Genomic DNA, 144,179 nt, shown 5'->3' with positions numbered 1-144,179 from the left:
CTGATAATAATAATAGTAATAATAATATTTATTTTAACCAGGTAGAATAGTTACTAAATAATTATTAACTATTTAATAACTACCTAGCTAAAATAGATACAAATCTATCCCTCTTGGACCAAAGGAAGAATGGAACAAATGGTTTCCAATTTGAAGCACAGTACTCTGAGAAATTTGTTGAGACACTTTAGGTCTAAAATGGGTCGAAAAGTTCCCCTTTTATTTTGGAACCACAAACAGATTTTAATAAAATCCTTAACCCTGTTCTGTTACTGAAACAGGAACAATCAATCCCAAGAAGGAAAGGTCCTGAACACACCTTAAGAATGCCTCTCTTTTTACCTGATCCGCAGGTAACCTTGAGAGGAAAAATCTGCCCTTGGGATGACAAGATTTTAATTCTATTTTGTACCCCTGGGATACTATGTCCACAGTCTAAGGATCTGGGACATCCTGTGTCCAGGCTAGATGAAACAAGGAAAGTCTGCCCCCCATTTGATCCGATCTCGGACCGGGGGCAGACCCTTCATGCTGATTTAGTCTCAGCAGAGAACTTCTTTGAAAGAGCCCCTTCTAACTTAGGAACTGTGTGCCATGAGTCTCAAATGGAGTCAGGAACAGGAAACATCTTCTTAAAAACGTGAGACGGTGAGAAAGGAATCCCAGGTTTATACCATTCCTGTGCAATAATCTCAGACACACGGTGTGGAACAGGAAACACTTCCACCGCAGAAGGAACATCATACTATTTGTTAAGTTTACTAGATTTCTTAGGGTTGACAGCGACAGAAGCGTCAGAGTCGTCCAAAGTAGCCAAAACCTCCTTTAACAGTACTCAGAGGTGTTCAAGCTTAAATCTGAAGTTGACCTCTTCAGAATCAGAAAAAGGAATTATACTGTCAGAATCTGAGATTACACCCTTAAGAGGAGGGTCAACCTTCACTGCAGAAGGGACAGACACCTTACCATCTGACAAATGTTTAGATTTCCTTTTGCGTTTTCCCAACATAGGAAAAGCAGATAATGCTGCAGATATCGCAGAGGATATCTGTACAGCAAAATATAATGGCAAATAAACTCCTACAGGACGCTGAGAGGAACTGCAGAGCACTGTATGTAACGCCATTGAGGCTTGAGACGTTTGAGGAGAAAGCTGTGGCATAGCCTGAACATTATCATCCTGCGAGACATTGGGCTCAGAGGGCAACAACTTTCCTTACATTCAAGAGTTCTAGCTAAGCATGCAGCACAAAATTGCGCAAAACAATTTGTGCCTCTAGGCATAACAAGCATTCCTTAAAAGACACAGATTATTGATCCATATCCATAACAGCAAATAAAAAAAATAAAAAAAAATCCCCAAAAATAAGTGAGAAAAAAAAGAAACTATTTTTAAACCAAAAAGTACTGTTACTTTAAGAAAATACTTGCTACCTCCAAGCGTTTAACACTAAAAAAACATAAATTATGCTTTCTGTATAAGGAGAGTCCATGGTATCATTCCTTACTGTTGGGAAATACTGAACCCGGCCACCAGGAGGAGGCAAAGACACCCCAGCCAAAGCCTTAAATACTTCTTCCACTTCCCCCAGTCATTCTGCAGAGGGAACAAGGAACAGTAGGAGAAATATCAGGGAATAAATGGTGCCAGAAGAGAAATATAATTTAGAGGGCCACCTATCCAAGAACACGGGCAGGGGGCGTGGACTCTCCTTATACAGAAGGAAATTAAATTATCTGGTAAGCATAATTTATGTTTTCCCTATTAATATAAGGAGTCCACAGCATCATTCCTTACTGTTGGGAAACTTATACCCAAACTCTAGAGGACAATGAATGATAACGGGTGGGACAAAAAGAGAGGCGGACCCTAATCTGAGGGCACCACAGCCTGCAAAACCTTTCTCCCAAAGACTACTTCAGCCGAAGCAAAAACATCAAACTTGTAAAATTTTGAAAAAGTATGTAAGGAGGACCAGGTAGCCGTGTTACAAATCTGCTCTATAGAGACCTCGTTCTTAACCCTTTGAGTGCTAAGCTGAATTTAATATTTTTCTGGTTTTTACTATTTTCATAAAACATTTTTTTTTACTTTTTAATTTTTTCCCCCAGATCCCCAAGACTTATACCATTGGAAAGGTTAGGCGAATACCTTTGCAATGGTAGGTCTTGGGGGTCTGTAGCTGCTTAGATCCCTGAGATACAGGTTTCTAAGCAACATGCCCCCTTTCCCTATACTTTGTATTAACAATTTTAAATAAAGTTGCGCTGTGACGTCATCACGTCATTGCGCGTGACGTCACCACATGTAATGGGAAGCCCCGGCGATGCCTGTCACTATGCAGGATCGATCACCAGGGTAGGAGCTGTTGGGGGCCCGCATAAAAGGTAGTTGAGTGCTAATGACTGTTGGGTATGCACCTCATGGGACAGCTCAGTGGTACTAAAGGGGTTAACCTTCTTAGACCTAATAACATTGTCAAGGCACGTGGAACATAGTTGAGATGGCGGGCGTACCAGGGCCTCCTCACAATATAAACAGGTATTACTATTTGGAATTGAGGTAGTACCCTCCAGTATTTCAGAATCCTCCATAGCTTAAGCTAAAGACAGTAGGACACAGAAAATAAAACAATTGTTTATTTCTCAACAAAAAACCTTTATACTCCCTTTTAAATCATTTCTGTTCACTTGTGCATATTCGGCTTCCTTTAAAATTTGCCTGGAGAAGTGTACTTTAAAGCTTGTAAATGCTCTTGAGAAAGACGGCTGGGTCCATTGAAATGCGATGGGCAAAATAAAATAGTTTTTTAAAAGAAAACCTGTGAAGTGCACTTATTAGGAGCCGGTCATTGGAAATATATGCTGTGAATATATACACGCCATGATAAGGTGTTTTGACACGATAGCTCAGCACAACCCTTTGATTTCAACTAGGAGTACACTTCTCCAGATGAATTTTAAAGGAAGTCGAATATGCACAAGTGGACAGGAGTGGATCAAAAATTAACCTGCCCCTCCTTTTCTACACAATTCATCTATCTATACAGGCTTTGGTAGAAATTAAAGGGAAGTATCAATCCATATTGTATAAATTTGTTCTTACCTTTTTACTCCCAATGACTGGGGCACTCACCATCTTCTAGACCCAGACAATACAGAGAAACAGCATCTTCTCCGACAACCAGCTCAGTTAGGAAATAGGAAATGAAAGCGAGATCACTCTCGGTCACATGGTGTGCAAGGCAGAATCGCGCCTGCTATGAGAAAAAGCGTGCCAAGCTACAAGCAGCACTCAAAGTGAAAGTAAAAACCTGTGTTTTCCCGCCACATGATAAACAGCCTATGAGTCCAATAAAATCTCTTATATAAAGCAGCATAAAATCAAAACATCACATTTGATTAATCCCCACTGTTCAATAATTCCCCTCAGGAGATATTAACCCTCGATTCTATAAGATAAAAGGAGCCACACTGTGACCCTGTCTTCTAGCATTTTTAACATATGTAAAAATTTAAACAATCTTACCAGAATCCATGCTGTGGAACAGAAACACAACCTCTCAAGTGTGACAGTCTTGTAGCATCGCTCCTGACATGGACTTGAGTGAGAAAAACTTCTCAACACTGATTGCTTAGGAGCTGTTAGCAGGCAGTCTGGATGGGTTCGCAGAAAGACTCTCCTGCATCTCCAGACCCTAACTTTCATCAATGCTCTCACTGAGAGGCTGACAAGACTAATTAAAACTCCAGTCCCATACCGAAGGGCAGATACGCTTCCTAAGGAACTACTCCGAAATCTTCTGACACTTCTCTGTCATCCTCCTGTGATGAAAGGCAAGGAATGACTGGGGGATGGGGGAAGTGGGAGAGGTATTTAAGCCTTTGGCTGGGGTGTCTTTGCCTCCTCCTGGTGGCCGGGTTCAGTATTTCCCAACAAGTAAGGATTAATGCCGTGGACTCTTCTTATATTAAGAAGGAAAGATAGCTTAACAAAACCAAATCAGACTCTCTACACCTCAGACAGACTGAGGTGTCTTACCTGACCACCGTTAAGTTAATATAACTGATAATGGGAAAATCAGAGGACTCTCCTGCCGACCGAGTGAACACAGGAGATGTAGGAACAGTGAAGACGCTGCTCCACTTAGAAAAGTCACATAACTTTCCGACAAGAAACTGCGCAGCTAAAATAAAAGAGCGCATTTCTGAAAATTGACAGTTATCTGCAAGACCCTTAAACAGTCCTAACACTTTAGCCCAATATCCTCAATATTCAATAACCCATATATGAATAAATAGTACATGAACCACAATTAAGAACAGCAATAAGGGATATGCTTTATACCCAACTTAAAAGCATTAAGCCCTTAGTCTCCTTAGTCCCATATAAAGTGCCTGCACCCTGCCTATAAGTATCCTATATAGAGGATATAACATGTCCCAAATTAAAGTTGCAGCATCTTCAAGTGCAAGTCTTCAATACCTAGAAGACAAAAATCACTTACCTGCAATCTAGCTGTCAGGCAGGACGAAAGCTTACAAGGTGTCAAAAGAACACATACGCCTCACAGAGACCTGTAGAAAAAGAAAGATTAGAGTAACCAACTCTGGCTTTCTATAACTAGGGCAGCAAAATGTTAGGAAACCAAGCAAGGACCATCTCACCACTTCCTAACTGCTTAAAAGCCACCTCTACTCTTACTCAAGAGATTGACATGGACATTTTCAATATGATTTATTATGGCCTTGTACTGTATATGGCTTGCTTGAAAAATACAGAATTGTTGGCAATATATATTATCTTACAGGGTTTAATCACCTGTATAATACTTATAGTCTCTATTTTTTGTTATTTATTTCTTTATAATTTTCTAGTGGCAAACACAAAAAAAAAATAGTTTTGGCTAATAAGGTGATTGAGTTTGCAGGTTGTTATATTCTGTTATCTAGTTTATACAATCGTTAAGGATATGCAGGTAAGGTCGCATTTGTGCATTATGTATATAGTATTATTATGTTCAGTCTCTTTTTACCCATATCAATATTATTCAGCTTATATTATACGAAACCATTCATTATGTTTGTCTAAGGTGCTACTACAATTCAGATCGATTCTGTAGTGCAAGTAAAATACTTTATCTTTTGTGTTGCTGATGTGCTGTGATGATAAGTCACGCTATTGTAACTTAGTTGCACTTACTTAATCTAATGCTTTGCTTCATAATGTTAGAAACATTGTAGTTATTAGCCTGATTGCTTGTATTCAGAGCAAGTTAACATTCATGTGTTATCGCAACAAAAGTAGCGCTATAGGCAGCTAGCTAATTCATTTGTTAGAAAATTAAATACATTGCTACAGCTGTAGCTTCAACCCCCTCTGAGGAAGCGTATGTGAAACGCCGCGTCAGGGGTTTCCTGTTTTTTAACAAGCTCTCCTTTATGTTGATTGATAATATTTAACTTAAAAGACTATTTGATGGGGGTTTAAAAAAACATTATAGCATACTTATCTAGTGGCATATTTACTAGAACTTTGTCTAAACAGCTGACATACCTGTAAAATAAACAGCCTAATTACAGTGGTACAGCCGTTGTTTTACAGCTATTCAGTTTTACTTTAATGTGGTAACATGAACTAATCCTGTAATTGTTCACGACCTCCAGGAACCATGTTTTCCATAGCAGCTAAAGTAATATAAATCACAAAGGATTCAATACCTTTAAACTTTCGTTCTAACATAACGGTGCTACAGTTATAGCAATTTATTTAATTTTCTAACAAATGCAACAGCTAGCTAAAGCAATATAAATTACAAAGGATTCAAATACCTTTAAACTTTTGTCCTAATATAACGGAGCTACAGCTATAGCAATGTATTTAATTTTCTAACAAATGAATTAGCTAGCTGCCTATAGCGCTACTTTTGTTGCGATAAAACATGAATGTTAACTTGCTCTGAATACAAGCAATCAGGCTAATAACTACAATGTTTCTAACAATATGAAGCAAAGCATTAGATTAAGTAAGTGCAACTAAGTTACAATAGCGTGACTTATCATCACAGCACATCAGCAACACAAAACATAAAGTGCTTTACTTGCACTACAGAATCGATCTGAATTGTATTAGCACCTTAGACAAACATAATGAATGGTTTCCTATAATATAAGCTGAATAATATTGATATGGGTATACAGAGACTGTTTGAACATAATAATAATATATACATAGTACACAAATGCGACCTTACCTGCATATCCTTAACGATTGTATAAACTAGATAACAGAATATAACAACCTGCAAACTCAATCACCTTATTAGCCAAAACCATTTTTTTTTGTGTTTGCCACTAGAACATTATAAAGAAATAAATAACAAAAAATAGAGACATAGGCCTCTATTTATCAAGGTCTGTCGGACCTGATCCAAAAGTGCGGATCAAGTCCGACAGACTTCGCTGAATACGGCGAGCAATATGCTCGCCGTATTCAGCATTGCACCAGCAGCTCACAAGAGCTGCTGGTGCAACGCCGCCCCCTGCAGACTTGCGACCAATAGGGGGGGTGTCAATCAACCCGATCGTACTCGATCGGGTTGATTTCCAGCGATGTCTGTCCGCCTGCTCAGAGCAGGCGGACAGGTTATGGAGCAGTGGTCTTTGTGACCGCTGCTTCATAACTGCTGTTTCTGGTAAGCCTGCAGGCTCGCCAGAAACACGGGGCATCAAGCTCCATTCGCAGCTTGATAAATATGTCCCTATAAGTAATATACAGGTGATTAAACCCTGTAAGATAATATATATTGCCAATAATTCTGTATTTTTCAAGAACACCATATACAAGTCGATAATAAATAACATTGAAAATACAATATTAACACAAAAGGTAATACAAACAAATCTTATAGATCCTATTTTTGAAACCAACCAAATGTACAGTCAATAATGTACATCAATCTGAATGAGAAGTGTTTTTTAAATTTTCGTGAGGGCAGCAGATCACTATAACTAATAAGCTGTCTTTTTAATCAATATCAATAAAAGTTACATTTTATAATTCTTTTTGTTAATAACGATATTGAAACTTATACACACATTCAGTGCAGAGAAGCATACTTTTTCGATGTAACTCACATACCTGTGATTTATGCTTTTTCAGTAGCAATTATTTTCATGCTTAAGTACTGCTCCTTAAGGTGACCTATAAATTAATATATATTCCTGACAAGGTACATAAGGAGAAAATAAGTTCTAACAATAAATAAAATTATATCTTCTGTTTTTTGTTCCAAATCCCCAGATAACCCCAAATCCTTGCTTGCAGGGAAAAGAACCCAGAAAGAAAATAAATCTTCAGATACTGAAATTCACCTCCTCCATTGACAGAGGCAAAGAGAATAACTGGGGGTTATGGGTAAGGGAAGTGACACTTACTTACTTTGCTGTGGTGCTCTTTGCCTTCTCCTGCTGGCCAGGAGTGAATATCCCACTAGTAATTGGAATGACATTGTGGACTCTCCATGTTTTAGGAAAGAAACATCTATTTCTCCCATTACAAGAGACAATGCAAGATGTAAGCACATTTGTATAGGCTGCCGGCAGTAAGCATGACTGATATTTACATATGTATTTAATGCAGATATACATGATTTAACACTTCACAGGATGAATTTGAACTGCAAGAGTTTCATTTTATATATGCAAATGATGTTTACCATAGACATTGTACAAAGGGATTTGGCTCCTGGAATATTTTTCCACTATTTTGGCTACTGTTTGTGGCTTAGAGTCTAGTAGTGAGAAATGTAAATTTTGGTCAAAGTTTGGAAGGTGCAAAATGATACTTTCTATAGTGGTAATACAATGCTAATTCTCATTTTCTGAATTATTTCAATTTGAGATGCAAATGGTAAACCACAGGCGATATGAAGCAATCGAAAAGCAAGAAAACTGTATTAATGTAAATTGCTGAGGTATATTAAGCTTTAAACAGTGAGTGATAATTCATTGTGAGCAACAATTTAAACTTGGCCTATGTTTTTATAATTCCTGCACAAGGGTGAAACACATACTTAAATAAGCTCTAGAGAAGCAATACACTACTGGGATCTAGCTGAACACATCTTGTGAAATAAGGACAAGAGAATTTTTTTTAAAGCTACTATTCACTAGATAGCTCTCAGTACTGCATTGCTGCTCATTAACTTGACTGGGTATGTTCTTTAACAAAACATACTAATAGAATAAAAGTACTTTGATTATAAAAGTAAAGTAAAAAGTATCTAAAAATTGTATGTTTTTTCTAACTATCAGCTAGATTACAAGTCTGTGCGTTCATCTTTTAATGCTGAAAATATGGTATTTTCAGTGTTAAAACAGCAACGGAGCCATTACGAGTTTTGTTGGTATTGTTGTACAGCAGGCCTTTTAGCCTGTAACGCAAAGTCAGTACCGCACTCTTAAAGATGACATTTTTTAATGGGATTTCCATAGCGCTGGTATTACGAGATTTGCGTTCTGGTTTAAAAAACGGCGTTACAGCCTAAAATGACAAGATCTGTACCGCCATATAAAAGCAGTAGTTATGAGTTTTACGCTACAAATCTATAGCATAAAACTCATAACTAAACTGCTACAAAGTACATTAAGCACCCATAAACTACCTATTAACCCCTAAACCAAGGCCCTCTCACATCGCAAACACTATATGAAATTTATTAACCCTTAATTTGCTGCCCCCAACATTGCTGCCACTAAAAATAATTATTAACCCCTATTCCACCGCTCCCTGACATCGTCACCACTATCATAAAGATATTAACCCCTAAACCGCCACCCCCTGCATTGCTGACACTATTTAAATATTATTAACCCCTAATCTGCCATCCGCCCCGACTATACTTAAATTATTAAGGCCTACAACGCTGCCACTATAATAAACCTATTAACCCCTAAAACGCAAGCCCCCACAACAAAATATATTAAAATAAATTATTAACCCCTAAACAAAAAAAAACCCACATCACAATAAAATAAATTAAACTAGTAACCCCTAAACCTAACGCCCCCCTAATTATAGATTAAAACTACAATTTCCCTATCTTAAATTAAATTAAAACTTACCTGTCAAATTAAAAAAACTAAGTTTAAACTAACAATTAAACTAATATAATTATTAAACTTAAATTAAACTAACTACCAATAAAATTAAACTAAACTACACAAATACTACTAAAAATTACAAAGTATCTAATTACAAAAAATAAAAAAAGACTAAATTACAAAAAAAACCACTAAATTATGAAAAATAACAAACAAAATTATCCAAAAAAAAGAATTACACCTAATCTAATAGCCCTGTCAAAATAAAAAAGCCCACCCAAAATAAAAAAAACCCTAGCCTACAATAAACTACCAATAGCCCTTAAAAGGACCTTTTGCATGGCATTGCCCTAAGTTAAACAGCTCTTTTACCTGTAAAAAACAATGCAAAGACCCCCCCAACAGTAAAACCCACCACCCAACCACCCCCCCAAAATAAAAAACCTAACTCTAAAAAAAACCTTAGCTACCAATTGCCCTGAAAAGGGCATTTGGATGGGCATTGCCCTTAAAAGAGCATTTAGCTCTTTTACATGCCCAGACTCTAATCTAAAATAAAAACCCACACAAAAAAACCTTAAAAAAGCCTAACACTAACCCCAATGATCCACTTACAATATTTGAAGTCCCGCTTGAACGATCTTCATCCAGGCAGCGAGAAGTCTTCATCCATACGGCCTCTTCAATCTTCATCCAGGCGGCATCTTCTATCTTGATCCCGGCGGCGCAAAGCTGGTCCATCCTGAAGACATCCGGCGCAGAGCATCCTCTTTATATGGTTGCCGCCGTACACTGAATTTTCAATGCAAGGTACACAATTCAAGATGGCGTTCCTTGCATTCCTATAGGAATTAGAGCTGCTAAAATCCTATTGGCTGTTCAAATCAGACAATAGGTTTTAAGCAGATTTCATTTGGCGACCGCATGAAGAGGATGCTCCGTGCCAGATGTCTTCAGGATGGACCCTCTCCGCGACCCCGGGATCAAGAGAGAAGATGCCGGCTGGATGAAGATTGAAGAGGCCGTCTGGATAAAGACTTCTCACCACTTGGATGAGGACTTCGCCGCCGGGATAAAGATTGAAGAGACTGATAAAGATTGAAGAGACTGCTTGGATGAAGACTTCTCGCCGCCTGGATGAAGATCGTTCAAGCGGGACTTCAAAAACTGTAAGTGAATCATCGGGGGTTAGTGTTAGGCTTTTTTTTAAGGGTTTTTTGGGTGGGTTTTTATTTTAGATTAGGGTTTGGGCATGTAAAAGAGCTAAATGCCCTTTAAAGGGCAATGCCCATCCAAATGCTTTTTTTCAGGGCAATGGGTAGCTTAGATTTTTTAGATAGTTTTTATTATTTTGTGGGTTTGGGGGGCTGGGGGTTTGTAATGTTAGTGGGTCTTTGTATTTTTTTTTTTTTCAGAAAAATAGAAGATTTTTTAGGGCAATGCCCTACAAAAGGCCCTTTTGAAGTTATTAAAAACAGGGGCACTTTAATTCATCAAAATTTACATTTCACTGTGAAAAAATACTTAACTTTTAAACTTGACAGCCGCTCCAGCTTCCCCTGGTCATCACAAGCCATTTCTGACGTCAGAAATGATGGGTCGGTCATCTTCCAATCACGGCTTCCCCCCGGGGGAATCAGTGTCTGATTCAACGCCGTGATTGGAGGAAGCTGGATTCCTCATTTTATACTCAGGAAGAGGCTTTGCGATGGGCGGAGGAAGCTGGAGCGGCTGTCAAGATTAAAAGGTAAGTATTTTTTCACAACACAAATGTAAATTTTGATCAATTAAAGTGCCCTGTTTTTAATCAAACTGGGCACTTAAGCAAAAAAATTTACATTCAATTTAAGGGCCAGTTAGTTAGTTTATTCTAGTTTATTCTAGATTTGGTTTTTTATTGTGGGGTGTTTTTTTTTTTTAAAAAAATGGGTATTAGAATAGGAATAATGTTTATTAGTTTTGCTAATTTGTTTGTTATTTTGTGTTTTTTTTTTCATTTTGAGGTGGGTTTTTATTTTTTGATTAGGGCTTGGGCAGCAAAAGAGGTAAATGCCCTTTTAATGGCAATGCCCATACAAATGCCCTTTTCAGGGCAATAGGTAGATTAGGTTTTACTTTCTTTTTATTTTGTTGGTTTTGGTTTTTTTGTAGCAAAAGAGCTGTTAACTTTAGGGCAATGCACTACAAAAGGCCCTAGATTAGACTTTTTTTTATTTTGGTGGTTTTTTTTTTTTTTTTTTTTTTTTTAAAAAGGGTATTAGAATAGCAATCATTTTTATTTTTTGGATAATATTTTTTTTTTGTAATGGTAGGTTTTTTTATTTTTTGTGATTTTAGTGTTTTATTATTTTTTGTAATTTTAGGTTTAAGTGTAAGGTAGCTTAGGATTTATTTCACAGGTAAGTTGGTATTTATTTTAACTAGGTAGTTAGTAAATAAAAAAAAAAATAACTATTTACTAGCTAGTCTACCTAGTTAAAATAAATACAAACTTACCTGTGAAATAAAAATAAAACCTAAGCTAGCTACAATATAACTATTAGTTATACTAGCTTAGGATTTATTTCACAGGTAAGTATTTAGTTTACCCTAGGTATTATTTAGTTAATAATTGTAACTTTAGTTTAGCTCTATTGTAATTATGTTAAAGTTAGGGGGGGTTAGGGTTAGGTTTAGGGGTAGGTTTAGGGTAAGGTTTGGGGTTAGGGATAGGTGTAGGGGTTAATATTTTAATTTAGATTTTTGGGGGTTAATAGATTTATTTAGTGGTAGTGATGTGGAAGGCTAGAGGTTTAGGGGTTAACAGCGTTATTTAGTTGCGGCGATGTCGGGGAGCAGTGGAATAGGGGTTAAATATATTTATTATAGTGTGGGCGATTTTGCGGTGCAGGGGAATAGGGGTTAATAACTTTAGTATAATGGCGGCGATATCAGGAGCGGCAGATTAGGGGTTAATAGTTTTATTTAAATTGCGGCGATATCGGGGCGGCAGATTAGGGGTTAATAACATTATGTAGGTGCCGGTGATGTCAGTGGGGGGCAGATTAGGGGTGTTTAGACTCGGGTTTATGTTAGGGTGTTAGGTTTGAACATTAGTTTTTTTTCCCCATAGACATCAATGGTTCTGTGTTATGGAGCTTTTCTTTCCATGATCGCAGGTGTTAGACTTTTTCCTGACCCGCTCTTCCCATTGATGTGTATGGGGAAGCGTGCATGAGCACGTCAAAACAGCGCTTGTTTTTGGTGTGGTATGGAGCATAAAAGCACCATATTGCACGCATAAGCCGGGTTTTGAAAAACTTGTAATGGCTGCGCTATATGGGGTTAAATAATGCAACTTTTCTTGTGTTCGTTAATTTCCCTATAGCGCGCATAACTTGTAATCTACCCGTATGAAAGTTTCATTTTGACCTCATGTCCCTTTAAGCGAAATATATACAAGCCTAAATGAACAACTGTTCTTTTACAAGCCTAATTCAGCAACATAGGATAAAACAACAATTTTATTTTTCTATTTTTATCATGGAAGCTAAATATCCTTATTGCATTGTATAAATCAATGACAGTGCGTTCAGGCAAACAAATGACTGCATCAAATGAAAATGTTTTGCTGGTTGTTTAAAATATTCAGCAAAATACTGTAGATAGAATGTACTAAACTAATGCATTTTCATTAGAATGCAAGTAGTTAAATTATATATATATATATATATATATATATATATATATATATATATATATATATATATATATATATATTGTTTATTATGCCTAGTGATATTACTTATTTTTATGTTGTTAATGCAGTTTTGATATGTATGTGAACAAATACGATTTTAAGTATTTAGGTATGCTGCTTATTTCTGAATTCTTTAATGACAAACAAGTCAACAATACCCTTTCCTAATCCTCCCTATTGGCAGTGAATAAGGCTCTTAAAAAATGTTAAATAATGCATTATAGCAATTAATCCAGTGCTTTAAGAGATTTAAGTTTGGAGAGTAAAATAGCCCTCAGTACCAAGTTTATGGTAACGTGTTGGAACTTGTTTTTTTTTTTCATTTCTAAAATCAAGATTTTACAATAAATTCCAGTGTAAGGGGCATTTTAATAAGTCCATACTAATTGACACTTCAGGATTACTTTAATGTGGGAAAGAGCGACGAAGAAGAAAGCTGAGAGAGAGTAATTGAGAGCGAGAAAAAGATTCCAAATCATTTTTATTTTTTTAATTATTTACCCATTTCTTTTTACTATAACATTTACTTTGTTCTCGTGGTATACTTTGCCAAGCAGGTAGGTAGGCTCAGGTGCACGCATATGTTTATAGTACAACATGACAGAAGTTTTGAGAGAACACTTTTAACTTTATATATGAGCTAGTTCTCAAAAGCGTATAACATTGTTAAAAGCCATAAAGCGCTTCAAACATGCACATACTACCTACCAATGTATGCTTTTTAGCAAAGAATACCATAAGAATGAAATAAATTTGCTAATTGAGGTAAATTGGGAAATTTTCAAAAATTGTAGGATGTATCTGAATCATGAAAGGAAAATGTAGGATTTCATGTTCCTTTAACCCCTTTGCTATCACATAGCACATCATTTAAAAAAAAAAAGTAATTTTTTTACATACCCCTTTGCAATTATGATACAAATTATTGTAAAAGTTTCTCTGGGTTCCCCTTCGTTCAGAAATAGCAGACATGCATGGCTTTGACATTGATTTTTGGTAATTTGAATGCTGTTTATTCATCAGGTAGCTTGTAAAGTTAATTTTAGCTGTAGTGTAGAGATTATCCTCTCAACTGGCACCTCCCACCTCCTGATCCCTCCCAAACAGCTCTCCCACCCTCCACAATCATTTCTACCTTCTAAGGTACTGGCAGACAGTTTGCCACTCTGCATTTTAGGTTGTTTTTATTATTATTATTATTATTATTATTATTTATAATTTATTTATTTTTCTTCAGTGTAGTGATCCTCCTCAACCCTCCCACCTCCCTGATCACCCCTATCACTTGTGATGTATATATACGTTATGCGATATGGGCTTCGTACCACATGACACCCAGTACCACATGACACACAGCAAATGAGTAAAAGGGAAAGCTGATAATTACAACCTCAACACTTTGAAAATGCACATATAAAACAATTATGTAAATATTCATAATTGTAAAATATTTACATGGCTGTTTTATTAGGGTAAAGTATTCTAATTGTCTTGATGGATAGACCAAGTTAAGAATCGTGTGATGTATCAAGGTTGTCTCACTGGTATTTTTCTTCTGTTTCTCTTGAATTTTTTTCAAAGTTTTCTTTTGTGCATATTTTAGATTGGGCTGTTTTATAGAGAGCTTTTTTTTTTGTTTTGTTTTCTGTCTGCAACAAGCTCACTTTTATCCACAACCTCTTTATCACCCTATTCCCTTAACCTTCTGGCTCTCTCAGAAACCTGAGTCTCCCCTTTAGACACAGCCTCCACTGCTGCATTGCCACATAGGGGTTTCCACTTCAGCCACACTCCTAGGTCTGAAAACAGACAAGGAGATGATGTAGGTATTTTACTCCTCCTTCTGTCATCCCCTTGCACCCCCTTAGCATGCAAGCCTACAAGCCCAGCTGATGAGAGCTGATTTATAACAGTGCAACTCTTGGCAGGACCCTCTACCTATTTGTTCCCTATAAATCCTATGTTGCATATTGTATCTATGGGTTTAACACTGCAGAATCTGTTGGCGCTCTAAAAATAACCGACAATAAAAAAATAATAAACATAATATAATCAGCTTATTGACAATAAAATGCACATTAGAATTGTACTAAAAAAAATCTTCACCTCACTTATACATATATGTATTTACATTCCAGTCTTGTACTTTTGAAACATGATGCACCAGTTTTATAAAAATAAAACGACAAACTATTCTACACACCAGTGGTCAAAAACTTGACTCATATTTCTGTTAAATATAATAGAGCAATAGAAAAATACTATAATGATTTAAGGTGTTTTAATATTGCAATACAGTTCATCCCTATGGCCTAGTAGGCGTTCCTGACGTTAATACCATACCAGTTAAGGTAATAGACGATAGTGATAATCTATTCAGTTGGGCAGAACTAAGCTCACCTTAAAAAACTTATCCCAACGGTTTTGAGTGTAATTAAATCCAAAATAGGTGGCGCAAGTTAATGCAGTTCTGACTTTAGTGGTGTGATTGTAAATTTAATCAACTATGTGGGTTCAATAGTGTTCTCACTACACTTAAGTTAGTTAAAGTGGAAAATGGGGGTTAAGTTCCTCTGGGACAATACAAATAATATTCTCTAGACTAGAGTACCACAATGCAAACAAGTATTTTTTTAAAAATTAAAATATATGATTCAATGTAGCGTATCTATTCACATATAGAGGTCTATTCACAAATTAAGATACTGTTTACTATACAATTGTAAAACACCGGTGTTTCTTCCTAAACAAAGGCTGTAAAAAACTAAAATTAAGTAGTACAAATAAGCGGATATAAATACAAGATAAAAAAGTTTTAAAAAGGACTAGCAGTTAAAAGACATAAGTAATTACATAAATGAATACAAGCACCATGTATCTAGTGTCCGTTAAAACAGCATGCATACTGTACAAGTAATGGAGGGTTAAGCAAATATTTAGCAGTTCCTTATAGGCTCATATTATGACAAACAGGGGTTGTTATTCTTCCGTCACTTAGTATTGTATGTTGAAACAAATATGACAGATGTAGCCTATTGCGGTTTCTCAGATGTACGGCTAGTAGTAGGTTGCTGTAATCTTAGTTTTTAAGTTTTTAAGTTTTAGCGTCTCTGTTATTAAACCAGAGGTAAATTACATATGGTTTCTCGCTGGGTGTAGGGAATCCTTCCTTCGAACAGTGCACTGTCGACGTCTTCCTTCTGCTAAACAGAAAAAGCTGGTGGAGTGCTATATCCCTTAGCCTCCGTTTACCAGCGGTGTTGGTAATTGTCTCCTCGGATTGCCGCTTCCCCAGTAGCGGGCCTTGGTGGTGATTTCGTGAGCTCCGATCACAGCTTGCTTCTGTCTTTGTGAGTATTTACCCAGACTCGGTCTTTGCTTTCACCGGTCTCCTCACTGTTATCACAGCCGACAAAGTCCTCCTCTGGAGCTAAGTTGTTTGGCTCACTTCTCACTTCAAGTGATCAGGTTTCTACGTGTTTCGGCGTTGCTCCTTTCTCAAGATACCTGATTGAACCACCTGTTGCCTTTTTATCAGAGTCTCCCATGTTTCATTGTTTCAGCTTAACCCTTTATGTTCCTGTTTTTAATCAATTTGTTTATAGTTTTTCATAATCTTAGTTCTTATGCAGTCCTTTGTGAAACATTTTATTCAAATTATTTAGTTCATTATTAAAAACATTTTGGCCTTATGGTTTATTTCGCCATATAAGACATCACAGAAAAATATTCATTCATATATTTAGTGCTCATATTCACAACTTTGTCTTCGTTCTTTTTTATCCTTTGCTTAACTGAATACAGGGAAACTTGCTATAGAGAAATATTTATTAAAATCTTGAGATTTTCCTAGGAAATCAGTCTTTACAGTTCATGTAAATTAGAAGAATGCATATGTATGTTTAATTTGTACTGTCCAAGCTTGTATATTTAGTATATATTAAATGTGTAGCATCCTATATGTGCATAGCATTTGCCTATACGATTGTGTATTTTTGTTGTACATGTACAATAAGGTTATCTCCATCTAATACGTACGGATATTCGGTATCTAGGGGTTCTAATAAAATTAAAAATTAGAGGCTATGAGTAAGGCTCATGCCGAAACGCGTTAGCCGCTTTTTTGTTACTTGCTCCACTATTTTTCACCCCCTCTGTATTGTGTGTTTAATTTTTACTAGGGACATGATCCCTGTGTATACTCTGTATACCGCACTTTGTGTAGTTATACCCTGTTCATTAAAATAACTCTAATATCAACAGCCAGTATCAGGTGCTTCTGTTCTCTTGTTCGTTATTTGCATTTTTGGGCCTTAGTGAGCACTTATTTTGAGGCTGTGAGCTGTGGATCGGGCGGACTTCAAGAAACAGCCTACAGGACCAGGGATCGATGACAGCCTTCCCTCCGCAATTTGGCATACATCGTTGCAGTCCGGTGTGACAACAGGAAAGCCGCTGGAGCAACAACATATGAGGTATTTGCCTACTACTTGCTTAAGGGGAGTTCATGTTACTTTGCCAAGATGAATCATTAATTGCTGTCCTACTTGTTGGATGTTTTTGGCCTGTAACTGTAAGATCCGTATTCCTGCGTTCTTCACTGGTCTCCAGGGAGAGAGGAACCCTGGGTGACTATTGTGAATTGTGACTGTTTGACAACGGAGGATTTTTACTAAGTTGGTTGGTGGAAGTCATGTACAGTACCTACCTGGGTTGGTAGGCTATGCTTTCATTTACAACTGTGGATACTTGCACATAATTGTTCGTCTGTTGACTGTATAAACACCCATTTTTTGCTTCTTTCCTCTGTACTTGTGGAACGCTCATCTATGAAGCGTTTACAGAGCACGAGATTCGCACCCCAAGGAGTAGAATTTAGAAAATATTCTTCAAATTTTCCCACGAATAAATTTGCGTAGCTGGGTACGAATCTCGTGCCCATTGCAGTTCCTCTCTGTTGGAGGTAATACTTTCCGTCAAATTTAAAATAATTATTCTGTAAAATAAAAGCCATACAATCTAGAATAATTTTCTGTTGAGTGGGGTTCATATCTTTATCTTGTTTTAGATACATTTTAGTAGCTTCTATCCCATGTGTGTGCTCAACACAGGTGTAGAGGGAGCTTACATCGCACGTAGCCAGTAAGTAATTATCATTCCATTTAATGTCTTTGATGATATTAAGAAAGTGTTTGGTATCTTTTAAATGTGAGGAAATATTCTTTACATGTTTTTGAAGAAAAAAATCAACGTACTGTGAAAGGTTGGAAGTTAACGAGTCAATACCCGATATTATGGAGCGTCCAGGTGGATTTGACATGTCTTTGTGTATTTTTGGCAAAAAGTAGAACACAGTTGTTCTAGGGTATTCTGTATTGAGGAATTTAAATTCTTGGGTATTGATTACTCCTTTAGTTTTTGCCTCGGTCAGCATGTTATCAAGGAGATGATGTAGGTATTTTACTCCTCCTTCTGTCATCCCCTTGCACCCCCTTAGCATGCAAGCCTACAAGCCCAGCTGTTTTGTGGATCACCTTGATGAGAGCTGATTTATAACAGTGCAACTCTTGGCAGGACCCTCTACCTATTTGTTCCCTATAAATCCTATGTTGCATATTGTATCTATGGGTTTAACACTGCAGAATATGTTGGCGCTCTAAAAATAACTGACAATAAAAAAATAATAAACATAATATAATCAGCTTATTGACAATAAAATGCACATTAGAATTGTACTAAAAAAAAATCTTCACCTCACTTATACATATATATATTTACATTCCAGTCTCATACTTTTGAAACATGATGCACCAGTTTTATAAAAATAAAACGACAAACTATTCTACACACCAGTGGTCAAAAACTTGACTCATATTTCTGTTAAATATAATAGAGCAATAGAAAAATACTATGATGATTTAAGGTGTTTTAATATTGCAATACAGTTCATCCCTATGGCCTAGTAGGCGTTCCTGACGTTAATACCATACCAATAGTTACAACCAGAAACAAGCTTACAAAACATTTGTTTTGTTATGGTAACATAGTCTTGCTGGATATAACAAAAGGGTCTCCAGGATATTGCTATGGGTGTTCTGGGACATTCTGGAGGCAAGAGTGGAATTTTTTACCTCTGCCCAGCATGTGGAACTCATAAGGAATCTATGGTGCCAGTGAAGTTTTATTTCACAGTAATATCTCTCTATGCAAAAGCTGATGATGTCTTGTTTTTAGGTTTCTTTTATTTCTCTTTAAGTTTTTGTTCGTTAAAACAAATATAAATGATCCTTTGCTGCAGGTGAAAAATTTCACTTGTAGTTTTGTACTTACCTATATCAAGCCTGTGCTGAATCACCTTCTCCTTTGGTGCAGACTCTGGGATCCACCGTGCTATATCTAAGTATTTTCCCTTTTAAAGCTAATTTAAAGGAAACAAATCTATATTAATGTATTTCATTAATTTATATTAGTTTTCGTTAATTAATGTGTGCATTCATTTGTGTATTCGTTTTGTGGAAACAAATATCCGGCATTTTTGTTACAAATATGCATAACATTGAAGAACTTCACTATTTTTCCTTTGGCTTAGTGCACCTACAGGTTATTGCTTGGACAATAGCCAGGACCTGAGTATTTAGAAGTCTTTTCTGTGAGGGATTTACTGTGCCCTAGGCTTTCTATACTATATATATAATTATTACCATCAAATTGTATGCTGTCTTTTTAAATAGTACAGACTTCACACTTGCAGGGAATAATTAACGCCTAGATTTAGAGTTCTGCATTAGCCGTCAAAACCAGCGTTAAGGGGTCCTAACGCTGGTTTTGGCCGCCCGCTGGTATTTAGAGTCAGTCAGGAAAGGGTCTAACGCTCACTTTCCAGCCACTACTTTCCATACCGCAGATCCCCTTATGCCAATTGCGTATCCTATATTTTCAATGGGATCTTTCTAACGCCAGTATTTAGAGTCTTGGCTGAAGTGAGCGTTAGAACTCTAATGACAAAACTCCAGCCGCAGAAAAAAGTCAGGAGTTAAGAGCTTTATGGGCTAACACCGGTTCATAAAGCTCTTAACTACTGTGCTCTAAAGTACACTAACACCCATAAACTACCTATGTACCCCTACCTACCTATGTACCTACATTATCCCTATGTACTCCTATTCTGCTGCCCCTAATATCGCCGACACCTACATAATATTTATTAACCCCTAATCTGCCCCTCCCAACGTTGCTGCTACCTACCTACACTTATTAACCCCTAATCTGCTGACCGGACCTCGCCGCTACTCTAATAAATGTATTAACCCCTAAAGCTAAGTCTAACCCTAACACTAACAACCCCCTAAGCTAAATATAATTTTTATCTAACAAAATAAATTAACTCTTATTAAATAAATTATTCCTATTTAAAGCTAAATATTTACCTGTAAAATAAACCCTTATATAGCTACAATATAACAAATAATTATATTGTAGCTATTTTATGATTTATATTTATTTTACAGGCAACTTTGTATTTATTTTAACTAGGTACAATAGCTATTAAATAGTTATTAACTATTTAATAGCTACCTAGTTACAATAATTACAAAATTACCTGTAAAATGAATCCTAACCTAAGTTACAATTAAACCTAACACTACACTATCAATAAATTAATGAACTAAACTACCTACAATTACCTACAATTAAATCAACTAAACTAAATTACAAAAACAAACACTAAATTACAAAAAATAAAAAAAGAATACAAGAATTTTAAACTAATTACACCTACTCTAAGCCCCCTAAAAAATAACAAAGCCCCCCAAAATAAAAAAATGCCCTACCCTATTCTAAAATAAAAAGCTAACAGCTCTATTACCTTACCAGCCCTTAAAAGGTCCTTTTGCGGGTCATGCCCCAAAGAAAACAGCTCTTTTGCCTGTAAAAAAAACATACAATACCCCCCCAACATTACAACCCACCACCCACATACCCCTAATCTAACCCACCCAAACCCCCCTTAAAAAAACCTAGCATTAAGCCCCTGAAGATCTTCCTACCTTATCTTCACCCAGCCGGGTATCACCGATCCGTCCAGAAGAGGGTCTGAAGTCTTCATCCTATCCGGGCAGAAGAGCTCCTCCAGAGGGTCCGAAGTCTTCATCCTATCCGGGCAGAAGAGGACATCCGGACCAGCAGACATCTTCATCCAGGTGGCATCTTCTATCTTCTTCCATCCGGCGCGGAGCGGGACCATCTTGAAGCAGCCGACGCGGAGCCATCCTTCTTCACCGACGGACTAACGACGAATGAAGGTTCCTTTAAATGACGTCATCCAAGATGGCGTCCCTCGAATTCCGATTGGCTGATAGGATTCTATCAGCAAATCGGAATTAAGGTAGGAAAAATATGATTGGCTGATTGAATCAGCCAATCAGATTCAAGTTCAATCCGATTGGCTGATCCAATCAGCCAATCAGATTAAGCTTGCATTCTATTGGCTGTTCCGGTCATGTGAGTGGTGGGTTGTAATGTTGGGGGGTGGGTATTGTATGTTTTTTTTACAGGCAAAAGAGCTGTTTTCTTTGGGGCATGCCCCGCAAAAGGCCCTTTTAAGGGCTGGTAAGGTAATAGAGCTGTTAACTTTTTATTTTAGAATAGGGTAGGGAATTTTTTTATTTTGGGGGGCTTTGTTATTTTTTTAGGGGGCTTAGAGTAGGTGTAATTAGTTTAAAATTCTTGTATTCTTTTTTTATTTTTTGTAATTTAGTGTTTGTTTTTGTAATTTAGTTTAGTTGATTTAATTGTAGGTAATTGTAGGTAGTTTAGATAATTTATTTATTGATAGTGTAGTGTTAGGTTTAATTGTAACTTAGGTTAGGATTTATTTTACAGGTAATTTTGTAATTATTTTAACTAGGTAGCTATTAAATAGTTAATAACTATTTAATAGCAATTGTACCTAGTTAAAATAAATACAAAGTTGCCTGTAAAATAAATATAAATCCTAAAATAGCTTCAATATAATTATTCGTTATATTGTAGCTATATTAGGGTTTATTTTACAGGTAAGTATTTAGCTTTAAATAGGAATAATTTATTTACTAAGAGTTAATTTATTTCATTAGATAAAAATTATATTTAACTTAGGGGGGTGTTAGTGTTAGGGTTAGACTTAGCTTTAGGGGTTAATACATTTATTAGAGTAGCGGCGAGGTCCGGTCAGCAGATTAGGGGTTAATAAGTGTAGGTAGGTAGCAGCAACGTTGGGAGGGGCAGATTAGGGGTTAATAAATATTATGTAGGTGTCGGCGATATTAGGGGCAGCAGAATAGGAGTACATAGGGATAATGTAGGTACATAGGTAGGTAGGGGTACATAGGTAGTTTATGGGTGTTAGTGTACTTTAGAGCACAGTAGCTTAGGGGGGTGTTAGTGTTAGGGTTAGACTTAGCTTTAGGGGTTAATACATTTATTAGAGTAGCGGCGAGGTCCGGTCGGCAAATTAGGGGTTAATAATTGTAGGTAAGGTAGGTGGCGACGTTGGGGGCAGATTAGGGGTTCATAAATATAATATAGGTGTCGGCGATGTTAGGGACAGCAGATTAGGGGTACATAGGTATAATGTAGGTTGCGGCGGTGTACGGAGCGGCAGATTAGGGGTTAATAATTAAATGCAGGTGTCAGCAATAGCGGGGGCAGCAGTTTAGGGGTTAACAAGCGTAAGGTTAGGGGTGTTTAGACTCGGGGTTCATATTAGGGTTTTAGGTACAGACTTACAGAGTGTTTCCCCATAGGTAACAATGGGGCTGCGTTAGGAGCTGAACGCTGCTTTTTTGCAGGTATTAGGTTTTTTTTCATTTCAAACTGCCCCATTGTTTCCTATGGGGATATTGTGCACGAGTTCAAGTGGCGGTAAATTATGCTCTACGCTCCCTTTTTGGAGCCTAACGCAGCCCTTCAGAGAACTCTAAATACCAGCGTTATTTAAAAGGTGCGGGGGGAAAAAACACGCACCCCTTTGGCCGCAAAACTCTAAATCTAGCCATAATTTAGTTAATAAAAGCAGGCAATAAAAGCTGTGATTTGTTGCATTATAAAAGTTCAATATGCTTAAATACTTAATTAAAAATGTTATGGAAACATTAATGCAATTAATCGCCTTGAAACATATTTTTGGCATTAAAACTTGCACTATTCCGAAATGGTCATTTTAATTGCTATCCTTATGCATTATTTTAAACAATATTGTACAATACTTACCTTTTCATTTCAATAACGTAGAGTTTCACTGAACAGAATTTTATTTTTTGCCTGAAACAGAAATTATTATTTTATATTAATTATTTGGTTGTTTTTCTTATAAAAATACATGCACCCTTACATTGATTCCAATATTTGACCCTTTCCAGCCCAGGACCATAGCTTCCCTGCAGTCCATGATTTCTAGTCCTGTATGAAGCCCTCTCCAAAAACGTTTCACTCCTAATTGCACTGTGCAGAGCTGAGCGGGACCAAGAGACTTGGTCAGGTTTCCAGGAGACAAGCAAAACATTCCAAGGGCCCCTGGGTGAGTGTGAAATTAAATTTGAGACTAGAAACGTTTTAAATCTCCCAATTTGCTGACTTGTAAGAATGTCTTATAGTGACCATTTTAAAATGTTACACAGATGGATTTACATCATCAAAGTTGAGTAGTCCAAACAAAATCTACTTTCTATGGGAGTTAGATCATAATAACAACAGTATTCTGGTACTATCTTCATTATGTGCAGCAGCTTGAAATGCTTTCAGACTCACTGCTTTATATACCACTTTAGATGAGTAAACGTTATTATGCCCCACATTAAGTTAATCCTCCCAAAATACAGTTTAATCCTAACCACAATTTCTGCCCCCCACCCATCAATGTTGACCCTTACTACCCTGTACCTATTCCTCCCCATTGCAATCATATGACAAGTTAAAAGTAAACGTGACCGCAAGAGCGCAAACTAAATTTAGTTAGCAACACTGAAATACTTGCGTAAAGGGTTAGGGCTAAATTAAATGTTGCACCAAATACAACATAAATACATTAAAATAAATAAAGTGTAATACTCACATATACACTATCTGATAATAATTATAAAAATAACTATAAGGAATATGACAGTGTATTTGAAAGGAAAGGGCTATATACATATATATATATATATTTTATATATATATATATGTATATATATATATATATATATACAGTATATGTTGCGGGTAAAGTCAAATATTGGGTAATCCTAGCATTACCCAGGTAAACCTCATTCCCCAAAGTTCACTTGGGGTGGATGCCAGCGGATCGGTGGGGCAAAAAAAAAAAGGAAAAAAATTAGTGTGGATGGGGGAATTACAGTACATCAGGCTACCCTTAGCCGCTTGGGTAATCCTAGCATTACCAGGGTAATCCTAGGATTACCCGGATTTCTTACTTTACGCGTAACATATACACACACACACCTGTCCAAATATGTATATATATATATATATATATATATATATTTATATATATATATATATATATATATATATATATATATGTAACACCCTTTCCTGACCTTCCCTGAGGTGAGTGATAGTGTAATGCTGTCTACCTGTTTCGTGTATGAGAACTAAGCCTCCGCAGAGTGGGAGTAGGAGGGGGGTTGAAATCAGGTATATAAGGGATGCCTGTATGACGCAGTGCCTCCACCTATAGGGGACACCCTAAAATAATAGGGTGTGGGGTCCTATAAGATTTTAGTACAAAAAGAAAAACAAGTAATAACCACACAAGAAATCTTCAAATAAAATGTTGCTTTGATTATTATAAAGTGTTTAACCAATAACATACAGTGCAACAAATACAAATAATAATATTAATCACAATATCTTCTTATGACATCAGTATACCTTTTTTTAACTCAGAAGTCCTTCATGAGCTCATGAAATAATAACATAACTCTTGTAAAATACTTTGAGGTGGTGCTGTACAATGCAATTTCATATACTAAATAGAATTTAGTTGAGGTAATTATCCCTTGCTGCTTGTGAACGAAGCTAGAGAGCGCTGCTTGTGATCGATGCAGTGCTCAAGAAAACTTCTCCTCAGAAATACTGAATAACATAAGTCTCTACCTTATTACTGAGTTTCAGCAATCCACTTGCCTTATACTGCAAAGTCAGTCACTCTTTTACTACAAACAGCTGCAGAAATCTCACAGTTATGCCCTTATGTAATGTAGCTTTATAAATCCAGTCAGTGTATTTGTGCAAACTGTTCACGCAGAATAACTTATAGGATATTCTCTGGATTATCTCTTTAATATACATCACACTCAGTTACTTCCTTATGTAATGCAGCTGGGCAATCCATTTAGTGTATTTATGCAAACTGTTTAGGCAGAATAACTTCTAGACAATTCTCTGGGTTATCTCTTTAATACACATCACACTCAGTTACTTCCTTATGTAATGCAGCTGTGCAATCCATTTAGTGTATTTATGCAACTGTTTAGGCAGAATAACTTCTAGAATATTCTCTGGGTTATCTCTTTAATATACAACTCTGCAGCACATCAGATATGACTAGTATATCTTTTCTCTTGCATTTAGTTAACATGAAGTTATGGAGATCTTAAAACAGCAGATAATGGCTGACACTCACAGTACAAATACAAGGTTCCAACGTCTGTCTTCAGCAGCCACATGTAGCAATGTCTGAACTGTCTCTGGAATCCATGCATTAGTCTGAATAACTTCTTTCAGCTTGGAAACAGCAACTTTCTTCCCCCATCTCAAAGTCTGTGCAAGCTCCACACTTCTCTTAACACCTAAGAAAATCTCCTCAGCACTAACAACTCCTCCCCCTTCCCAGATGGCATTTCTCTTCCTCAATACAACTATTACAGCAGCCATCTTGGGTAAGGGCAAGGTCCTTACATACTCCCCCCCAAAAAAAAACTTGCTGTCCCCAGCAAGGGGTACAAGAGCAACACATCAATACATTTCCTTTAGCAAGTCTACTAACAAAATCACATATTGATCATGAGTCAAATTATCGTTAGGGTATACATCTTTCAAAACACATCGTACAGCAGATGTTAGAGCAGGCAACAAGGGTTCAACATTATAACCAGGGTTTCCTAGTGTATCATATGTCAATTTCTTTGGGGGATGTCTCTTTCTTGCTGGTCTTTTCTCTCTATAGGGACTTCTACTATCATAATGTATAGGGTTTGGAGATTCCCTATCTGGTATAGGACTATTAGGGAAGGATGGCATATCAGGTTCAGAGGTTGGGGCAACAGAGGAGGCATGCTCATCATTATAGGTCTCTTTTTGCAATGGAGATCTCATTTCAGGGTCCGATTGAATTGATGAGTCTTCATGTGGGATACTATATTCATTATTAATTGACATGCTTGGGCCTTGGTCCTCATGATATGTAACATCATGCTGGAATTGAGGTATAGGCAACAAATGATTCCGATGCCATGTCTTCACAACACTATTTTCATCTGCTATCTGAAAAACTGGAAGACCTGGCAATTGTCTGACTATTCTATAGCTACTATTCCTCCATCTAGGAGCTAACTTGTGTTTGCCTGGTATCCCTAAATTCCGTAAAAGGACACGGTCTCCTGGTTGCAAATCCTGATGTTTTATTCTCTTATCATATCGTTGTTTATTAGCCTCATTTAATCGAGCAGTAGCTTCTTCAGCCAACTTATAAGCTGTTTGTAAACTCTGCTGCAATCGCCTGACATACTGATAGTGACTCTTATGAGAAACTCCATCTGATGACACCCCTAACTGGAGATCTATAGGTAGTCTCGCTTCTCTCCCAAACATAAGGAAGTATGGTGAATAACCTGTGGAATCATGTCGGGTGCAGTTGTAGGCATGAACTAGTGCTTCTACTTGACGACTCCAAGTTCTCTTTTCAGACTCTGGCAGGGTCCCTAACATATTTAGCAAAGTTCTGTTAAACCTCTCAGGCAAAGCATCTCCTTCTGGATGATAGGGAAAAGTTCTTGTCTTCTTAATTCCCAAAACATTCATCATTTCTTTAATGAGGCGACTCTCAAAGTCTCTACCTTGATCAGAATGCAGTTTCTTAGGAAGACCATAATGAATGAAAAACCTTTCCCAAAGAACTCTAGCCACTGTACTAGCCTTCTGGTCCTTTGTTGGGAAGGCTTGAGCATAACGAGTATAGTGATCTGTTACAATAAGAACATTTCCAATGCCACGAGAATCTGTCTCAATGCACAAAAAATCCATGCAAACAAGATCCATGGGGCCTTCACTTTTCAGATGACCCATAGAGGCAGCTCGAGTTGGAAGAGTTTTCCTCTGTACACATCTAAAACATTTATGAATGTAGTCTTCTACATACTCCCTCATCTTTGGCCAATAACATCTATCCTGCAAGAGGCCAAAGTTTTTTCTATCCCAAGATGTCCGTGCTGATCATGCAAGGATGACAGAACAAGTTTCTTAGTTTGGCAGGTAACACCAATTGTCTTCGATCTGAATGATTGTGGTGTTTAACTACTCGAAACAGAAGTCCATCTTGAATCTGAAACTTATCCCACTCTCTATTTAGTGGACCAGACCATTCCCTAGGAATTCTCTTCAGTAAGTGTGGGCTATCAGTTTGAACAGCTTTTCGAAGTAGTCCAATTAAAGGATCTTGTTCCTGTGCATTTATTAATTCTTCAGGAGGTATTCGAGACCATCTGGCTAATTCCACTACAGATGGTTTACAATAATATACAGGCAGAGCTTGTGGATGACATCCCAATGAATCTACTGCTCTCAAATCTGAAAAAAACAGAGGTTTCGTCTTTGAAGACACTGGTTTGGCAGAATGCTCTCACACCAAGTGAAGGAATTTCTTCCCATTGAGAATCACCTGTTTGTTCTGGTAGTCCTGGTCATCGGGACATTGCATCAGCCCCTATATTCTTAGGCCCTGGCTTGTAACGTAACTTAAAAGTGTAATTTGATAGTGCAGCCAACCACCGATGACCGGTTGCATCCAACTTTGCTGTAGTCAAGATGTAGGTAAGTGGATTATTATCTGTTCGAACTTCAAATTCTACTCCATAAAGGTAATCGTGGAGTTTATCCACTACTGCCCATTTCAGAGCCAAGAACTCAAGCTTGTGGACTGGATAATTCTGTTCACTCTTAGACAAACTCCTACTTAGATAAACAACAGGTCTCAACCCTCCAGGGTACTCTTGGTGTAAAACTGCCCCCAAACCCACATAGCTAGCATCTATATGTAGCACATAAGGTTTCTCGGGATCTGCATAGGCCAAGACAGGTGCCTCAGTTAAATTTTTCTTTAAATTCTCAAACGCTTTGGAGCACTCTGATGTCCACCGAGTTCCCAAAGGAGTTTTTGCATTTAGTGGCTTTTTAGGATCATCTTCACTATGTTTCAGAAAGTCGTTTAAGGGTCGAGCTAACTGGGAGTATCCTTTCACAAATCTTCAATAGTATCCACAATATCCAAGAAATGATCGAAGTTCACCAATGTTGTTAGGCTGTGGCCATGCGGTTACTGCTTCCACCTTAGCAGGGTCTGTAGACACCCCTTCTGCCGAGACCACATGACCTACATAGGTCACAGATGATTGCCCAAATCTACATTTCTCCGGACTTAACTTTAGGCCTTCTTCGTGAAGACGATCCAATACTTTCAGCAACCTTGTCTCATGTTCTTCCAAAGTACTACCGAATACAATAAGGTCATCTAGATAGACAAGACACTCACGTCCATTCATATCTCCCACAGTACGTTCCATTAGCCTTTGGAATGTGGCTGGAGCTCCACAGATCCCTTGTGGCATCCGTGTAAACTGATAGAATCCTAGTGGACAAATAAAAGCTGTCTTCTCTTGGTCTTCTTCAGTCATCCCTACCTGAAAATAGCCGGATCTCAGATCCAGAACACTGAACCAGCGGCTGCCATTAAGACAATGTAAAATCTCTTCAATTCGAGGTAGGTCATATTGGTCAGGTATAGTTCTTCGATTGAGAGTCCGATAGTCAATGCACAAACGTATAGACCCATTCTTCTTTCTAACCACTACAATGGGTGAAGCCCATGGACTGCAAGAAGGAACAATTATTGCAGCTTTTTCCATCTCAGCCAAAATGGCACGAACATCCTCAACATCACGAGGAGGCAATCTCCTAGAGCATTCCCTAAAAGGGGCAGAATCTGTTAGGCGAATGGTATGAAGCATATGTTTTGAACGTCCTACATCCATTTCTGCGGCAGAAAAAAACTCCTGCACTGGCCTTCATAGCCTTCTGCAACTGCTCACATGCCTCCTTAGGCATTGTAGATCCTTCAAAGTTAAATTGTAGTTTTTCTGTTTCTGTTTTTGAAAGAGAGAAACATTTACGAATAGCCAATGATGAGTCTACTACTGGATAAAGATATCCCAAAGTCTGATTAAAATCAATACCAACAGGGTATGGGGCCAAATTTTGGACCTTAACACTTAGCCACTGTAGTGGAGGCCCATCCTTTCTTCTGTGTAAGATTTCAGGAACCTAAATCCAACCCTGCTTGGTTGCTTCTTCATCTGGCGTTTCAAAAATAAAACAGTCCTCTTTGGGTCTGCCATCAGGGTACACCACCAAACATTTTAACTCTTTCATCCCTCCTGGGGAAATGTAAGTCACTCCGGCAGAACGGTTGTAGCACTGACCAGCATATTGTCTCAAAGATATCTTTTCAACCTCCTGACGTAAAGTTGGGTGTAATGACTTGTCTATGTCTTGCCCCCCAACCTCCATCATGAATTTCCGTAGCAAAGATTGTACATATTTTGTGTTGGTCCCTAGAATTATAAGGGCTTCTGAATCTTTGCAGGTTTCTGGGCAGATTAAAGCCTTCACTTTCATGGGGTATATCATACTAGTATGTAACTGGACTATACTAATGACTACAGTGACAACTCCATCAACAGCACACCTATTTCCACCCACACCTCTTAAATCAATTTGAGAGGGAGGCTTGATTTTAAGATGTTTAAGGTAAGTATCATAAAAACTACGATAGATTATGGTGCACTGAGATCCAGTGTCCAACAGCGCCTGTGTAGAAATGTTACAAACTTTTACTCCAATAAAAGCCCTTGGCCCAGCTACATCATCTTCAGATAAATCAAAGGAAATATCAGTCATTCCCTTCTTCTGAGGGACTGTAAGGCTTCCCAAAAAATCACCAGCATATGAATGTATTTTGCTGGGGCAATCCTTTGAGAAATGGCCTATCTCTCCACAAGTGAAACAACTCCCTTTTGGTCGAGTAGTATTTTGGAGTTTTACAGGTAGTTTTGCTCTCTCCAACTCAGCCTTTACTTGGTCAGGCAGTCCATTCTCCATAAGCTCTTTCAACAAAGAATCTGCATTTCTGGAGTCTTCTAATTTTTTTTTAGTCTCACTTTTACCTATGCAAGCTTCGCCAGACTTACGCACAGTGTGGAAACTCATTTCCTCTTCTTGAGTCCTTATCATAGGCATAAGGGCCTCCAATTATTTTGGTGCTTGAGAGTGCAATTGGGCTCTAAGAAAGATGGCTATTGGATGGTCTGGTATAATGCCACAAAGGAACTGATCTTGCCTCCGTTTATTCATATCTTGTCGGGTCACTACCCCTTTTTGAACCAATAATACAAGCTGCTCATGTAATCTTAATAGAAAGTCAGACATCTTCTCTGTCTCTCGCTGCTTAAGTAACCGAAACTTATACAAGAGATCTTCTGGATCTTCAAATAGACTATATAAGGTCTTTAAGAAAGAGATTAACTCTACAGCAGTAGCTTCAGGGTGTTCCTCTCTATGGTGTTGCAACAATACTTGTGCTGGTGGCCTAACACTTTCTAAGAGGTGGACATGCTTCACTGTCTCTGGGCAACTCCATTCTTGCAGCACCATGTTAGCATGATCACACCATGCCGCAATACCCTCCTCTCCTAAGGGTACAGGAAGGTTTCCTGAAAATATCTTTAGTTTCCGGTAACTGTATGTATGTGAGCTGTCTGTGATGCTTGTAGCCAACATCTTCAGAACTTCAGATAGACTAGACTCCATATTAGATTCATTTTGAGATCCTCTAACACCCTGAACTTCATTTTCCTTGACTATATGCAGTTCTGATTTTATGGCATAAATAAGGGGTAGTCTGACTGAAGGTAGCCCTAGTAGCTGTAGTTCAGAGGGGTTGGGTACTTCTAAGAAACATTGGTTGGTGTCTATTAATATGCTACCCCAAGTGTCATCTGGTACTCTTTTGAATGCTACTATCTTAGGGTACTCTCTTAGTTGAAGTGCTCTCTGGAGTGACTCACATAGTTTATCTTGACTGGTTCCTACTGGTATCCAAGTCACAGCCACTGCCTGCTCAATTGGTACCTTTTTCTGTATTGCCCACTCTCTCACCTCTTCTAATTTTAAAAGATGCATCTCTTCTGATTTTGCCCCGCCTCTCGATCTCAGCAGTGCCTCCATCTGTAACACCCTTTCTTGACCTTCCCTGAGGTGGGTGATAATGTAATGTTGTCTACCTGTTTCGTGTATGAGAACTAAGCCTCCGCAGAGTGGGAGTAGGAGGGGGGTTGAAATCAGGTATATAAGGGATGCCTGTATGACGCAGTGCCTCCACCTATAGGGGACACCCTAAAATAATAGGGTGTGGGGTCCTATAAGATTTTAGTACAAAAAGAAAAACAAGTAATAACCACACAAGAAATCTTCAAATAAAATGTTGCTTTGATTATTATAAAGTGTTTAACCAATAACATACAGTGCAACAAATACAAATAATAATATTAATCACAATATCTTCTTATGACATCAGTATACCTTTTTTTAACTCAGAAGTCCTTCATGAGCTCATGAAATAATAACATAACTCTTGTAAAATACTTTGAGATGGTGCTGTAAAATGCAATTTCATATACTAAATAGAATTTAGTTGAGGTAATTATCCCTTGCTGCTTGTGAACGAAGCTAGAGAGCGCTGCTTGTGATCGATGCAGTGCTCAAGAAAACTTCTCCTCAGAAATACTGAATAACATAAGTCTCTACCTTATTACTGAGTTTCAGCAATCCACTTGCCTTATACTGCAAAGTCAGTCACTCTTTTACTACAAACAGCTGCAGAAATCTCACAGTTATGCCCTTATGTAATGTAGCTTTATAAATCCAGTCAGTGTATTTGTGCAAACTGTTCAGGCAGAATAACTTATAGGATATTCTTTGGATTATCTCTTTAATATACATCACACTCAGTTACTTCCTTATGTAATGCAGCTGGGCAATCCATTTAGTGTATTTATGCAAACTGTTTAGGCAGAATAACTTCTAAACAATTCTCTGGGTTATCTCTTTAATATACATCACACTCAGTTACTTCCTTATGTAATGCAGCTGGGCAATCCATTTAGTGTATTTATGCAAACTGTTTAGGCAGAATAACTTCTAAACAATTCTCTGGGTTATCTCTTTAATATACATCACACTCAGTTACTTCCTTATGTAATGCAGCTGTGCAATCCATTTAGTGTATTTATGCAACTGTTTAGGCAGAATAACTTCTAGAATATTCTCTGGGTTATCTCTTTAATATACAACAACTCTGCAGCACATCACACTCAGTTACTTCCTTATGTAATGCAGCTGTGCAATCCATTTAGTGTATTTATGCAACTGTTTAGGCAGAATAACTTCTAGAATATTCTCTGGGTTATCTCTTTAATATACAACTCTGCAGCACATCAGATATGACTAGTATATCTTTTCTCTTGCATTTAGTTAACATGAAGTTATGGAAATCTTAAAACAGCAGATAATGGCTGACACTCACAGTACAAATAAAAGGTTCCAACTTCTGTCTTCAGCAGCCACATGTAGCAATGTCTGAACTGTCTCTGGAATCCATGCATTAGTCTGAATAACTTCTTTCAGCTTGGAAACAGCAACTTTCTTCCCCCATCTCAAAGTCTGTGCAAGCTCCACACTTCTCTTAACACCTAAGAAAATCTCCTCAGCACTAATAACTCCTCCCCCTTCCCAGATGGCATTTCTCTTCCTCAATACAACTATTACAGCAGCCATCTTGGGTAAGGGCAAGGTCCTATATATAAAAGTAACAAGAACTTGCACACACTGGTCTTTCCTTCAAAAAACACACATTTATTGTAACGTTTCGGAGATAGAGTAAGAACTTTAATTCATTGCTCACTAGCACCCTGGCATGTTGACCTGGAAGTGAGAGTGCTCATCTATGGGATTTTATATATATATGTATATATATATATATATATATATATATATATATATATATACAGGGAGTGCAGAATTATTAGGCAAATGAGTATTTTGACCACATCATCCTCTTTATGCATGTTGTCTTACTCCAAGCTGTATAGGCTCGAAAGCCTACTACCAATTAAGCATATTAGGTGATGTGCATCTCTGTAATGAGAAGGGGTGTGGTCTAATGACATCAACACCCTATATCAGGTGTGCATAATTATTAGGCAACTTCCTTTCCTTTGGCAAAATGGGTCAAAAGAAGGACTTGACAGGCTCAGAAAAGTCAAAAATAGTGAGATATCTTGCAGAGGGATGCAGCACTCTTAAAATTGCAAAGCTTCTGAAGAGTGATCATCAAACAATCAAGCGTTTCATTCAAAATAGTCAACAGGGTCGCAAGAAGCGTGTGGAAAACCCAAGGCGCAAAATAACTGCCCATGAACTGAGAAAAGTCAAGCGTGCAGCTGCCAAGATGCCACTTGCCACCAGTTTGGCCATATTTCAGAGCTGCAACATCACTGGAGTGCCCAAAAGCACAAGGTGTGCAATACTCAGAGACATGGCCAAGGTAAGAAAGGCTGAAAGATGACCACCACTGAACAAGACACACAAGCTGAAACGTCAAGACTGGGCCAAGAAATATCTCAAGACTGATTTTTCTAAGGTTTTATGGACTGATGAAATGAGAGTGAGTCTTGATGGGCCAGATGGATGGGCCCGTGGCTGGATTGGTAAAGGGCAGAGAGCTCCAGTCCGACTCAGACACCAGCAAGGTGGAGGTGGAGTACTGGTTTGGGCTGGTATAATCAAAGATGAGCTTGTGGGGCCTTTTTGGGTTGAGGATGGAGTCAAGCTCAACTCCCAGTCCTACTGCCAGTTTCTGGAAGACACCTTCTTCAAGCAGTGGTACAGGAAGAAGTCTGCATCCTTCAAGAAAAACATGATTTTCATGCAGGACAATGCTCCATCACACGCGTCCAAGTACTCCACAGCGTGGCTGGCAAGAAAGGGTATAAAAGAAGAAAATCTAATGACATGGCCTCCTTGTTCACCTGATCTGAACCCCATTGAGAACCTGTGGTCCATCATCAAATGTGAGATTTACAAGGAGGGAAAACAGTACACCTCTCTGAACAGTGTCTGGGAGGCTGTGGTTGCTGCTGCACACAATGTTGATGGTGAACAGATCAAAACACTGACAGAATCCATGGATGGCAGGCTTTTGAGTGTCCTTGCAAAGAAAGGTGGCTATATTGGTCACTGATTTGTTTTTGTTTTGTTTTTGAATGTCAGAAATGTATATTTGTGAATGTTGAGATGTTATATTGGTTTCACTGGTAAAAATAAATAATTGAAATGGGTATATATTTGTTTTTTGTTAAGTTGCCTAATAATTATGCACAGTAATAGTCACCTGCACACACAGATATCCCCCTAAAATAGTTATAACTAAAAACAAACTAAAAACTACTTCCAAAACTATTCAGCTTTGATATTAATGAGTTTTTTGGGTTCATTGAGAACATGGTTGTTGTTCAATAATAAAATTAATCCTCAAAAATACAACTTGCCTAATAATTCTGCACTCCCTGTATATATATATATATATATATATATATATATATATATATTTATATATATATATATATATATATATATATATATTTAAAAATAAATAGAACATTTTCTTCTATGTGAAGAACATTGGAATGTAAAATATTCAAAACTACCTTTGGGTTAGCGCAGTTCATCTAGCGTGGGGTCAGGATAGCGCACAAGCAATGTATTAATTTTTTTTTTATTTTCATTTTGAATGCTCCATTGAAGTCTATGGGGTCAATTTATCAAGACCGCTGCTCCATAACCTGTCCGCCTGCTCTGAGGCGGGGACAGAAATCAACCCAATCGAATATGATCAGGTTGATTGACACCCCCTGCTAGCAACCGATTAGCCGGGAATCTGCAGGGGGCGACATTGCACAAGCAGTTCACAAGAACTGCTGGTGCAATGATAAATGCCGACAGAGTATGCTGTCGGCATTTATCGATGTGCAGCGGACATGATACCCTACATTGTATCATGTCCGCTCGCAGATTAATAAATTGACCCCTATGGGGAGAAGTTAAAGCAGTCGCAAAATACAAAGTCCTGAAGTTTATTACTTGCAATAAAAGTTTACTTATGGTGAGTGAAAGCACTAACTAGCGCACCACTTGTAATCTGGATACAAATCTTAAAATAACGTAACACCAGGTTTAAATCTGATGCAGACAATTTTGCATCAAAGTTAACTTTAAATCTCATTTCTGTGTTACAGAGCATGTGACTTTATATTTCTAATATAAATATGATTCTATTTCAATTACAAGTGACTTAGTTTATATCTTCAATGTCACCTTTACTGATACTTACAATATATTGTTCACATGCACTGATAAGGCCGTCTGCCTCATATTTGTGTTTCTATGGAGTCACTAAGGCTGGTGTCTGGCCCCTTCCTTTTTAGTTATTTAATAAAGTTTAAATTGCCAAAGTTTACTTAGGGAGTTGTTTTTAAAAACAGATACAGTATATATGTCTTATGTTACAGACACCAAGCTCAAAATAAATCTTTTTTCCTATTGTAGATTTTTCTTTCCAGCTTTTCTGTATTGATAGTAATAAGTAAAAGAATTTACTCCTGGAACAAACATTTCCGATCATATTTGTTAATCACATTTATATTTATAACAGCTTTAGATCAATTGTATATGTAAGCATACCTATGTATTGAACTCACCACATATAACTTTGTTACAAGCATTGCTGCAGACACTGTTTCAATTTAGAAAAAAGGAAGACACAGAGGCGCCAATATGGCCTAGTAACGTCTATACAGAAGAATATTCAATGCGATATAGGATGGTACTCACAAAGATGAAGCACCCAATGGTGCAAATGGTACAGACTGTATCAATTAGCAGTGGTCCAGCTCACTGTGTGCCAGCAAATAATGCACTCGATCAAACAGCAAACCAGGCATCTGTTCCTGTGAGTGATAAAACACATCTCCCATAGCCTAGTACAGTATAAACAGGCAAAAGTCACACTTATTGGTCACACTTACAATAAGGGGTGCACCTCCAGGTGCAGTAAAGGCAAGCTAGGACCTTTCAGTCGCCCAGTAGACTGTGCTAATGTATATAAGAATCCCCAGGATAACAGCAAGTGTATCATTAAAACAAAATGTTATTAAAACAAAGAAACGCGTTTCTCAGCCCCTCTAAGGCTGTTTCCTCAGGATATACAATAAAAATATGAATTGATACACTTGCTATATAAACCCTTAATACACCTGTGATAGGTTAATTGATACAGGTCCACCCCCCTTTAATCCTAAACCATCTGTGAGAACATGTTCATTGACAACCACATACTAGCCTCTACACAGCTGAAATATAATCTTAGTGATGATGTCACTATAGAGGCAACGCTAAACCCTATTTCATTTAGACATAAGCTAAATGCATGAACCTACTGTATCTAATATAAATGATTGTTCCCTATGCAAAACTTCATTTGAATAATAAGGGGATCTAATCTATCTAAAAATATATTGAAATATATTAAAAACATTATAAAAACATTAGGGAATCTCCCTCTGTGTGTGCACTAAACCACAGCTGAATATGATCAGTCAGTGGATCTATTTAACCTGGTCTTGGACGTCTCTGCAGAGCGATTATAAAAGGATAGAAAGTAATATAATAAAATAATGACAAATATCCAACTTCTCTGACTGTTCTAAAAGATGGTAATAATTAACATAGCAGCTTGAGAAACACTGGCAGTTTTGTCGGGGAGGTGTATGTGTGTATTAGTCCAATCAACAGTGGCTAAAGCGACGTGTGTGATGATGTGTATGCATGATGCTAGACACATCACTCTTTCACATAATTTGGCCATCAAATAAATGCCAGTAAGCACTGGACTAGCCATAGTAATATTTAGAGATATACATCACGAACAACGTATGTCAAAATGTAAAAAGACCTCAAAATAACAAATGATGGGGACCCCTTCTCCCTATATCCATACTAGTGGTCAGAACGATGAAAACACTAGGGAGATGAGAACAAAAGGTCCCTCCCCCAAAAGTGCACAAACCTAAGACCAAAGGTTATTGGGTGAACTGTCCTCACAAGCATAACATGCTTGCGCAACAGGCAGTGGGAATTCATTCGAAAAGTATGTCAGATATGTAGTGAAACAATAACTACTGTGGGGATTATCTAAATAACGGCACAAGTGTGTACAAACGTAGGTTAGTCCATATAAAGTTAAAATAGTGACAATCTATGACGAGGGAAAACCCTACCTAGGTATCCCAATGACAGGGGCAAAGAGTATAATTAACTATAATTGTGACTGTATACCATATAGGACGTGATGTGGCATCAGTGTAAATGGTTGTGAAAGGTATTGGTGTGTGACGGGATAATGTAATATCCTTCTTAAAAAAGGTATAATAGTGATGTCATAAAACATAAAAATTTGGGTTCACGATTGGCGAACGCGAACTTCTGCAAATGTTCGGGAACCGGGCGAACCACCATAGACCCACAGGGACTCTTTCTGGCCACAATAGTGATGGAAAAGTTGTTTCAAGGGGACTAACACCTGGACTGTGGCATGCCGGAGGGGGATCCATGGCAAAACTCCCATGGAAAATTACATAGTTGATGCAGAGTCTGGTTTTAATCCATAAAGGGCATAAATCACCTAACATTCCTAAATTGTTTGGAATAACGTGCTTTAAATCATCAGGTATGATGTTGTATCGATCAGGTATTGTAAGGGTTACGCCCACTTCACAGTGCGCGGTGTAGGTGATATACCTGTCCTGATCATGCTTTGCAGACCAGGTATCAGTGGTCAGATGGACCCTTGCCCCAACACTGTGTGCCAGACATGCCATTATAGCAGACTTATATGGCTTTGGCATTGCTTTTTGGTAATTAGAAGGCTGCTAAATGCCACTGCGCACCACACCTGTTTTATGCCCAGCAGTGAAGGGGTTAATTAGGGAGCATGTAGGCAGCTTGTAGAGTTAATTTTAGCTTAAGTGTAGTGTAGTAGACAACCCAAAGTATTGATCTAGGCCCATTTTGGTATATTTAATGCCACCATTTCACCGCCAAATGCGATCAAATAAAAAAAAATTGTTCACTTTTTCACAAACTTTAGGTTTCTCACAGAAATTATTTACAAACAACTTATGCAATTATGGCATAAATGGTTGTAAATGCTTCTCTGGGATCCCCTTTGTTCAGAAATAGCAGACTTATATGGCTTTGGCGTTGCTTTTTGGTAATAAGAAGGCTGCTAAATGCCACTGCGAACCACACGTGTTTTATGCCCAGCAGTGAAGGGGTTAATTAGGGAGCATGTAGGCAGCTTGTAGAGTTAATTTTAGCTTAAGTGTAGTGTAGTAGACAACCCAAAGTATTGATCTAGGCCCATTTTGGTATATTTAATGCCACCATTTCACCGCCAAATCCGATTAATTAAAAAAAAAATTCACTTTTTCACAAACTTTAGGTTTCTCACAGAAATTATTTACAAACAACTTATGCAATTATGGCATAAATGGTTGTAAATGCTTCTCTGGGATCCCCTTTGTTCAGAAATAGCAGACTTATATGGCTTTGGTGTTGCTTTTTGGTAATTAGAAGGCTGCTAAATGCTACTGCGCACCACACATGTTTTATGCTCAGCAGTGAAAGGGTTAATTAGGGAGCATGTAGGGAGCTTGTAGAGTTAATTTTTAGCTTAAGTGTAGTGTAGTAGACCAGGGGTCGCCAACCTTTCGAACCTCAGGGACCACTAAACTCACAATTTTGAATCATGTGGACCACTAACATAATTTTTTTTTAAAAGGAACAAACCTCTATAATGCATATATATATATATATATATATATATATATATATATATATATTATATATATATATATGTATATATATATATATATATATATATATATATATATATATATATATATATATATATATATACACATACTGTACATAAATAGTATAACCATAGCTAAGTTTACATTATGTATATATTTTTACGCATTTTTAAGAATTATATTTTGGAATTAACTAACTGAATGACAGAACTGAAAGCATACCTCCAAATGACAGATGAAAGGTGAGTGCCAACTTTTGAGCTGGTGGGAAAAAAATAATTATGTTTAAATTATTCAAAACTACTTGATCATGGACAGACATTGGAGTCATAAATTAAGTTTATATCAGAAATCTCTCAATATGGATGTGAGCTAACCCTGACTGATGTTACTGACAATTATTATAATACTGGTGGGATATGGCTGATCTGCTGGATGGCAATTACTGGAATTCAGGTGGCTTTGTGGGTGGGAAAATTATTTAATGGCTTTGTGTGCGGGAAAATTATTAGAATAAAATTAATATTTAGTAAAAAATTAAAAAAAGAAGATGGAGGGGAGTAAGACAAACAGTGATGTAAGTCCATGTGAGGGAATTAGGAAAACTACTACAAAGAGACAGATAAAGGGAAGAAAATAAATGAAATATAAGAGAGATTTTTTTTTTTTTTTTTTAAAGATTTTCTTTTTATATATATATTTAATTCCACTATTTCAAGTCAATACTATACCAACCTCTGCTGGCTTTAGAATGGAAACATCTTCCTCTGAGCAGCGCGCCGGGTGGGAGGAGTTAAAAATACAATCTAGCTACCCAAGTTGCGCAGTACTACGCAAAGTGCATAGGGAGATTGTAATTTAACTCCTCCTCTGTCGGTTTTCACTGATGTCCAGCCAGGCACTGTAGGGAGTTGCGGCGCGACGGTGGTGACACCATCAGAGGAGATTCATTCCTGCTTGATGGTGTCAAGGACCACCAACATCTTCTCGTGGACCACTAGTGGTCCACGGACCACTGGTTGGCGACCGCTGTAGCAGACAACCCAAAGTATTGATCTAGGCTCATTTTTGGTATATTTCATGCCACTATTTCACCCCCAAATGCGATCAAATTTAAAAAAAACTTATTTTTTTTCACAATTTTAGGTTTCTCACTGAAATTATTTACAAACAGCTTGTGCAATTATGGCACAAATGGTTGTAAATGCTTCTCTGGGTTCCCCTTTGTTCAGAAATTGCAGACATATATGACTTTGGCTTTGCTTTCTGGTAATTAGAATGATGCTAAATGCTGCTGCGCATCACACGTGTATTATGGCTAGCAGTGAAGGGGTTAATTAGGTAGTATGTAGGGAGCTTGCAGGTTTAATTTTAGCTTTAGTGTAGAGATCAGCCTCCCACCTGACACATCAGACCCCCTGATCCCTCCCAAACAGCTCCCTTCCCTCACCCACCCCACCCAACAATTGTCCCCGCCATCTTAAGTACTGGCAGAAAGTCTGCCAGTACTAAAAGAAAAGGTTTTTACATTTTTTTTAATTTTTTTAGCATATTTACATATGCTGTGGTGTAGCATCCCCCTTAGACCCCAACCTCCTTGATCCCTCCCCATCTGCCTTATTGGCGGCCATCTTGGGTACTGGCAGCTGTCTGCTATTATTTCACAGTCAAAAAAAAAAAAGTGTTGTTTTTTTTTAAATGTACACTACTGTTACACCAGATATGAGTGGTGGCACTGGGAAAGTGGGCACAGTATACGCTGTGAGCCTGACACACAAGCTGACAGACAGGCAACTGCAATTAGATTACACAGGAAAAAAAAAACAGACTGATGTTCTAGCCCTAAAAATGGCTTTTTGGGGTGCTGTCCTTACAGCAGAGATCAGATGAGTCCTTCAGGACTGTAATGGACACTGAATACACTAGACTAGCTATCGATTTCCCTATTAAATCAGCAGCAGGTACACTGTCCCTCCTCTCACTAAGAATGCAGCTTCCGAATGAATCTAAAATGGATGCTGTCCAGGAGGTGGGAGGGTCTGGGAGGGAGGGTCTGCTGCTGATTGTCTGGAATGTGTCTTCTGACTGTGAGGTACAGGGTCAAAGTTTACTCAATGATGAGGAATAGGGGGCGGACTGAACATCTCATATGTTCGCCGGCCGCGAACATGTTATATTCGCCGGGAACTATTCGCCGGCAAACACTAGATATAAATATACTAATAATGATGATAGTGTATAAAATGCAAATGTGATATAAAGCCAGTGTATTAGTGCATCCTGTGTCTGAATAATTGGTCTGCAGAGACATCCAAGACCAGGCTAAATAGATCCACTGTGTAGAAAGATAGATGGTGCTGGTCTGTAAAATTATTTTTTCTCTAATAATGAAGAGAAAAAAAAGGGCTTGAGGTATATATAGCTACCAGATAAATATGGGTGCAGTATACTCACTCCATATGCTGCAGTAGTTCAGCTCCAAAATTTAAAAACAGGAATAAAAAAGTGGTAAAGACAAATGACTGAATAATTCAGTTATTTGTCCTTACCACTTTTTTATTCCTGTTTTAAATTTTGCTCTTGATAAAGACGTTTAAACGTTGAAACGCGTTGAGCTATTAAAAAACATATCTTTTTATGAAAGTTGAAAGACTGCTGACTTCTTTCTTCACTGTATCAAGCCGGATTTTCTGTTTCAAGGAGTAAGTTACTACTTTGTTTATCCTATGCACACTGGATTATTTGTCATTTGAGTCTCCATCTATTTACAGCCAAATAGCAGGCTTCACATGAACACAGCATATCCTATTTTGGAGACACACGTTCTTGGAGCTGAACTACTGCAGCATATGGAGTGAGTATACTGCACCCATATTTATCTGGTAGCTATATATACCTCAAGCCCTTTTTTTGCTCTTCATTATTAGAGAAAAAATGATTTTACAGACCAGCGCCATCTATCTTTCTACAACGTTATATCTACACAGTCCCAGAGGAGAGACTGTAAGAAGGCTGTGGTCTACCCTAAAAGGAGAGTATTAGTTCTTAGTTTGTGAACACATTTGTTTATCTATTTATATTGTATATTTATTTACATTGTGTATATTTTTTGCTTGTATTTCTAAATAGATCCACTGACTGATCATATTAAGCTGTGGTTTAGTGCACACACAGAGGGAGAATCCCTAATGTTTTTATAATGTTTTTAATATATTTCAATATATTTTTAGATAGATTAGATCCCCTTATTATTCAAATGCAGTTTTGCATAGGGAACAATCATTTATATTAGATAGGTTCATGCATTTAGCTTATGTCTAAATGAAATAGGGTTTAGCCTTGTCTCTATAGTGACATCATTACTAAGATTATATTTCAGTTGTGTAGAGGCTAGTATGGGGTTGTCAATGAACATGTTAACACAGATGGTTTAGGATTCAAGGGGGTGGGTCTGTATCAATTAACCTATCACAGGTGTATTAAGGATTTATATAGCAAGTGTATCAATTCATATTTTTATTGTATAGCCTGAGGAAACAGCCTTAGAGGGGCTGAGAAACCTGTTGCTTTGTTTTAATAACATTTTGTTTTAATGATACACTTGCTGTTATCCTGGGGATTCTTATATACATTGTGTGGCTGGTGAGTGGAACCCTTCAACGCCTGAGCACTGTCTTCTGGGCAACTGAGAGGTCCCAGCTTGCCTTTACTGCACCTGGAGGTGCGCTCTTTATTGTAAGTGTGACCAATAAGTGTGAATTTTGCCTGTTTATACTGTACTAGGCTATGGGAGCTGTGTTTTATCACTCACAGGAACAGATGCCTGGTTTGCTGTTTTTTTGATTGAGTGCTTTATTTGCTGGCACACAGTGAGCTGGACCACTGCCAATTGACCCAGTCTGCACCACTTGCACCATTGGGTGCTTCATCTTTGTGAGTACCATCCTATATCACAATGAATATTCTTCTGTATAGACGTTACTAGGCCATATTGGCGCCTCTGTGTCCTCCTTTTTTTTCCAGATCATTTATCACCAGGGACTGACCATCCTTTTGACAGAGTGCTGCCTCTTGTTGGATGTTAAGGACTTTATATATGCAATACATTCTGTTGTGCTATACCTTGATTTGATGTGTTGCTCATATTATTTCTTGGAGATTTTTGCTACAGGATTTGTATTTAGGAAGCTCCCCCTATGAGAATATCTTTGTTGCTTATATGTCCCTTATACTGTTGCAATTTAGTGCTTAAAATGTGCACGTTCCTGAGCAAACCTCAGTATTTTATGGAAAGGAGATAACTTTCAACAAAGGATACCAAGCGGAACATTAACCTTTTAGCTTCTGTGCCTCTTTAATAAAAATGTAAAAATAATATTGGTACTTTTTAGCAGTTTCAATGTACACTTTTTTTCCTGTTTTTCAAGCTTTTAAAAGCCGCATTCTGAATTATGCCATAACAGATTTAAGTTATGTAAATGATACAGACACAACTGAATTACGACAGAAATGGAAGAAAAGAGTTGCTCTACCAAATGCTGCTTCTTTGTACTTTAAAATTATTTAAATTAATAGCAACACAATCTGTTAAAAAAATAAAATTCCGATGATTAGCTGCCAAATCTTAATTTGCTTTAAAGGAACATGTTAGTCATTTTAGAAAGTATTTTTTTTATAAACAATATATTATGTATTTCCTTAACATATGGCTTAATAATACTCTATCAGAGTTTGCCGTGCTTGTAATACAATTAACTCTTATCGGCTACTTGCCTGAGTACATTGCCCCCTTAAAGGGACAGTAAAGTCAAAATTAAACTTTCTCGTTTCAGACAGAGCATGTTATTTTAAACAACTTTTTCTGTTTACTTCAAATATCTAACTTGCTTTGTTCCCTTTGTATTCTTTGTTGAACATCATACCTAGGTAGGATCAGAAGCACCAATGCACTATTTGTAATTAGCTGCTGATAGGTAGCTGCACATATAAACCTATTGTCATTGGATTACAGATGTGTTTAGCTAACTCCCAGTAGTATATTGTTGGTTCTTCAGCAAAGGATACCAAAAGAATCTCATTTGATAATAGAAGTAAATTTAAAAGCTTTAAATAAAAAAAAAAAGTATGCTCTTACCAAATTATCAAAAATTTTGTTTTTCAAATTCTTTTGCTGTTATATCAGATTCAGCAGCAATGCCTTAAATATATTGAAAATTGCACTTTTAGGTTTATTCTAGCTAATAAAAATTTAAAATGTCAGTATATAAATATTACCCTTTGTGTACAGAAAGAAAGATAAGATAAGTTGGCATTTTTTTATATAAAGAGATAAGTTAAGGAGTCCTACTCTTTCTGCAGGCTACCCACAGGTATTTTGTATAGAACAATGGACTCTGGTTTCAATGAGCAAACCTAGCAAAAACCTTTTAAAAAAAAAAAAAAAAAAAAAAAGCAATTTCCAGTATATGTAATACTGAGCAGCTGGTATAGCAAATCTTTAAGGGGAAACCAATATTACAGTACTGTGCCCCTTTCTCCCACTCCCAGTGCTATACTGTGCATAGGGAGAGGAAACATTTCAGACATGCAGTAACCATATAAAATCTGTGCAATTTGTTATTCAAAGGATGAAAATCTGAGTACTCCATAATAAATATTTCACATATAAATGCATACAAACCCAAGATGCTTTTATATTTGCCGCATAACACACACCCATATTTTTTTATATATTTTTAGAAATATGTGTAAAAATAAGTGGTCTTATATGTTTGGATGTGCCCAATACCTGTTTTTGTCTTATAGTTATTTTGGTCATTTTGGCAGCACTCCAACAATATGTGTGCTTAACCAAACCCCCTTGTTGTATTTCTTAAATTTAAGGGAGACTGACCAAATCCCTTTTGGTTAAAGCACACCACCCTGCTCAGGTGTGTTCCAGACTATGTAATTGAGTTATATACTGTATATATAAAGCCAGGGAGTCTCATTATGTGCAGTCTTGATTTTAGGCATAGTACTGCAGTGTTGGAATTCTATTTTGGTATATTAGAATCAAATGATTCAGCCCAGTAAGGCTAAACTTTATAGTGTTAGGACCAGTCTATTTTGGGACACCTTGTAAGTGGTGACTGGCTGGGCCAAATATGTTCATATTGTGTGACTAAGATCCCAACTTTTTAAAAAATTAATAAAAAATAAGCAGGCAATATGTTAAAAATATGTGTAAAAAAAGTGGTCTTATGTGTTTGGATGTGCGCCAATACCTGTTTTTGTCTTATAGTTATACAATATATATATATATATATATATATATATATATATATATATATATATATATATATATATATATATATATATATATATATATATATATATATATATATATATATATATATTATCTTGAATAGCAGAAGAAAAAAGCCGGCACGTCTCCCAGGAAACAATAAAAAGCGATCTTTATTTCAAACAATTTAAAATAAGTAGGAATGCAAAGCTAGGATGTATGCTTTACATGTTTTGGCATTTCAGCCTTAAACATAAGCATACTCCCAGATAAAATTGGCTAAAATAAATAGTGCTTGCCCCTTACTTATTGGATGAATTAGACATGTGACGAATAGTACCTGGATGCACCTGTGGGCAGAAACCTAAGGTGGAATTAAATGGTTATATGAACACTGAACTTTATCTGTCAGGTCAAACTAAATGGCAACATAAATTAAAGTGCATTAATAATTTATCACACCTTACTGGTGTAGTTACAGTAGTCTTCAATAGGCATAGACTTTTGATTAATAAACTGTGAAGTAAATGGAATATAAGATAACACAAAAAAGACTGTCTGTAATTTTCTCTGACAAGTAAAATTTTAAACTTAGAGTGATGTATATTAGCAACAATGGTAGTGGCAATTGTATTATATATTCAGTATGGAATATGGTAGTGGCAATTTTATTATATATTCAGTATGGAATACAGACAATATAGAAAACTTATAAGGTAAATATATAAATAAATGTGAGTGTAAATAAATATTGTATACAGTTACACTCATGTGATAAGAGCTCAGGACTAAAAATCAGATAAGTATAAATGACACTACATTATAATAATTATAATGTCAATTTATAAATGTGAGTGTAAATGAATTTTATATACAGCTACACTCATGTGATGAAAGTTCAGGACTGAAAATCAGATAAGTATCAATGACACTACATTGTAATAATTATAATGTCATAATTAAAGATACTATTCCCAAAAGCTGATTAAATCAAAAAAGGAGATGTAACCTTTAGGTATTCTGGTATCCAAATTAAAAATCCAGAATGCCTCACGTTTCAAGAGTAGTTTGCCAATATTGCCCCCACGTTTAGGCAATTTGACAGCCTCAATGACCATCCATTTCAGTGTTCTGTTATCACTGTTGTGTTCCTGAATGAAATGTTTCGCCAATTCAGAGCATCCATCTTTCCTTTTGATGTCAGAGAGGTGTTGCCTAATTCTCTCTCTGACCTCACGGATTGTGCCCCCATTGCAGTTCCACGGACCTAGAGATAGTAGGAGTCTTGAAATGTGAAATAATTATGAGTGAAAAGGAACTCAGTGACCTCGACTAAGTAATCAACAAAGGTAGGAGTATAGTCAGTGTTATTCTGTAAAAAATATTTGATTGCTCTTAAACCCACGCAATGTGGATAGAGGAATATAAAGAAACTACGTCTACTGTAAGCCAGTAGTCGTGAGAATCGCACTGAAATTTCTCAAACCTCTGTAAGACCTGTTTCATGTCTCTTAAATAACTCGGGAGAGCCAGAACTAAAGGCTGTAAGATGCTATCCAACCATTCAGATAGCTTCTCACACAATGAGCCTATTCCGGACACTATAGGCCGGCCTTTAACATCTTCCAAGGACTTATGTACCTTTGGGAGTACATGGAAGATGGGAACAATAGGTTGTTGAACAAAGAGAAATTTAAAAGTGTCCTCCTTGTACACATGCCCTTAGAGAGATACAACTGCACCTCACTGACGAGGCCCTCAGAAGGCCGACACGATCGTCTGGGGTTGTTGCTTCCCTTGTTCAGAGAAGAATTGCCTGGTATTTCGGCGCTGGACTGTCATTGGGAAGGATCAGACTGATATGCTACAGGATATTTTTTCTCTGTGAAGGGGCATAGTGTGCTAAAAGAATGCGCACTATATATATATATATATATATATATATATATATATATATATTTTAAAATTGCTTCACAACTTTCCCCCTTTCACTACCCTTAGGTTCTGTGTTGTGTATGAGGGCATCAGAACAAGGCTCCCATTGTAGCCTATGGAAGAACGCTCTCTTGAGCATAATGCTTCCATGCAATGCAAATGCAAGGTTCCGTTTTAATTGCACCTAACCCGTAATACCTGCGCACATTTGCGTGCGCTGGTATTAAAAAGTGGAGCACAAATATTGCTTTAGCTAAATCTGGCCCTAAATTGCCAAATTGTACAATCACTTTAAGTAGATGTAAACACGTAAAAGCATGTTTATGCAATATTCATATTTAATAACATATTATACTGTGTATTTACTGTAAATATTTCACATTCCAATGTTCTTCACATAGGAGAATATGTCCTATGTATTTATATATATATATATATATATATATATATATATATATATATATATATATATATATATATATATATATATAAAAGCATCCAAAGAGCGGGGGGCGGAGCCAGCTTCAGTGGCAGACAGACGTGTTTTTATGAAGCTCCTCACTTCCAGCTATAATTACACAATATAATTTATCTATAAGGGATCTAAATCTTTTCTCCACTAGCTCAAATAGTACATGCTGTCTCCTGGGCTCCTGAAAACGCTGAAAACGCTAAAAAGGAATTAGTTTATGAATATAAGTCTGAGCTATCTCCCTAAACTACGCCATGCGGTCTCTACAGGAGCTGCCTAACATGGCTGGTATGGAGGCCATAGACTCGTGGGAGCAGCGCACTCGGCTTCTCATAGAGGGGCACTTTCAGGCCATGAAGGAGGATATCATTCTTTTGATCTCTGCTTTCACGCCACCATCAGAATATCAAGCAGCGGACACTGAATTTATTATATATAGCAGGTCCTCTGCTCCAACGGACGTGGATACAGAGGCGATAAAGCACAGTGAAACCCTCACCGCACACGGCGACATGCTGCCTAAGCCGATGCTAGTTCCAGATAGTCACTCATCTAAGTCTCGTGTCAATGGACCTAGCTTGGGAAGGTACAGACATCCCTGTCGCATACCCGGAGAGGTCGCTTGTCTTTTGGGCTCTGGCAGTCTTGGAGAGGGTCCCCAGACGCATTCGAGTCTGACACAGATCCCTATTACACACAAGTCAGCTGTGAGCTCCCAGTCCCTCCCCGAGGGTATTTTAGGCAACGCTCTAGGACTCCATGGCCCAAACCATGACCCGGTTAAGGATACAACAAGACTCACAGATTTCCTAACTGCGACCGCACCGCAATTGAGTTGCAGAGCTCAACCTTCCATCCGGCATAGATGTGTAGTCAGAGTGGGCTAAAGTAGCGGTAAGAGCGGTCAGCGGAGCTAGCAAGTCCTCAGTACTCAGAATATGCTGCTCCCCTGACACAGACATGCTGGCTCTCCCCACCGGGTTAGCATTATATTGAATAAAGGAGTCACTCGCAGAAATAGGAACGCTACAACTTGTAATATATTATAAGTAACATAACTATATCTTTTTCTCTGTGACTGAGAATTACATGAAGGTCTTCACATAGACGCTTGGTTATTTCGCTACTTCTCCACCCCTGATAAACTCATTTTTCAGTCTTTAATAGTGTCTACTATATATTCCCCTTAATCTTTAATGACAGCGACATACAATTTCCCTTACTTGGAGTGTCCCTCTGTGACATGTTGAGACTGTTCTGATTATGATTAACCACTTATTGTTATTTGCTCTTTATGTTGGCATACTCAGCCCAATATAATAAGTTAGGAGCCCTCTATAATATATAGCATGCTAGCGGGTTGTGCACAAAGTTTTAGTATAAGAGGGTTTGGCTTGCTGAAGTACTTTCTAGATGTCTTAAGGTTGATTGTTAGCCTGCTCTAGCAACATAAGTTCAGAGAACCCCTTATCCTATTGAATACTGTTTCTAGAGTTTCTGATGCAAATGTCTGCCCTCTATATTACCTTTATAGCAGATGCTTAATTTTATTTGTATGCTTCTTCCTAATAACTAGTTTTTTTCTTTTTTTTTTAACTAGAATGTACATGACTGTTCTGTGACATTGAGACCTTAATTTGCTTTGTATCTTACAGTATAACTTTATGTATTGCTCTAGTTCCCCCCACACACTGCAGCCATCTTAGCAGAAGGATCACCTTCCAAATAGTTCCTGTGCCCCTAGCTTGTGCTCCATAACCTACATTATTCCTGCTGGAACTTTCTTGATACATAGATAAGAGACCAGTAGTATGATAACTATATGTTTGATGTTTTAATTGGTACTCTATGTCTATATATGTTAATTAAGCATTGGGCTTAAGCAGGATTCTGTGTCCACACACCCATGTCAAACTCTACTTTTTCTTTTGAAAAAAAAAAATATTTTGGAACTAAGGAGGCTTATCTCTACTAACTGGCTTATAACTTATATCATTAGATACCATGCCCCTGACGATAACATATGGGTTTAAGAACTGGGGATTATGTACAGGACCTTATCTGTGCTCTCTTTTCATGTATATGTCTACTTTTGGCCTTGTTTGCATACCTATTATTTACTACCATACAACTTAATATGTTTCAGTTAGAAATGTTTAAAAGTTTATAACTTACGTACTAGGGCCGGTTGATCACTCAGAAATATATAATTTATAGATTCAGATATGTAGATATTACTTCTATACCAAGGGCCTGAGTTTCAAGGTCTACAATAGGGCTAATAATATTTCATACATACAATCCTATAAATGCTTTCTTACCAGCCTGGATGATATGACTATGTTTAGAGAATAACTTGAGTAAGCTAATTATCTCATAGCTATGTGTTAATCGCCCTGGTCTCCTGTTCATATGTCCTAGCATTTGGGTAGTCCATAAGTATCACCTAGGATATGTATATATTCCCCGTGTCACTAGTTTATTCTTGGTCTCAATGCTAGAATATTACAATAACTCCAAAGCTGTAAGCAGAAGCATATTTATATCTCAGTCTAGTGAAAGCTTCAGTTCAGAGGAATATGTGTCACTCTTCGGTATTCATATTAATCACTATACCTTCTATACTACGCCATGAGCGTAGTACCTTTCTCCTCTCGTACATATGAGTGTATCTGGAACCATCCCTTCTTACTTTATTCCCAGCACATCTAATGAGCTAAAAGTCACCCCCTGTATTCACTCAAAATATTGCACTCTCATACAAAGCTTGACATCTTTATGTTAGAGGTGTAAACTTTACTACCCCACCTTTATAAGAGGAAACAGAGGAAAGGGGACTGAAATATCTTTTAGTGCCCTCTATGCCTGAGTATATTTCGCTCATAGGCAATAAGTGACAGTAAGGATTATTGCTTCTACATCTATGTGTAGTAAGGAATCCTTGCTACTCCATCTATATAATTACGAAACTCTGAAGCAGTGCTTACTACTCAGTACAATTTACATGTGTTAGTCATAGTTAAAGTGGACACTGCGGATACTCTTATATAGTCTCTAATAATATCTCTCACCTCCCCTCACCTAGTTTAAATCATCTGTTTCTGTTGGGCCCCTCTCCTCCCTTTCCCGCTGGTACTGGCTGCCTGCGGGTCATATCCATATTCCTTTTTCCCACATCGCCTATAGCTGGCATCTCCCTAGGAGAGGGGCTCATCCAGAAGTCCCCTACATTCCATGTTTACTAATGCCTATATATGTCTATGTTTGTAATACCTATAGCTTGTCGCGTATGTGTATTACCTTAATGTTTATTCATTTGCCTCTACAAGTAGTTGCCCCTTGAGATTTTTCTTATTAGGTATATCTATAATATTATATCACTGGCTTTTCCTTCTCGCTTCTCCCACGAGAGCCCCCTACAGGGTTATTACTTTCTTTTTATATGAGCTTAACACTTTATCTAGATAATTACTTTACTTGGATAAAGTTATACCCCTCCCTATTAGTCATATAAACAACAGGTCCTTCCTATGATGCCCACCCTTGTAACTATACAATAAGCCCTTCACTACCAATTCCATCCTGTATGGCTCCGTCCCCCCCTCCCCATTCCCTTCCCCACTCCACTTAGAGCGGCTCTTGCCCGCTGCATTCCCTTATCCCTCTCCCCGCTAATTTGGTCCATAAGTGGCCAAACTTAAGCTAATCCACATTTGCCCCACTGTTACTAGGTTATATAGCGTTACAAATACCCTTTGTGGCAATGTGGAGATTAAATTGTATCTCTCCCCTTTCCCTACCCCCATGAAACCAACTCCCCCCCTTGCTTCTATATCTCTCAGATAAATATTTTATGGTATATTTAGCTATCAGAAGGTGGGGACATTACTCATCTACATAATATACAAAATATAAAATAGAAGTCTTAATTCTGATTGTCCAAACGCTCTGTTGCTGCCTTTCACAATTGGGAGTTTTATGCCCCCTCTACTTAGCTTTACTGCCTAGTCAACCGCCTTGCTTCTTTCTATCACTAGCCAACAATAGCCTTGTATTAGGTTGGCATAATTTGTATTGTTGACTGGGCGATATCATGTTATTAGCACTGTATCTTTCTTATCTGTCATTGTTGTTGGATGTGTCACTATTGTTCCATTTGTCTATGACTTCAATAAAAAAGTGTTTTAAAAAAAAAAAAAAAAACATCCAAAGAGAAAAGCACTCACCGGGTCTTATTGAGCAAAAAACACTTTTAATCCGTGACGTTTCTGGGTTGCCCCCGTCTTCAGACAACAATTACAGGTACATACAGTAACTCACCCTTTATAGCAAGCAAACCCGCTCCCAAGTGCAGTCCCGCCGGTGGCGTACCGGAAGTCAGCAGCCGTGCGCAGAACACTACGTCACCGGCTGCCATAGCAACCAGGACGCCTCCCGGCAGAGTCCCTGTTACGTTTAAAACTTAAGCATTAAAAATTAGTTAACTGTGCAAAGATACATTATTTACAAGAGGCTAAACGAAAAATATATACTTGGAAAAACATTCCTAAAGTGTGGGCTCTGACATCCAGGTAATAAATTGTAACTTAATAGTTAGAAGACCATCCTAATATCTCTAAGTCCCTATACTATAATAGGCAATATAAAATATCTACGAAATCCTAGATTAGGTGAGTAACAAACAAATAATTCCTAAACGGGGATAAATTAAATCCTAACACCGTATCAAGCAAGATAAGCTAAACAAGCAAATCTAAATATAATCCATGTCAAGGCTCCAGAAGCATAACATTAGTATTAACAAAGTATCATTGTCCATGAATCTTAGATTAAAAGTATAAACCTGGAAATAAATAAAACCAAAAATTAAAGAAACCTAAAAAAAACAAAGAAAAGAACCACCAAGTGAAAAAATAAGACTAAAAATAAAAATAAAACTAATAAAAATGATAATGAAAAAATAATAAAAAGTGAAAATAAGAAATAAAAAAGGGAGATAAGAAAAAAAGAGGGAAAAGCAAGAATACAAGAATAAGAAAGAAAAAAATAAAAAGAAGAACCAAGAAACATGCAATTTAATAAAGATAGAGGGAGACATTTCATAGAAAGCAATGCCAATCCAAGTTGACATTCAGGCCTCGTGGAGCCATGGTGCCCAGAGTGAAAATCCATTTAGATAATCGCTGTAGTAATATTCTTCCTCTGTCACCCCCTCTTGTAAGTGGGGGCACATGATCAATGATGATATACTTTAGATCAGCGACTGAGTGTTTCAATAAAGCAAAATGCCTGGCCACCGGTTGCTCAGAGTCCCCACAATCAATAGCAGTTCTTGTGGCTGATCTGTGCTTGGCCATTCTTGTATGGAGGTCGTCCACAGTTTTCCCCACATGTTTGATACTGTAAATCCTATTCTTGTAGGGATGTCTAAACACTTTACCAGTTGTTAATCCACTACATGTTGTACATCCCAAGCAGCGGTAACAACCAGGTTTAGATTGCAGCCAAGTCTCCTTCATGTAACAATCCCTGGGATCCGTCTTGACAAGCTGATCTCTTAAGGACCTCGCTCTCCGATAACCGATTCTAGGAGGTGCTGTCCCCTCAAACGGCAGATCCAGGTCTGAAGAGATTAGAGACCAGTGTTTGCGTATACTCTCAGCAATAGCTGGTTTATCAACATCGAAGGTTGTGGAGAACGTCATTCTGTTATCTCCCAAAACTGTTTCATTGTAGGTTAGCAGATCCTCCTGCTGTAACATCAATGTATCCATCTTCTGTAGTGCTAAATCCTGCTTGTTGTATCCCCTCTGGATGAAACGTGACTCCTTAACATGCATTTGTTGTTCACGAAGACTAGCTATAGTATTGTTCCTTGCTGTTCTCTTAAATTGTGATATGGGTAGAGCACGTTTGAGGGCTGGGGGTGGCAGCTATGGGCATGTAACAGAGAATTGCGGTCTGTTTCTTTTGTATATAGTGTCGTGCACAATTGACCTTCTTTTTTAAAAATTCTCAGGTCCAGAAAATCCACACTCGAGCTGTTATACGTCAGTTTGAACTTGATAGTGGGATGTGCCTCATTGACACATGCAAACCATAATAGTAAATCCTCCTCTGTGCCCCTCCATACCAAGAAGAGGTCATCTATGTATCTTTTGTAATGGGTGACCCTGACATCCTGGAATAATGTCGTACCACTCGTTTCGAATTCCGCCATGAATAAGTTGGCATACGTGGGCGCCACATTTGACCCAATGGCCGTCCCCGCAATTTGCAGGTAGAATTCTTTCTCGAACCGAAAGTAATTCATCTCCAAGCATGCTGTTAGAAGTTCTTGGATTACATCAACAGGTGGACCCACATACGGGTATCTGGCCAATTGCCTGCATACTGTCACAACTCCCTCATTGTGAGGTATTATGGTATACAAGCTGGTCACATCCATAGTGACCAGCAGGGTATCCTCTTGTATATCATTGATGGTACTGAGTATTCTTATCATACATATATTCTTATGATATACAAGAGGATACCCTGCTGGTCACTATGGACGTGACCAGCTTGTATACCATAATACCTCACAATGAGGGAGTTGTGGCAGGGATTGTTACATGAAGGAGACTTGGCTGCAATCTAAACCTGGTTTTACCGCTGCTTGGGATGTACAACATGTAGTGGATTAACAACTGGTAAAGTGTTTAGACATCCCTACAAGAATAGGATTTACAGTATCAAACATCGGGTCACATGTACAACTAAATACATAGTTTACTTGTTACACTGTGTATGAGGTTTGTTCTATGTGGGGAAAACTGTGGACGACCTCCGTACAAGAATGGCCAACCACAGATCAGCCATAAGAACTGCTATTGATCGTGGGGACTCTGAGCAACCGGTGGCCAGGCATTTTGCTTTATTGAAACACTCAGTCGCTGATCTAAAGTATATCATCATTGATCATGTGCCCCCACTTACAAGAGGGGGTGACAGAGGAAGAATATTACTACAACGAGAATATAAATGGATTTTCACTCTGGGCACCATGGCTCCACGAGGCCTGAATGTCAACTTGGATTGGCATTGCTTTCTATGAAATGCCTCCCTCTATCTTTATTAAATTGCATGTTTCTTGGTTCTTCTTTTTATTTTTTCTTTCTTATTCTTGTATTCTTGCTTTTCCCTCTTTTTTTCTTATCTCCCTTTTTTATTTCTTATTTTCACTTTTTATTATTTTTTCATTTTTTCATTATCATTTTTATTAGTTTTATTTTTATTTTTATTCTTATTTTTTTCACTTGGTGGTTCTTTTCTTTGTTTTTTTTAGGTTTCTTTAATTTTTGGTTTTATTTATTTCCAGGTTTATACTTTTGATCTAAGATTCATGGACAATGATGCTTTGTTATTCCTAATGTTATGCTTCTGGAGCCTTGACATGGATTATATTTAGATTTGCTTGTTTAGCTTATCTTGCTTGATACGGTGTTAGGATTTAATTTATCCCCGTTTAGGAATTATTTGTTTGTTACTCACCTAATCTAGGATTTCGTAGATATTGTATATTGCCTATTATAGTATAGGGACATAGAGATATTAGGATGGTTTTCTAACTATTAAGTTACGATTTATTACCTGGATGTCAGAGCCCACACTTTAGGAATGTTTTTCCAAGTATATATTTTTCGTTTAGCCTCTTGTAAATAATGTTTTATCTTTGCACAGTTAACTAATTTTTAATGCTTAAGTTTTAAATGTAACAGGGACTCTGCCGGGAGGCGTCCTGGTTACTATGGCAGCCGGTGACGTAGTGTTCTGCGCACGGCTGCTGACTTCCGGTACGCCACCGGCGGGACTGCACTTGGGAGCGGGTTTGCTTGCTATAAAGGGTGAGTTACTATATGTACCTGTAATTGTTGTCTGAAGACGGGGGCAACCCAGAAACGTCACGGATTAAAAGTGTTTTTTGCTCAATAAGACCTGGTGAGTGCTTTTCTCTTTGGATGCTTGTATTGTTATTTTTAAGCACCCCGGGCAGGCTGAATGAGGATTATGTTACCGTGAGTGCTTCTACCTCTTGGGATATTATATATATATATATATATATATATATATATATATATATATATATATATATATATATATATATATATATATATATATATATATATATATATATATATACAGGGAGTGCAGAATTATTATTATTATTATTAGGCAAGTTGTATTTCTGAGGATTAATTTTATTATTGAACAACCATGTTCTCAATGAACCCAAAAAACTCATTAATATCAAAGCTGAATAGTTTTGGAAGTAGTTTTTAGTTTGTTTTTAGTTATAGCTATTTTAGGGGGATATCTGTGTGTGCAGGTGACTATTACTGTGCATAATTATTAGGCAACTTAACAAAAAACAAATATATACCCATTTCAATTATTTATTTTTACCAGTGAAACCAATATAACATCTCAACATTCACAAATATACATTTCTGACATTCAAAAACAAAACAAAAACAAATCGGTGACCAATATAGCCACCTTTCTTTGCAAGGACACTCAAAAGCCTGCCATCCATGGATTCTGTCAGTGTTTTGATCTGTTCACCATCAACATTGCGTGCAGCAACAACCACAGCCTCCCAGACACTGTTCAGAGAGGTGTACTGTTTTCCCTCCTTGTAAATCTCACATTTGATGATGGACCACAGGTTCTCCATGGGGTTCAGATCAGGTGAACAAGGAGGCCATGTCATTAGATTTTCTTCTTTTATACCCTTTCTTGCCAGCCACGCTGTGGAGTACTTGGACGCGTGTGATGGAGCATTGTCCTGCATGAAAATCATGTTTTTCTTGAAGGATGCAGACTTCTTCCTGTACCACTGCTTGAAGAAGGTGTCTTCCAGAAACAGGCAGTAGGACTGGGAGTTGAGCTTGACTCCATCCTCAACCAGAAAAGGCCCCACAAGCTCATCTTTGATGATACCAGCCCAAACCAGTACTCCACCTCCACCTTGCTGGCGTCTGAGTCGGACTGGAGCTCTCTGCCCTTTACCAATCCAGCCACGGGCCCATCCATCTGGCCCATCAAGACTCACTCTCATTTCATCAGTCCATAAAACCTTAGAAAAATCAGTCTTGAGATATTTCTTGGCCCAGTCTTGACGTTTCAGCTTGTGTGTCTTGTTCAGTGGTGGTCGTCTTTCAGCCTTTCTTACCTTGGCCATGTCTCTGAGTATTGCACACCTTGTGCTTTTGGGCACTCCAGTGATGTTGCAGCTCTGAAATATGGCCAAACTGGTGGCAAGTGGCATCTTGGCAGCTGCACGCTTGACTTTTCTCAGTTCATGGGCAGTTATTTTGCGCCTTGGTTTTTCCACACGCTTCTTGCGACCCTGTTGACTATTTTGAATGAAATGCTTGATTGTTCGATGATCACGCTTCAGAAGCTTTGCAATTTTAAGAGTGCTGCATCCCTCTGCAAGATATCTCACTATTTTTGACTTTTCTGAGCCTGTCAAGTCCTTCTTTTGACCCATTTTGCCAAAGGAAAGGAAGTTGCCTAATTATGCACACCTGATATAGGGTGTTGATGTCATTAGACCACACCCCTTCTCATTACAGAGATGCACATCACCTAATATGCTTAATTGGTAGTAGGCTTTCGAGCCTATACGGCTTGGAGTAAGACAACATGCATAAAGAGGATGATGTGGTCAAAATACTCATTTGCCTAATAATTCTGCACTCCCTGTGTATGTATATATATATATATATATATATATATATATATATATATATATGGAATATCTATTTATAAATACATAGGATATATTCTCCTATATGTAGAACATTGGAATGTGAAATATTTACAGTAAATACACAGTATAATACGTTACTAAATATGAATATTGCATAAACATGCTTTTACGTGTTTACATCTACTTAAAGTGATATACAGTATCTCACAAAAGTGAGTATATCCCTCACATTTTTGTAAATATTTTATTATATCTTTTCATGTGACAACTCTGTAGAAATTATACTTTGCTACAATTTAAAGTAGTGAGTGTACAGCCTGTATAACAGTGTAAATTTGCTGTCCCCTCAAAATAACTCAACACACAGCCATTAATGTCTAAACCTTTGGCAACAAAAATGAGAACACCTCTAAGTGGAAAAGTCCAAATTGGGCCCAATTAGCCATTTTCCCTCCCCGGTGTCATGTGGCTCGTTAGTGTTACAAGGTCTCAGGTGTAAATGGGGAGCAGGTGTGTTAAATTTGAGTTCTCTCTCTCATACTGGTCACTGGAAGTTCAACATGGCACCTCATGGCAAAGAACGTTCTGAGGATCTGAAAAAAAGAATTGTTACTTTACATATAGATAGCCTAGGCTATAAGAAGATTGCCAAAACCCTGAAACTGAGTTGCAGCACGGTGGGCAAGACCATACAGCGGTTTCACATGACAGGTTCCACTCAGAACAGACCTCGCCATGGTCGACCAAAGAAGTTGAGTGCACGTGCTCAGCGTCATATCCAGAGGTTGTATTTGGGAAATAGACATATGATTACTGCCAGCATTGCTGCAGAGGTTGAAGGGGTGGGGGTCAGCCTTTCAGTGCTCAGATTATATGACAAACACTGCATCAAATTGGTCTACATGGCTGTCATCCCAGAAGGAAGCCTCTTCTAAAGATGATGCACAAGAAAGTCCGCAAACAGTTTGCTGAAGACAAGCAGACTAAGGACATGGATTACTGGAACCATGTCCTGTGTTCTGATTAGACCAAGATAAACGTATTTGGTTCAAATGGTGTCAAGCATGTGTGACGGCAACCAGATGAGGAGTACAAAGACAAGTGTCTTGCCTACAGTCAAGCATGGGTGTGGGAGTGTCATGGTCTGGGCCTGCATGAGAACTGCCGGGACTGGAGAGCTACAGTTCATTGAGGGAACCATGAATGCCAACATGTACTGTGACATACTGAAGCAGAGCATGATCCCCTCCCTTCAGAGACTGGGCCGCAGGGCAGTATTCCAACATGATAATAACCCCAAACACACCTCCAAGACGACCACTGCCTTGCAAAAAAGCTGAGGGTAAAGGTGATGGACTGGCCAAGCATGTCTCCAGACTTAAACCCTATTGAGCATCTGTGTAGCATCCTCAAATGGAATGTGGGGGAGCGAAAGGTCTCTAACATCCACCAGCTCCATGATGTCATCATTATGGAGTGGAATAGGACTCCAGTGGCAACCTGTGAAGCTCTGGTGAACTCCATGCACAAGAGGGTTAAGGCTGTATTGGAAAATAATGGTGGCCACACAAAATATTGACACTTTGGGCTCAATTTGGACATTCCACTTAGGGGTGTACTCACTTTTGTTGCCAACAGTTTAGACAATAAAGGCAGTGTGTTGAGTTATTTTGAGGGGACATGAAATTTGCACTGTTATACAGGCTGTACACTCAATACTTTACATTGTAGCAAAGTGTAATTTCTTCAGTGTTGTCACATGAAAAGATATAATAAAATATTTACAAAAATGTGAGGGGTGTACTCACTTTTGTGAGATACTGTATATATCTGTAGGTACATATCTATACCTATGTATATAATGATATGTATATATATATATATATATATACTCACAGAGAGAAGCACACTCGCAGGAATGAACAACCAGCTCAATACCATTGTTAGCCTGTTCTATGGCGATTTACCACCTGGGTGCAGCATTTTTTAGCCCAGTAATGCTTTTCATAGAGAAGAACTTTCCTGTAGTATATCAGTCTGATCCCGCCTATTACGGTTAGTCCAGCACCGAAATACCAGGCAATTCCTCTCTTAACAAGGAACACAGCAACCCCAGACGTTCCTGTGAGTGCACTTATTTCTGTATGCTGTATGTATGTGTGTGTGTATGTGTATATATATATATATATATATATATATATATATATATATATATATATATATGTATTTATGAATAAATAGAATATATTCTACTATGTGAAGAACATTGGAATGTGAAATATTCATATTTTCATTTTGGGTTAGCACACTTGAGAATTTGCGATCAGGTTTGCATGCGAAAAAGGTGTTGGCTTTTAACAAGCATCTGGTTAGTGTGCGTGCAAAAAAAGTTTACTTTCAATTTGTAAATATTGCTCCACATAATCTGGCCCTAAATTAATAGAAGAGACCTGCATTTTAACCCCTTTCATTATAGATAGCTCTTGTAATTCATTCTACATTTCTTTGCACATAGCTTTGAAAAACACATTTTTCCCCCTAAGCAATCTGCACCCCTTTTATCTTTTGTAAGGAAGTTTATTTTTATTTAACTCTGCGACTGCACATTTTGTCCTATGGAGTTTACTGGTGGGGAGGGGGTGTTTTTCCATATATGCTCAAGAATAGGGATGTCGCGAATAGTTCGCCGGCGAATAGTTCCCGGCGAACATAGCTTGTTCACGTTCGCCGCGGCGGGTGAACATATGCGATGTTCGATCCGCCCCCTATTCGTCATCATTGAGTAATACTTTGACCCTGTACCTCACAGTCAGCAGACACATTCCAGCCAATCAGCAGCAGACCCTCCCTCCCAGACCCTCCTACCTCCTGGACAGCATCCATTTTAGATTCATTCGGAAGCTGCATTCTTAATGAGAGGAGGGACAGTGTACCTGCTGCTGATTTAATAGGGAAATCGATAGCTAGGCTAGTTTATTCAGTGTCCACTACAGTCCTGAAGGACTCATCTGATCTCTGCAGTAAGGACAGCACCCCAAAAAGCCCTTTTTAGGGCTAGAACATCAGTCTGCTTTTTTTTTATCCTGTGTAATCTAATTGCAGTTGCCTGCCTGCCAGCGTGTGTGTCAGGCTCACAGCGTATACTGTGCCCAGTGCCACCACTCATATCTGGTGTAACAGGAGTGTAGATTTAAAAAAAAACAACACTTTTTTGACTGTGTTAAATAATAGCAGTCAGTTTCCTTCACACGTGTGCGTTTCAGTGCCTGCCAGGGCACAGTGTCACCCCAGTGCAACTCATATCTGGTGTAACAGTAGTGTACATTTAAAAAAAAAATACAATTTTGACTGTAATAGATTGAATAGCAGTTAGTTGTCTGCAAGCGTGTGTGTCAGGCCTACAGCGTCTACTCTGCCAACTTCTGCCAGTGCACAGTGCCACTCATATCTGTTGTCACAGTAGCTTGCACGCATAGTACCACTAATCGAAAAAAAAAATGACAGGCAGAGGGAGGCCACCCCGCAGGGGCCGTCATGTTCATGGTGCTGTGATTCCCTTTGGCCCTAGAATAATGCCCAGTGTTCAGAGGCCACATACCCCAAACTCGAACAGTTCTGAGGACATAGTTGACTGGCTAACACAGGACACCCAATCTTCTAAAGCTTCCGCTCATAACCTTGACGCACCATCCTCCTCCAGCTTAGCTTTGGGCACCTCTCAAGTTACCACTCGCCCGCATGCTGCCACCACCAATACTAGCACCACAGCTGCTTCACTTGATCTGTCAGAGGAGTTATTTACACATCAGTTGGAAGAAATGAGTGATAGTGATGCGCAACCATTATTGCCAGAGGATGTAGATAACAGGGATATGTCTCAGTCAGGCAGCATTACACACATGGACGTACGGTGTGGTGATGATGATGATGTTGTAACCGCTGCTGCTTCCTTTGTTGAGTTGTCAGATACAAGTGAAGCGGTTGATGATGACGATGCATCCGTGGATGTCACGTGGGTGCCCGCTAGAAGAGAAGAAGAGGGGGAAAGTTCAGATGGGGAGACAGAGAGGAGGAGGAGACGAGTTGGAAGGAGGGGGAGGTCGTCTCAAGGAGCTAGTGGCACAGTCAGACAGCATGCATCGGCACCCCGTGTCAGTCAGACAGCACGCCAATCAACGCATGCTGTTGCCACCACCAGAATGCCGTCATTGCAGAGCTCAGCAGTGTGGCATTTTTTTTTGTGTGTCTGCCTCTGACAACAGCGATGCCATTTGCAACCTGTGCCAAAAGAAACTGAGTCGTGGGAAGTCCAACACCCACCTAGGTACAACTGCTTTGCGAAGGCACATGATCGCACATCACAAATGCCTATGGGATCAACACATGAGTACAAGCAGCACACAAACTCAAAGCCGCCATCCTCCTTCTGGTCCAGCATCTTCAGCCACATCAACCACTGCTGTCCTCCTTGCCCCCTCTAAACCATCCGCCACTCCGTGTCTCACCTTGAGCAGTTCCTGCTCATCTTCCCACAGTCAGGTGTCTGTCAAGGACATGTTTGAGCGTAAGAAGCCAATGTCACAAAGTCACCCCCTTGCCCGGCATCTGACAGCTGGCTTGACTGAACTCTTAGCCCACCAGCTTTTACCATACAAGCTGGTGGAGTCTGAGGCGTTCAAACAATTTGTAACTATTGGGACACTGCAGTGGAAGGTACCCGGCCGAAATTTCTTTGCACAAAAGGCAATCCCCAACCTGTACTTGATTGTGTGAAAGGAAGTAATGGCATGTCTGGCACACAGTGTTGGGCCAAGGGTCCATCTGACCACTGATACCTAGTCTGCAAAGCATGGTCAGGGCAGGTATATCACCTACACTGCGCATTGGGTAAACCTGCTGATGGCTGCCAAGCATGGAATGTGTGGCTCTGCAGAGGAGTTGGTGACACCGCCACGACTTGCAGGCAGGCCTGCTGCCACCTCTTCTACTCCTCCTACTCCATCCTCTTCCATAACCTCTTCTGCTGCTGTGTCTTGCTCCACATCAACGGCACCCCCCAGCTCCCCAGGTACTATTCCACATCCCGGATATGGCAGTGTCACGCTGTCTTGGGGTTCTCTTAAATTGTGATATGGGTAGAGCACGTTTGAGGGCTGGGGGTGGCAGCTATGGGCATGTAACAGAGAATTGCGGTCTGTTTCTTTTGTATATAGTGTCGTGCACAATTGACCTTCTTTTTTAAAAATTCTCAGGTCCAGAAAATCCACACTCGAGCTGTTATACGTCAGTTTGAACTTGATAGTGGGATGTGCCTCATTGACACATGCAAACCATAATAGTAAATCCTCCTCTGTGCCCCTCCATACCAAGAAGAGGTCATCTATGTATCTTTTGTAATGGGTGACCCTGACATCCTGGAATAATGTCGTACCACTCGTTTCGAATTCCGCCATGAATAAGTTGGCATACGTGGGCGCCACATTTGACCCAATGGCCGTCCCCGCAATTTGCAGGTAGAATTCTTTCTCGAACCGAAAGTAATTCATCTCCAAGCATGCTGTTAGAAGTTCTTGGATTACATCAACAGGTGGACCCACATACGGGTATCTGGCCAATTGCCTGCATACTGTCACAACTCCCTCATTGTGAGGTATTATGGTATACAAGCTGGTCACATCCATAGTGACCAGCAGGGTATCCTCTTGTATATCATTGATGGTACTGAGTATTCTTATCATACATATATTCTTATGATATACAAGAGGATACCCTGCTGGTCACTATGGACGTGACCAGCTTGTATACCATAATACCTCACAATGAGGGAGTTGTGGCAGGGATTGTTACATGAAGGAGACTTGGCTGCAATCTAAACCTGGTTTTACCGCTGCTTGGGATGTACAACATGTAGTGGATTAACAACTGGTAAAGTGTTTAGACATCCCTACAAGAATAGGATTTACAGTATCAAACATCGGGTCACATGTACAACTAAATACATAGTTTACTTGTTACACTGTGTATGAGGTTTGTTCTATGTGGGGAAAACTGTGGACGACCTCCGTACAAGAATGGCCAACCACAGATCAGCCATAAGAACTGCTATTGATCGTGGGGACTCTGAGCAACCGGTGGCCAGGCATTTTGCTTTATTGAAACACTCAGTCGCTGATCTAAAGTATATCATCATTGATCATGTGCCCCCACTTACAAGAGGGGGTGACAGAGGAAGAATATTACTACAACGAGAATATAAATGGATTTTCACTCTGGGCACCATGGCTCCACGAGGCCTGAATGTCAACTTGGATTGGCATTGCTTTCTATGAAATGCCTCCCTCTATCTTTATTAAATTGCATGTTTCTTGGTTCTTCTTTTTATTTTTTCTTTCTTATTCTTGTATTCTTGCTTTTCCCTCTTTTTTTCTTATCTCCCTTTTTTATTTCTTATTTTCACTTTTTATTATTTTTTCATTTTTTCATTATCATTTTTATTAGTTTTATTTTTATTTTTATTCTTATTTTTTTCACTTGGTGGTTCTTTTCTTTGTTTTTTTTAGGTTTCTTTAATTTTTGGTTTTATTTATTTCCAGGTTTATACTTTTGATCTAAGATTCATGGACAATGATGCTTTGTTATTCCTAATGTTATGCTTCTGGAGCCTTGACATGGATTATATTTAGATTTGCTTGTTTAGCTTATCTTGCTTGATACGGTGTTAGGATTTAATTTATCCCCGTTTAGGAATTATTTGTTTGTTACTCACCTAATCTAGGATTTCGTAGATATTGTATATTGCCTATTATAGTATAGGGACATAGAGATATTAGGATGGTTTTCTAACTATTAAGTTACGATTTATTACCTGGATGTCAGAGCCCACACTTTAGGAATGTTTTTCCAAGTATATATTTTTCGTTTAGCCTCTTGTAAATAATGTTTTATCTTTGCACAGTTAACTAATTTTTAATGCTTAAGTTTTAAATGTAACAGGGACTCTGCCGGGAGGCGTCCTGGTTACTATGGCAGCCGGTGACGTAGTGTTCTGCGCACGGCTGCTGACTTCCGGTACGCCACCGGCGGGACTGCACTTGGGAGCGGGTTTGCTTGCTATAAAGGGTGAGTTACTATATGTACCTGTAATTGTTGTCTGAAGACGGGGGCAACCCAGAAACGTCACGGATTAAAAGTGTTTTTTGCTCAATAAGACCTGGTGAGTGCTTTTCTCTTTGGATGCTTGTATTGTTATTTTTAAGCACCCCGGGCAGGCTGAATGAGGATTATGTTACCGTGAGTGCTTCTACCTCTTGGGATATTATATATATATATATATATATATATATATATATATATATATATATATATATATATATATATATATATATATATATATATATATATATACAGGGAGTGCAGAATTATTATTATTATTATTAGGCAAGTTGTATTTCTGAGGATTAATTTTATTATTGAACAACCATGTTCTCAATGAACCCAAAAAACTCATTAATATCAAAGCTGAATAGTTTTGGAAGTAGTTTTTAGTTTGTTTTTAGTTATAGCTATTTTAGGGGGATATCTGTGTGTGCAGGTGACTATTACTGTGCATAATTATTAGGCAACTTAACAAAAAACAAATATATACCCATTTCAATTATTTATTTTTACCAGTGAAACCAATATAACATCTCAACATTCACAAATATACATTTCTGACATTCAAAAACAAAACAAAAACAAATCGGTGACCAATATAGCCACCTTTCTTTGCAAGGACACTCAAAAGCCTGCCATCCATGGATTCTGTCAGTGTTTTGATCTGTTCACCATCAACATTGCGTGCAGCAACAACCACAGCCTCCCAGACACTGTTCAGAGAGGTGTACTGTTTTCCCTCCTTGTAAATCTCACATTTGATGATGGACCACAGGTTCTCCATGGGGTTCAGATCAGGTGAACAAGGAGGCCATGTCATTAGATTTTCTTCTTTTATACCCTTTCTTGCCAGCCACGCTGTGGAGTACTTGGACGCGTGTGATGGAGCATTGTCCTGCATGAAAATCATGTTTTTCTTGAAGGATGCAGACTTCTTCCTGTACCACTGCTTGAAGAAGGTGTCTTCCAGAAACAGGCAGTAGGACTGGGAGTTGAGCTTGACTCCATCCTCAACCAGAAAAGGCCCCACAAGCTCATCTTTGATGATACCAGCCCAAACCAGTACTCCACCTCCACCTTGCTGGCGTCTGAGTCGGACTGGAGCTCTCTGCCCTTTACCAATCCAGCCACGGGCCCATCCATCTGGCCCATCAAGACTCACTCTCATTTCATCAGTCCATAAAACCTTAGAAAAATCAGTCTTGAGATATTTCTTGGCCCAGTCTTGACGTTTCAGCTTGTGTGTCTTGTTCAGTGGTGGTCGTCTTTCAGCCTTTCTTACCTTGGCCATGTCTCTGAGTATTGCACACCTTGTGCTTTTGGGCACTCCAGTGATGTTGCAGCTCTGAAATATGGCCAAACTGGTGGCAAGTGGCATCTTGGCAGCTGCACGCTTGACTTTTCTCAGTTCATGGGCAGTTATTTTGCGCCTTGGTTTTTCCACACGCTTCTTGCGACCCTGTTGACTATTTTGAATGAAATGCTTGATTGTTCGATGATCACGCTTCAGAAGCTTTGCAATTTTAAGAGTGCTGCATCCCTCTGCAAGATATCTCACTATTTTTGACTTTTCTGAGCCTGTCAAGTCCTTCTTTTGACCCATTTTGCCAAAGGAAAGGAAGTTGCCTAATTATGCACACCTGATATAGGGTGTTGATGTCATTAGACCACACCCCTTCTCATTACAGAGATGCACATCACCTAATATGCTTAATTGGTAGTAGGCTTTCGAGCCTATACGGCTTGGAGTAAGACAACATGCATAAAGAGGATGATGTGGTCAAAATACTCATTTGCCTAATAATTCTGCACTCCCTGTGTATGTATATATATATATATATATATATATATATATATATATATGGAATATCTATTTATAAATACATAGGATATATTCTCCTATATGTAGAACATTGGAATGTGAAATATTTACAGTAAATACACAGTATAATACGTTACTAAATATGAATATTGCATAAACATGCTTTTACGTGTTTACATCTACTTAAAGTGATATACAGTATCTCACAAAAGTGAGTATATCCCTCACATTTTTGTAAATATTTTATTATATCTTTTCATGTGACAACTCTGTAGAAATTATACTTTGCTACAATTTAAAGTAGTGAGTGTACAGCCTGTATAACAGTGTAAATTTGCTGTCCCCTCAAAATAACTCAACACACAGCCATTAATGTCTAAACCTTTGGCAACAAAAATGAGAACACCTCTAAGTGGAAAAGTCCAAATTGGGCCCAATTAGCCATTTTCCCTCCCCGGTGTCATGTGGCTCGTTAGTGTTACAAGGTCTCAGGTGTAAATGGGGAGCAGGTGTGTTAAATTTGAGTTCTCTCTCTCATACTGGTCACTGGAAGTTCAACATGGCACCTCATGGCAAAGAACGTTCTGAGGATCTGAAAAAAAGAATTGTTACTTTACATATAGATAGCCTAGGCTATAAGAAGATTGCCAAAACCCTGAAACTGAGTTGCAGCACGGTGGGCAAGACCATACAGCGGTTTCACATGACAGGTTCCACTCAGAACAGACCTCGCCATGGTCGACCAAAGAAGTTGAGTGCACGTGCTCAGCGTCATATCCAGAGGTTGTATTTGGGAAATAGACATATGATTACTGCCAGCATTGCTGCAGAGGTTGAAGGGGTGGGGGTCAGCCTTTCAGTGCTCAGATTATATGACAAACACTGCATCAAATTGGTCTACATGGCTGTCATCCCAGAAGGAAGCCTCTTCTAAAGATGATGCACAAGAAAGTCCGCAAACAGTTTGCTGAAGACAAGCAGACTAAGGACATGGATTACTGGAACCATGTCCTGTGTTCTGATTAGACCAAGATAAACGTATTTGGTTCAAATGGTGTCAAGCATGTGTGACGGCAACCAGATGAGGAGTACAAAGACAAGTGTCTTGCCTACAGTCAAGCATGGGTGTGGGAGTGTCATGGTCTGGGCCTGCATGAGAACTGCCGGGACTGGAGAGCTACAGTTCATTGAGGGAACCATGAATGCCAACATGTACTGTGACATACTGAAGCAGAGCATGATCCCCTCCCTTCAGAGACTGGGCCGCAGGGCAGTATTCCAACATGATAATAACCCCAAACACACCTCCAAGACGACCACTGCCTTGCAAAAAAGCTGAGGGTAAAGGTGATGGACTGGCCAAGCATGTCTCCAGACTTAAACCCTATTGAGCATCTGTGTAGCATCCTCAAATGGAATGTGGGGGAGCGAAAGGTCTCTAACATCCACCAGCTCCATGATGTCATCATTATGGAGTGGAATAGGACTCCAGTGGCAACCTGTGAAGCTCTGGTGAACTCCATGCACAAGAGGGTTAAGGCTGTATTGGAAAATAATGGTGGCCACACAAAATATTGACACTTTGGGCTCAATTTGGACATTCCACTTAGGGGTGTACTCACTTTTGTTGCCAACAGTTTAGACAATAAAGGCAGTGTGTTGAGTTATTTTGAGGGGACATGAAATTTGCACTGTTATACAGGCTGTACACTCAATACTTTACATTGTAGCAAAGTGTAATTTCTTCAGTGTTGTCACATGAAAAGATATAATAAAATATTTACAAAAATGTGAGGGGTGTACTCACTTTTGTGAGATACTGTATATATCTGTAGGTACATATCTATACCTATGTATATAATGATATGTATATATATATATACTCACAGAGAGAAGCACACTCGCAGGAATGAACAACCAGCTCAATACCATTGTTAGCCTGTTCTATGGCGATTTACCACCTGGGTGCAGCATTTTTTAGCCCAGTAATGCTTTTCATAGAGAAGAACTTTCCTGTAGTATATCAGTCTGATCCCGCCTATTACGGTTAGTCCAGCACCGAAATACCAGGCAATTCCTCTCTTAACAAGGAACACAGCAACCCCAGACGTTCCTGTGAGTGCACTTATTTCTGTATGTATGTGTGTGTGTATGTATATATATATATATATATATATATATATATATATATATATATATATATATATATATATATATGTATTTATGAATAAATAGAATATATTCTACTATGTGAAGAACATTGGAATGTGAAATATTCATATTTTCATTTTGGGTTAGCACACTTGAGAATTTGCGATCAGGTTTGCATGCGAAAAAGGTGTTGGCTTTTAACAAGCATCTGGTTAGTGTGCGTGCAAAAAAAGTTTACTTTCAATTTGTAAATATTGCTCCACATAATCTGGCCCTAAATTAATAGAAGAGACCTGCATTTTAACCCCTTTCATTATAGATAGCTCTTGTAATTCATTCTACATTTCTTTGCACATAGCTTTGAAAAACACATTTTTCCCCCTAAGCAATCTGCACCCCTTTTATCTTTTGTAAGGAAGTTTATTTTTATTTAACTCTGCGACTGCACATTTTGTCCTATGGAGTTTACTGGTGGGGAGGGGGTGTTTTTCCATATATGCTCAAGAATAGGGATGTCGCGAATAGTTCGCCGGCGAATAGTTCCCGGCGAACATAGCTTGTTCACGTTCGCCGCGGCGGGTGAACATATGCGATGTTCGATCCGCCCCCTATTCGTCATCATTGAGTAATACTTTGACCCTGTACCTCACAGTCAGCAGACACATTCCAGCCAATCAGCAGCAGACCCTCCCTCCCAGACCCTCCTACCTCCTGGACAGCATCCATTTTAGATTCATTCGGAAGCTGCATTCTTAATGAGAGGAGGGACAGTGTACCTGCTGCTGATTTAATAGGGAAATCGATAGCTAGGCTAGTTTATTCAGTGTCCACTACAGTCCTGAAGGACTCATCTGATCTCTGCAGTAAGGACAGCACCCCAAAAAGCCCTTTTTAGGGCTAGAACATCAGTCTGCTTTTTTTTTATCCTGTGTAATCTAATTGCAGTTGCCTGCCTGCCAGCGTGTGTGTCAGGCTCACAGCGTATACTGTGCCCAGTGCCACCACTCATATCTGGTGTAACAGGAGTGTAGATTTAAAAAAAAACAACACTTTTTTGACTGTGTTAAATAATAGCAGTCAGTTTCCTTCACACGTGTGCGTTTCAGTGCCTGCCAGGGCACAGTGTCACCCCAGTGCAACTCATATCTGGTGTAACAGTAGTGTACATTTAAAAAAAAAATACAATTTTGACTGTAATAGATTGAATAGCAGTTAGTTGTCTGCAAGCGTGTGTGTCAGGCCTACAGCGTCTACTCTGCCAACTTCTGCCAGTGCACAGTGCCACTCATATCTGTTGTCACAGTAGCTTGCACGCATAGTACCACTAATCGAAAAAAAAAATGACAGGCAGAGGGAGGCCACCCCGCAGGGGCCGTCATGTTCATGGTGCTGTGATTCCCTTTGGCCCTAGAATAATGCCCAGTGTTCAGAGGCCACATACCCCAAACTCGAACAGTTCTGAGGACATAGTTGACTGGCTAACACAGGACACCCAATCTTCTAAAGCTTCCGCTCATAACCTTGACGCACCATCCTCCTCCAGCTTAGCTTTGGGCACCTCTCAAGTTACCACTCGCCCGCATGCTGCCACCACCAATACTAGCACCACAGCTGCTTCACTTGATCTGTCAGAGGAGTTATTTACACATCAGTTGGAAGAAATGAGTGATAGTGATGCGCAACCATTATTGCCAGAGGATGTAGATAACAGGGATATGTCTCAGTCAGGCAGCATTACACACATGGACGTACGGTGTGGTGATGATGATGATGTTGTAACCGCTGCTGCTTCCTTTGTTGAGTTGTCAGATACAAGTGAAGCGGTTGATGATGACGATGCATCCGTGGATGTCACGTGGGTGCCCGCTAGAAGAGAAGAAGAGGGGGAAAGTTCAGATGGGGAGACAGAGAGGAGGAGGAGACGAGTTGGAAGGAGGGGGAGGTCGTCTCAAGGAGCTAGTGGCACAGTCAGACAGCATGCATCGGCACCCCGTGTCAGTCAGACAGCACGCCAATCAACGCATGCTGTTGCCACCACCAGAATGCCGTCATTGCAGAGCTCAGCAGTGTGGCATTTTTTTTTGTGTGTCTGCCTCTGACAACAGCGATGCCATTTTCAACCTGTGCCAAAAGAAACTGAGTCGTGGGAAGTCCAACACCCACCTAGGTACAACTGCTTTGCGAAGGCACATGATCGCACATCACAAATGCCTATGGGATCAACACATGAGTACAAGCAGCACACAAACTCAAAGCCGCCATCCTCCTTCTGGTCCAGCATCTTCAGCCACATCAACCACTGCTGTCCTCCTTGCCCCCTCTAAACCATCCGCCACTCCGTGTCTCACCTTGAGCAGTTCCTGCTCATCTTCCCACAGTCAGGTGTCTGTCAAGGACATGTTTGAGCGTAAGAAGCCAATGTCACAAAGTCACCCCCTTGCCCGGCATCTGACAGCTGGCTTGACTGAACTCTTAGCCCACCAGCTTTTACCATACAAGCTGGTGGAGTCTGAGGCGTTCAAACAATTTGTAACTATTGGGACACTGCAGTGGAAGGTACCCGGCCGAAATTTCTTTGCACAAAAGGCAATCCCCAACCTGTACTTGATTGTGTGAAAGGAAGTAATGGCATGTCTGGCACACAGTGTTGGGCCAAGGGTCCATCTGACCACTGATACCTAGTCTGCAAAGCATGGTCAGGGCAGGTATATCACCTACACTGCGCATTGGGTAAACCTGCTGATGGCTGCCAAGCATGGAATGTGTGGCTCTGCAGAGGAGTTGGTGACACCGCCACGACTTGCAGGCAGGCCTGCTGCCACCTCTTCTACTCCTCCTACTCCATCCTCTTCCATAACCTCTTCTGCTGCTGTGTCTTGCTCCACATCAACGGCACCCCCCAGCTCCCCAGGTACTATTCCACATCCCGGATATGGCAGTGTCACGCTGTCTTGGGGTTGACTTTTCTGAAAGCAGAGATTCACACCGGACCAGCACTCCTGTCCACCCTGAATGCACAGGTTGATCAGTGGCTGACTCCGCACCAACTGGAGATTGGCAAAGTGGCTAGTGACAACGGAAGAAATTTGGTGGTGGCATTGAATTTGGGCAAGTTGACACATGTGCCGTGCATGGCACATGTGTGTACAATGCTTTGCGCATAAGTACCCAGGCTTACAGGACAGCCATGGTGCACTTTTCAGATATCCAGCGGCGAAACAATATGCCAGTGAGGCGCTTGATTTGCGACAGCCCGACACGTTGGAATTCAACACTCTTAATGTTTGACCGCCTGCTCCAACAAGAAAAAGCTGTTAACGACTATTTGTATGACCGGGGTGCTAGGACAGCCTCTGGGCAGCTGGGGATTTTTTTGCCATGTTACTGATTGCTCATGTGCAATGCCTGAAGGCTCATGCGTCCTTTTGAGGAGGTGCAAACCTAGTCAGTTGCACCGAAGGCACCATCAGTGAAATCATATGATTTGTTTTCTTTCTGGAGTGTGCCCTGCGAAGAGTGCTGGATCAGGCCATAGATGAGCGTGAAGAGGAAGAGTTGTGGTCACCATCACCACCAGAAACAGCCTTATCAGCATCGCTTGCTGGACCTGCGGCAACGCTGGAAGAGGATTGTGAGGAAGAGGAGTCAGAGGAGGAATGTGGCTTTGAGGAGGAGGGGGAAGACCAACCACAACAGGCATCCCAGGGTGCTCATTGTCACCTGTCTGGTACCTGTGGTGTTGTACGTGGCTGGGGGGAAGAAGATACCTTCAGTGAGATCACTGAGGATGAGGAACGCGACATGAGTAGCTCGGCATCTAACCTTGTGCAAATGGGGTCTTTCATGCTGTTGTGCCTGTTGAGGGACCCTCATATAAAAAGGCTGAAGGAGAACGACCTGTCCTGGGTGTCCATGCTACTAGACCCCCGGTATAAGCAGAAAGTGCCTGAAATGTTACCGAATTACCGCAAGTCGGAAAGGATGCAGCAGTTCCAAAATAAATTAGAAAGTATGCTTTACACGGCGTATAAGGGTGATGTCACAGCACAACGGGAATCTAACAGGGGAAGAGGTGAAAGTAATCCTCCTCCTCCCACGACCACGCCGGCAAGGACAGGACGCTTTCCAGATGTGTTGTTGATAGAGGACATGCGGAGCTTTTTAAGTCCTACGCATCGCCACAGCCTTTCGGGGTCCATCCTCAGAGAACGACTCAACCGACAGGTAGCAGACTACTTCGCCTTAACTGCAGATATCGACACTCTGAGGAGCGATGAACCCCTTGACTACTGGGTGTGCAGGCTTGACCTGTGGCCTGAGCTATCCCAATTTGCGATAGAACTTCTGGCCTGCCCCGCTTCAAGTGTCCTGTCAGAAAGGACCTTCAGTGCCGCAGGAGGTATTGTCACTGAGCAGAGAAGTCGCCTAGGTCAAAAAAGTCTAGATTACCTCACCTTTATTAAGATGAATGAGGGATGGATCCCGAAGGGACTGAAAGTGGGCGATACATTCGACTAAAAAAGGCCTGATGAGATGAGCTGCCTTGGGCTAAAAATGGTCCACACACTGCTGTATTTTATCTCTGAATGCCGGATGACTTGCGTGACTTATCCGCCAACAACTAGGGTTCAAGCCGCAATGTTTTAGGGCACTTTCTGCCTGGGAAACAAACATCAATTTTTCTGGCCGCTGCTACAGCAGCGGCTGCAACAATACCTAATTTTTCAGGCATGTGTACATGCCTAATTTTTCTGGTCTCTGGTGCTGCACTGTGGCTTCAAAAACCAAACCAAAAAAAAGGCACATAACAGGGATTAAACTGATAGGAGTGGTGTGTTAAGTAGTACTATTCCTGATAGGGGACGTAACAGGGATTAAACTGATCAGAATAGTACTACTTAACACACCACTCCTATCTGGTGGCACATTAGATTGCACGCGCAGTGCCCCAAATTTGAAGTAGGAGGACCGACCAAGCATCTTTTTCCATCTCTCGGTTCCTAAAATCCATGCCATAAACACGTCCCCTGATAGGGGACATAACAGGGATTACTGACTGATAGGAATAGTACTACTTAACACACCTTATTATAACACAGAGAGAGGCAACGCAGAGAGAGGAGTCTGAAGAAGAGAAGTCAGAGGAGGAAGGTGGCTTTGAGGAGGTGGAAGCCCAAACACAGCAGGTGTCCCAGGGGACTTGTTGTCACCTTTCGGGGACCCTTGTTGTTGTACGTGACTGGGTGGAGGAAGAGACATTCAATGACATCAGTTAGGACAAGGAACGGGACATGGCTAGCTTGGTATCCAACCTTGTGCAAATTGGGAGTTTGCGGTTGTGCAAATAGACTGTTTGCAGTTGTTTTCGGTGCATTAAACGGGGAGTTTGGTCTGTCACTGTGAAGCGGGCGTAACCCTTACACTACCTGATAGATACAACATCATACCTGATGTTTTAAAGCACGTTATTCCAAACAATTTAGGAATGTTAGGTGATTTATGCCCTTTATGGATTAAAACCAGACTCTGCATCAACTATGTAATTTTCCATGGGAGTTTTGCCATGGATCCCCCTTAGGCATGCCACAGTCCAGGTGTTAGTCCCCTTGAAACAACTTTTCCATCACTATTGTGGCCAGAAAGAGTCCCTGTGGGTTTTAAAGTTCGCCTGCCTATTGAAGTCTATGGCGGTTTTCACGTTCGCAAACATTTGCGGAAGTTTGCGTTCACCGTTCGCGAACCCAAATTTTTATGTTTGCGACATCACTACTCAAGAATAATCACTAATTCCATACCTAATGTCAGAGATCTAGAATTATTGTGCATCCACAACATGAACATGAAGTTTAAAATGTACATTAAACCCAAAATGTTTCTTTCATGATTTAGAAAGAGCATGCAATTTTAAACAACATTCTAATTTACTTCTATTATCTATTTTGCTTCATTCTCTTAATATCCTTTTCTGAAAAGCATATATAGATAGGCTCAGTAGCTGCTGATTGGTGACTGCACATAGATGCCGATGCGCATTGCTATTTCTTCAACAAAGGATATCTAAAGAATGAAGCAAATGAGATAATAGAAGTAAATCAGAATGTTGTTTAGAATTGTATTCTCTATCTGAATCATGAAAGAAAATGTTTGGGTTTAATGTCCCTTTAAAGTGATGGCAAATTCTCCCCTTTTTTAAAAACAGTTCTGGAATGTTAGCAATATATTAGGTGGAGTTTAATTCATCAGTTGTAATGAAGATGTGATATAACTTACTTTTAAAAATAGATATGAAATTCAAATTCAAAATCTCCCCCGCCAACTTCAAAAGTACATTTTCTGTGAGTTTTTCAATCAGCACTGTAGCTACAACTAAAGTGCCCTAAGGGGAGAGTGCTGATTGAAGAACAGTTCATTAGCTCCCAGAAAAATGTACTTTGAAGTGGGCGGCATAGCTCAAGGGGTATTTGAATTCATATCTACATTACTAAATTAGGTTATAGTACATCTTTATTACAACTGATGAATTAAACGCCATCTAAATTATTACTAATATTCTGGATCGTTTTTTATAAAGGGGAGAGTTTACTATCACTTTAACTGCAACTCTGTGTATTTTATCATAGATAAATATTGGTCTGCCTTTTAGATTTCACAAAAAAAATGTGCACAGAATCAAAAAGCGAGATTACGAGTTTTGAGGTAACAGGGGTGCGGTGCTAACGAGCAGTTTCAGCTCACCACTCACCTACAGACAACGCTGGTATTATGGGTTTTTTTCAACCCGGCGTTAGCCTCTAAAAAGTGAGCAGAGAGCAAAATTTAGCTCCACATCTGTAATACCAGCACTGCTTACAGTAGCGGTGAGCTGGCAAAACGTGCTCGTGCACGATTTCCCCATAGGAATCAATGGGGCAGAATCTGCTGAAAAAAACCTAACACCTACAAAAAAGCAGCGTTCAGCTCCTTACGCAGCCCCATTGATTACTATGGGGAAAGTAAATTTATGTCTACACCTAACACCCTAACATGAACCCTGAGTCTAAACATCCCTAATCTTACACTTATTAACCCCTAATCTGCCGCTCCGAACACCGCCGCCACCTACATTATACTAATGAACACCTAATCTGCTGCCCCCAACATCGCCAAACCCTACATTTTATTTATTAACCCCTACTCTGCCACCCCCAATGTCGCCGCCACCTACCTACACTTATTAACCCCTAATCTGCCACCCCCAACGTCGCCCCAACTATAATAAATATATTAACCCCTAAACCTAAGTCTAACCCTAAACCCCCCAACTTAAATATAATTTAAAATAATCTAAATAAAATTACTACAATTAAATTAATTTATTCCTATTTAAAACTAAAAACTTACCTGTAAAATAAACCCTAACGGCTAGATTTAGAGTTTTGTCGGTAACGACCCGCGTAGCTAACGCTGGCTTTTTTCTGGCCGCACCTTTTAAATAACTCTGGTATTGAGAGTTCACAGAATGGCTGCGTTAGGCTCCAAAAAAGGAGCGTAGAGCATATTTAACGCCACTGCAACTCTCGATACCAGAGTTGCTTACGGAAGCGGCCAGCTTCAAAAACTTGCTCGTGCACGATTCCCCCATAGAAAAAAATGGGGCTGTTTGAGCTGAAAAAAAACCTAACACCTGCAAAAAAGCCGCGTTCAGCTCCTAACGCAGCCCCATTGTTTGTTTTTGGGAAACACTTCCTACGTCTGCACCTAACACTCTAACATGTACCCCGAGTCTAAACACCCCTAACCTTACACTTATTAACAGCTATTCTGCCGCCCCCGCTATCGCTGACCCCTGCATATTATTTTTAACCCCTAATCTGCCGCTCCGTAAACCGTCGCTACATACATTATCCCTATGTACCCCTAATCTGCTGCCCCTAACACCGCCGACCCCTATATGATATTTATTAACCTCAAATCTGCCCCCCACAACGTCGCCTCCACCTGCCTACACTTATTAACCCCTAATCCGCCTCACTAACCCTATAATAAATAGTATTAACCCCTAATCTGCCCTCCCTAACATCGCCGACACCTAACTTCAAACATTAACCCCTAATCTGCCGACTGGAGCTCACCGCTATTCTAATAAATGTATTAACCCCTAAAGCTAAGTCTAACCCTAACACTAACACCCCCCTAAGTTAAATATAATTTAAATCCAACTGAAATTAATTAACTCTTATTAAATAAATTATTCCTATTTAAAGCTAAATACTTACCTGTAAAATAAATCCTAATATAGCTACAATATAAATTATATTTATATTATAGCTATTTTAGGATTTATATTTATTTTACAGGTAACTTTGTATTTATTTTAACCAGGTACAATAGCTATTAAATAGTTAAGAACTATTTAATAGCTAAAATAGTTAAAATAATTACAAATTTACCTGTAAAATAAATCCTAACCTAAGTTACAATTAAACCGAACACTACACTATCAATAAATAAATTAAATAAAATACCTACAATTACCTACAATTAAACCTAACACTACACTATCAATAAATTAATTAAATACAATATCTACAAATAACTACAATTACATAAACTAACTAAAGTACAAAAAATAAAAAAGAACTAAGTTACAAAAAATAAAAAAATATTTACAAACATCAGAAAAATATTACAACAATTTTAAACTAATTACACCTACTCTAAGCCCCCTAATAAAATAACAAAGACCCCCAAAATAAAAAAAATGCTCTACCCTATTCGAAATTACGTTCAAATTAAGTTCAAAGCTCTTTTACTTTACCAGCCCTGAAAAGGGCCCTTTGCGGGGCATGCCCCAAAGAATTCAGCTCTTTTGCCTGTAAAAAAAACACATACAATACCCCCCCCAACATTACAACCCACCACCCACATACCCCTAATCTACCCCAAACCCCCCTTAAATAAACCTAACACTAAGCCCCTGAAGATCTTCCTACCTTATCTTCACCATACCAGGTTCACCGATCGATCCAGAAGAGCTCCTCCGATGTCTTGATCCAAGCCCAAGCGGGGGGCTGAAGATGTCCATGATCCGGCTGAAGTCTTCATCCAAGCGGGAGCTGAAGAGGTCCATGATCTGGCTGAAGTTTTCAATCAAGCCGCATCTTCAATCTTCTTTCTTCTGGAGCGGAGCGGAACCATCTTCTTCCAAGCCTACGCGGAACATCCTCTTCAACCGACGACTAGACGACGAATGACGGTTCCTTTAAATGACGTCATCCAAGATGGCGTCCCTCAAATTCCGATTGGCTGATAGTATTCTATCAGCCAATCGGAATTAAGGTAGGAATATTCTGATTGGCTGATGGAATCAGCCAATCAGAATCAAGTTCAATCCGATTGGCTGATCCAATCAGCCAATCAGATTGAGCTTGCATTCTATTGGCTGATCGGAACAGCCAATAGAATGCGAGCTCAATCTGATTGGCTGATTGGATCAGCCAATCGGATTGAACTTGAATCTGATTGGCTGATTCCATCAGCCAATCAGAATATTCCTACCTTAATTCCGATTGGCTGATAGAATCCTATCAGCCAATCGGAATTCGAGGGATGCCATCTTGGATGACATCATTTAAAGGAACCATCATTCGTCGTCTAGTCGTCGGTTGAAGAGTATGTTCCGCGTCGGCTTGGAAGAAGATGGTTCCGCTCCAGAAGAAAGAAGATTGAAGATGCGGCTTGATAGAAGACTTCAGCCGGATCATGGACATCTTCAGCCCCCTGCTTGGGCTTCGATCAAGACATCGGAGGAGCTCTTCTGGATTGATCGGTGAACCTGATATGGTGAAGATAAGGTAGGAAGATCTTCAGGGGCTTAGTGTTAGGTTTATTTAAGGGGGGTTTGGGTTAGATTAGGGGTATGTGGGTGGTGGGTTGTAATGTTGGGGGGGGTATTGTATGTGTTTTTTTTTACAGGCAAAAGAGCTGAATTCTTTGGGGCATGCCCCGCAAAGGGCCCTGTTCAAGGCTGGTAAGGTAAAAGAGCTTTGAACTTTAGTAATTTAGAATAGGGTAGGGCATTTTTTTATTTTGGGGGTCTTTGTTATTTTATTAGGGGGCTTAGAGTAGGTGTAATTAGTTTAAAATTGTTGTAATAGTTTTCTGATGTTTGTAAATATTTTTTTTTTTTTAACAGTTCTTTTTTTTTTTTTTTTGTAACTTAGTTCTTTATTTTTTGTACTTTAGTTAGTTTATTTCATTGTATTTATTTGTAGATATTGTATTTAATTAATTTATTGATAGTGTAGTATTAGGTTTAATTGTAACTTAGGTTAGGATTTATTTTACAGGTAATTTTGTAATTATTTTAACTAATTTAGCTATTAAATAGTTCTTAACTATTTAATAGCTATTGTACCTGGTTAAAATAAATACAAAGTTACCTGTAAAATAAATATAAATCCTAAAATAGCTATAATATAATTATAATTTATATTGTAGCTATATTAGGATTTATTTTACAGGTAAGTATTTAGCTTTAAATAGGAATAATTTATTTAATAAGAGTTAATTTATTTCGTTAGAATAGAATTATATTTAATTTAGGGGGGTGTTAGGGTTAGGTTTAAAATTAGCTTTAGGGGTTAAAAAATTTATTAGAGTAGCGGTGAGCTCCGATCGGCAGATTAGGGGTTAATACTTGAAGTTAGGTGTCGGCGATGTTAGGGAGGGCAGATTAGGGATTAATACTATTTATTATAGGGTTATTGAGGCGGGAGTGAGGCGGATTAGGGATTAATAACTTTATTATAATAGCTGTGCGGTCCGCTCGGCAGATTAGGGGTTAATAAGTGTAGGCAGGCGGAGGCGACGTTGTGGGGGGCAGATTAAGGGTTAATAAATATAATATAGGGGTCGGCGGTTTTAGGGGCAGCAAATTAGGGGTACATAGCTATAATTTAGCTGGCGGCGGCGTGCGGACGGCAGATTAGGGGTTAATAAGTGTAGGTAGCTGGCGGCGACGTTGTGGGGGGCAGATTAGGAGTTAATAAATATAATATAGGGGTCGGCAGTGTTAGGGGCAGCAGATTAGGGGTACATAAGGATAACGTAGGTGGCGGTAGGCAGATTAGGGGTTAAAAAAATTTAATCGAGTGTCGGCGATGTGGGGGGGCCTCGGTTTAGGGGAACATAGGTAGTTTATGGGTGTTAGTGTACTTTAGGGCACAGTAGTTAAGAGCTTTATGAACCGGCGTTAGCCCTGAAAGCTCTTAACTACTGACTTTTTTCTGCGGCTGGAGTTTTGTCGTTAGAATTCTAACGCTCACTTCAGCCACGACTCTAAATACCGGCGTTAGAAAGATCCCATTGAAAAGATAGGATACGCAATTGACGTAAGGGGATCTGCGGTATGGAAAAGTCGCGGCTGAAAAGTGAGCGTTAGACCCTTTCTTGACTGACTCCAAATACCGGCTGTAGCCTAAAACCAGCGTTAGGAGCCTCTAACGCTGGTTTTCACGGCTACCGCCAAACTCTAAATCTAGGCCTAAGATAGCTACAATATAACTAATAGTTACATTGAAGCTAGCTTAGGATTTATTTTTATTTTACAGGCAACTTTGTATTTATTTTAACTTGTTTAGCGCTGCGGAATCTGTTGGCGCTCTACAAATAACCGATAATAATAATAATAGGTAGAATAGTTATTAAATAGTTTTTAACTATTTACTAACTACCTAGATAAAATAAATAAAATTTACCTGTAAAATAAAACCTAACCTAAGTTACAATTACACCTAACACTACATTAGAATTAAATGAATTACCTAAACTAACTACAATTAAATAACATTAAATTAAATAAACTAAAGTACGGAAAAAAAAACTAAAAAACAATAAAATAATTACAAGAATTTTAAACTAATTACACCTAATTTAATCCCCCTAATAAAATAAAAAATCCCCCCAAAATAAAAAAAAATCCCTACCCTATATTAAATTCCAAAATAAAAAAAAAATCCCTACCCTATATTAAATTACAAATATCCCTTAAAAGGGCTTTTTGCGGGGCATTGCCCACAAAGTAATCTGCTCTTTTACCTGTAAAAAAATACAATACCCCCCAACATTAAAACCCACCACCCACACACCCAACCCTACTCTAAAACTGCAATCAGCCAATAGGATTGAGCTCGCATTCTATTGGCTGATTGGAACAGCCAATAGAATGCAAGCTCAATCCTATTGGCTGATTGGATCAGCCAATAGGATTGAACTTCAATCCTATTGGCTGATTGCATCAGTCAATAGGATTTTTCCTACCTTAATTCTGATTGGCTGATAGAATCCTATCAGCCAATCGGAATTCAAGGGACGCCATCTTGGACGATGTCATTTAAAGAAACCGTCATTCGTCGGGTAGTTGTCGGTCTGGATGGATGCTCCGAGTCGGATGTCTTCAAGATGGAGCCGCTCCTCGTCTGATGGATGAAGATAGAAGATGCCGCCTGGATGAAGACTTCTGCCCGTCTGGAGGTCCTCTTCTGCCCGGATCGGATGAAGACTTCTGCCCCTCTGGAGGACCACTTCTGCCTGGTTGGGTGAAGACGTCTCAAGGTAGGGTGATCTTCAAGGGGGTAGTGTAAGGTTTTATTAAAGGGGGATTGGTGAGTTTTAGAGAAGGGTTGGGTGTGTGGGTGGTGAGTTTTAATGTTGGGGGGTATTGTATTTTTTTTTACAGGTAAAAGAGCTGATTACTTTGGGGCAATGCCCCGCAAAAAGCCCTTTTAAGGACTATTTGTAATTTAGTATAGGGTAGGGATTTTTTTTATTTTGGGGGGCTTTTTTATTTTATTAGGGGGATTAGATTAGGTGTAATTAGTTTAAAATTCTTGTAATTATTTTTTTTTTTTTTTGTATTTTAGTGTTTTTTTTGGTACTTTAGTTTATTTAATTTAATTGTATTTAATTGTAGTTAGTTTAGGTAATTCATTTAATTATAGTGTAGTGTTAGGTGTAATTGTAACTTAGGTTAGGTTTTATTTTACAGGTAAATTTGTACTTATTTTATCTAGGTAATTAGTAAATAATATTTATTAACTATTCTACCTAGTTAAAATAAATACAAAGTTGCCTGTAAAATAAAAATAAATCTTAAGCTAGCTACAATGTAACTATTAGTTATATTGTAGCTATCTAAGGGTTTATTTTATCGTTAAGTATTTAGTTTTAAATAGGAATGTGTTAGGGTTAGGGTTAGACTTAGGTTTAGGGGTTAATACATTTAAAATAGTTGCGGCGACATTGGGGGCGGCAGATTAGGGGTTAATAAATGTAGGTAGGTGTCGGCGATGTTAGGGACGGCAGATTAGGGGTTAATAACATTTAACTATTGTTTGCGATGCGGTGTGTGGCGGTTTAGGGGTTAATATATTTATTGATGTGGTGACGATATCTGGTTGGGCAGATTAGGGATTAAAAAATGTATTTAAGGGTTTTGCGATTTGGGGGGGGGGCTCGGTTTAGGGGTTAATAGGTAGTTTATGGGTGTTAGTGTACTTTGTAGCACTTTAGTTAATAGCTTTATGTTACGTCGTTAGCCCATACAACTCTTAAATACTGACTTTTAAATGCGGTAGGAGCCTTGACAGGAGAGGGTCTACCAAGACTCGTAATACCGGCATTAGGAAAATCCCATTGAAAAGATAGGATACACAATTGATGTAAGGGGATTTGCGGTATGTTTGAGTCACGGAAGAAAAGTGAGCGGGACACCTTAACCTGCCAGACTCGTAATACCAGCGGGCGTTAAAAAGCAGCATTGGGACCTCTCAACGCTGCTTTTTAAGGCTAACGCAAGACACGTAATCTAGCAGAAAATGTTTTGGGCCAGATTACAAGTGGAGTATTATTTATTGCTCCTGCTCGAGTGTTAACTGTGCTTGAAGTAAGCTTTTGCGGGCGTCAGTTTGCGCTTGTATTATGAGTTAAAAGTAAACTGTTTTCGCTCACGCGCTAACCCAAAGAGCGCAAAAAGCCGAACTTAAAATATTGCATGCGCAATACTTTATTATTGCATATTCTCATGTGCGCTAACCCCGACATGAAAACATTAATATTTATCTTTCCAATGTTCTTCACATAGAAGAATATGTATTTTTATTAATTAATATATATATATATATATATATATATATATATATATATATATATATATATAGTTTTTATGTACAATATATTTTATATATATATATATATATATATATATATATATGATTATATATGTATAGATATATACAGATATTTATAGGAATATCTAGAAATACTTAGGAATGTGAAAATATTACAATAAATACATAGTTAAAACCTTTATTAAAATGAAATATTGCATAAATATGTTTTTACATGTTTTCCTCTACTTAACTACAAAGGGATCCAATGAGCTTCTATATATGTCTATTTGTGTTCATATATACTTGTCTTTATATTTTTATATATGCCTGTAAAAACATAAATACACATATAAATATATATGTAAACACACACACACACACATTTTTTATTAGATTAGATTTTTATTAGATGGGGTTAATATGACTGTAACTGTACTTTGTAATGTATTGTTAATGTGTATAACTTTTTTGCTTTATCAGAGCTCTGAGGACACGGTAATCATTCTAGCGTAAATTGCGATCAAGCGATCATGTTTACGAGCGGTAAACTCAATGCGCATGAACACCGCCACAATATACCCCTTATAACTTATGGGTAGCTGTTAGCGCTACACTCATAATCCAGCCCTTTATATTCAGTGGTCGTTAAACCGACAATCAACATTATAAGAACGTTAAAAGGAGTAAAATCTTTATCTTTTGTCATTAATATACATATCTTTCAGAACTTTTCAAATCTGCATAAGATACATTTTATCTGGAGAGTTGTTTTGTATTTGGTGCCTGCATCCACCCACTTTCCATAGTCGTTTTATCAGCAGCAAGCAGTTATGCCTAACGGTAGACAAACACACGCCCTAAATATTTTTTTCTCCACATATCCATTGTTTTTGCTCTGGTGTCCTGGTACAGGATGAATAAATCTATATTGCATGCATGGCAGCTCCATCTCTAGAAAGGGAGGGCTTGGGGTTATCAGCCACCTTCGGGTTGGCTGGATCTATTGCTGCTTATCTAAATTTAAAAAGTAGTGGACAGGAAGGAGGCTTGGAAGCACCAGTAGCAGAGCATATTTATAGGTAAAATGTACCTTAAAGCACCATTAACTACAGTAGAATTGCATAATCAGCAAATTAATATTAAAAAAGTTAAATATCCATTAGCCAATCACAAAACACACATATCTATACACTGTGGGGTCAATTTATCAAGCTCCATGAGGAGCTTGATGCCCCTTGTTTCCGGTGAGCCTTCATAACTTGTCCATAACTTGTCCGCCTGCTGAGGCCGCGGACAGAAATCAACCGATTGAATACCATCCGGTTGATTGACACCCCCTGCTAGTGGCCGATTGGTCGCAAATCTGCAGGGGCAGCATTGCACCAGCAGTTCACAAGAACTGATGGTGCAATGATAAATGCAGACAGCGTACGCTGTCGGCATTTATCGATGTGTGACAGACATAATACGCTACATCGTATCATGTCCGCTCGCACATTAATAAATTTACCCCTATGAATCTTGCACATACTCAGTAGGAGCTGGAATTTCAGAAGCTTACTTATAACAAAACTGTGCACATTTTGATACTGGAAGTGAATTGTGAAATTTTAAAAATTGGGTGCTTTATATGAATTATGAAAGTTTAATTTTGACTTTTGGGTTCCTTTAAGAACATCAGATTTTATTGCTGTCAATCTTTTATAATGTAGACTGTTCCTTTAATATAAACACATTTTAACAGATTCTTGAAGAAGATGATTGATATGCATCATCCTTGCACGTAAAAAATACATTCACATCATTTATAATATGTATTTTTTATACTGAACTAAAAATTGATAGTGAAATGATAGAAGTACAAAGATGGAATGGACTTTATAGAAACATAGAAACCGACACTTTAGTAGACAGAAAATATGAACAATATTTATGGGTCAGTGATAAGTACATTGACATTGACTTCAATAGGCAGGCAAATTTTAAAACCCACAGGGACTCTTTCTGGCCACAAAAGTGATGGAAAAGTTGTTTCAAGGGGACTAACACCTGGACTGTGGCATGCCAGAGGGGGATCCATGGCAAAACTCCCATGGAAAATTACATAGTTGATGCAGAGTCTGTTTTTAATCCATAAAGGGCATAAATCATCTAAAATTCCTAAATTGTTTGGAATAACGTGCTTTAAAACATCAGGTATGATGTTGTATCGTTCATATAGTGTAATGGTTATGCCCACTTCAGTGACAGACCAAACTCCCCGTTTAACGCACCGCAAACAACCGCAAACAGTCCATTTGCACAACCGCAAACTCCCCATTTGCAAAAAGGTTGGATACCAAGCTAGCCATGTCCCATTCCTTGTCCTCACTGATGTCACTGCGCGTGCAATCACTTCCTGGGGTAACAGAAAATGCTCCACCCACAAGATGCTCCTATTATATTACTGCACTGAGGATGCTGCCTGTATCTGTGTGTCCTGCTCCCTGGCCGGAGAGCACAGGGGACACCAGGTCGAGCTGCTGAATGAGGCTTCTGAGAATAAGAAAAAGAAATTGAGAAATGTTCTGCAGAAACTGACCACAAAGAGAGAGGAGACTGAGAAAAGAGTCCAGAGTCTGCAGAATCACAGGAGAGGGGTGCAAGAGAAAGCAGCTGGTGTAACAGAGAGACTCACTGCCCTGATTAGGAACATCAGGAAACAGCTGGAAGACCTAGAGAAGCGAGTCCTGAGTGAGATCACCCGGCAGCAGGAGCAGGTTTTCTCTGATCTGATCCAGCAGCTGGGAAAAAGAGAACGATGAGCTAACCAGGAAGATTTGTCACATTGAGGAGCTGTGCAACATGACTGACCCATTAACTGTTCTACAAGAACAGGAATCACACAGAGATGAGATGCTTGGTCGGTCCTCCTACTTCCAAGTTCCAATTTGGGGCACTGCACGTGCAATCTAATGTGCCACCAGATAAGAATAGTACTACTTAACACACCACTCCTATCAGTTTAATCCCTGTTACGTGCCCTATCAGGGGACGTGTATATGGCATCGATTTTAGGAACCTGGAGATGATTTTAGGAACCGGTAGATGGAAAAAGATGCTTGGTCGGTCCGGCCACGAGATAGATACATAGATTAGATGGATAGATCAATAGATACAAAGAGAAGCGCTCTACCAGGAACGAACAACAGCTCAGTGGCTTGTTCTATGGCGATTTACCACCCGGAAGCAGCCTCTTTTAGACCAGTGTGCTTTTCACAGAAGAAAACTTTCCTGAAGTATATCAGTCTGATCCCGCCAAGTAAGGTCAGTCCAGCCCCGAAATACCAGGCAATTCTCCTCTGAACAAGGAACATGACAACCCCAGACGATCGTTTCGGCCTCCTATGGGCCTCGTCAGTGAGGTGCAGCCACATTCCTCTAAGCACACTGGGCAAGGAGTCCACGTCTGGTTTCCCCCATCACCCATAGGGAGACTTCCCCAGGGTCATAATAATTTGCATACAAAGAGAGAAGCGCTCTACCAGGAACGAACAACAGCTCAGTGGCTTGTTCTATGGCGATTTACCACCCGGAAGCAGCCTCTTTTAGACCAGTGTGCTTTTCACAGAAGAAAACGTTCCTACTTATGCCTGAAAAACTAGGTATTGTTGCAAACGCTGCTGTAGCAGCGGCCAGAAAAATTTATATTTGTTTGACAGTTAGAAAGTGCCCTAAAACATTGCGGCTTGAACCCTAGTTGTTGGCGGATAAGTCACGCAAGTCATCCGGCATTCGAAGATAAAATACAGCAGGGTGTGGACCATTTTTAGCCCAAGGCAGCTCATCTTATCAGGCCTTTTTACTCAAATGTATCGCCCAATGTCAGTCCTCGGGATCCATCCCTCATTCATTGTAATAAAGGTGAGATAATCAAGACTTTTTTGACCTAGGCGACTTCTCTTCTCAGTGACAATACCTCCTGCTGCACTGAAGGTCCTTTCTGACAGGACACTTGAAACAGGGCAGGCCAAAAGTTCGATTGCAAATTGGGATAGCTCAGGCCACAGGTCAAGCCTGCACACCCAGTAGTCAAGGGGTTCATCGCTCCTCAGAGTGTCGAGATCTGCAGTTAAGGCGAGGTAGTCTGCTACCAGTCGGTTGGGTCGTTCTCTGAGGCTGGATCCCGAAGGGCTGTGGCGATGCATAGGAGTTAAAAAGGTCTGCATGTCCTCCATCAACAACACATCTGGAAAGCGTCCTGTCCTTGCCGGTGTGGTCGTGGGAGGAGGAGTATTACTTTCATCTCTTCCCCTGTTAGATTCCCATTGTGCTGTGACATCACCCTTATACGCTGTGTAAAGCATACTTTTTAATTTATTTTGGAACTGCTCCATCCTTTCCGACTTGCAGGAATTTGGTAACATTTCAGTCACTTTATGCTTATACCGGGGGTCTAGTAGCGTGGACACCCAGTACAGTTCGTTCTCCTACAGCTTTTTTATATGAGTTTCCCTCAACAGGCACGACAGCATGAAAGACCCCATTTGCACAAGGTTGGATGCCGAGCTACTCATGTCCCGTTCCTCATCCTCACTGATCTCACTGAAGGTATCTTCTTCCCCCCAGCCACGTACAACACCACGGGTAACAGATACGTGACAACAACGAGCACCCTGGGATGCCTGTTGTGCTTGGTCTTCCTTCTCCTCAAAGCCACATTCCTCCTCTGACTCCTCTTCCTCACAATCCTCTTCCAGCATTGCCGCTGGTCCAGCAAGCAATGCTGATAAGGCTGTTTCTGGTGGTGATGGAGACCACAACTCTTCCTCTTCATGCTCATCTACGGCCTGATCCAGTTCTCTTCGCAGGGCACACTCCAGGAAGAAAACAAATGGTATGATGTCGCTGATGGTGCCTTCGGTGCGACTGACTAGGTTTGTCACCTCCTCAAAAGGACGCATGAGCCTACAGGCATTGCTCATGAGCGTCAAGTAACGTGGCAAAAAAATCCCCAGCTCCCCAGAGGCTGTCCTAGCACCCTGGTCATACAAATACTCATTAACAGCTTTTTCTTGTTGGAGCAGGCAATCGAACATTAGGAGTGTTGAATTCCAACGTGTCGGGCTGTCGCAAATCAAGCGCCTCACTGGCAGGTTGTTTCGCCGCTGGATATGTGACAAGTGTGCCATGGCCATGTAGGAATGCCTGAAATGGCCACACACCTTCCTGGCCTGCTTCAGGACGTCCTGTAAGCCTGGGTACTTATGCACAAAGCGTTGTACAATCAGATTACACACATGTGCCATGCACGGCACATGTGTCAACTTGCCCAATTTCAATGCCGCCACCAAATTACTTCCATTGTCAGAAACCACTTTGCCGATCTCCAGTTGGTGCGGAGTCAGCCACTGATCCACCTGTGCGTTCAGGGCGGACAGGAGTGCTGGTCTGGTGTGACTCTCTGCTTTCAGCCAAGTCAACCCCAAGACGGCGTGATACTGCCTTATCCGGGATGTGGAATATTACCTGGGAGCTGGGGGGGTGTCGTTGATGTGGAGCAAGATGCAGCAGTAGAAGAGGACTCAGCCAAGGAGGTTATGGAAGAGGATGGAGTAGGAGGAGTAGAGGAGGTGGCAGCAGGCCTGCCTGCAAGTCTTGGCGGTGTCAGCAACTCCTCTGCAGAGCCAGGCATTCCATGCTTGGCAGCCGTCAGCAGGTTTACCCAATGCGCAGTGTAGGTGATATACCTGCCCTGACCATGCTTTGCAGACCAGCTATCAGTGGTCAGATGGACCCTTGCCCCAACACTGTGTGCCAGACATGCCATTACTTCCTTTCGCACAATCGAGTACAGGTTGGGGATTGCCTTTTGTGCAAAGAAATTTCGCCCGGGTACCTTCCACTGCGGTGTCCCAATAGCTACAAATTTTTGAACACCTCAGACTCCACCAGCTTGTATGGTAAATGCTGGCGGGCTAACAGTTCAGACAAGCCAGCAGTCAGATGCCGAGCAAGGGGGTGACTTGGTGACATTGGCTTCTTACGCTCAAACATGTCCTTGACAGACACCTGACTGTGGGAAGATGAGCAGGAACTGAGAGACGGATTGGCGGATGGTTGAGAGGGGGCAAGGAGCACAGCAGTGGTTGATGTGGCTGAAGATGCTGGACCAGGAGGAGTATGGCGGCTTTGAGTTTGTGTGCTGCTTGTCCTCATGTGTTCATCCCATAGGTGTTTGTGATGTGAGATCATGTGCCTTCACGAAGCAGTTGTACCTAGGTGGGTGTTGGACTTCCCATGACTCAGTTTCTTTTGGCACAGGTTGCAAATGGCATTGGTGGTGTCAGAGGCAGACACATAAAAAAATGCCACACTGCTGAGCTCTGCGATGACGGCATTCTGGTGGTGGCAACAGCATGCGTTGATTGGCGTGCTGTCTGGCTGACCCCGGGTGCCGATGCATGCTGTCTGACTGTCCTACTAGCTCCTTGCGACGACCTCCCCCTGCTTCCAACTTGTCTCCTCCTCCTGCTCCTCTCTGTCTCCCCATCTGAACTTTCCACCTTTTCTTCTTCTCTTCTACCTGGCGCCCACGTGACATCCATGGACGCATCGTCAACATCAACCCCTTCACTTGTATCTGACAATTCAACAACGGAAGCAACGGCGGGTACAACATCATCATCATCATCATCATTACACCGTGCGTCTTCCATATCTGTAATGCTGCCTGACTGAGACATATCAGTTATCTACATCCTCCGTCAATGATGGTTGCGCATCACTCATTTCTTCACACACAGGTGTACATAACTCCTCTGACAGATCAAGTGAGGCGGCTGTGGTGCTAGTGTCGGTGGTGGTGGCAGGCGGGCAAGTGGTAAGTTGAGAGGTGCCCGAAGCTAAGCTAGAGGAGGAGGATGGTGCGTCAAGGTTACAAGCGGAAGCTGTAGAAGATTGGGTGTCCTGTGTTATAAGGTCAACTATTTCATCAGAACTTTTTGTGTTCATGGTACGTGGCCTAACACTGGGCATTATTCTATGGCCAAAGGGAATCACAGCACCACGACCATGACGGCCCATGTGGGTTGGCCTGCCTCTGCCTGTCATTTTTTTTTTCAATTAGTGCTACTATGCGTGCAAGCTACTGTGAGTGGGCACAGTATAAGCTGTGAGCCTGACACAAAAAACCAGACTGATGTTTCACAGTCAAAATACTTTTTTTATTTTTAAATGTACACTTACACTACTATTAAAAAAGATAATATGAGTTGTGGCACTGGGCAAGTGGGCACAGTATACGCTGTGAGCCTGACACAAAAAAGCAGACTGATGTTTCAGAGTCAAAATAGTTTTTTTATTTTTAAAATGTACACTTACACTACTATAAAACAAGATAATATGAATGGTGGCACTGGACCAGTGGGCACAGTATATGCTGTGAGCCTGACACACATACTGGCAGTGGCAGGCTGGCCTGGCAACTGCAATTAGATTACACTAGCAGACTGATGTAATTTTTTTTTTTAATTTACACTACTGTTACACCAGATATGACTGGTGGTGGCACTGAGCAAGTAGGCACAGTATATGCTGTGAGCCTGACACACAGGCTGGCAGTGGAAGGCTGGCCTGGCAACTGAAATTAGATTACACTAGCAGACTGAGGTAAAAGTTTTTTTTTTTTTAAATTTACACTACTGTTACACCAGATATGACTGGTGGCACTGAGCAAGTAGGCACAGTATATGCTGTGAGCCTGACACACAGGCTAGCAGTGGCAGGCTGGCCTGGCAACTGAAATTAGATTACACTAGCAGACTGATGTAAAAGTTTTTTGTTTTTTTTAAATGTACACTACTGTTACACCAGATATGACTGGTGGTGGCACTGAGCAAGTAGGCACAGTATATGCTGTGAGCCTGACACACAGGCTGGCAACAAAAAACGACTGATGTAGCCCTAAAAAGGGATAAGATCAGGTGAGTCCTTCAGGACTGTAGTGGACACTGAATACACTAGCCTAGCTTTCGATTTCCCTATTAAATTAGCAGCAGCTGCACTGTCCCTCCTCTCACTAGCAATGCAGCTTCCGAATGAATCTAAATTTGCTGCTGTCCATGAGGTGTAAGGGTCTGGGAGGGAGGGAGGATCTGCTGCTGATTGGCTGGAATGTGCCTGCTGACTGTGAGATACAGGGTCAAAGTTTAGGCAATGATGACGAATAGGGGGCGGATCGAACAGCGCATATGTTCGCCTGCTGCTGCGAACGCGAACAAGCTATGTTCGCCGGGAACTGTTCTCCGGCGAACTGTTTGCGGCATCACTAGTGATGAGGTTATGTCTCCTTGAATATGATGTTTTTTGTAATTTTTTCTGTATAGTAACTATAAAGCAGATATTATCATAACAATATGACTTGCCTTGAAGTTTGTGTCAATATTAAAGGCCACAATGGTTAAAAAAGAAACTTTATAATAAAAAGTTAGTTTATTTATTTTGTAAATGGTAACTGTACAATGCCTAAATCAAGTCTCTTTTGAATTACTGGAAAAAAATACAGAATAGCAGTCATTAGAATTCACGCTGTGAGCAGGTTTGTGTCCCTTTAATAATCATTCATGTAAATGGCAGATGGATATTATAAATTATGCAAGAACTTGAGCAAATGATAATGCAAACAAGTTAATGCTAAAATAGTGTCAGTTCTTGCTAGTTATGCAGGATATTAAACATATATAATGGTTACCCATTCCATGTTTTCATCATTTCAGGCTAATAAGATGTAAAATATTATAGGACCAGGTTTAAAGAAAAAATAAATCACTGGCCACAACTACAGTGCTATGGTTACTACTCACCATTATATTTTTTTTCCCTGTGCCTTGCCTGCAACTCTCTTCAAAGCCGTTCTTTTTCACCCCTTATAGTTGCTGGCTGGTCAGACTTCACATCATCATACTGGGCACTGGAGCTTAGGTATTCATGTAGATAGTGTTTATGATAGTCTGAAGATGTCTGCAGCACCTGTTTTTATAGTTTTCAATAAATGTATAGTATTATGCATGGTTGAGCCTTCTTCCTCTTTTGCTAACTTAGGTATTATTGGACTGTGTGGCAGAAGCAGTGCACAATCACAGATTAGCGGCATTGCCAGCTTTTTGACAGCTATATTGCACACTTTGGGTTAGTGGGCATGATAACGAGTGTGGCCTTACAGTTTTGCAGTGGCTGCATTGCTCTATAATATTCATGTGGCCTTTTTATATATGTTGTGTAAGTTTCAAAACTGTTCATAAAGACTGCAAAAAATACCCTTCCAGCCATTTATTTATTGTGTGTGCTAACCCAAAGCTTTTGATTCAGCTGTGAAAAAGCCAGAAACATTACTGATCTGTGAATGTTCACCTTTTCTGTCAGATGGTCCAAAAATAGATTAGCTCCAAAATAGTATGAAACTGCAGAGGTTCACCCACTGGCATTTATAAAATATAAGAAGGACAATGAAGAAAGATGCAGGAAGGAGGAAGAAAAAAAATACATTAGTAAGTAGTAACCATTATTTTGAAATTGTGTCCAGCACGCACAGTTCATCTACAGTGTTTGCAATTATATACCTCTCAAATTTCCTGGGATTGTCACCTGTCATGATTTGGCAAGCCCCAAACAGACTCACCCATGAACCTCCTGGATATGCCCACTGACCTTCTGGACCATAGACCACCATAGTATCACTTGTGGCCACACCAATAAATTACTGAAAGTCCACTGCTTACAAGCTTTTAACCTCCCACATCCTATTGTGTCTGTGTTTCTTCTAATAGCACAGCTTTACGTTGGCAGCCCTAACTGTCTTGTGTCAATTAAAGTGGGCAGGTGGCAATACCAATAATAGGTAACATATTTGATTAAAATAAACATACTTGCTGATAACTTTGAAAAAGTAAAGAAAAAAAAATATATTAAAACACTATGCTTTAAAGCTTATTCCTATGTTAATAAAAACCCCTTTACATTTACTATTACTTTGATTTTAGCTGACTCAACAGATGAACACTAGAAAATTTATACCGGCACTTTCACACAGCACATCTTTAAGATATTTTTAAAACCTTATTTTGAGTGTGTTTAGTTCACATTAGTAAACATACTATAATATAGCTGAAACCCAAGGTCCAGCTCAAGACACTGTGCTACCCAGATCCAAGAATGGGAAAGGAATCCACCCTCCTAAATCTCCATCTTCTACAATCTAAACTCAGCCATAGTAAATTGTCTCAAAGATGAAAGATAACCAGTTTTTCAGTTTGAATGTAAACCAATGTTTGTGCAAGATTAAGAAAAAAAGTCTATAATATGCTCGGAACTGACATTCTCTTTCTGCTTTAACAGGAATCAGTCCAATTTGCGCAGTGAATGCTTGGATTTCATCACTTGCAGAAGAGGGTTGAGGCTTCTTAAATTATTCCCAAAGCAGAGAATGCAAATCTCCATGTTAAAGGAACCAGTTGTTGAAGCTTCAGACAGAAACAAGCTAAATCCTGAACCTTTGATGTTGTTAAAATTTCAGGATGCAATGTCCTTGGATAGTCCTGAAGAAACAGACCATAATACTGTTAACTGCAGTACCACCCCCTAGCTGAGGAACTTTAATGAAAAAATCAATTATGTACAAAAAATACAAACTTAATATGAAAATGAGTTGCTGACTATGAAAAATAATTATACAGGATTGTTGTAACATTCCTGCTCATTATTGATAAAGGTTGTAGTAAATACAGAAGGTTTTCTTTCACAAAGCTCACACTGTGACTAAGACATTTGAAATATACAGTACACTGGATTTATCAAGTGCAACTGGAGTTAAAAAAAAAAAACATTTCAAAACTGCTTCAGTTGCGTTTGTGCAATTTTGTTGCAATTAATAGACAGTTCAGCGGCATAACCATATGTACTAATTATTTATTTTCAAATAAGCTACATGGAATTAGAGAATTCTACAAATAAATTAATAAAGGTCAATTTTATTTTAGATCTGACAGAATATTTTTTATTGTTATTTTTTTCTAACATTCCTGCTCATTACTGATAAAGGTTGTAGGGAATACAGAAGGTTTTCTTTCACAAAGCTTACACTGTGACTAAGACATTTGAAATATATAGTACACTGTATTTAGTACACTGTTTTGGCAATTAATAGACAATTCGGTGGCATAACCATATGTACTGGTTATTTATTTTCAAATAAGCTTCATGGAATTAAAGCATTCTACAAATAAATTAATAAAGATCAATTTTATTTTAGAATATTTTTTATTTTTATTCTTTCTGATATGATACTCATTAATGTGCCAATATTTCATTATACAACATTGTACAGCAGTAAGTTCAGCTGTTTTTTTTTGTTTTTCTTATTTTGTTTCAATAAAGTAAGTTACTGAACAAAATTCTTATAATAATAATAATGTTTGCCATGTAGTGTGTAAGAGACAACGGAAACGAACAAAACATCAAAGTACATATTTCATTCTGCTGAATTTTCTAAATCTATGATGGCCAACTTTTTAGCACATGGGGGACTCTAATTACATTTTTGACCATTAAACAGACAAATAATACATTTCCTAAAAATGTTCAGTGGCACAGGGACAGATTTAGATAAGGTTAAAGGATACATTCTGTCTGCTGTTCTTCCCTCTAGATGGTTCGAATTGTGGTGACCCCAAAGCACACATTTTTAGTTCCTCTTTTTTGGACCACAAAACCTATGGTAGTTCTGCTTTTTCCTGAGGGGTATCAAAAAAAAAAGTGCCAAGCGCCACATGAAGCCATCAGTTGGCCATCCTTGTTCTAAATTATAATATAGATTATTTGTTTAACTCAAAATATTACATTTTACCACACTAAGATTAGTTTGTATTCCTTGTGTTCCATTTAATGTATAAGTTTTGCTGTAGAGAGAGCTATGCAAAGTGGTTCCCATGGGTTGTTGCACCAGACCATTTAGAGAGCCCTCATTTGAAAGAAGTTGCATTCCCCTTTAAGATGCAGGTGATCACTGAAAAAAATGTAATTACCAGTAGCAGAACTTAAAGTGTTGTTTACCCAATGTGGGAGGGGGCTCTGATGGAGCCTTCATCCCCTTGTTTCTTTTAGGACATATAACCCCTCATTAGAAAGGGCAGATTCTCCTCTTTCAAATACTTTTCACATTAAAGATGAGATTAGCTATTTTCAAATGTGGAGTCTCCTGTCCCTTTATATAACGGATGATTACCATAAAAAATAACATTTCTATACATGGTGCTTTGTATGGTGTCTTGCCTATTAAAGGGACCCTAGTTATCCAAAATAAACACAACAGGTCATCTGATTCCCTCTTTTGAAAAACATAATTTATGCTTACCAGATAAATTCCTTTAGTCCACGGCTTCATTCCTTACTGTTGGGAAATACACCTGGTAACCAGGAGGAGGCAAAGACACCCCAGCCAAAGGCTTAAATATTCCTCCCACTTCCTCATTACCCCAGTCATTCTGCTGAGGGAACAAGGAAAAGTAGGAGAAACATTAGGGTATAAATGGTGCCAGAAGAATAAAATAAATAATAGGGGACCGCCCATAGACAAGAAAAAACGGGTGGGGGCCATGGAATCTCCCTATCTGAAAAGAAAGGAATTTATCTGGTAAGCATATATTATGTTTTCCTTCCTAAGATAGGGAGAGTCCACTGCTTCATTCCTTACTGTTGGGAAAACTATACCCAAGCTCCCGAGGACACTGAATGAATAACGGGAGGGAACAAAAGGAAGAGGCGGACCCTATTCTGAGGGCACCATAGCCTGCAAAACTTTTCTCCCAAAAACATCAAACTTGTAAAATTTTGAAAAAGTATGTAAGGAAGACCAGGTAGCGGCCTTACTAATCTGATCCATAGAGGCCCTGTTCTTAAAGGCCCAAGAGGAAACCACTGCTCTAGTGGAATGAGGAGGACAATGTCTCGCTGTCTCGTAAGCTAAGCGGATGACACTCCTTAACCAAAAAGATAGGGAAGTCGAAGTAGCCTTCTGCCCCTTACGCTTCCCAGAATAGACAACAAAGAGGAAGATTGTCTAAACTCCTTAGTAGCCTGAAGATAGAACTTCAAGGTGCAAACCACATCCAAATTGTGAAGTAAGTGTTCCTTCGATGAAGAAGGATTAGGACAAAAGGAAGGAACCACAATCCCCTGATTGATGTTGTGATCTGACACAACCTTAGGAAGAAAACCTAATTTAGTACATAAAACTGCCTTATCTGCATGAAAAATCAGATAAGGGGGCTCACATTGAAAAGCAGAAATCTCAGACACTCTGCGCACAGAGGCAATAGCCAATAAAAAGAGAACCTTCCAAGATAACAATTTAATGTCAACAGAATGCAGAGGCTCAAATCGAACCTGTTGCAAAACCCGAAGAACAAGATCCAAGGATGAGCCCCAGATCTAAACAGAGGTCTGATCCTAATCATAGTCTTAACAAAGGACTGCACGTTTGGAAGCTCAGCCAGTCTCTTGTGCAATAAAACCATCAGGGATGAAATCTGTCCCCTTAGGGAACTAGCAGAAAGGCCCTTCTCCAGCCCATCCTGGAGAAAAGATAAGATCCTGGCAACCTTAACTCTGTGCCAGGAAAATACAGGCTCTTCTCGCCAGAATAAGTAGGTCCTTTGTGGTAGATACGCTGAGTAACTGGTTTACAAGCTTAAATAAGAGTATCAATGACACTCTCAGAGAAACCTCTCTTGGCTAAGACTATGCGTTCAACCTCCATGCAGTCAGCCTCAGAGAATCTAGATTTTGATGAACAAATGGACCTTGTATCAGAAGGTCTCTGCGACAAGGTAACTTCCATGGAGGATATGAGGACATCCCCACTAGATCCCCGAACCATGTCCTTTGCGGCCATGATGGAGCAATCAGGATTATTGATACCCGCTCCTGCTTGATGTGGGCCACCACTCGAGGAAGAAGCAGTAATGGAGGAAAAAGATATATGATATTGAACCTCCAGTGCACTGCTAGTGCATCTATTTGATCCGTTTGGGGATCCCTTGACATCAGCCAGTACCTGGGTAGCTTGGTATTGAGACGGGACACCATGAGATCTATCTCCGGTGTCCCCCACTTGCTGCATATCTCTGCAAACACCTCAGGATGGAGAGACCATTCCCCTAGATGGAAGGATTGCCTGCTGAGAAAATCTGCCTCCCAGTTGTCTATACCTGGAATATGGATCGCTGACAGCAAACAGCTGTGGGCCTCTGCCCACTCCAGAATCTGAGATACTTCCTTCATCCAAAGAAGCAGAAAAACAGCAGCACCTTGTAAATGCAAAAAATCTTCCTTTATTGGTTTAACATCATGGCAGACAAGAGATACAACGTTTCGGTCATACACTGACCTTAATCATGTTCTAAATAACATCATAACTGCTCACACTTTATACCCTTACTAGGAGGGGAGAGGCTCAATTACCTGGTTCAGGTGTAATCAAGTACATTCCTAACCTACATACTCCCTCTAGTGGTTGTTAGCAGAGAGATCACTCTTCTTTAACCCTCAAAGACCTGTAAATACATACAACCTAAATTAAAAACAATATATAACTCATGTATACATTAAAATTAAAATTACTTAGAGCTAGCAAAAAATACAAAGTTCCTAAAAACTACATATATTGTCTAGTGTAAGTATATAGCCCACAAGGTACCATTCTATAGTTCTAGGAGAGACATGTATATTAAAGGGTTATCCCCCAATCTATTTCTTTATTCATCCCTACAGGGGTCATAGATTGTAGGGTGTATATCCAAAAAGTTTCCCTAGTTTTCAATAGTTTAACCCTATCACCCCCTCGCCTAGGTCTTTTAATATGTTCAATAATTTGAGACCTAAGTTGCGAGATTGAGTGACCAGCCTGAAGAAAATGACCTGACACTGGGGCTTCAAGATTTTTTGTATGAATATTGGATTTGTGTTCATTTATGCGATCCCTGGCCCTACTTGTTGACTCCCCCACATAGATTTTGGAGCAGGGGCATTTAATCAGATAAATAATGAAATCTGTATTACATGTATCGTATCCAGAAATATTATATCTCTTTCCCGTTAGGGGGTGTAGAAATATCCCACCTTTGATCATGCTGTGGCAGTTGCAACATCCTAAACAAGGATAGCAACCCATCCGAGGACTACTAATATGTGTCTGTCTCAGACCCTTCTCTGGGCCAATGTCAGCTTTGACCAAAGTGTCCCTAATATTCCTACACCTCCTATAAGCTGGCATAGGGGGCTCTTGGAATTCCTTGATATGCTTATTTAGATCCTTTATCATTGGCCAATGTTTCCTGATGATGCCATTTATTTTGTTACTAAGTGGGTTAAACTCAGATACAAATACAAGTCTCTCCTTTTTCTGAAATTTCCTATTTACATTATTTCCCTTAGGAATTAGTTCCCTATTGGAAGCCTCTACTTCTTTAATTTGTCTATCAATCAGGGATTTAGGAAAACCCCTTTTGAGAAAACAATTGCCTATCTCTTTGAGTCTAGAAGACATCTTATCCTCATCTGAGACTATTCGCTTCACACATAAGAGTTGGCTCTTGGGCAGACTTCTAATCAAGGATGGGAGTGTGCACTATCAAACCTCAATAGACTGTTTCTATCACTCATTTTTTTGTACAAATCAGTTTTTAAAGACCTACCATCCTTGATTATCAGTGTGTCCAAGAAAGGGACCGATTCCTCACTCAGGTTCAATTGAAATTTTATACATCTTGTTGAAATGTTTAAATCTGCTACAAATTCACATAAGGAGTCAATGAATAGCTGAATACCATAGGGTGCGGCATATACCGAGGGGCCTTCGAATGAACACCAGGCCCACCCTGATGAGAGAAAACGAAGAATATGTGGACAAGTTTACATTTATCCTGAACAAGTGCTCCCTAGATCTCTTAGAGCTTACCGTTGAATATCTGCAGCAGGATTTGGAGAAGCAGGGCACAGAAATTGCACATTTGGAAAAGGTCTTGAAGTCCATGTTATCTGCTGAGGATATGGATAAACTGTTAGCCACAACAAATGCTAACATTGCGGAGCTTCAAAAAACTATTGAGGCCCGGAAAAGGCAGAAGTTCCTCCGGGATGAAGAAGATTACCGGAGTGGAAATGTATACCGGTGGACAGCGGGCGCCCAGGATGACAACAATAGACGCCAAGGAGGAACCAATTGGAGGATACAGCGACGCGCACGTGATCGGTGCGAACACTCCACGTCATCAACAGGCGACTCATCGTCGGGGTACTCAAGCGCAAACGCCGAGGCGGAAGAAAACACCGCCGGAGCCGGAACCAGCAAGGCACCTGTACAACAGAAGCAACGGCCACAGAGGACAACCCGCAACAAGACCAAATAGGTCTAGGGGTAAATATCTCCGGACATATTCTGACAGAAACTGAACAGGCTGTTATTGAGAAAGGACTGTCATTTTGCCCCCTTTCTAAGTGTAATTTCTTCGATTTGCATAAAGACCTTTACTCCTTTTTCAGGACTCTAAAATTGAAAGCATTCTTTGGTAATACTGTTGCTGAATACTGCAATAAGTCTCATTTGAGTAACAATTTAACACTGGGTAAATTGAACCTTAGAAATAAGATTGGCTTTACACCTGTTATTCATAATTCGAGCATAGATACCTTTATTCAATTGGTGCTAAGGGATGTAAGCTTATTACAGAACAAAGTTACACTGAATAAAAGCAAAATTAAGCCTAATTTTACATCAACAGAGTTTAAGGCATTGAAAGAACTTAGCAGTAACAAGCATATAATATGTAAGCCGGCTGATAAGGGCGGAGCCACTGTGATACTCGATAGGGGCTATTATATACAAGAAATCAAGACTCAGCTACAGGAGGGGATGTTTACTTGCCACTGGATAGGGATCCTTCATTTGAAGTTAAAAAAGAACTCGAGAAATGTGTATCTAAGGCAATGTGTAATGGTCTAATTACTGGAAGTGAGAAAAGCTTTTTGATTCCAGACAAATTTTCCATACCAGTCTTCTACACATTGCCGAAGATACACAAAAATCTTGATAAACCGCCAGGCCGTCCAATTGTGGCAAGTACCAACTCCATCCTTACTAATGTATCTGTATATCTGGATAGGGTATTAAGACCATTTGTCACCACAGCTATATCCTATATTAAAGACACAGGTTATTTCCTTCAAAAACTACAGGAGGTAGTTTTACAGAGTGACAAATTTATTCTCTATACACTGGATGTGAGTAGCCTATATACTTGTATCACACACAATAGTGGTTTGGATGCTACTAGACAGGCTATCACATCCAGTGGTTTACTAACCACCTTTGAGAGGGAATTTATTATGGAGTTACTGCAACTAGTTCTTTATTGTAACTATTTCCTTTTCCAGAGTCAATTTTACATCCAATGCCAGGGGACTGCTATGGGGTCAAATGTCGCCCCACATATGCCAACATCTATATGAACATGTATGAAGAGAAGTTTGTATACACTAATGGCATGTTCCAGAAATATGGACTTTGCTGGTTTCGTTACATAGATGATGTGTTTGGCATATGGGGGGGCGACATTGACTCCTTATGTGAATTTGTAGCAGATTTAAACATTTCAACAAGATAAAATCTTTCTTGGACACACTGATAATCAAGGATGGTAGGTCTTTAAAAACTGATTTGTACAAAAAAATGAGTTATAGAAACAGTCTATTGAGGTTTGATAGTGCACACTCCCATCCTTGATTAGAAGTCTGCCCAAGAGCCAACTCTTACGTGTGAAGCGAATAGTCTCAGATGAGGATAAGATGTCTTCTAGACTCAAAGAGATGGGCAATTGTTTTCTCAAAAGGGGTTTTCCTAAATCCCTGATTGATAGACAAATTAAAGAAGTAGAGGCTTCCAATAGGGAACTAATTCCTAAGGGAAATAATGTAAATAGGAAATTTCAGAAAAAGGAGAGACTTGTATTTGTATCTGAGTTTAACCCACTTAGTAACAAAATAAATGGCATCATCAGGAAACATTGGCCAATGATAAAGGATCTAAATAAGCATATCAAGGAATTCCAAGAGCCCCCTATGCCAGCTTATAGGAGGTGTAGGAATATAAGGGACACTTTGGTCAAAGCTGACATTGGCCCAGAAAAGGGTCTGAGACAGACACATATTAGTAGTCCTCGGATGGGTTGCTATCCTTGTTTAGGATGTTGCAACTGCCACAGCATGATCAAAGGTGGGATATTTCTACACCCCCTAACGGGAAAGAGATATAATATTTCTGGATACCATACATGTAATACAGATTTCATTATTTATCTGATTAAATGCCCCTGCTCCAAAATCTATGTGGGGGAGTCAACACGTAGGGCCAGGGATCGCATAAATGAACACAAATCCAATATTCGTACAAAAAATCTTGAAGCCCCAGTGTCAGGTCATTTTCTTCAGGCTGGTCACTCAATCTCGCAACTTAGGTCTCAAATTATTGAACATATTAAAAGACCTAGGCGAGGGGGTGATAGGGTTAAACTATTGAAAACTAGGGAAACTTTTTTGATATACACCCTACAATCTATGGCCCCTGTAGGGATGAATAAAGAAATAGATTGGGGGATAACCCTTTAATATACATGTCTCTCCTAGAACTATAGAATGGTACCTTGTGGGCTATATACTTACACTAGACAATATATGTAGTTTTTAGGAACTTTGTATTTTTTGCTAGCTCTAAGTAATTTTAATTTTAATGTATACATGAGTTATATATTGTTTTTAATTTAGGTTGTATGTATTTACAGGTCTTTGAGGGTTAAAGAAGAGTGATCTCTCTGCTAACAACCACTAGAGGGAGTATGTAGGTTAGGAATGTACTTGATTACACCTGAACCAGGCAATTGAGCCCCTCCCCTCCTAGTAAGGGTATAAAGTGTGAGCAGTTATGATGTTACTTAGAACATGATTAAGGTCAGTGTATGACCAAAACGTTGTATCTCTTGTCTGCCATGATGTTAAACCAATAAAGGAAGATTTTTTGCCTTAACAAAGTGCTGCTGTTTTTCTGCTTCTTTGGATTCTACAAGGGACTATTGCAGGGTCCCTACAGCGTGCACCTATTTGCCTGGGTACTAGTGCTGGGCCTTTACACTTTATACTTCCTTCAGTGCCAAGTAACTTCTTGTTACCCACTGATGGTTGATGTAAGCCACCGAGGTCATATTGTCTGATTGAAATCTGATAAACTGGGATGAACCCAGAATTGCAAATATACAAATTGGAAGCTCACCAAAATGCCAAAGTTGATTCCTTTATTCTTAGAAAAGCAAAGTCAAACAGCCACCATGACATTTCGGGGAAATTCGCCCCTTAATCATGTGTACAATAACAATACAGATATACCTGATTAAATAGTCTTACCTGGGTATTAACCCTTACATTCTTTCTTACAGCACAGCATATTATGCAATAGCGCCATCTAACGAACTCCAAAAGGTGTAATCTGGTAAAATTAAAAACAAGCAGCTATGAAGCCTAAATTGAAAATTCAATATATTCTAGCCTATCAATATTTCTATCCACATTCTATCCACAAAAAATGGTTCTAACAGAATAAAAAATGATCTAAAATAATGTATATGTAAATTTATCAATAAAAGACTGACCAATCTATTTCCCTATTTAGCCCCTTCGGTTCCAGGGTGTCAAAGGGAAAAATCCAATAGGATTCTCATTGTTTGAGAATAATTTCTCTATTACCACCCCTTCTGGGGACCTTGATCTGTTCAATTACCTGGAACTGAAGTTGGCTGATGTGATGTCCAGCTGCTATGAAATGATAAGCAACAGGAGCTGTTAGTTTACCACACCTGATGTTGCTCTTATGCTCTGTTATACGGTCACGTATCCTCCTAGTGGACTTGCCAATGTAGGCCTTCCCACATGGGCATTTAATCATATAGATGACGTAACTGCTGTTGCAAGTGAAATAGTCCCTGTAATAAAATTGGTATCCACTATGTGGATGTGAGAAATATGGACTTTTCACAATGGAACTGCAGTTGCTGCACCCAAGTCAAGGGAAACGTCCTAGATTTTTCTTGATAATAAACTTCTGAGTGTCTCTTTTTGCTGATCCAATATCAGCCCTTATAAGAGTATCTCTCAGACTTTTACTACGTTTGTAGGGGGGCATAGGTGCTTGACCAAACTCTTCAATGTCTGAATTACAACGACTGAGGATGGCCCAGTGTTTCTTTATTATTTTTAGAACCTGATTGCTCTGTCTAGAAAATTCAGAGACAAAGATCAACCTTTTAGGGTCCTTGCTTACTGTTTTTTTAGATTTCAACAGAGTGTCACAGTCTAATTGAGACACCAAATCAATGGTGTTCTCAATCAGATCAGATGGATAACCACATTGTAAGAATTTCTTACCCATTTCAGACTAATGTTGGATTCCTCAGTGACAATCCGTTTCACTCTAAGTAATTGACTCTTGGGTAGTGACTTGATTAAAGAGGGATGATGGGCACTTTCATACACCAATAGGTTGTTTCTATCTGTCTCTTTCCTGAAAATATCAGTTTTAAAATGGTGTCCATTTTAAAGGTCTGAGATGGAACCTGGTAAAATGAATTATGTCAATGCAGGACACCATGTGACTAATCACCTCCATACACTGAGCCACAGAGGGACTCGAGGAGGTTCGGAGGGCAAGGCATGCCGAAGTTATCTTGCAACATCTCTGATCTGTTAGAAATATCCTTATGGATATGGAGTCTATTATAGTACCCAGGAATTCCACCGTGGTACTTGGGATAAGATAACTCTTTTCCAAGTTTATCTTCCATCCATGTGATCAAAGAAGACTGCGAAGGGAATTCTTCCGCAAGAGGAAAGGATGGTGCTTGCACCAGAATATCGTCCAAGTATGGGGGTACTGCAATACCCTGAAATCTAGCAATGTCTAGAAGAGCCCCCAGAACCGTCATAAAGATTCTTGGAGCAGTAGCTAGGCCAAACAGAAGGGCAATGAACTTGAAGTGCTGGTCCAGGAATGCAAACCTCAGAAACTGAAAGTGTTTCCTGTGGACTGAAACATGAAGGTAAGCGTCCTTCAGATCTATAGTGGTCATAAACTGGCCTTCCTAAATTAAAGGATGGATGGACCTTATCATCTCCTTCTTGAAGAAAGGGACACTGAGAAATTTGTTTAAGCACTTTAGGTCCAGAATTGGGTGGAAAGTCCCCTCCTTCTTTGGGACCACAAAAAGGTTTGAATAAAACCCCAAACCTCTTTCTTTGATAGGTCCTGGGACAACAACTCCTAAGAAGGGTAGATCCTGAACGCACCCTAGAAAGGCATCCATCCCGAACGCACCCTAGAAAGGCATCCCTCTTTTCTGGTCTGGTAGACAGAGTCAAGAGAAGGAATCTGCCCCTTGGTGGATGAGATTTGAAGCCTATCTTGTATCCCTAAAATGCCACCTCCAGGACCCACGGATCCTGTATGTCCTTGAACCAGGCACCTGAAAAAAGACACAGTCTGCCCCCTACATGATCCGATCCCAGATCCGGGGCCGCCCCTTCATGCTGATTTGTTTTCGGTGGGCTTCTTATTCTGCTTGGATTTATTCCAGGACTGAGCCGGCTTCCAAATACTCTTGGGTTGCTCAGGCTTGGAGGAGGATTGTTGGCATTGGGATTGGTCAGAACAAAGGTAACGAAAATTAGAAGATTGTCGTCCCTTAGACTTGTTCTTCTTATCTTGCGGTAGGAAGGCACCCTTGCCTCTGGTAACTGTAGAAAAATGGAGTCCAGGCCTGGACCAAATAAAATCTTTCCCTTAAAGGGAAGATAAAGGAGTCTGGACTTAGAAGTCATATCCGCAGACCAAGACTTCAACCAGAGCTCCCAGCGGGCTAGGACTGCAAAGCCAGAGGCCTTTGCATTTAGGCAAATAATTTGCTTGTTCGCATCACATATAAAAGAATTAAGGGTTTTAATTCTGTCTTGAATATCCTCAAGGGGGAGACTCCACCTCAATGAGTTCCGACAAAGAGTTGCACCAGTAGGTAGCCACTCCGGCAACCGCGGCAACTGCAGCAGCCAGTTAAACAAAAAACACGTATGTTGAAACATCTTTCTCAGAAACGTTTCCATTTTCTTATACATCGGCTCTCTGAATGAAGAACTATCCTCAAGAGGTATAGTAGTACGTTTAGCAAGTGTAGAGATAGCTCTATACACCTTAGGACTGGAGCCCCACAAATCCAGTTGAGAGTCCGGGTCCGGGAACAACCTTTTAAATGTAGACGAGGAGGAAAAGGAAGAACCAGTTCTTTACAATTCATTCTTAATAATGTTCGCCATCTTAACCGGCACAGGAAAAGTCAAAGGAACTTTCTTGTCTTCGCAAACTCGGTCTAATTTAGGTATCATAGGTTCTTCAGGCAGTGCGGCCTCTGGAACCTCTAACGTAGACAGAACCTCCTTTAATAAAAAATGCAAGAGCTCAATTTTAAATCTAAAGGATGGTTCCTTCACAGCAGGAGGCTTAGATGCTAAGGACTCTGACCCAGAAAGTTCACCCTCTGAAGCTACAGAGATTAACTCATCATCGGATAACTAGGAAAGGTTTGCAGGAAGAAGGGAAACTGAATGTGGAGTGAATAATGTAGCAAGGGTAGTAATCTCATGGGACACCGAGTCCTGAGAGGTAGATGGTTAAGGTGGAATAAGAGCCTTAGCAGGCTGATCTCCTTTCTTAGACTTTATAATGGTGTTAAGGCATGTGGAGCATAATTGAGTTGGTGGGAAAAGCACAGCCTCCTCAAAATATAAACAGGTATGATTTAGTACAGAAGGAGTACCTTCTAACATGTCAGCGTCCTCCATAGCTCAGGTTATACCCACAGAAGGACACAAATAAAAAACATTTTTATTTAGAAAACTACACCTTTATACTCCCAATGGCTGGGGCACTCACCACCTCCTAGACCCAGAAAGTTAACAGAGGAAACACTCTCCTCAGGTTCAAGTTTTAGCAAGAATGGAGGAAATAAACATAGACCACACCCGGTTACATGGAGTGCAAGACAGTACTTCCCTTGCTATTACAAGTACAGCAAATAATAGGAGCTGTGCAACACTTTCAAAAAGGAAAGTGAAACTTAAAAGTGAAACCTGCTTGTTCCAGCCAAAAACACACAGTCTATCAGCCCAGGAAAAAATCACACAAAGCAGCATGTAAATAATTAATACACTGATTAATTAACCCCAACTGTCAAAACAAAAAACCTTCAGGGGATATTAACCCTGGATCCTATCAAGGTATAAAGGAGCCACATTGTGACCCTGTTATAGCATTTTATGTGTAAAAATTGAAACAATCTTACCTCCAGGATCCATGCTGTTGAACAGAACACAGGCTCTCAAGTGTGACAGTCTTATAGAAGCGCTCCTGGCATGGACTTAAGTGAGAAGAAGCAGGCAGTGAAACTCGTCAACACTTCTTGCTTAGGAGCTGTTAGCAGTAGTCTGGATGGTTTCGCAGAAAAATTTTCCCTGCATCTCCAGACTCTAATTTTCATCAATACTCTCAATGAGAGTTTCACATGACTACTTAAAACGCCAGTCCTCTCGAAGGGCAGATATCCTTTTTCAAGACTCTCTGAATCTTCTGACACTTCTCTGCCACCTCCTAATGTGATGAAAGGCAAAGAATGACTGGGGTAATGAGGAAGTGGGAGGGATATTTAAGCTTTTGGCTGGGGTGTCTTTGCCTCCTCCTGGTGGCCAGGTGTTGTATTTCCCAACAGTAAGGAATGAAGTTATGGACTCTCCCTATCTTAGGAAGGAAATGATTGACTCCTCTTTTTGTAGGCAAATGGAACAGCATCAGGGGAGTAGGGTATTCCCTCTCTCAAGAAAAAGACTCCTTATTTGAAGCACCAATCCTGCTCTTTCATATGAGTTATTCTGTGCCCTTCCAGCAGCTGATTGTCATGAAAACGACAAATACCTTTCAACTGGTGGGATTTTCTCATGTTAAGTTATGTTCTAAAAAAGCTTGGTCTGCTGAAAAAACAACAAGACATGATTTATGTGAATAAATGCTAAAGGGCTCAGTTATACAGGACATACTTGAAAACAAGAGAAATCTCAATGTATCCTTCCTGGTAAAATATTTTATAAATAAATATAACTAGCAAAACAAAACAATAATCAATTACCATAAAAAGCAGGATTGAATTGTAAGTTTTTGATAAAAATGTTTTTGGAGAGGTGGTCTTGTAATAGATCACCTATATTAATTTTATAGTATGTATTATGTATATTATGTTATTTTTAATATTTTTTTTTTAAAGGCTTTATTGAAGTAATCAAATACAATAATAACAAAGCTGTGAAAATGTACAATAAGTAAATATACAACTTATTCTCAACAGCTATAATTTACACAAAATGGAAAAATAGGAAGATCAAGAAAATCAAGCTATAATCACTTCATCTGATACTTTTCCCAACCGAGTGAGGTGCCCTCGGGGGGAGCAGTTACAAATATAGACATTTTCCTTCTTTTTCTCCATCTCCTTTCAAACAGGGCTCAAGTCAACATAGCATAGTACCTGAAGTATGAAGGGTGGGGGAGATGGAAAGAGAAGAAGGGGAGGGTGGGGAAGAGGGAAAGAAGAAAAAAAAAGAGAAGAGAAGGGGTAGAGAATTTTTTTTTTACCATATTTCCTTCTCTCCCTATACAAAGACAGTCCACCGGTCAGAAGATTAGGTAAATAAGATTAAATTGTGCCACGCCACAATGCTAACACTGACTCATACTTTACTAGGTTATGGTTTTTCAAGTAATGGTACCTTTCCAGCAGCAGAGTGTCCGCCACTTGGGATTGCCACTCCTCTAAAGTGGGGGGATCCTGAGATTTCAACCTTTTTGGGATTAATTTTTTCGCACAGGTGATCATTATTAGCAACAGGGCCAAATGTGCTGTGCTCTGTGTTTTGGGTAAAGCTAAAAATAATAAAATCTTAGGTGTATTCGAGATATTATTTTTTAGGATATCACCCATCTTTTTCAATACCCCCGTCCAGTAGGATGACAGACATGAGCAGTGCCACCAGATGTGTAAAATTTATCCACTCTCTCCACAACCTCTCCAGCACAGCCGGTTCAGAGATGGGAAGATTTTATGTAGTCTTAAAGGGGTTAAGTACCATCTGCTCATATATTTAATGTGTGTTTCTTGGATAGTGGATGAGACCGAAGATTTCTTAATTAGTCTAAAAGCCCTGAGCCAGGCTTCCAGATCGGGGTCTATTCCCAACTCTTCAACCCAGCGTTTTGTGCATGTCGGTAGTGAGTCAGTCCCTTGTAGGATAATCAGTTTGTATAAAAGGGGGATCATATGTCTAGGGGCCGTGTCTGAAATACAAAGTTTGTCAAAGGTGAGAAAGTGCAATAATTGATGATAATGCAGCCAGGAGGTAAAAATCTTGGGCTGGGAATTTTCCAATACAGATTGGGAAACCACCTTCCCATATTCCACCACTCCGAAAACAGAGCCCTCCTTAATTTTGTATGGAGCAAGTTTATGCATACCTTTATTGTAATAAGGGATCTCAGGGTTCTCTAGAATAGGTGTCAAGGGGGAATTCCTCGAGGAGATATGTGTAAAGGTAGCTACAGTCGCGTCCCATATGTTTAGTGCTTCTTCTATTAAGTGATATCTAGAGACCATGATGGGGCGTTGTGATGGCGGAAGCCAAGCTAGGGTACCCATATTATTGATTTTGAAGATTTGTCTATCTAGGTCAATCCATGCTTTATTGGTTGAGTTCTGCGCCCATTCTGTTATTCTTTGTAATCCTATTACCCTCTTGTATGAGTAAATATCTGGGAGACCCAAACCTCCTCTATCTCTTGGTATATACATGGAGCGCCTAGATATCCTAGGTTTAGAATTAGCCCATACAAATTGTTCAATTAGATGTTGCATCTGGGAAATATAGCCCTTAGGGAGAGCGATGGGTAAGGTCTGAAGAAGATACAATATTCTTGGCTGGACATTCATTTTAATGACACTCACTCTACCCAACCAGGATATCGGCCTATTCCTCCAAGAGGAAAGATCGGCTATGATATCATTCTTTAGAGGGATATAGTTATATTTAAAAAGGTCCGATGGGTTAGGAGTTAAATGAATGCCCATATATCTAAGCCTCTTATTTGCTAGGGGAATCTTAAAGTTAAGCTTTTGTACTATCCTTGTGTTAGTATTGACGTTTAAAAGTTCAAAAGTCATGAGTTGTGTGAGCACCTGTTGTAACTGCCCAGTCTATTTACTTGTTATAATAGGTAATCCCAATCTTGTAATACACCAAGGTAGAGATGTCTTGTAAATAGACTCACCCCTGCTTGGAGAATATTCCTGGGTTCTTGCCGCTTTCCACTACTCGCAGAGTCTGGCCCGTCCTCAGAGAGCTTGCTCGTCCTCCCGGGGCAATGGGATGGTATTAATCAGAGCCCCTCTTTCTGCCTCCGGCTTAACCTCCGCTCTCCTCCTGGGTCCCTCTCCACTCGCGGTAACTTGGCGTCTGACGTCACCGGAATCTCAACTTTCGGCTTCCTTCTCCTCAGCTGTTCGATCAGCTGTCAGATCCGTCCGATGGGTGCTGGCTGGGTAGATAGCGGATACAAGCTACCACTGTGCACGCTCCGTTTCAGTTAATTCCAAGACAACAAAGTGATGAGCTGCACCAGGGTACTTGTTAAAACACTTTTATTGTAGGTCACAGTGACTCCCCTCAAGAAGCATTGTTACACAACAACAAAGGACATTGTGGTGTGTGTAGAAATCACCCAAAGAGCTTATCGCTGACGCATTTCAGCCTTACTGGCCGTAATCGTAGCATAATGCTCATAATCCCAATCCACCTTTAAATTCATTGTGCTAAATTGTGATTGGATAAAAGAATTATCCTGGGCGTTTTCTAAGAACACACCTCTTATACATATTCACCAATATAAAGTATTATTCCTAAATGTTTAATATATAATAATAAGTAATGTAAACATTATACAATTGCTTATGCTCAGATGAACTCTTGGTAAGGACTTGCAGTAGACTTGTAGCCTGAATATTATAGTTCTAGACTTTACAATTTAGTTAACTTTTTAGTCCTGATTACAAAGTTTGCCAACATATCCCTATCATTCTTTAAGCTCTAAACTACTCTAGCTTGATGTTTGCTTATGCTTTTAAGTCCCTTTCCAAACCTTTAATAATTGAGTCATTTAAAAACTGAAAAAGCCACACAACTATGCAAAGACTTACAAAAAAACTTTTTGCGGGAAATTCTTTTCTTATCTCTTTGCTAGAGACTAATGTTGCCAAAAATTATTTAATTAATTAAATAAATTAAATTAATTTAATTAATTAAATAAATTAAATAAACTTATACATCTACTCCAAATATATTTTACTTTAAGTTTAAAGTTTTAAAGTTTTAAAGTTTTAAATTCAAGCCAAACTCAGGGGATGCCCCCAGACACACAGACCCAAGAACTTTTACTCCCAAAAATTGATTATATCAAATTCTGAATTTAAACCTGTGGGGATTCTAGTCCTGAGTCTGTGTATCCAGAAGGCCTCCCTTTTGGCTAGAAGTTTGTCCCTGTCTCCACCCCTTGCCTTACAAGTTACTTGTTCAATGATTGTCCACCTCAGTGTATCTGCATTTTTATTATGTGTCATTTTAAAATGTTGCACTAATGGCGTTGTCAATTTCCCTGCTTTGATATTAATTATATGTTCTCGTATTCTGTCCGCGTTTCTCTAGATGTGAGTCCTGTGTATTGAACTCCACATTGTACACAGGTCAGCAGGTAAACCACATAAGTGGCTCGACAATTCAGGCATGAATAGTGCCTGAATTGTTCCCCTGTTACTGAACTTGAAAAACCTTCCCCACACTGTAGGAATCCACAGGCTATACATGATGTATAGCTACATTTAAAGACTCCTTTAAATCTTAACCATGATGATTGATCAAGTTTTGTGGTGCTTATTTGTGTGGGAGCTAAAATATTAGCCAATGATTTTCCTTTTTTGAAAGCATACCTACACCCCTTTGATACAATATCACTAAGATCATCATCAGCTGATAACATACGGAAATGCTTCCGTATGATGTTACAGACCTGATGGTACTGGTTACTATATCTAGTGATAAAGGAAACACCTTCAAATACATCCTGTTTCCCAGGCTTCTCTGGCCTGAGAAATTGAGACCTGCTTCTTTTGGCTAAATCCAATCTAGAAATGGACACTTCCTTTCTTTTATAACCTCTTTGACATAAACGGTCCTCTAGTTCTAAAGCCTGCTTATCAAATTCCTCTTGTGTTGTACAATGTGTTGTGGACGTGAACAGACTGATCAGGAATCTTACAGTAAAGAAATATTTTGCTAGAGGTGGTACAGAGATGAGTCATGATAAAACTGAAAATAAATACCTTTCAAACACAACATTCACATTTCAAGAGGCATGTGATTTGGAGGCACTGGAAAATTTGTACTTTGAAAGTGGCAACAATGAGACACATGTAGATACAAGCATAGTATCGAGTGGCCCTTTGTTTTCAAGCGCCTCTAAATTTTATCCCTTACATATAAGGGGAAATGTTCTTGAACAATTTCAGAAAAGAGTGGAGAGGGATCTAACGAATTTAGCTTATGTTGCCAAACAAAATGTGCATCCAAATTTAAATAAAGAAGAGCTTCTAGCCCTTAAAAGTCTCAAAGGAGATAATAATTTGGTCATAAGATCAGCAGACAAGGGTGGGTCTGTGGTTGTCATGGACAAATGTTTCTTTGTTCAAGAAGCACTACGACAACTATCAGACCCATTCCAATATACACTTTTGTCGCATGATCCCACAGCAAGATTCAAGCGTGAATTATTGCACCTAATTGACGATGGAAAGGAAGCAGGCTTTATTGATGAGAAAACAAGTGAATTTTTGACAGTAGATTCTCCGGTAAAGCCTGTTTTCAATTTCCTTCCCAAAGTGCATAAGTCCTTAACAGATGTTTAGGGCCGTCCCATCATCAGCGGGATTGGCTCTATATTAGAGCCTATGTCACAATGGTTAGATTCCATCTTACAGCCAATGGTATCTAATTTGTCTAGTTATTTGAGAGACACTAAACAACTTTTGATAGAACTTGAATCTGTCTTTTGGCAAAGCAACTTTAGTTGGCTTTCTATAGATGTAACTTCCTTGTATTCATCTATACCTCATGACAAAGGTCTAGAAGCAATATCGTTTTTCCTGAAAAGAATGACAGAGTATAGTCCCCAGTTTTGCAGCTATATCTTAAAAGTTACAGAGTTTTTGTTAACTCATAATTTTTTCATGTTTGAGGGAGACCACTACCTCCAGAGATGTGGGACAGCGATGGGGGCTAAATTTGCCCCCTTCTATGCCAACCTGTTTATGGGTTGGTGGGAGCTGTCCCACATCTATGGAGATAGTGGACCCTGGAAAGCTAAGATCAATTACTACAGGAGATACATAAATGATCTTCTGATCATCTGGGAAGGAAGTGAATCAGAGGCTAAGGACTTCTTAAGGCACCTTAATAATAATCCGGCGGGGATTAAACTAACACATGAGTTCAATGTTACACAACTCAACTATCTAGATGTAACACTAATGAGCAGAGAAAACAAAGTGTTTACAAAGGTGTTTAGAAAACCTATCTCAGGAAATACACTGCTCCACGCAAAAAGCAATCACCCAAAAAGGGTCTTTCGATCTGTTACAAAAGGGCAGTTCATACGTTTGAAACGTAATTGTACAACACAAGAGGAATTTTCTAAGCAGGCTTTAGAACTAGAGGACCGCTTATGTCAAAGAGGTTATAAAAGAAAGGAAGTGTCCATTTCTAGATTGGATATAGCCAAAAGAAGCAGGTCTCAATTTCTCAGGCCAGAGAAGCCTGGGAAACAGGATGTATTTGAAGGTGTTTCCTTTATCACTAGATATAGTAACCAGTACCATCAGTTCTGTAACATCATACGGAAGCATTTCCGTATGTTATCAGCTGATGATGATCTTAGTGATATTGTATCAAAGGGGTGTAGGTATGCTTTCAAAAAAGGAAAATCATTGGCTAATATTTTAGCTCCCACACAAATAAGCACCACAAAACTTGATCAATCATCATGGTTAAGATTTAAAGGAGTCTTTAAATGTAGCTATACATCATGTATAGCCTGTGGATTCCTACAGTGTGGGGAAGGTTTTTCAAGTTCAGTAACAGGGGAACAATTCAGGCACTTTTCGTGCCTGAATTGTCGAGCCACTTATGTGGTTTACCTGCTGACCTGTGTACAATGTGGAGTTCAATACACAGGACTCACATCTAGAGAAACGCGGGACAGAATACGAGAACATATAATTAATATCAAAGCAGGGAAATTGACAACGCCATTAGTGCAACATTTTAAAATGACACATAATAAAAATGCAGATACACTGAGGTGGACAATCATTGAACAAGTAACTTGTAAGGCAAGGGGTGGAGACAGGGACAAACTTCTAGCCAAAAGGGAGGCCTTCTGGATACACAGACTCAGGACTAGAATCCCCACAGGTTTAAATTCCAAATTTGATATAATCAATTTTTGGGAGTAAAAGTTCTTGGGTCTGTGTGTCTGGGGGCATCCCCTGAGTTTGGCTTGAATTTAAAACTTTAAAACTTTAAACTTAAAGTAAAATATATTTGGAGTACATGTATAAGTTTATTTAATTTATTTAATTAATTAAATAATTTTTGGCAACATTAGTCTCTAGCAAAGAGATAAGAAAAGAATTTCCTGCAAAAAGGTTTTTTGTAAGTCTTTGCATAGTTGTGTGGCTTTTTCAGTTTTTAAATGACTCAATTATTAAAGGTTTGGAAAGGGACTTAAAAGCATAAGCAAACATCAAGCTAGAGTAGTTTAGAGCTTAAAGAATGATAGGGATATGTTGGCAAACTTTGTAATCAAGACTAAAAAGTTAACTAAATTGTAAAGTCTAGAACTATAATATTCAGGCTACAAGTCTACTGCAAGTCCTTACCAAGAGTTCATCTGAGCATAAGCAATTGTATAATGTTTACATTACTTATTATTATATATTAAACATTTAGGAATAATACTTTATGTTGGTGAATATGTATAAGAGGTGTGTTCTTAGAAAACGCCCAGGATAATTCTTTTATCCAATCACAATTTAGCACAATGTATTTAAAGGTGGATTGGGATTATGAGCATTATGCTACGATTACGGCCAGTAAGGCTGAAACGCGTCAGCGATAAGCTCTTTGGGTGATTTCTACACACACCACAATGTCCTTTGTTGTTGTGTAACAATGCTTCTTGAGGGGAGTCACTGTGACCTACAATAAAAGTGTTTTAACAAGTACCCTGGTGCAGCTCATCACTTTGTTGTCTTGGGTTTAAAAGTTCAGACTGGTTTAGGTTAAGAGAAAAATTCGAGACCTCATCGTACTCCTTCAGTTCTTTCAAGAGCACAGGAATCGACTCTGATGCATTAGTCAAAGTATATAAAACATCATCGGCATATAAAGCTTGTTTGTGCTCCCTATCTCCAACAACCACTCCCCTGATTTTCTTATTATGTCTAACTTTATGAGCCAAGACCTCTATGGACAGAGCAAAAAGCAGTGGGGACAATGGGCATCCCTGCCTGGTACCGTTGTTGATATCAAATGAATCTGATAATGTCCCATTAATTTTAATTTTAGCAATCGAGCATGGAGTAAAGCGCTAGTACCAAGTTCACATATGCTTCCCCAAACCCTATTTTTTCTAGCACTCGACGTAGAAAAGGCCAGCTCACCCTATCAAATGCCTTCTCCGCGTCGGTGGAGAAGAGCACTAGGGGGCATCCAGAGACCCTTGCATGGTTAATTAACTGGGTGACTCTAATAGTATTGTCCCTCGCCTCACGGCCCGGGACAAAACCAACTTGGTTGTTGCCAATTAGATTGGGCAAGTGTTTGTTGAGCCTATTTGCAAGAATTTTTGCCAGTATTTTCATATCAGAATTAATTAGCCATATGGGTTTGAAGTGACATCCCTGGCATTCCCTGATTTAGGTAAAACCGTTATGTGAGCTTCCAACAAAACCCTTGATAAATTAGGATCATTACGGAGGACATTAAATAGGTCCAAAAGAGGACCTGCCAAAACCTCTTTGAACTTTTTGTAATATGTCGCAGAGAAGCCATCAGGACCAGGGCTCTTGCCACTTGGGAAACTCTTAATGGCCTCGTATAGCTCCTCCAAAGAGATCGGAGCATCCATAGCTTCAGAATCCTCCCTTAAGATTCCTGTTGAGTTATCACTACTTCTTGAGTGAGTACTGATGTATACTCCTGTATATTATACAAAGGATGATAATACTTATGAAACTCCTTAGCTATTTGGGAGCTTCTACGGAGTATGTGACCATCCCCAGATTTGATAGAGTGTATATAAGAGCGGAGCTGTCTCCTTTTGAGGGTTCTCGCTAAGATTTTGCCTGGCTTATTACCTCTCTCGTAGTAATGTTGTTTTAAAAAAAAGGGCTTGCTTTTGTTGAGACTCCATTAGGTGCTGTTGAAATTCTAATCTAGCTTTTTTTAGTCAGTTTGTAGTGTCTGTGCCGGAAAGGGAGCTCTTTGTGTTTAGCTTCTAAGGAGCCCAATGCAGACTGGAGGTCTAAGTATTTGGTCCTGTATTGCCTATTAAGGAACGCCTTATGTTTAATTAGGGCCCCGCTAATCACAGTCTTATGGGCTTCACAAATAATGGCTTTGGAGGAGGTGGGGTAAGTATTAGTCTCAAAATACTCTCAAACTGATTTCTGTACATCGGGTAGAATCAAGGGGTTATCTAAAATAGTTTCGTCCAGTCTCCATGTGCTCCCCGTAATGGGGATATCCGGCCACAGTATCGAGCAGGATACAGGTGCATGGTCTCACCATGAGATATGGCCAATAACGCTATGATGTGTGATGGATAAGCCACATGAATCTGTGTATATGTGATCGATCCGGGAATAGCTATTATGTGGGTTAGAATAGAACAAATAGTCCCTAGAGGTGGGGTGCAACGTGCACCAGACGTCATGTAGCTCTAATTTTGTTAGGGTGGCGTTAACCTGTGTGATAGTAGATGAAGGTGTACAAGTTACCCCCTTTGAAGTGTCAATTACCGGATCTGACACTACGTTAAAGTCGCCCGCTAAGAATTTGATTCCCCTGGAATGTTTTAATAATTGGTCTCGTACATGATTAAAAAAGGACAATTGGGGGCGGAGCCAACCGCCAAGAAGAGCAGACGTGTATGAGCAGAGCTCCTGCTCAATAAACTAAAAAGATGGAAATATTTTAATATTGCAAGCCCTGACTCTCTTTACCAAGGTCCACTATCTAGTATACACTCATAAGGTAGAGTGAGAGCAGAGGAAAACCTATCCGGAGGATGTTTGCAAAATTATTGCATCTCAATGTCGCCACGCGGTAAGCGCTGAAGCTCTATCTCCTGAGCCGACCTTCTTCAGTAATTACTGGCTACGGAGGATCTAACTAATCACATTTTGTCCTTGCTTGGATCTCTGGGGGGAAAAATCTACAGGCTGCGGGTTCCATACACTCACGGTGCAATCTTACAAAATGTGCTCTCTGGAGATCCCTTCCAGATTCATGGAGGCCCTGAGGGGTTTACTCGACAGACACCATGCTGACCTGGCAAATTTGTTATATAAAGCTCCCAAGTGTGGCAGTACTTACTCGCCCCTCCACCGTACCCACCCTGCACTAGATATTATGGAAGGTAGGGCATGCAATGCTTTGGGGCCCTGGCGCTCACTGACTCGCTCCAATACAGCTATGGAGGATATGAAGCCCAAAGAGTGGAGTCAGCCTCTGCAGCGGAAGGATGTATTGGCTAGGAGTATGGGTAGGAGTCAGGAGAGACACGTTGCACAGCCCCAATTACGCAGTAATATTACCACAAGTTCAGCTTTATTACAACCCCAGAAAACTGCGAATTGTATCCCCAAAGAGACCCCAGTGCAAAACTATATTTGGAAGGTTGGCATCAAACGGCAGCAAATCTGGAACTCTCTCTCAGCTTCTCTACAGGCTCGACACTGCGCCTGGGAGGAGAGTAATATGCGGAGGCAAACCCTGAACGCCTCTCCAGATTCTCTGCAGCCCCATATATTTCCCCACATTGCTGCTCAAATCCTTACTTGGGACTCTGGTGGCCTGTTACATCAGGTTAATGTGGAGCTTCTGGCGCAGTGTCATTAGAGTGAGGCTCAGACCTTTACTAAACCTGCTCGCGGTGACAGTATATATGGCTTTGTCAGACTGTATATCTTATAATAACAACATTGCTTATAAATATCGGAACTGAATGGCTGTTTAAATACTGTGACTATTGCATTCATTGCTTCCATATAGCCTGTCAGCAGAGCTTAACGCGTGTTTACCAAGTTTCCCAGTAGTGCTGAATGTGAGAATCTACAATCTGGACTTGACATTTATTGATCTCCTATAATGTTGTTATCCAACTGTTATGCATATCCGCTATTGTGTTCTAGCTTTCAGACTATAGATGCTTCCTCCCCTATGTCTATGTTTACATTATATTTAAGAGTAGAATATGATTTATGTTTTTTAATATAGTTAAACTGGGAAGCTACAACTGCTATTCAAGGAGGGCACTTAGTATGAGAATACTCTTAGGTAAGATTGTCATATTTGATCCCATTTACATGGTCTCATTGTTCTTAGCTCAACTTACTGTTATTTCAGCTGTTTATTGTCGGGCTAATGCTTGGTAAAGTTTAACATAATGTGCAGTGTTATTCATATACATATTGTTCCTTTGTTCAAATATACTCAAGGCTTCCCCTAGATAATGTTATGGGAACTTCTTTTACAGCAGGAGGGGCTTAGGCTCACACTAATTTTTTTCACTATTTACTCTTACCATTCTCCCTACTCCTATAGTGTTGAATGAAGCACACTTATATTTACTTAAATTTATGTTATACGAAGCTGCAGTATCTTGCATGTAGGTGTTAATATACAGGCAGATTCGGCTACACATACACTCAATATAAGATGAGAAGTGTACAGTTCTTCAGCTGCTCTATCACTTGGCACTTGGGTCTATCTGTAGCATACTACCACTTAACTGTTAGGTATTAATGTTGTGGGCTTGTCCGTGTGGGATTTTCAGATGAGTTTCTGTCTCTGAAGTGTTAGACAATAGTATTTATTATACCTTGTTTATAAACATGTAAGTTTCCTATGAAAGCTGTCAGTTAGGATCCAGCTGGCCGCCTATGGATCTTATATATATGTAAACTTTTACTCCCTTACAAACCCTATACAGTTAATGAACACAGAGGATTGACATAAAAGGTGCTATGCTGTCCCCTACCACTCTGAATGCTCCTAAGGCTTGGGTGTCTGCGGCCGAGACCCCTGAGCCTTATCATTTGTTACAGGCGACATAGGCAACATATATACGGAAAGGAGACCAAATAGTTAGATGGGAAATACCAATATTTTCCATTAGATATACACATAAAGCCCTTGCTGATAGTTCCAAACTTTTACTTCTCATCAGCACCTATATACCAATATATTTAGCCTATCACCTACGCATTTAACATGTTTACTAATGCAGGCTGGCCCTGCATTTTATATAGTCCCCCTCCTAATAGTGCCTGTGCTGAACTACATAACCTCCATTAAATTTATCCATTGAGATTTTTTAGGCTCTGATGGGTTGGGTTTTACACTAGTTCAATGTTCGATTGGCCCCTCTCATGCATATACTAGCAAACCATGTCCCTAGATGACTTCTCACAGTGTTGTGGTGCCTTGTTTCATTAAAGTGTGCTCATTCTGAATTATAACATAAAAAGCCTCCCATGCTGGAAGTCTCTCACACCATATAACCTACTATATATATGTACTCACCTCCCCCCCCCAATTTATAATCTGTCCCCTTGTTAAGGAGAACTAAATATGCGGCTTTTCTTGCCTATGCCGCAACCCTTTTCATAACTTTCACCATCGCCTGTAAAGAGAACATGCTAAATCATTTTTCTTTTCTACCTTGAGTTAATATTTCAGTTAGGGCCAATAGTGGCCTGTTACTTTTCAAGAAAAATGTTTTAAGTTTCTATGTTATGCATGATATTTAGCATATAAAGCATTAAAAAATAAGGTATATCACTTGAGATCCATAAGGGGTCTCTTAGGTTAGAAATCACCTTCTTTCACTCAAATATTTTGGTTTATGTTAAAAGGTCCAAGAGTGACCTACTGTATCACTTAGAAGGTCCCTAGGTGACAGACACTTCATTAATAGAATGTTCACATGGTACATATAGTATTAGCTCTGTGTTTTGTTTTTTTTGTTTTTTTTAATACACTCCAATTTTCATTAACTCCTTGTAAAGCCGATATTTTATCTCATGTACCATGAGAATTTGTTTATGCAATGTTGTCTGCCTTTAAATGTACCTCAAATAAAAATTATTTACAAAAAAAAAAAAAAAAAGGACACTTGACCCTGACTCGGAGAATAGACTGAGGCTAGTGTAAGATAGCGCCCGTAAAGTGTGCCAACTATTATAATGTATCGCCCTTCTGGATCTTTTTCGACGTGCTGTAAAATAAATGGTACTGTTTTGTGGAGGACGATGCCTACTCCCCATTTTTTACTCTGTCCTGAGGCAAAATAAGTCTGGGGGAACTGTACGTTATGCCATCTAGGTTCCCTTCCTCTCCTATAGTGAGTTTCCTGTAAGAGAATTATATGACTCTGTATTTTGTTTAGTTCTTTAAATGCAATAGAGCATTTGCCCTGGTCATTCAAACCTTTAGCATTAATGGTAGTGAGATTTATAGAGTGATCCCCAAACCTACTGGGTCTGGACTGCATGGCGAGAGAGGGAGAGAGAAAAAAAAAAAAGAGGGGAGAGGAGGGGAGAAAAGGAATGTAGGGAGTAGAAGGACTATTACTGAGAATGTGGAAAAGAGGGAGAAGCAAGAGGGGATAGGGTACTATACAGGATGCTGATTTCTAAAAGAAATATCAAAAGTGTTGCCTAGAGTTGCGGAAGAACCCAGGGACACTTATTTATAGCAGAGTATAATATATTTTATAACAATCAGAAAAAGAAAATGAACACTGATATAGGGGAAAAGTCCCTTTACTGACGTAAGTTATAAATAGAAAACAGGAAAAATCCTATGTATGCTTATAGCACATTAATATCTTGGTACAATCTAAGTTTAGAACAGTAAGCTAGTATAACGAGATGACATTATTATATCGTGCATAGTGAGAGTTGGGTTCTGTGCTATGGCCCTGGCTTCGCGTTATAGGTAAATAACTGTTTAAATCCTATAGGGCCCTGGTAGGTGGTCTAGGCTCACATCAACACAACACTTTTAATGAGGAATAATATTAAGAGTAATATTTGCGGGGAAAGTGATCGCCATTCGGTGTCCCATATAACTATGGTAAGGTAAACAGCTAAGTGGCTCTAAACCTCCCCATATATTGAAAAATGCCAGCCTATTGTTGTTACCCGCATATATCTGTAATTTTAGATAATTGTATAACCACAGATCTGAAAAGAACAAAAGGATATTGATAGTATCCTTGACAGCTAACAAACTATGTTCACTGCGATGCAAATTTTGAAGATGACTATTATTTTGTTCCAGTGTTACTATCCTACACTATAAACAATTAACAAGGGTGTCAGTATAATTCAAACAGGAACACATTTAGTAGCTATTGAAGCCGCATTAAACTCAACCTAACTATCTTTAACCAGTATGGTATCTTGTATAGTGTGAGAGGGATGTCTATGCCATGGCCCTGAGCCTGTCTTTTGGATGGGGCATTAAACATGTCATGTTGGGTCCAGAGCCCTGGCCAAATCCCACCCCATCGCTGTGCTCTGACTGGAGCCCCCCAGGGCAATGTTTGTGGAAAATTTGCACCTTGATCAATGCCCCATAAAACATAGATATATAGGTGGGTAAACAGATAAGTAATTTAGAAATACATATTGCATATCATAACACATTGCTATTTCAAATAAACACGTATAACTGTTGATAAAAGTGTCTATAAGGCCTACAAGTCCACTAGGCCCTGTAATAGGCTCCTCTTGCCCGCTATGGTTAAAGAATCATATTTTTGTCCCTCGTATAAGCATGAGAAAACTGTATCAGAGTTCTACAAAGACTAAATGCATGAATAAAACATCTTACAACAGGTACTAATCTACATTCAGTGCATCTTTTACCAAAAACATCAGTTAAAATGTTCAAGTGTTACATTATTGTAATACAGACAAGACACTTAGGTGTACACATAGCAGGTAGAATTAGTGGCCATAAAGACCACGCTGAACTTTACCCAACCGATTCCTCATCAGCACAATTTCTGGAAGGGCGATTGGAAACCGGCTCTCCTCCTGTATTAGGACCACTTGAAGCAGGAACCTGTAATAATAAGTTTTCAAAAAAGACCCGGTGATCCATGCCAGGCCTGAATATGGCAGTTTTGTTATTGTTGGATGCTATGATGGAGACTGGAAAGCCCCATCTGTACAGGACTTTGTTGCTTCTCAAAACAGATGTAATGTGGCTCAAGTCTCTACGCTTTTGCAAGGTCATAGGTGATAAGTCTGTAAAGACCTGGATTTCCTCCGCTGCATGGGTTATAGGGTGTTTTCGTTGTGCTCCCTGAAGGATTTCTTCTTTATCCTTAAAGCTGAGAAATCTGACAATAATGTCCCTTGGGGAGCTTTACTTGGTGGTTTGGGCCTAAGTGCCCGATGAGCTATTTCAATCGGGATCTCTGGTGACGAGGGGGAGTCCTTGATAATTCTGAACAGTGCTTGGAGATAACCTTCAATATTCTGTGGGGCAATGGCCTCAGAGACCCCACGGAAGAGCAGATTATTCCTGCGGCCTCTATTGTCTATGTCTTCCAATTTGTCATTGAGGTATTGCAAATTATCAGAATGGTTGAATATATCAATTGATTGCTGCTGCAAATTGGATGCGTTATCCTTAGCGGATTTTTCAATTGCTAAAACTCTTGTCTCAAATGCAGAAAAGTCCTTTCTCAGGTCGCCAAATAAGCTCCTCATCTTGGTCATTACTCCCTGTATATCAGACTTAGAGGAGAGGTGTGAAATGTCCTCTTTAGTGAGAAACTGAGAGTGAGAGGCATCCACATGTGGTATACATGATACTTGAAGCTCCTGAGAGCTCGCCATGGCTGCAGCAGGTGTAACTTTGTCAGAGTCTACAGGCTTAAGATAATGGCTCATGGGCTTAGAGGCACCTATCTTATCTGCCCTGCTCACTCTTTTATTAGGCATGCCCTAATGTAGTAAAAATGATTATGAGCTCAAATGCCAGATGGCATATGTACATCAGCCTGATACTCACACCAATGAGGGGGCTGTGGTGTATATAGCAGATCCAGTCTCCCAGCCTGTGTTTTGTGTTTTATATAGCACAGGGCCTATGAAAAAGCAGTTAAACAGGCCTGACACTATTCACTAAAGTGACAAGTTTATCCCTTCAGTTATGCCCTGAGCGTAGTACTCTGCTTATAACTCTTACTGGAACTGCAGTTCAGCTGTGCAAGTTATATGTTCCGGGCCCCCAAAGTGTTTTTATACTCCACAATGTGTAAGCAGGTGTATAGAGGTGTGTTAGAGGACAAGAAGGTCCCTGTTTGTTTGTATTAAAGGCATCGACTTTTCTCAATGTCTTTTAATGTGGTTAAAATATTTTTTTAAAGTTCCCAATGCAGCAACGATAGAGTGGATTAGCTTGCTTACCAGTCTGCAGGCCCCTCTTGGGTGAAGATGTGTTGAGGCTGCTGTGATCCGGGTCCGCTGCTCAGATGCGGTAACTATTTGTCCCTGAACTTCTCTCCCCGCATATAGCCCCGGAGGGTAAGTCCGGCGTGCATCAAACACCTCCGTAAGCTGCGTAGAAGGCCCTGATCACTCGGTGTTATGCCTTGTTGAGCCCAGTTATCAGGCCCACATCGATCTGTGCTGAAGCGCTACCAAGGGGTCGGATAGCCAGCAGGTCCATTCTCCAAACTAGGGCTGTTAGGGGCCGATGAGCTAGAAATGATCTCCACCTTTCTTCTGCAGTAAGGGACAGATACGGGTCCCACGTGGGTTTCTGTCCATGCAGTTTAGGGTTGCTGCCTTTGATCGTGGCCTCCTAATGTAGAACTACCTACTCAGCCAGGAATGTATATTGGCCCCAATTAAGTACCAGGGTAAAACTGCCTAAATATGGAGCATGAGTGCTAATTTCAAGCTTTTTTCTCAGTGTAGGAAGCAGGAGCCCTGCTAGTGTGCGACCATCTTCCTGCGTGGTCAGGCTCCGCCCCCCATTTTTAATATTTTTATAAATGACTTGGAGCAAGAATTAAATAGCGACATCTCTATTTTTGCAGATGATACATATGGCTAGCTTATGAGTTTTGCTGCAAGAGCTCCTCGGTGCTAACTTGCAAGTTATTGTCACCGCTCACCTCCCTATAGCGCTGCTATTACAGGTTTTCATAAACCCGGCGTTAGCAGGCAATAAGTGAGTGTTGAGCAAAATTGAGCTCCATATCGCACTCAAATACCAGCGCTGCTTTGAGCTGGTTATACGTGCTCGTGCACGATTTCCACATAGACATCAATGGGGAGAGCCAGCTAAAAATTAGCCTAACACCTGCAATAAAGGAGCGCAAAGCTCCGTAACGCAACCCCATTGATTCCTATGGGGAGAGCAAAGTTATGTTTACACCTAACACCCTAACATAAACCCTGAGTCTAAACACCCCTAATCTTCTGCCCCAACACCGCCGCCACCTACTTACACTTATTAAACCCTAATCTGCCGCCCCAATGTCGCTGCCACCTACCTACACTTATTAACCCCTAATCTGCCATCCCCAATGTTGCCACCACCTACCTACAATTATTAACCCCTAATCTGCCACCCCTAACATCACGGCCACCTGCCTACATTTATTGACCCCTAATCTACCGCCCCCAATGTCGCCGCCACCTACATTACAGTTATTAACCCCTAATCTGCCACCCCGACCTACACTTATTAACCCCTAATCTTCCGCCCCCAACGTCGCCGCCACTATACTAATGTTATAAACCCCTAAACCTAACCCTGAGTCTAAACATAACCCTAATACCCACTAACTTTAATGTAATTAAAATAAATCTAAATAAAACCTACTATTAATAACTTAATAATTCCTATTTAAAACTAAATACTTTCCTGTGAAATAAACCCTAAGCTAGATACAATATAACTTATAGTTACATTGTAGCTAGCTTAGGTTTTATTTTTATTTCACAGCTAAGTTTGTATTTATTTTAACTAGGTAGACTAGTTAGTAAATAGTTAACTATTTAATAACTACCTAGCTAAAATAAATACAAATTTACCTGTAAAATAACACCTAACCTGAGTTACACCAAAATCTAACCTTACACTACAATTAAATAAATTACATTTATTAAATACAATTAACTAAATTACAAATAAAAATAAACACTATATTACACAAAATAAAAAAGAAATTATCAAATATTTTAACTAATTACACTAATTGGAGCGGCTCCATCTTCAAGACATCCGGCGCGGAGCATCCTCTTCTTCCGACGGCTCTTCTCGAATGAAGGTTCCTTTAAGTGACGTCATCCAAGATGGCATCCCTTGAATTCTGATTGGCTAATAGAATTCTATCAGCCAATCGGAATTAAAGGTGAAAAAATCTTATTGGCTGATGCAGTCAGCCAATATGATTGAGCTTCAATCCTATTGGCTGATCCATTCAGCTAATAGGATTGAGCTTGCATTCTATTGGTAATGCCCATCGTAATGCCCTTTTCAGGGCAATGGGGAGCGTAGGTTTTTTTAGGTAGGTTGTTATTTGGGGGGTTTGGTTGTGTGGGTGGTGGGTTTTACTGTTGGGGGGGTGTTTGTTTGTTTTTTTTTTTACAGGTAAAAGAGCTGATTTCTTTGGGGAAATGCCCTGCAAAAGGCCCTTTTAAGGGCTATTGGCAGTTTAGTTTAGGCTAGGATTTTCTTTATTTTGGGGGTGCTTTTTTATTTTGATAGGGCTATTAGATTAGGTGTAATTAGTTAAAATATTTGATCATTTCTTTTTTATTTTGTATAATTTAGTGTTTGTTTTTGTAATTTAGTTAATTGTATTTAATAAATGTAATTTATTTAATTGTAGTTAGGTTTTAGTGTAACTCAGGTAAGGTTTTATTTTACAGGTAAATTTGTATTTATTTTATCTAGGTAGCTAGTAAATAGTTAATAACTATTTATTAACTATTCTACCTAGTTAAAATAAATACAAACTTAGCTGTGAAATAAAAATAAAATCTAAGATAGATAAAATGTAACTATTAGTTATATTGTAGCTAGCTTAGGGTTTATTTTACAGGTAAGTATTTAGTTTTAAATAGGAATTATTTATATATTAATAGTAACTAAAGCAATGGTTTTATTTAGATTTATTTTAATTATATTAAAGTTAGGGGTGTTAGGGTTAGACCTAGGGTTAGGTTTAGGGGTTAATAACTTTAGTATAGTGGCAGCAATTTTGGGGGCAGCAGATTAGGGGTTAATAACAGTAATGTAGGTTGCAGCGATGTTAGGGAAAGAAGATTATGGGTTAATAATATTTAACTAGTGTTTGCGATGCAGGAGTACGGTGGTTTAGGGGTTAATATGTTTATTATAGTGGCGGAAATGTCCGGAGCAGCAGATTAGGGGTTAATTATTTTATTTTATTATTTGCAATGCGGGAGGGCCTCGGTTTAGGGGTTAATAGGTAGTTTATGGGTGTTAGTGTACTTTTTAGCACTTTAGTTATGAGTTTTATGTTACGGCCTTGTAGCATAAAACTCATAACTACTGACTTTCAGTTTACGGTATGGATCTTGACGGTATAGGCTGTACCGCTCACTTTTTTTCCCAGGCAAACTCGTAATACCGGCGCAAAGGAAGTCCCATTCAAAAAGGACTTTTGGAAAGTTGCGGTAGTTACGTTGCGTTACGGCCAAAAAAGTGTGCGGTACATATATACCTGGAAGACTCGTAATACCAGCGGTAGTAAAAAAGAGCATTAACGCTGCTTTTTCACTCATACCGCAAAACTCGTAATCTAGCCCCTTAACGCTGCTTTTTCACTCATACCGCAAAACTCGTAATCTAGCCGTAAGTTAAGTAAGGTAATTAGGTCAGAGCAGGATGAACTTTCGTTACAAAGGGATCTGCAAAAATTAGAAATATGGACAGGTAAATGGAAAATTAGATTTAATACAGGAAAATTCAAGGTTCTACATTTTGGAAGTAAAAATAAGCAGGCAATTTATTATTTAAATTGGAGAAGACTTAGCCAAACAGAGGAGGAAAGGGATTTGGGAGTAGAAATAGATAACAATCTAAAGATGGGTGCACAATGTAGGGCAGCGGCTTCAAAGGCTAATAAGATACTAGCATGTATTAAAAGCGGCATTGATTCAAGGGAGGAAAGTATAATTCTGTCACTATATAAATCCCTGGTAAGACCTCACCTTGAGTATGGAGTGCAGTTCTGGGGACTGATCACAAAAAAAGATACTGCAAAACTAGAAAAAATTCAGAGAAGGGCCACAAAGCTAATAAGGGGAATGGATAATTTCCCCTTATTCTGTTTCTAGGAAGATTTATCAAAAGGTTTGGAAAACATAAATTTTCTGGTGTCTAAATTATGTTTTTTTCCTGGTATTCTTTTAGAATTCCTATGATACTTCAGTTTTTGCAGAATGTCGGAGATAAGGGTCTATCTGCCAGTTCTTGAAAAATGACAGATTTGAGCTCTTTTGGTTTGTTCCACAGAAAGATTTCAAATCTTTCTTATCATTGTTTTGTTTAGGCTCTTTGAGGAAGCGATAGTGAAACGCCTGCGACCACCTTAGGGGATGTTTGTTCTTGTTTTAATTGCTTAATTCTGGTTAATATTACAATAGCTTAAATCCACTGAAACAGTCTTACTTATTCCTTGACAAAGCATACCTGCGAAACGTACGTCAGAACTGAACTGTTCTATATTGAGTTTTATCACGTCTCTACACTAGCCAGGACACCTGGGGGCTTAGCGCTACTGTCTTGCTACTAAAGAGGTTTTGGTTTCGGCGGTCACACTCCTGCTGATCCATTTACCTCTTTGCAAGTTTGGCGATTTGAAGCATTTATTACAGCATATCTGCTTTTGTACCCTTACATTGTGGTGTTATCAAGGCATATGTGACGCTTTTATATATTTTAAAATAAATTTGTATCCAAGTTTTGCCTAGTGTACTGTTTTCCCATCAGTATAAAGTGGGAGTGCGCATATCCTTGAGCTTAGTGGAAAGCTCCAACAAATGTGAGTAGTCATTTGTTACAAAACAACTACTTCCTCAAAGTGCCATTACAGATTCACACTATGTTGCAATTTTCTGTTTCCTTTTTTATGGGATCTCACTGAGGAATGCTAACAAGCTGAAAAACTCATCCAGAGGACACAGACATATCCTTTATTCAGAACTTTATTTGGTTTTCCTTTTATGATTTTTGTTATCACATTTATTTCACAGTCTTACTTATTCAAGAACTTTCGTCCAGTGATACCTTTATATATCTAAATATCTATAGTGCTAACTTGTGGTATGCAAATTATGCTACCAATCCTATTTTGTTAACTATCTATAAGCAAATTGTGCTATCGAATATACAATGTTAATGATGCTTGTTGGTTAAAAAACCCTGTGATATGTACTTGGAGCTGTTCTCTTTATGAATTAGTAGACAGTGGTGTACAATTTACTTACTAGTGGTAAGTGGATTGGGCTATTAGACTGATACATAGAAATTTTGAACTGCTGAAGTTATTTAGCATTCATAACTTATATTCATCCACAGCATTAACCTTTGGTATGCAAATTATGCTACCAATCCTTTTTTGTTAACTATCTATAAGCAAATTGTGCTATCGAATATACAATGTTAATGATGCTTGTTGGTTAAAAAACCCTGTGATATGTACTTGGAGCTGTTCTCTTTATGAATTAGTAGACAGTGGTGTACAATTTACTTACTAGTGGTAAGTGGATTGGGCTATCAGACTGATACATAGAAATTTTGAACTGCTGAAGTTATTTAGCATTCATAACTTATATTCATCCACAGCATTAACCTTTGGTATGCAAATTGTGCTACCAATTCTATTCTGTTAACAATCTAATTGCGCTATTGAGTATAAAATATGTTAATTATACTTGCTGTTTAAAACAAACTCCACAATATATACCTGTGGCTGGTTTATTTAGACTATCAATATACAAGCGGTGTATAATTTTGTTACAAGTGGTAAGCAAACTATGTTACCAGACTTATAGATACAAAAAAATTGTGAACCGCTGAATGTATATAGAATCTATTACATATATTCAGACCCAGCAGGTCGATTTTCAGTAGAGTAAATTATAGAAGGTAGCGGACCTAGTCCTACAATAATTTATTGTAGTGTGGGATGGTAGATTTTGATATTTTTTGGACATTAACCCTCCTGTCTAAACGTAAATCAGTTTCTTAGTACCAATTTAAGTCTAAATTTCGACAACACTATCAATCCATACATTAATACAATACTATATACTATGTTACTAATATTTTGAACCCTTGGTTCTGTTGGAATTAAGTAGTTCCACTGAGTTAAATCTTGGAGCTTAATTTGTAGATTGTCAACACCAGCATGTAGAGCTATTATGCCTACAACTAGCCAGTACAATCTGAAACTTTCTTAATAATAGATTCTCTCTTCAAGATCAATCTGATACAGCAAGTTATTAGGCCTTTTGGTTCAACAGGGGGGACTTACTCAATCAAGTATACGCCAAGCACTGTCCCACATATATTATATGATAAGTCTAACATATAAAGTGGGATTCTAGCATATAGAATCTCACCAGAATTAAAGTGTTTTTAATATGTGTGTGTGCGGGCAGCTAACTAGGTATCCACCTGCATGTGGCTGTCTTTTTATATGTTTACATTAAAAGTTATATTTTAACACCAATCTCCCATCATTCTACACACATAATGTTGTGTTTATAGGCATCTCTTTCCCTTCATCCCACTCTATGGATGTTTTTCTGTTAAAAATGTGATATTAGATGCCTATACACAACCATTTGGGCTAGCCCATAAACAAGTGTTTTCTTTTGACAAGGCACCCTTGTGGCAATTTATACCTACAAGCGTATATAAATATTTGAAATCTTAAACTAGGGTTTTGCAGGCTCCTTCTTTTGAACCTATGCATACATTCAACATTAAACTACTTTTTTGCAGTGTTGTTTCTTATGGCTACATCCTTTGAGAGAAGAGTTTCTCAATTGTCTGCTTTTTCTTGTGAGCCTCCTTGTTTGATATTTCACCAAGATAAGGTTGTTTTACGAACATCATTTGATATTTTGCCTATGGTTGTTTCTTCAGACAACTTTGGTAGAAAGATTGTTGTTCCTTATTTGTGTCCTAATCCTAAGAATGCTTCTGAAAAATTAAGCTTCTGAAATCTTATGTTGATGCTACTAAGGTTTTAAGGCAAACTTCTAGTTTGTTTGTTCTTTTTTCTGGGCCTAGGAAAGGTAAGAAGGCCTCTGCTATTTCTTTAGCCTCTTGGTTAAAACTTTTGATTCACAGAGCTTATCTGGAGGCAGCGGATTACAGATAACTCTGCTAGGTTAGTTGCTACATCTTGGGCTTTTTAGAATGAGGCTTCAGTTGATCAAATTTGCAAAGGCAGCTACTTGGTCTTCTTTGCATACTTTTACTAAATTCTACCATTATGATGTTTTTGCTTCATCTGAAGCAGCATTTGGTGGAAAGGTTCTTCAGGCAGTTGTCTCAGTTTAATGGTTATGCCTGTTTTTAAGTGCATTATAAAAAAAAATTCTGTAGGGCTGTGGATTTATTTTCTCAGGCCTAGAATTGGAGTTTGGCGGTAGCCGTGAAAACCAGCGTTAGAGGCTCCTAACGCTGGTTTTAGGCTACCTCCGGTATTTGGAGTCACTCAAAAAAGGGTCTAACGCTCACTTTTCAGCCGCGACTTTTCCATACCGCAGATCCCCTTACGTCAATTGCGTATCCTATATTTTCAATGGGATTTTTCTAACTCCGGTATTTAGAGTCGTGTCTAAAGTGAGCGTTAGAATTCTAACGACAAAACTCCAGCCGCAGAAAAAAGTCAGTAGTTAAGAGCTTTCTGGGCTAACGCCGGTTCATAAAGCTATTAACTACTGTGCTCTAAAGTACACTAACACCCATAAACTACCTATGTACCCCTAAACCGAGGCCCCCCCCACATCGCCGCCACTCGATTAAATTTTTTTAACCCCTAATCTGCTGACCGCCACCTACGTTATCCTTATGTACCCTTAATCTGCTGCCCCTAACACCGCCGACCCCTATATTATATTTATTAACCCCTAATCTGCCCCCCTCAACGTCGCCTCCACCTGCCTACACTTATTAACCCCTAATCTGCCGAGCGGACCACACCGCTACTATAATAAAGTTATTAACCCCTAATCCGCCTCACTAACCCTATAATAAATAGTATTAACCCCTAATCTGCCCTCCCTAACATCGCCGACACCTAACTTCAATTATTAACCCCTAATCTGCCGACCGGAGCTCACCGCTATTCTAATAAATGTATTAACCCCTAAAGCTAAGTCTAACCCTAACACTAACACCCCCCTAAGTTAAATATAATTTAAATCTAACGAAATTAATTAACTCTTATTAAATAAATTATTCCTATTTAAAGCTAAATACTTACCTGTAAAATAAATCCTAATATAGCTACAATATAAATTATAATTATATTATAGCTATTTTAGGATTAATATTTATTTTACAGGTAACTTTGTATTTATTTTAACCAGGTACAATAGCTATTAAATAGTTAAGAACTATTTAATAGCTAAAATAGTTAAAATAATTACAAAATTACCTGTAAAATAAATCCTAACCTAAGTTACAATTAAACCTAACACTATACTATCATTAAATTAATTAAATAAAATACCTACAATTACCTACAATTAAACCTAACACTACACTATCAATACATTAATTAAATACAATACCTACAAATAACTACAATGAAATAAACTAACTAAAGTACAAAAAATAAAAAAGCACTGTTACAAAAAATAAAAAAATATTTACAAACATAAGAAAAATATTACAACAATTTTAAACTAATTACACCTACTCTAAGCCCCCTAATAAAATAACAAAGACCCCCAAAATAAAAAATGCCCTACCCTATTCTAAATTACTAAAGTTCAAAGCTCATTTACCTTACCATCCCTGAATAGGGCCCTTTGCGGGGCATGCCCCAAGAAGTTCAGCTCTTTTGCATGTAAAAAAAGACATACAATACCCCCCCCAACATTACAACCCACCACCCACATACCCCTAATCTAACCCAAAACCCCCTTAAATAAACCTAACACTAAGCCCCTGAAGATCATCCTACCTTGTCTTCACCCCACCGGGTATCACCGATCGGTCCTGGCTCCAAAATCTTCATCCAACCCAAGCGGGGGCTGGCGATCCATCATCCGGTGGCTGAAGAGGTCTAGAAGAGGCTCCAAAGTCTTCATCCTATCCGGGAAGAAGAGTAGATCTGGACCCGCAACCATCATCTTCCAAGTGGCATCTTCTATCTCCATCCTGAAGACCTCCACCGCGGACCCATCTTCATCCGGCGACGTCCAACTGAAGAATGACGGTTCCTTTAAGGGACGTCATCCAAGATGGCGTCCCTCGAATTCCGATTGGCTGATAGGATTATATCAGCCAATCGAAATTAAGGTAGGAATATTCTGATTGGCTGATGGAATCAGCCAATCATAATCAAGTTCAATCCGATTGGCTGATCCAATCAGCCAATCAGATTGAGCTGGCATTCTATTGGCTGTTCCGATCAGCCAATAGAATGCGAGCTCAATCTGATTGGCTGATTGGATCAGCCAATCGGATTGATCTTGATTCTGATTGGCTGATTCCATCAGCCAATCAGAATATTCCTACCTTAATTCCGATTGGCTGATAGAATCCGATCAGCCAATCGGAATTCGAGGGACGCCATTTTGGATGACGTCCCTTAAAGGAACCGTCATTCTTCAGTTGGACGTCGCCGGATGAAGATGGGTCCGCGGTGGAGGTCTTCAGGATGGAGCCGGTCCTCATCGGATGAAGATAGAAGATGCCGCTTGGAAGATGATGGTTGCCGGTCCGGATCTACTCTTCTTCCCGGATAGGATGAAGACTTTGGAGCCTCTTCTGGACCTCTTCAGCCACTGGATGATGGATCGCCAGCCCCCGCTTGGGTTGGATGAAGATTTTGGAGCCAGGACCGATCGGTGATACCCGGTGAGGTGAAGACAAGGTAGGATGATCTTCAGGGGCTTAGTGTTATGTTTATTTAAGGGGGGTTTGGGTTAGATTAGGGGTATGTGGGTGGTGGGTTGTAATGTTGGGGGGGGTATTGTATGTTTTTTTTTACAGGCAAAAGAGCTGAACTTCTTGGGGCATGCCCCGCAAAGGGCCCTGTTCAGGGCTGGCAAGGTAAAAGAGCTTTGAACTTTAGTAATTTAGAATAGGGTAGGGCATTTTTTATTTTGGGGGTCTTTGTTATTTTATTAGGGGGCTTAGAGTAGGTGTAATTAGTTTAAAATTGTTGTAATATTTTTCTTATGTTTGTAAATATTTTTTTTTTTTTAACAGTTCTTTTTTATTTTTTGTACTTTAGTTAGTTTATTTAATTGTAGTTATTTGTAGGTATTGTATTTAATTAATGTATTGATAGTGTAGTGTTAGGTTTAATTGTAACTTAGGTTAGGATTTATATTACAGGTAATTTTGTAATTATTTTAACTATTTTAGCTATTAAATAGTTCTTAACTATTTAATAGCTATTGTACCTGGTTAAAATAAATAGAAAGTTACCTGTAAAATAAATATTAATCCTAAAATAGCTATAATATAATTAGAATTTATATTGTAGCTATATTAGGATTTATTTTACAGGTAAGTATTTAGCTTTAAATAGAAATAATTTATTTAATAAGAGTTAATTAATTTCGTTAGATTTAAATTATATTTAAGTTAGGGGGGTGTTAGTGGTAGGGTTAGACTTAGCTTTAGGGGTTAATACATTTATTAGAATAGCGGTGAGCTCCGGTCGACAGATTAGGGGTTAATAATTGAAGTTAGGTGTCGGCGATGTTAGGGAGGGCAGATTAGGGGTTAATACTATTTATTATAGGGTTAGTGAGGCGGATTAGGGGTTAATAACTTTATTATGATAGCGGTGCGGTCAGCTCGGCAGATTAGGGGTTAATAAGTGTAGGCAGCTGGAGGCGACGTTGTGGGGGGCAGATTAGGGGTTAATAAATATAATATAGGGGTTGGCGGTGTTAGGGGCAGCAGATTAGGGGTAGATAGGGATAATGTAAGTAGCGGCGGTTTACGGAGCGGCAGATTAGGGGTTAAAAATAATATGCAGGGGTCAGCGATAGCGGGGGCAGCAGATTAGGGGTTAATAAGTGTAAGGCTAGGGGTGTTTAGACTCGGGGTACATGTTAGGGTGTTAGGTGCAGACGTAGGAAGTGTTTCCCCATAGCAAACAATGGGGCTGCGTTAGGAGCTGAACGCGGCTTTTTTGCAGGTGTTAGGTTTTTTTTCAGCTCAAACAGCCCCATTGTTTCCTATGGGTGAATCGTGCACGAGCACGTTTTTGAGGCTGGCCGCGTCCGTAAGCAACTCTGGTATCGAGAGTTGAAGCTGCGTTAAATATGCTCTATGCTCCTTTTTTGGAGCCTAACGCAGCCTTTATGTGGACTCTCAATACCAGAGTTATTTTTATGGTGCGGCCAGAAAAAAGCCAGTGTTAGCTACGCGGGTCCTTACCGACAAAACTCTAAATCTAGCCGTCAGTGACTTCTACAGCTTGGGTATTATTTCCCATGAGTAATGGTTCATGGATTCTCACCACCTGTATAAAAGAAAACGTAATTTGTGCTTACCTGATAAATTAATTTATTTTATGGTGGTGAGAGTCCATGAGACCCTACCCTTTGTTTTTGGGGGGTTTGATGTTTTCAGCACATCTTTTTTTTCCTGCTACTATTTGGCTCTTAGTCCTATTTTCTTAAATCACGTGCTTGGCTATATGTTAGACTGAGGTATGTGTGAGGTGCAAGGGAAGAGTAATTCCCATGAGTAATGAATTGTTGACTCTCATCACCATGAAAAAAATATAATTTATTAGGTAAGCATACATTTATGATTTTTTTGAATACTTTGTATTAGATAGTGTTATTATGAGTGTATCTGTACCTTGTAATGTATTTTTCATGTGTGTTGTGTAACTTTTTTGCTTCACGAAAAAGTTAATCAGAGTTCAGAGGACGCAGTAATCATTCTAGCGTTAATCACGATTGCACTCAAGTAACCGCATTTACTTTCCACTTGAAATACGAGCAGAAAACCTGATGTGCGCTAACACCCACAATATACCCCTTATCACTCGCTCGTAACTATTAGCGCTCCACTCATAATCTGGCCCTTTATATTTAGTAGTCGTTAAACCGACGGTCAACATTATATGAACGTTGAAAGGAGCAAAATCTTTATTGTCAATAAAATACAATATCTCTTTCAGTACTTTTCAAATCTGCTTAAGATAAATTTTATTTCCAAAGTTGATTTGTAGCTGGTGCCTGCATCCTTGCCCCCCTGGCCATATTTTTTTTTATTTAAATCAACAACAGCAATCAGTTATGCCTAACAGTAGGCAACCACACGCCCCAAATATTTTTTTTTGCTCTGGTGTCCTGGTACAGGGTGATTAAAGCTTCCTTGCATGCATGTCAGCTCCATCTCTAGAAAGGGAGGGCTTGGGGTTATCAGCCACCTTGGGGTTGGCTGGATCTATCACTGCTTATCTAAATTTAAAAAGTAAAAGCAGTGGACAGGGAGGAGGCTGGGAGCACCAGTAGCAGAGAATCTTTATAGGTAAAATGTTCCTTAAAGCACCATTAACTACAGTGGAATTGTATAATCAGCAAAATAATATTAAAAAAAGTAAAATTTCCCTCCCCCCTGCATCATGTGACAATCACAAAACACATATATGTATACACTGTGAATCTTGCACATGCAGCTGGAATTTCAGAAGTTTACTTATAACAAAACTGTGCACATTTTGATACTGGAAGTGAATTGGGAAGTTGTTCAAAATTGGGTGCTCTATCTGAATTATGTAAGTTTAATTTTGAGTTTTGGATTCCTTTAAAGGGCCATTTCTATTTGTTATTGTTTTTTTTTTATTATGAACCAATACTATAATTTGCACAATATATCTTAAATTTACACCTATTAAATATATTATTTAGTTTTAAAGTTATTTTTATTACAAAATGTTCTACCTTTCACTGCTCATTAATTTTGTCGTCTGACCTATATGGGACTCTGAACATGCTCATTACTGACAGGTTCTGGGTACGCAGGCTTCTACCGGTCAATGAAAATCTGCTATGGCCCCTCCGTGCTCGCTCACAAAAGATTGCTCATCATTGATTGCTATTGCAACCATTATTGTGTCTTGAACAGCTGATAGCAAAGCATCCAGCTCAGCTGATTTTAAAGCGCCCGGCAAAGTTCATTAGCAAGCTTCCTGCAAAGCTGCTTATAAAGCGTCCTGCACAGTTATTTAAAAAGCGTCCTGCACAGCTTTAAAGGTATTTATGCCTATTCTTTATGTAAATTGTCACAAGCAAGAAGTAATTATGTATTTGTTAATCTTAACATAAATATATATTTAAATATCTTTTAAAAGCCATATTACATTAAACGCTATAAGAGGCCTATCTATCAAGCTTTCAACCGCAAATACGCTGGAATTCTGCATCGTAATTGTTACGAGATTGATCTGACCTAGTAATCAAAGCCTCAAGACCGGCAAAAGTTGAAATTTGTGACGTAACAAATGATCCGCTGGTCTCAAGCTGACGCAGATCAATGCTTAGGTCATTACACATGTACCGAATTCACATTCGGCTCTATCTGACACTTTTCCCCAGTTATCAAACTTTTAACAGGTACGCTCGCGTCTTTTCTGACCCAGCGTACCTGGTTTTCAATCCTCCACCTTAGGGGCCGCGGATTCGATAGAAATCAATGGGAGTCTGAAAGCAGCGAAAGCTTATGCTCGATGCTGCAAGACAAATAAATATAACCCATTGATTTCTATGGTAGAAAACAAGTACACCTAACACCCTAACATAAACCCTTGAGTCTAAACATCCCTAATCTGCCGCCACCTACATAATGTTATTAACCCCTATTCCGCCACCACTAAATAAACGTAGTAACCCCTAAACCTCTGGCCTCCCATATCACCACCACTAACTAAACCTATTAACCCCTAAACCGTCAGCCCCCCACATTGCCAAAAATTTAATTAAGCTATTAACTCCTAAACCTAACAACCCCCTAACTTTAAATTAAAATTACAACATCCCTATCTTAATATAAATTAAAACTTACCTGTAGAATTAAAATAAACTATTTTAAACTATTAATTAGTCTAACCTAACTATTACACTACAATTAAATTAAAATTAACCTAACTATTACACTACAATTAAATTAAAATTAATTAATTAATTAAAATACCAATTAAATAAACTAAATTACATATTAAAGAAACCTAACCCTACTCAAATTATTTAAACATACAATTAAACATTATTAAAAGTACTAACTTACAGAAACAAAAACCCACTGTTACAAAAACAAAGCAAACACTAAATTACGAAAAATTAAAAAAAAAAATTATCTATTGTTAACATTGGTCAAATGTATGTACTGTCCGCATATTGCATTATGTTTGTGTTATGAATATCCTCAATAAAAGACTATTTAACCAAAAAAAAAAAATTATCAAAAATAAAAAAGAATTACACCTAATCTAATAGCCCTATAAAAAAGCCCCCCCAAAATGAAAAAACCCTAGCCTACAATAAACTATCAATGGCCCTTAAAAGTGCCTTTTGTGGGGCATTGCCCCAAAGATAACAGCTCTTTTAGATCACAACAGTTAAACCCACCACCCAACCAACCAACCCCCCAAATAAAAAAACATATCTAAAATAACCTAAGCTCCCCATTGCCCTGAAAAGGGCATTTTTATGGGCATTGCCTCTAAAAGGCATTTAGCTCTTTTACATGCCCAGACCCTAATCTAAAAATAAAACCCAACCAAAAAACCCTTAAAAAAACATAACACTAACCCCGACGATCCACTTACAGTACTTAATATCTAGCTTGAAGGATCCATCCAGCCGGAGAAGTCCTCATCCAGGCGGCAAGAAGTCTTCATCCTGGCGGCCTCTTCCATCTTCATCCAGCCGGAGAAGTCCTCATTCAGGCGGCAAGAAGTCTTCATCCGGGCGGCCTCTTCCAGCTTCATCCAGCCGGAGAAGTATTTATTCAGACGGCATCTTCTATCTTCGTCCATCCGGCGCGGAGCGGTCGATCCTGAAGACATCTGGCATGGAGCATCCTCTTCATGAGGTCGCCGCCGTAAACTGGAACTTCAATGCAAGTGACGCCATCCAAGATGGGGTCCCTTGCATTCCTATTGGTTGAAAGAGTTCAATCAGCCAATAGGATTAGAGCTGCTAAAATCCTATTGACTGCTCCAATCAGTCAATAGGATTTGAGCTCTCATTATATTGGCTGATTGGAACAGCCAATAGGATGCAAGCTCAATCCTATTGACTGATTGGAACAGCCAATAGGATTTTAGCAGCTCTAATCCTATTGGCTGATTGGAACAGCCAATAGGATTTTAGCAGCTCTAATCCTATTGGCTAAAGAGGGTGCTCCATGCCGGATGTCTTCAGGATTGAGCCGCTACGTGCCGGATGAATGAAGATAGAAGATGTCGTCTGGATGAAGAATTCTTGCGGCCTGGATGAAGACTTCTCGGGCTGGATGAAGACGGAACAGGCTGCCCGGATGAAGACTTTTTTATTTGGGGGGTTGGTAGGTTAGGTGGTGGGTTTAACTGTTGGGGGGTGTTTGTATTGTTTTGCAATGTAAAAGAGCTGTTATATTTGGGGCAATGCCCCACAAAAGGCCCTTTTAAGGGACATTGGGAGTTTATTGTAGGCTAGGGTTTTTTATATTTTGGGAGGTCTTTTTTATTTTGATAGGGCTATTAGATTAGGTATAATTCTTTTTTATTTTTGATAATTTGGTTCTTTATTTTTCATAATTTAGTGTGTTTTTTTTGTAACTAACGGCTAGATTACGAGTTTTGTGTTAGGCTTAAAAAGCAGCGTTAGCCGGTCCTAACGCTGTTTTTTAATGCCCGCTGGTATTACGAGTCTTGCAGGTACAGGTGTACCGCTCACTTTTTTGGACAGACTTGGAAATACTGCAAATCCTTTTATGTAAGATATGTATCCTTTTTTTTTTCAATGGGACTTGCATTGTGCCGGTATTACGAGTCTGCCAAAAAGTGAGCGGTAGACCCTCCTGTCAAGACTGGTACCGCATTTTAAAGTCAGTAGTTAAGAGTTTTACACTACAATGCTGTAGCATAAAACTCTTAACTAAAGTGCTAAAAAGTACACAAACATGCATAAACTACCTATTAACCCCTAAACCAAGACCCTCCCACATCACAAACAATAAAAGAAAAATATTAACCCCTAATCTGCCAAACCGGACATCACCGCCACTATAATAAATATATTAACCCCTAAACCGCCGCACTCCCGCCTCGCAAACACTAGTTAAATATTATTAACCCCTAATCTGCCATCCCTAGCACTCCGAACTTAAAAATGGATATAATATGGTCTTTTGTACACCTTCCGAGTATGTCTTGATTATAGGTAACCATCCTAACAAAAACCTCCTGATTTCCTTTTCTCTTGCTTCTATAAGATGGAAAGATTAAAAAATTATTTGCATCTGAATTTCTTAAATAAAGACTGAAAAACCAGGCATCTTTTTAGTTTTCCAATTCTTTAATATAAGTTGTCTAACCAGCAAAATAATTGTATTTAGAATTTTTCTCTGTAGCAAGGCCTCAAGACCGGTACAGTTAAGAAAGAAGATAGCGTCCGCATTGAAATGAATATTTGTTTTGTATAATCTGTTGATCCAAAAAGCCACCTTCTTCCAAAACTGTCCAATCCTGGGACATTGCCAAAACATATCAGAAGAAAATAGTAGGAGTCCCAGGTAGATAAGATAAAAACAGTTCTTTATTGGATTCCTTAAAATAGTAAATTCTTGTGAGACGCAGCTCACACGGTATCAACATCAGCCAAGGAGAAAGTGTAGAAATGAGCGTAGCACCAGTGGCTTACATGTTTCGGCTAAACGCTGTAATCATAGCCAAAACATATGCAGAATATCTGCATTAATGTAAACACAGCGTGGACAGGAGGAACCTTGACCAGCGTAAATTTTAGACATTTTCAGAGGTGTACAATAAAAATTATTATTGCACTTGGAATCAAAAGTCTCAATTTGCCATTCAATTTTTGCATTAAGGAGTCACTTTGTTTGGCCAACATGATACTGTATAATAGCGAGATTGAGGGGACTTTAACTCGAGATATTACCAGAATGGATCTTATCTCAGACCACGCTGCGGTCTCACTGCCATTCCATTTCCTAGATATTATAAAATGATACACTTGTAAATAGGCATATAGGTTGTTACTCGCTAAATCAAACTGATGCTTTAAATTGTCAAAAGATATAATTTGTCCTTCCTCTGTAAAAAAAATTGATGTACTGACTTAAAGGGACAGTCTAGTCAAAATTAAACTTTCATGATTCAGATAGGGCATGCAATTTTAAACAACTTTCCAATTTACTTCTATTATCTAATTTGCTCAATTCTTTAGATGTCCTTTGTTAAAGAAATAGCGATGCACATGTGTGAGCCAATCACACAAGGCCTCTAGGTGCAGCAACCAATCAGCAGCTACTGAGCATATCTAGATATGCTTTTCAGCAAGTGATATCAAGAGAATGAAGCAAATTAGATAATAGAAGTAAATTAGAAAGTTGTTTAAAATGACATGCTCTTTCTAAATCACGAAAGAAAAAAATTGGCTTTCATGTCCCTTTAAGACCTTTGTTTGACCATACTCTAATTACCCCCTGATTATTCCCAGAGAGAAACTCAAGGTTACCTATTAAGGGTAAATATTCCGGAAAGGAGTAGTCTATACCTATTAGAGAACATCATTTTTGCCAGGCAAGAATTATATTTTTGACAGAGATTAAACTCTTTATATTATTTGGTATTCCTACGAGCTGTGTATGCAATAAAAATTTGACTGAAAAGGGAAAAACTAAAGAGTTTTCAATTGCTTTAGTCGAGAACCAGCTTGTTTCTGCAAGCAAATCTAGCGCAATTTTACCCATAGCTGCAAGATTATAGAACTTTATATTAGGTAATGCTAAACCAACGGAATCATTAGGTTGCATCAATTTCTCTAATGCAATTCGCAATTTTTTCTTACCATACCAAATAAATTGGGAAAAGCTAAAATTTAATTTCCGCAGATCTGCTTCGTTTAGAATTAACGGTACATTCTGTAATGGAAAAAGAAGTCGCGGAAAAATAATTGTATTAATAAGAATAACTCTAGCAGACATTGATAACGGAAATGCTGCCCAAAGTTTCAAGTCAGCTTGGATTTTCTGTAATAAAGGATGGAAATTAAGCCCATACCACCTTGCTGGGTTCCTGTGAAGATAGATTCCAAGGTATCTGAGAGAATTCACCTCCTTGAAATCCCTGTTTACTGTGCTGTGACCAGTTTTATGGATCCACATCATTTCACTTTTATTATAGTTTACTTTGTAGCCAGAAAATGAACTGAAGAAATTCAGACAGTCTATCACTATAGGGATAGCATTAGATGTGTTGTATAAACAGATTAGGAGATTATCTGCATACAGTAGAGTTTTGAGAACAGTTTTACCAATAGTAATCCCTCTAACACTTCCCTTAACCATATAGCAAGAGGTTCTAACAAATGCAACACAGTTGACGGCTTGATAGATATCCCCCTAAGAATCTACGTATGTCTTGTCTTTTACTATAATACATTTGCAAAACTGACACAATAGCAGGGATGGTTTATATGTTGCTAAGGGAAACCATTCCCTCTGCTTGCATGTCAGTCGGCGATCAAAGCTTCTTTGCGTGCTCACATTTAATCCTATGTAAATTTGAAAGAATAATGTAATGAAAAAAACGGCCACTTCTGGGGTGTTTAGAGACACGTCGTCAAGGGACTATTTTATATAACTTTAAGTAAGATTTTTTACATTATAAATAATCGTTTTGAAGAATTAAAAAAAAATGGGTTATTGTAAAAACATTATATTTCATTATTATGTAAAAATTGAGAGTGTTTGATATGGACCTTTAAGAACATCATATTTTATTGCTGTCAACTTTTTATAAATTTATAAACGAATTTTAAAACATTCTTGAAGATGATTGATATGCATCATCCATGCACAATAAAAATTACAATTCTCATTTATAATGTGTTTTTTTTCATACTGAGCCAAAATTTCACAGTGAAATGATAGTACAAAAATGAAACAATCTTTATAAAAGCATAAACACCGACAGTTTAGTAGACAGAAAATATGAACAATATTTATGGGTCAGTGATGAGGTCATTTGTCCTTGAATATGATGTTTTTCTTTAAATATTTTCTGTATAGTAACTATAAAGCAGATATTATTATTATAACAGTATGACTTGCCCTGAAGTTTGTGTCAATATTAAAGGGTCACAGGGGTTAAAAAATAAACTGCTTTATAATAATAAGATAGTTTATTCATTTATTTTGTAAATGGTAACTGTAAAATGCCTAAATCAAACCTCTTTTGAATTACTTGACAAAAATACAGAATAGCAGTCATAAGAATTTACACTGTGAGCAGATTTGTGTCCCTTTAATAATCATTCATGTAAATAGCAGATGGATATTATAAATTATGCAAGAACTTAAGTGAATGATAATGCAAACAAGTTAAAGCTGATGTAGTGTCAGTTCTTGCTAGTTATGCCAGATATTAAACATATATAATGGATATCAATCCCATGTTTTTATCATTTCAGGCTAATTAGATGTAAAATATTATAGGACCAGATTTAAAGAAACAATAAATCACTGGCCACAACTACAGTGCTATGGTTACTACTCACCATTATATATTTTTTTCCCTGTGTCTTGCCTGCAACTCTCTTCAAAGCCGTTCTTTTTTACCCCTTATAGTTGCTGGCTGGTCAGACTTCACATCATCATACTGGGCACTGGAGCTTAGGTATTCATGTAGATAGTGTTTATGATAGTCTGAAGATGTCTGCAGCACCTGTTTTTATAGTTTTCAATAAATGTGGAGTATTATGCATGGTTGAGCCTTCTTCCTCTTTTGCTAACTTAGGTATTATTGGACTGTGTGGCAGAAGCAGTGCACATTCACAGATCAGCGGCTTTGCAAGCTTTATGACAGCTATATTGCGCACTTTGGATTAGTGGGCATGATAAAGAGTGTGGCCTTACAGTTTTGCAGTGGCTGCATTACTCTATATTATTCATGTGGACTTTTTATATATGTTATGTAAGTTTCAAAACTGTTCATAAAGACTGCAAAAAAATACCCTTCCAGACATTTATTTATTGTGTGTGCTAACCCAAAGCTTGTGATTCAGCTGTGAAAAAAGCCAGTAACATTACGGATTTGGGAATGTTCACCACTTCTGTCAGAGGGTGCAAAAATACCTGAGCTCCAAAATAGTATGAAACTGTAGGAGGAAGAAGGAAGAATAAAAACACATTAGTAAGTAGTAACCATTATTTGAAATTGTGTCCCGCACACACAATTAATCTGCAGTATTTGCAATTATATACCTCTCAAATGTCCTGAGATTGTCACCTGTCATGGGTTGGAAAGCCCCAAACAGACACACCCATGGAACTCTTGGATATGCCCACTGAACTTCTGGAGCATAGACCACCATGGTATCACTATTCATCCACACATTATCCAACTCAGTTGTGGCCCCACCAATAAATTACTGGAGTTCCACAGTTTACAAGCTTTTAACCTCCCACATTGTAGTGTGTCGGTGTTTCTTCTAATGGTCTGTACAGCACAACCTTACATTGGAAGCCCTAGCTGTCACGTGTAAATTGAAAATAGTTTTGAAGTGGGCAGGGAGCAATACCAATAATAGGAGTGGTTTGCCAATGGCACTGCTTTAAGACAATTCCCTATTATAATATGTGATATATTTGTTATCATAAGGTAGGGGCAGGTTCTTGTACTGAAAACAATATTAACAACAATTTAGTAAAGAACTGAAGAAGAGAGTACATTTGTAGCACTCTATACGTCATAATATGTTTTATACAAATAACTCCTCCATATGAAGAATAAAACTTAACTTAATAGAATTGAAGGTTAAAAAGTGATGATGTTTAAAAACACAAATGGTATCTTTATCGATGAGGACTACTGTGGTTATATCGGGTGGCAGGATCTTATAACACTGATACAGGTTCAATTATACCTCTAAGGACTCAAATTAAGACTGTAAGATAATAAAGGTTTTCTCTTAAAACTAGTCCTAAACCTATGTCCTGTATAGGATTATTGATCCTCTTATAGTCTAGGATCTGTTAGCTCAGTAATTATCCCACCTTAATATCCCTCATTTTAAAATATTATAAGTCGTTAGATAAAGTTATATTTGCACATTAAAAAAATAGAGAGGAAGAGCAAATACACAACTGATGCGTTTCGCCGAAGTGGATTTTTCAAAGGACCCTAAAAAATGTACTCTCTTCTTCAGTTCTTTACTGAATTTATGTTAATACCAAAA

The 144,179-nt window shown here is 39.1% G+C and overlaps 1 long non-coding RNA gene across 1 annotated transcript; it reads left to right on the top strand.

Moving 5' to 3' along the window:
• Positions 1–42,796: 42,796 nt before the first annotated feature.
• LOC128665084 (uncharacterized) lies at positions 42,797–93,901 on the top strand. The gene is made up of 2 exons (XR_008402994.1): positions 42,797–42,882; positions 93,250–93,901. It is a non-coding gene; the product is annotated as an uncharacterized LOC128665084 (long non-coding RNA).
• Positions 93,902–144,179: the final 50,278 nt, after the last annotated feature.

The sequence above is a fragment of the Bombina bombina genome, chromosome 6 (assembly GCF_027579735.1).
Source record: "Bombina bombina isolate aBomBom1 chromosome 6, aBomBom1.pri, whole genome shotgun sequence".
NCBI classification, from domain to species: Eukaryota; Metazoa; Chordata; class Amphibia; order Anura; family Bombinatoridae; genus Bombina; species Bombina bombina.
This window is presented reverse-complemented; position numbering and strand designations above follow the sequence as displayed.